Genomic DNA, 144,179 nt, shown 5'->3' with positions numbered 1-144,179 from the left:
TTCAGGCAGGAACAGATGTTGTGCAGATGGCTGCTTGTTTGTAACAAGTTGCCCACTAGATTTCGGTGGAACTGTGGTATGCTTGTGAAACATTTTGTTCAGTGCAGTAACGTTGTTCTCCAGGTGGCGCAAATGCTGTAGTATGATGTCCTTGAGGGTGTTTTCGTGTCTGGTAGCTGGTCGCCATAGGTAGCATCTGCGCTTTAGCGTGCACAGTGCGGGACGCGCAAGACGGTGGTGAAGTGTGCACGGCCATCGGCACTTGCGTGTGGAAGATCCGAACAAGCATAGATGTTTGGCGCGTGGCGGGAGATCGGCGTCCGCCACGCGACAACTTCTTTTGTTGTCTGGCAGCCACTGTTTTTAGGGAAGTGTCGCCTCACGAGGCAGTGATCGAGCCGAGTCACGTCGTCTCGATGTAATTCGGACGGAGGCGTGATGCAACGGCCTGATACCACTGCTGGGAGGAGACGCTGACTTCTTAGCAATGGTCAGATGAAGTCGTGATACCACGGCCAGCTGGGATGGCATGGTAATGAGGGGTGTCGTGCTCGGTGATAGTCGATTGAATTCGTGAGAATTCGGATTCCTGTCATCACGAATTGAGTGGAGGTTGACGCAAGACAGCTGTCGTTTCTGTCAGTGTCGGTTACACATTGTCGATTGTACAAAATAGTAGGGCGAAAAATAACGTCAGAGCACTGTTCAGCTGGTTGAAAGGCACAATCGTGAAAGTGCTTATTGTTCAAACGCGGAAACAGTAGTGTCGATAAGAGCACGCTGTCTGACTAGACGGATAGTGTGTTTCTCTCCTGCACTGTAATGACACTTCATATCTGAATTTACGTCCCTTGGAAACTGTTGGATGCGACTTTGCGGAGCACCAAACATGTGGATTATGTATTCCATGAGCAAACGAGCCATTTCTTGCACGCTGATGGAGGGTGGAACACAATGGGTGCACTGGGCAATCGGCGCACTACGCAGTTGTCGATATTTCAGGTTGGAACACAGTATGATGCATTGCACACGAATGTTATATGTCATAGCGTGGTGTGTAAAACAAGGATGCAGGAGAATTACAGTCAATTTACACGAAATACGTGTCGCGGAGTGTGATAATACCAGAACTGTCGCTGCGTAGTAACTGGCTTAGTAGTAAAGCTAGAGAACATGACGTGATGCGGTAGTTGGGTGTCACTAATGTAGAACTCCAGTTCGTAGTGATAACTAATGATAGACGACACAGTGGTACGGAGTACGTAACACACTTTATTTTATGGAGACTCGCTACATACAAGAATACACGGCATAACAGACTCAAGTCACAGAGTGAACTGCACTGCACCGTCGACGTCTGAGATAAGACTGTGAGTCGTTTTCTGTGGCCAGCGATGCTAACTTTCCCACAAGTCCATAACAATAATGTTACGATTCAGTGATTACACGCAAATGCAGAGCGTTTTGTTGGCACAGATGCGATTTGATGATTAATGACTAATGTGTCTCATTTGTATTATTTAAAATCATTATTGACATTTATCAGAATTTTATTCGTAGAGCGACACCAGTGATATCTGTGACTGGTGCCACTCAGGCAGATGAGTTAGCAAGGGTTGTGGGATCTACATTACAATCAAAATACAATTTCAATGAGAGGCTGTGTCTGTTTATTTATTAATAACTTGTCAAATCGTGGTTCATTTTAGAGACATAAATAACCAAATCATTTTCTAATTTAAGCCTATTTCTCTTCTTAGTTTTTATGTTCACCTACAGATCTGCTAAGCACTGTAGAATTCACAAGTTGGTTCTCTCTGCTATGCCAGAACAAATACCACTCTACCTTTCCTCTATAAGGCAGAGTCCTCTGGGATATATTGAGAAGCACTCAATGTACACACAGAGCAGCAGTCACCACATGGACAGGGAGGGCCCCTTGTAAACACATACACTTGAACCACAGTACATTCTGTAGTAGCTGTCACAGCTACATGTTGAAGACTGCAGAAACTTCTGTAGGCCACTGTTCACCACCGCCAGACTTTGGCTGCATCGGCAATTGCACACTCATCTTCCACATGCTCAGAGGTCAGAGACACTGCTGCTGTGACCACCCACCAGTTAACCGGCCAGTTTACTTAGGGGATAGGGTGGGGAGGGGGAATAATTGTCCAGCACAAACACTCTCAATATTGAATCATCTCAAATTTCTGCATAAAAATTGAAGAATACTCGCAACACATGTGATCACAAAGGCTGCCTAACATACTGAGTATTAGTTCGCTATTCACCCGCCTGGAGGGCTACATGGTTAACTAAACTGCATCCTTGTAACCCGCCTCACCAGTTCAGGAGGCTCAGCAGTGGCTCGCACCTTAAGCTCGAAATGACGTTCATTCTGGCCACTGTCTACCTCCACCGTGCTCCTGGACACAAGTGGTGGTGTCCTAGAAATCTAGCCACATATTTATCACTTTAATTAAAATTAAATATTACGATTGCAGAACCCTTATAGTGACATTCTACTATGAGCAAACTATCAGAAATACCTTATGAGCAAACATAGTCCCACCCACATAATTTTCTTCACACATGTCAGAACACTGACCGCAGTAGCTTTACACCCTAACACATATACATTTCAGGCAAGCAATGCGATTACCGTTTGTATGTTTATAGTGTCCAAAAAAATTATGGTATTTGCGCACACACACACACACACACACACACACACACACACACACACACACACACCAGCTAGGTGTCTTGATTCTCCTCAGTTCTAGGAAATTAAGTAACATTTAGGTCTTCTAGCCAATCAGATTCAAGAACTGACTGAAGGTATTTTCAATCAGCGCTTCTGGCTTCTGCTGTACCCTGCCAAGACTCTCTCAAACAAGTGTTGTAAAGCACAGGCGTCCATCAGTATGTGATAACACTATTTGACAAGGGTTCTATTTCTGATATTAAAGTGTGTGCTCCTAAACCACTTTACCATGGGAAATTCAAATATGTAAACAAAATATTGTTGTCAAGGAGACTTTTTATGTAATACATATATATATATCCACAATTCATGCCAAACACAGGGATGCTATAGAGAAATTCGGGTATGTTGCCGCATCCAGTAGTGATGGAATGTGACAATTTCTTGTTCAACAGCAGGTGGAAGAATCAGAGGTCAATGGGTCATCCCCTGCCACACCTATGTCATTAAGACCACCTGCAATAGCTCATTAACCCGAACGGCGACAGCTGGTCGCTGCCACGGCAGTCAACTTTCACGCTTCCCAGAGGCAGGTGCATCGAGTTTACAACAGTGGTGTTGGCTGTAATTTGTGTCAATCTTAACGAGTGCGTGTTTTGGCTGACAGGTAACAGCCTCTGTCATATTTCTGGGCACAGTTGAACTTATAAGTTTCTGTGTTTAAACCGATTTAGCCTGGTGTTGAAGGTAAATTGACTGCTTGTTTTTACATATCAGCGTTTGTCTAGTGTTAATGTAGTGCAAGTGTATTACTGAAGAGGTATTTTTAAATTTTTAGAGATGCCACGTCGTCGTGGATATCGATATAAGCCAGACAACTTCTGCTGTATCTGTGGGAAGTTCACCTTTGTCAGAAATGGGAAGAAAATTTCAACAGTCATAAAGGAAGCATATAAACATTACTTTGGAGTAGAGATAGGAGACCAAGATAAAGAATGGGCACCACATTTCTGTTGTGCTACATGTTGCTGTGAACTAATTCAGTAGTGGAAAGGTAAACAGGATGTGGCGTTGTTCGCTGTGCCCATGGTGTGGAGAGAGCCCAAGGACCATGTTACTTATTGTTACTTCTGTCTAACAAAAATTCAGGGTTTTACAAACAACCAACCAAAGATGCACACTGTTTAGCCAGACCTGCCTTCTGCGTGAATGCCAGTGTAGCATTCTGACAGCCTTTCAGTACCTTTAAGAGCTCCAGGTCAAGTTCGGAGTGACAGTGAAGTACGTAGTACTGAAGAAATCACAGATGATGGTCCTTTATATCACTGCACAAGTGAGTCATCGCCACACTTGTTATTACAAACAGATTTAAATGATTTAGTATGTGATCTAGGGCTAAGTAAACAAAAGGCGCAGCTGCTTGGTTCAAGATTATAATTTACTCCACCAAAGTACTAAAATCAGAGTGTTCAGGCAAAGAGAACATGCCTTTATTTCCTATTTTGCAACTGACGGAGCACTGACATTTTGCAATGACGTTGCTGGCCTAATGAAAGTGCTGAACTTCACCTATATTTCACAGGAGTGGACACTTTTCGTAGATGTATCGAAAACGAGTCTCAAGGGTGTTTTGCTCCACAACGGAACCCCAAAATACCTTCTGCTCCTGTAGCTTATGCCAGCTTGACCAAAGAGAATTACGAATTCGTACAAAAGATGCTAAATTCATTACAATGCAATGAATGCATATGGAAAATATGTGCAGACTTCAAAGTAATTGCTATGGTAGTGGGAATGCAACAGGGTGACGCGAAGTGTGCATGTCTTATTTGGGAGTGGGATAGTCGAGACAGAAATTCTCATTACGTTAAAAATAAATGGCCTAGGCAGAGATAGAAAGTGCGCGAAAACAATGTACAATGTGAAAGTCTGGTAACTCCTGAAGATATACTACTTCCACCGCTTCACATCATCAGACTTGGCCTAATGAAACAATTCGTAAAGGCCTTGGATCCAACAGACAGTGGGTTTGCATATCTAGCTACCAGATTCCCCGCTGCAAAAATAAAGGAAGGTGTAGGCCTATTTGTGGGCCCATAAATCAAGGAGCTGCAGAAAGATGCTAATCTTGAAGCAAGTTTAACTGACAAAGAAAAGACAGCATGGGACTGAAACTTCCTGGCAGATTAAAACTGTGTGCCCGACCGAGACTCGAACTCGGGACCTTTGCCTTTCGCGGGCAAGTGCTCCACCATCTGAGCTACCGAAGCACGACTCACGTCCGGTACTCACAGCTTTACTTCTGCCAGTATCTCGTCTCCTACCTTCCAAACTTAACAGAAGCTCTCCTGCGAACCTTGCAGAACAGCACTCCTGAAAGAAAGGATATAGCGGAGACATGGCTTAGCCACAGCCTGGGGATTGTTTCCAGAATGAGATTTTCACTCTGCAGCGGAGAGCTTCTGTTAAGTTTGGAAGGTAGGAGACGAGATACTGGCAGAAGTAAAGCTGTGAGTACCGGACGTGAGTCGTGCTTCGGTAGCTCAGATGGTGGAGCACTTGCCCGCGAAAGGCAAAGGTCCCGAGTTCGAGTCTCGGTCGGGCACACAGTTTTAATCTGCCAGGAAGTTTCATATCAGCGCACACTCCGCTGCAGAGTGAAAATCTCATTCTGGAAGCATGGGACTGTTTCAAGATGGTGTCAGAAAACTTCCTCGGAGGAAGAAGAGCTACTAACTACAAAGCAATGGTGAATGACATGATCAAAACATATCAAGATCTGGGGTGCAATATGTCTTTGAACGTACGTATGCTGGACTCTTATCTGGACTACTTCACATAGAGTTGTAATGACATATCAGATGAAAATGGCAAAAGATTCCATAAAGACATCTCTGCCCTAGAAAGGCATTATGAAGGGAACTGGGTACCTCCTACGTTAGCAGAGTATTGCTGGAATATCATTCGAGAGAAGAAAGATTCACAATGCAAGAGAAAAAAAAAGTGATGTTCATTACAATACAGTGGCTCAATTTTGTCAATTTTCTGTAATTTTTCATGTCAAGTAAATGCTACAAAGCGTATACACAAAGATTACTGTGTTATATGTTAAATCTCACCCTCCATTAATGTGATGAATTTATAACATCATAAAAACGTGAATTTGTTTATCGAATTTCACCTCACGTTTGCTGCATATATCAGATACAGAAAAGAGAAATAAAACTCGACTACTCATAGACTATCCCTGACAGAAAAAAAACTAAAAATATTTTTGAATTCAGCGCTCGAAGTACAACTAGAATGACAATGTATTTTTTCAGAAATAGAAAAAAAGTTTTTTTTGTAGAACAGTGTAATCAACAATACACACGAAAGGATTGCAAAGACATCACAGATATGCGTTGGTGTACAGTAATGAACACTGCAGTCGATAGTGCGACGAAGAACATGTGAGGAACTGCTTAGGGGAGCCAATGAGAGGACGTTGTGTGTATCTCTGATGTTACATCCATATTGCCTGCCCTGTTTATTCATTGTGGCGGATAAAGTTGTACTCTTGCATAGGTATATTGTACAGGTGTTTATGAAATGAATCTATCACCCATTACGGTCGGATACACTCGTCAATGCGTTAAAATCACAATTCTCGTGTCAAATCTATTCTCTCCTTACAGTTAGGCAAACGTAATTATTTACAGGAATAGTAGTCTGATCACTTCCCACACACATCCGGTGATATGTCGGAACACTAACAACAGTAACTTTATGTTCCAACAGCATAACTTACCTGGCAAGTAGAGTGATTATCATTTATAGATGAATAACGAAATAATGAGAAACCAGTTGTATAAAAGAAATTTAATTTCTTTGCCAGATTTGGGCAGTTAGCGCCCTTCTTCAGAAGATTATACCTATCACATTATTTGAGTGTGTCAACAATAAGATGCATACAGCAAAATGCCACCGTCCTGTGGCTCATAGCGTCTGTATAAAATTAGTATAAAGAAGCGTAACAACAACTGCAGATATGCCAGAACAGGTACCGTTGGGCCTTCAAGACCCGATCGATAGTGTTCGTTTTTTATAACCTCACGAAGAAGGGCACTAAGCCTGAAACTGGTGAATTTCTTTCATGCAACTAGTTGCTTATTATTTCGTTATATACGACTACAATTGCTGAGGATGGATAAAATACAAAATACAGGGTGTACATAAAGTCCAGAAACACTTTCAGTTATATATTACATAAGAACCAAACATTGTACAGATATCACACATATGTCTTTTTGAAGAGAAACTCTGAAATTTTTTTATCATGTATACCGCCACAACGTAGTTTGGTAATTTACTGATAGTCAGCGCTAGTGGCAAACATGGCGAGTCCAGGTGTGGAGCGAGCTTTCTGTGTTTGAATTCGACAGAAACAAGTGTGCTACAGCTGTTCAACGGGTGTTTAGAACCAAGTATGGTAAGAAGCCACCAACAAGGAAGGCCATTTCCACTGGCACAACAAATTCGTTATGGTTGGTTGCTTGTGCCCGACAAAGCGAAGCGGATGTCCCAGTGTGAGTGAAGTGAATGTGGAGTGTGCACGAGTGACATTCATAAGGCGTCCAAAGAAATCGGTGCGCCGTGCATCCCGTGAACTCGAAATGGCTCCAATGACTGTATGGAAAGTCCTGTGACTCAAATTGGAGCTAGAGCAGGAGCTGCCGCATCGATGGATCGGCTGTGCTACAGAAGGGGACCGCTGTTTCATGAAATGGCCTCCTTGATCACCAGATCTCACTCCATATAACTTACTTCTGTCGGGACACATTAAAGATCTGGTGTGTGTACCGCCTCTACCATGTGATGTAGCAGAGCTCCGGGAGAGAATACAGGAAGCGACTGCCACAATCGACAATGTCATGCTGGGGCGGGTTCAAAAATGGTTCAAATGGCTCTGAGCACTATGGGGCTTAACTACTGTGGTCATCAGTCCCCTAGAACTTAGAACTACTTAAACCTAACTAACCTAAGGACATCACACACATCCATGCCCGAGGCAGGATTCGAACCTGCGACCGTAGCAGTCGCGCGGTTCCGGACTGCGCGCCTAGAACCGCTAGACCACCGCGGCCGGCCTGGGGCGGGTGTGGCAAGAATTCGATTACCGTATTGACCTCTGCCGGATCATTCATGGTTCGCATATCGAATGTTTGTAAAAGAGATTTTCAGAGTTTCTCTTCAAAATGCAATATGTATGACATCTGCACAATGTTTAGTTCTTGTCCAATGAATAATTGAAAGTGTCTCTGGACTTTATGTAAACCTTGTATTTATAGGTGTATAGCGTCTGAAAAATTATGGTATGTCAACCCTCACACCAGCTGGGTGCCATTACGTGCAGCCTACCATCGCTTCCCAATAGCAAAACCCTCCCACCACACATTTGTTATCACCACGTATTTATTGAGGAATAAAGATCATAATTACAATTAAAAAGCCCTCGCGTCTTTTATGTATGTTACGTTCGTTCCTCACAAGAGCTGGCATATTCCAGAGCAGAAAGAGTAACGTAGAAGGATCCAGCTAACTTATAGAAAATATCATCTCATCTCCCCTAGACGTCTCACCCCCATGACATGCCTTCCACGAAATGATTTAACATATAGGTCTTCCAATCAATAAGAATCAAGAACAGACTGTGGCAGCTGATATGTTCCAATCCACACTCTGGCCTTGGCGTATCACTGAAACGACCCATGGTTCAATGGACAGTGTGTATGTTGAAATCCAGTACTCACCTGCACCACACTTTCTGAAAGCCTCATTGTACTTCGTTACTCACAGTCGCCAGAACAGAGAGAGGTAAGGAATGGAATGATTTTCACATACGCAAACGAACGTGTAACTATCCTCGTATATGTACGAAATGAGGGTTGCCTTGCCTTTAACTACCTAGTTTCAACTATTTTTCAACGTCTTCCAACTGCCCACTACCCACATCCGAAAAACAAGCACATAGATCATCATAAATAGGGAAATCCTGGGGATTTTTATCGGGTTAACGAATAAGACAAGCAAATCTTGTAAAAATCCTTATTAAGCTCTACGTATACATTTACACACAGAAAACAACAATTCCTATATTTTCGGTTGGTGTGGTTTTAATAACGTATAATTTTAATAACGTATAATGATTCACCCAAATGGGCAATGAATCCGCCTTCTTCAGTGTGGATAAACAAGCATGTCCGACCTCTTGCAGGAATCTCTGAGTAGCTACCATGGAGGAAATGGACAGGGACTGCGCATAGGTGGCGCTCAGTGGAAGCATGGGGCAAACATGAACCATGCCAAGATAGTCTACACAGCTGCGACTACACTGTGCCCTGGGTGGCTCAGTGGTTAACGTACCTGACCAGTAAGCAGGAGAACCTGGGTTTGAGTCCCAGTCTGGCGCACGTTTTCACTTGTCGCTACTTATTCCGTGTAATGTCCCGATGCAGCTGACATCCGTAATCCCTTGTCTTGCCTTCCCTTTCCTTTCTCCCCCCTTCACCTTCAGTTTACATTTAATAACATTAATCTTATTCTTTACCTTATTATTCAAATCTACATTGCACTCATCTAGTTCTTTCTCCAGCCAGTAATTTGACAGATACAAATAAAGGTACGAGGGTCACTCCAAAAGAAATGCACATTATTTTTGTAAAACTACAGTTTTCATTCTGCATGTGTGAAAGTTGTACAGTGTGTAAATACATCCTTCTCCCTTGTTTTCAAACGTAGTTCAACCTGTTCCCGTGAGTGGCGCCATCACAGCATCTCTTCAACATGGCTGCTACACTTGACTTTCGTCAGAAGCAACATGCTGTCATAGAATTCCTGTGCTGTGAAAACGAGACACTGGGAAATATTCACAAGAGGTTGAAAAACGTGTATGGAGATGCTGCTGTCGATCGCAGTACAGTTAGTTGGTGGGATAGGGGAAGGAAGTGTTTGCAGAATCCTGGAAGTGTTGCCGTTAAAAATGGTTTGTGCCAGGTGGGTTCCCAGGATGTTGACAGTGCCTCACAAAGAAACATGAAAAACGGTATGCAGCGAACTTTTGGAACAGTACGAGAGTGGTGGAGATGAATTTCTTGGAAGAATTGTGACAGATGATGAAACATGGCTCCATCATTTTTCACCAGAGACGAAGAGGCAATCAATGGAGTGGCATCATGCAAATTCACCCAAAGAAAGAAAATTCAAAACCACACCTTCTGCTGGAAAAGTTATGGGAATGGTGTTTTTCGATTCCGAAGGACTCTTGCTTGTGGACATCACGCCAAGTGGAACCACCATAAATTCTGATGCATATGTGACGACACTTAAGAAACTTCAAGCTCGACTGAGTCGTCTTCGACCACATCGGCAAAAGCAGGATGTTTTGCTGTTGCACGACAATGCACGGCCACATGTCAGTCAAAAAACCATGGAAGCGATCACAAAACTCGTATGGACAGCACTGAAACACCCGCCTTACAGTCCTGACCTGGCTCCGTGTGACTATCATCTCTTTGGGAAACTGAAAGACTCCCTTCGTGGAACAAGGTTTGAAGATGATGACTCCTTTGTGCACGCTGCCAAACAGTGGTTCCAACAGGTTGGTCCAGAATTTTAGCGTGCGGGTATACAGGCGCTGGTTCCAAGATGACGTAAGGCAGTTGAGAGGGATGGAAATTGTGTGGAGAAATGAAAATATTGTTCCTAAAGGATGTATCTACACACTGTAAAACTTTCAAACATGTAGAATAAAAGATGGATTTAAAAAAAAATAGTGTACATTTCTTTTGAAGTGACCCTCGTATGTTCTCGAATTCGAAAACATATCTAACTTTTTGCCTGTAAGCTATATATGTTTATGGCTTTAACAATTAGCTCTGTTTCTTCTAGCAGTTCTAGACGAGAGCATTCAGTGATTTTAATTTTGCTTCTTATTTCCTGCTTAATATTATTTTTTATAACACTCCATATCTTCCTGGGTGCACACTACTAGCTCTTCTGCTGCACATTCTTGTGGAATTTCCTTATATTCACAACTTTTACAAACGAGTCGCCATTAAATGTTGTTATGCCGCCGGTTTTAAGCTCTGAAAACGGTTGTTCTGTTGCAAAATGCGCAACATCCAGTCCAGCACACTTGGATACGATGTAACCATCCATTTTAAGCAGATCCAGGTGGAAATGGAGCTTTGTAAACAGGTTTTTCGTGTGTGCTTTTGTGTAATAGACCTGCTCCAATCCATTATTTTTAGCCAGGACTCCAACATATGGCCACTTACGGGTGCTATTAATATTAAATGCAGACATTTTATGTTCTCCAGTGGTAGCCAGATTTCGCCACACACCGTTTTCAAAACATTATGTAAGCTTTGCCTGCGCATTTGCAATAGCTTCCTCCCTTTCCAGTTGCAGTTTATATTTTTCTTTCGTGGCAATTGTCTTCGCTATATACCCCAGTTTTCGTTTCTTGGCTTCGATCTCTTCTATTTCTAGTTTTCTTTTCCGCACACACACACACACACACACACACACACACACACACACACACACACACACACACACACGCCATGCTAACTGCACTTAAAGGCGTAATTTCTTTAAAGGGGAATGGCTTAAGTCCTGTGGGACGTTTACTCTTTTTCTTAAAACTTGTGGAATAACTCTGTAGATACCAGTCCAAATTCTGTGATATCTATATCTGACGGTACTGTGGAGAACAATGTCCTGGATTGAGAGAAATATGTTTCTCCTGCTTTACTATAGTGTTTCAGTATAATACTTACATTGTCTTTGTTGGAGTCAGTGTTAAGATTCTTCACGTAGTTTATGGGTAGATAATTAAAACTGTGTGCAAACAGTACATAACTAATAAGCTTTTCTTGGTCTTGAGAGTCTGGCAGGGCCACTTGCATACCAGTTAACTTTTGGCTATTCTTGTTACCACAGTAGACAAACTGCAGAATATTGTTAACCATCTCACAGCAGCTGTTCTGTAAATTATTAGTTAGCTGACACCACGTGGATGTAATTAACACAGGCTACATGGAGCATATTGTAAATATTGTTTGTTATAGTTTAAAATACTTGAACAGTTTTGCACAGGGCCAAACACACAATCCATTCTGTAGTTGTATATTGCAACCTCCAGTTTGGTAATACCATGCTGTTTACCAAGAAGGACCTAAAAGTTTCTCGTAGTTGCATGTCTGGGCAGTTTACAAAATCCAACTTCGTTCACACCTCGGCTTGTGATAAGACATATAAATTTGCTGTATATCTTTACTCTATAGTTGGAGGTCAACCTATGAAACAGTCTATTTCAACTGTATTATCGTTGTCCACAATCACATTCCTGCTTCTCTGGCGGTCTCCTTCCGTGCAGAAGTTGTGCTTTGATACTAGGCAGTCGCATATCTTGATTTTATTAAAAATCCCTAGAAATCTTGCGTTATGTCCAAATCCAAAAGGTAACAGTCCTCTACACGTAGCTGTTGCAATATACCAGGCAGCTCTTCCATTAGAACGTCCATTTAACGTCAGGTTTATATGGTATAACAACAGGATTTCTATATTTCTTCGAAATGGTTTCCATTGCTTCCTTGCCGATTTTATCCAATATTCCCCCTGCGCCTTTTTACTGTATGTTAATGTTCATTTCGATTGTAACCGAAGAATTATGTTTTATTCCTCTTCGCAGAATGTAGATCTAATGATGATCCCTTTAGAAGATCTAAACCAGTCATCTACAAACAAAAATTACCAAGTTATATGCGACCATGACTGTGTTAACTGAAGAATTCGAAATATTAATAGCTCACTGTTTTCCTGGACCAATGTTCAAAAAAATTTCACTTTCTATAAACATTATGATGTGAATGCACAATTTGTCAGCTTTATGGTCTTCCTCCTATTAAACTACGCTGTGATGGCTGTAAATAGAACAAATAAAAAAATAATTTCTAAAAGTATTTTTTTCTTTCTTTCTTAAAAAAATTTGTGTGTTTAAGGATAACAACATAGCATGTTGGTTAGATTACGGGAATGGGAAACTATTTCCGCCAGCAATGTATCACCTTATTCATTAAGCTGTAGTGACTGCAAGTCTTGATCAACTGTTGTTTCACACTTGAATGAGCTTGCACAAGTGTGTCTTTTTCATATGTGACATACTCATTACCTATGCAGGTGGCTTATCAAGACTGCAGCTGCCACTGTAGGCATGGCCCTGCCTCTTTCTCTCTACATCTGCTAGAGACAATGACTGCAGTAGTGTTAAAGGCAGTGGCGAGGAGGCTGGGGAGGTGGCAGCAGTGGGGATGGTGGCAGCTGGAAACTCGTGCTTGTAAGTACTGACACCTGGTAAGTAGGACCAGCTTATGACCATGCTTATTATTTGGATAAAAATCAGTAGCATTGCTCTCCAGTGAGCTATGGTTATAAAATATTTGAATTATAGTATAGGGATGTGGTGGAAAAGAAGAAAATTTTGTAGGCAGTATTATTTTCTGTTTATATATACACATATAAATTGTCACAATTATGTACACTTGTGTTCTGCAATATTTTCCAAATAACTGTTTTCTATAGGCCTTAATTTCAACCTGTATAGTATCCAGTCTTGTAAGAGCAACTACCTGCTCCTCAATTTGGTCCTGCAGAACAGAACATATAAATAAAGAAATCTGTCATCCATGAATTCAGCTTATATGACTTTATGCTTGTAGGATCTACACTTGTAGACTTTGGCATTGGATGAATACAGCCATTTGTACACTGTTCTGATAGCTTCTTATTTACATTATTCTCATGCAAATAGTACTCAAACTCACAGTATGCACCTCTAGCATAAGAATACCAGCTGCTCATTCTGTCTGTGGCAATATTTAACACACAGTATAGATCGCCCAAATTAACAGCACTAGAGTGTTCTGTATTAATGAGTGTGTTTTCTGAGGTTAATTCCTGTATTGCCTCCCCATACATATAGGCTACTGATACCATTTTCCTAACTATATGGATGTCAGTAGGTTAATGGGATAGGTCATACTCATTTTTCTCACTGTACTCCATCATACTGCATAGGTAGTTTTATTTGTACCAAAAATACTCCACTCTAGCAATAACACACTGAATGTCCTCTACTTAAATTACTACATCAAAGTCATGGGGGTGGGTGGTGGTGGTGGGGGGGGGGGGGGGGGGGGAGGTGCAGGGGAGTTAGCCTATATTCATATGTTTAGATTCACTAGTACTCATATTACTCATATTATACATATTGGAGAAAAGCAGTATTCTATTGGCACTTAACTGAGGCTTGGTGACCTCAGGTAGTTCCAGCAGCAGCTGTTGCTACTGTGGCTTTGGTGATGGCAGCACAGAATAATCAAACGGCTGTGGGCTGCGTCTGCTGTTATGGTGCAAGCAAAATAAGTTGAACAGCTTCATTCCTGGTGAAGCATTTCAGATAGTACTGCACTGCTGGGGTCTGTTGCACTGCTGGAAAAAGTAAATAAAAAACATGAGTATAAACAAGCATATTAATAAGTGAATAACAGCAATAATATTAATAATAAGTAATAGACCAATACTTACTTTCAAAAGTCACAGACGTCTTCTGGTGACCTCTGTTGTTGCCGCTACTGCTGCTCCTGCTGGCACTTCATGGTGATTCTTCCACTATGGTGTATAGACCACGAATGACGCCGTTCATGAAATTGGATATTTTTCATGAAATTGGATATTTTATAATAAAAAAAAGTGGATTGGTCCAGAGAGAAAGAGGGATGAGTGGGAATGGAAGGAGGGATGGGAGTAACATTGAATTTTATTTTTTACTTTTTTGAGTCATCAGTCTTCTGACTGGTTTGATGTGGCCAACCATGAATTTCCCTCCTGTGCCAGTCTTTTCACTTCAGAGTATTACTTGCAATCTACATCCTCAATTATTTGCTGGCTGTATTCCAGTCTCTGCCTTCCTCTGCATCTCTGTCTAGTACCATGGAAGTTATTCCCTAATGTTGTAACAGATGTCTTATCTTCCTGTCCCTTCTTCTTGCCTGTGTTTCCCATATGTTCCTTTTCTCACAAATTCTGCCGAGAAGCTCCTAAATCCTTATCTAGTCAGTCCAATTAATTTTCAACTTTCGTCTGTAACACCACGTCTCAAATGCTTCTATTCTCTTCTGTTCCGGTTTTCGCATGTTTCAGAAATTTCTTCCTTAAATTAAGGCCTATATTTGATACTAGCAGACTTCTCTTGGTCAATAATGCTCTTTTCTCCTGTGCTAGTCTGCTTTTTATATCCTCATTGCTCCATCTATCATGGGTTATTTTACTGCCTAGGTAGCAGAATTCCTTAACGTCATCTGCTGCGTTATTACCAACTTTGATGTTAAGTTTCTCGGTGTTCTCATACCTGCTACTTCTTATTACTTTCATCTTTCTTTGGTTTACTCTCAACCTTGAACATTCTTTGCACAGTGTGTCCTGTCTTATCAGTGACTTGAGATTAGAGATCAGTTATAACTGGTGTTGGTTGAACCAGCACTGCCCTGCTACTCCTATCTGACATCTCTTAAGTGAAATATGGTACCTTTTTTATTTTTGTATCACCTATGTCTAATAATTTCAGATCTCAAATAAAGATTTGTTTAGATATTAAAGCATTTCTGTATTAAGTTCTCCCAATTGAATTTGTTATCAAGTTGTAACCCTGGCAATTTAACACTGTCAGCCTCTTGTATCTGTTTTTTTCCTCATAGTTTAGACACATAGTGGGAAGGAACTTCTTACAAGTTCTGAACTGCATATAGTGTGTGTTGTGTGTGCATCTACATCTACATCTACATGATTATTCTGCAATTCACATTTAAGTGCTTGGCAGAGGGTTCATCGAACCACAATCACACTTTCTCTCTACCATTCCACTCCCGAACAGCGCGCGGGAAAAACGAACACCTAAACCTTTCTGCTAGAGCTCTGATTTCTCTTATTTTATTTTGATGATCATTCCTACCTATGTAGGTTGGGCTCAACAAAATATTTTCGCATTTGGAAGAGAAAGTTGGTGACTGAAATTTCGTAAATAGATCTCGCCGCGAAGAAAAACGTCTTTGCTTTAATGACTTCCATCCCAATTCGCGTATCATATCTGCCATGAGGGGTGGGGGGTTGGAGGAGATGGGTGGCAGCACCTGCCTCTCTACGAAAATACCTTCACGAAGTGAACTTGAGTCCTGCTATACATCATAGATAGACATGTCAATTCAGAATCAGTCTGAAGAAAGGGAGAAGATGTAATGTACTGCCATACAAGAGATATGCAGCATTGATTGCTGATCAATTCAGCAATTCATTCCTTGATATATTATTTACTTTACTTTCCTTCTGCAAAAAGTTTTTCTGTATATGAGACTGCTGTGTGCCAAAATATTTAAATCTCACCATAAAACTATGTACCAATGAAATATTACTTTTCATGACTGTCATGTGGCTTTCAACAAAGAGTTGCTCGAATCTATATTCCTGCATGCCAAAGACAGTGCACAGTGTAAGGTACATGGCCCTACTTGTAGGGTGCGTATTTAGCAGCTTCCACGGCCAACAAAGATTTGATTTTTAAGACTTCATATAATTATTGACTAAATTTAAAATGTTGTCATAATCGACACGGTAAGAGATATAATCTTGCATTAACGGTTTAACACGATAAGAAATAGTAAACGTAGGAACTGTGTAGCCCTATACTCTATTTCTTGAGATAGCGTAAGGAGGAATGCAACAAGCAGCCAATAACTACATTATGAAACATGCCAATATGCGTAAGTCAGTAATTTACACAATTGTGTGGAAAACATATCGAAAGGCAAATAAAGATTCAATTTATATAGGTTCTGTTTCTATTTCAAAGTGCGCAGTTTACCTTCAACATATTTATCTAGAGCACTTAGCGACTTTATTCGTAATTTCAAACTTTTTTATAATAAAAGTATTAACAGTTCATGCAGTAAAAGTTCAGCAGTAGTTATTACGTTTAAATTTATTATTTCTTTATTACTATCTCTATCCGCAACACATTTTGCTGACAGTATACACGCTTACTACTGAATGCATCTGCAAAATTATGTCATTTTACGACTCATAATTCGAGAGCTATGACTTCATAAGCACTGAGGCCAGTGAAAAATTACTGTAGCTGTTTTATACTTCGGAGTTAGAACATTTAAAGAATGAGGGTAGGGGGGTTACTGGTTTTTTACTAAATGAACTTACTTTATTAACTATATTCTTATGCTGTTACTGGACAACAATATCGTACAATTGTCACTTTGTAATCTTTGGTTATTTGTTACCAATGGTTGGCTGTTTCTTTTCGTAACCTAATGATGCTTTTAGGAAAATGGCGTATATTTTCGTATATTATTCCACAAAGACGTCTTGTATGGTGCAACTATGAGGGTTCTAATAAAGAATCTAGCTTGATTTGCTCATTAATTCGTCCTAACACAGCTATGCTGCTTAGTGTGTTGTAATATTCTGTTCCTATATGGTAATGTGTATGAAAATGTATTAACAGCAGGGATAGATATCAAATTGTCAAAGTTTCGGGAATTAAATAAGATGTAGGAGCAAAAAATAAATTCGGGCTCGTCCGGGATTTGAACCCGGGACCTCTCGCACCCTAAGCGAGAATCATACCCCTAGACCAACGAGCCACGTTCAGAATTTAGCAAATATTGAAGTTTTGACGAGTACTAGCCTTGTCAGTACATAAAGTTACATTAGCATAGGAACTTGATTGTCATACACAGTCTGATGATTGTGACATAGGCGACTCTTCGGTTTAAAGCTACTTCTCATTGTAAGTATACAGAATAATTGCAGGTATTCTGTAATTGTAAGTACCACAGAGTGATTTAAAACAATCATGTTGAAAATAAAGTGAAATTGTGAATAAGTATTTACTTAAAGTACTTCTTTAGTACGACAGAATAAAATGTAACATCAGGCACTGTTATTTGTAACAGTCAGTCATAAATTCTTCTACGCTGTAATAATATTTACTTGCTAGATATTTTCGTAAGTGATGTCCAAATTCTTCTGGTTAATAATTTTTAAATTTTTCACACACGTCATTTCCCAGACTCATACACTTACAGTAAGGTGCCTTCTCCAGCAGTTTTAGCCTATGACATATACCCATTTGAACCCAATAACTGATATTTGTTTCTTGTTTCGTAATCATGCTTAACAGATCATCCTGAAAAAGTTGTGGGTTTTGTTTAGAAAACTTAATTGTCTCATATATATATATATATATATATATATATATATATATATATATATATATATATATATATGAACAGAGGTTGGCACGATTGCCTTTTTTCTGCACCTCCCATGATTTTTTTCTGTAGCCGTAAGACTCTATGTACTTTTTTGTTTTCTCTGATCGCCAAAAAATTATACCATATCTAATCACAGATACAAATATGCATGATATACAACTTTTCTGACTGATATTACTGTTATACTACTTATAACATTCATTGCAAGTAGTAGACTATTTAGACGATGCCACATGGCATCTACATGCATTTTACTGCAAACTACAAACATTTTACTGGTGAACTTTACCCACAGGCACGATTTACCTGAATGGTTATGTGTGAATAAGGAAATTCACAGAATTAATGCGAAACTTAAAAGTAGTTGTAGGCTATTCAGTAATGTGAAATTCATTGACTCAAGCACACTTGATAGAGAATGTTTTACGAAACATGGGCTTCACCTTAACAGAAATGGGAAGGCCAGGTTAGGAAACTTAATAAGGGAAGCAATTAAATGCAATTCCAAAGTGACAGCCACTGAACTGGGATGGCATAAATCTCCAGTAGCAGAAACACCAGCACAAACAGCAGCAGCACGCAAATGGACCATCCAAAAAACAGTAACAACAGAGGAACCTACTACTGAACCAACATCAGAAGCAAGAGTTACCGCATCAAAAACCAACCAACCAGAATCATTAGCAGTCACAGCAACGTCAGGAGCAGTAGTTCCAACATCAGTAACCAAGCAACCAGAATCACTGGCATTCACTGCAACAGCACACAGCAGCAGCAGTGGTAATAGGAGCAGTCATCACACCAGAAGAAGGCAGCCACTCTTGAGAAGCCAGGATTTTTGCTGGGGCAAAACAGTGAACAACAGGACATAACAGGTAAACAGGTACATGTTTGCAAGCAGAGGAATCTACAACAAGGTATGAAATCTTGTAACGGTGTAAGAGAAAATTCATCAACAGAGTGTAAAGAAAATGGTTCAAATGGCTCTGAGCACTATGGGACTTAACAGCTGTGGTCATCAGTCCCCTAGAACTTAGAACTACTTAAACCTAACTAACCTAAGTACATCACACACATCCATGCCCGAGGCAGGATTCGAACCTGCGACCGTAGCAGTCGCGCGGTTCTGGACTGCGCGCCTAGAACCGCGAGACCACCGCAGCCGGCAACAGAGTGTGAAGTCACAGGTCAGTCAGGTTGTTCAGATCAACTAAGAATTATGAGTCTGAACATCCAGTGTCTTAAAAACAAGTACCTTGCTTGAACTTGAGGTAGCAGCAAATAGTGACCATATTGATTGTTTATGTGTTATGGAACATTGGTGCAGGGACAGTGAACTAAACAGCATAAACTTAAGCCAATATAAACTTGCCAGTCAGTACTGTAGGCAAAATGCCAAAGGTGGTGGTGTATGCATTTATCTAATTCCCAAGCTTAAATTTAAGTTAAGATACGAGGCTAAACCATTAATCATAGAAAAGGATTTTTAAGCAGTAGCCATTCAGTTATATAGTTTAAAGAAGAAAATAATTGTTGCAGCAATTTACAGATCACCATCTGGAGATACTGAAGTCTTTCTTAAGAATTTGGAAGAAATGCTCAACATTTTCTCAAATGAGAACTCTACCATAATTCTTTGTGGTGACTTTAATATTAATCTATTGGTCCAGAGTTCAGTAAAAAAACAAGTTTTTAGACATACTAAAAAGCTTCAACATGTTCCCCCACATATCAGCTCCTACTAGAACAACAGATTCCAGTGAAAGCCTAATAGATAACATCATCTCAAATGTGGTCACACATGAAGTTGCAGTTACAAATGTGAATATAGGATTATCAGATTGTGGCGTAGAGCGCCATAAATATCGATATTTGTTCTGTGTGTAAGTGTGCTATCTTTGAGGGGAGGGCTTTGGGCAGGATGTTGGACGCTAATGGCAGTTAGCATCTGGACTTGTATCTGTGTAGAAGCTAAGTGTGAATAAATCTGTATCTAAGAGAATTCTAGTTGTTTACCTACAACTATTCTATATTCCCTCACTGGTGACCCCATTTTTTGTGTAATACACGTCCGAGTTACCGCCCGAAGGTTATTTACCGCGTCGGGTTTCTCCGCGATCACGAGGGCCTTTGTTCAGCTCCAGACAATGGCCTTTCAGCATTCACCACCGCCCGGATTCCAGCAACATCTATCCAGCAGTCCTGCCGTCGTAGTGGACATGCTGAAGAATCTTCGGAATCCTTCAGCCAGAACATGCAGTGGAATTCATCGAGTGCCGCCAGTTTCTTCCAACCACCAACGGTCGTGGACTCTGGCTTTGTTAGCCTAGACCTTCCCACTTGTTCTCCACAGAGTGTTGGTCGGAACATTCCTACTCCTGTGTCGAACGCACAATTCAATACAGTTCGTGGCGTCGAGCGAGGTTTTGCTACTTTGGAAAATCCAGTAGTAAATTCAAACTCGAATCAGTTCCCGCCACGTGTGTATCCTTCCGCGCCGGCTAGTTAACAGGTGTTCAATGCTCGCCAAACAGCAAAAATCACACCGAGTGTGCATCCTAGTGGACGTGTGTGGGATCCTTGTGTTGCTTCTAATCAAGTCAACAATTCTGTGCTGGACAGTAATTACTCAGACATCTACAACCAGCCCCACCACTCATGGTCGAGTGAATACTATGTGCATAACGGACATTCACCGGCGTACTTAAGCACTTATGGCTTCTCTCCGAGCTACCACCTCAATGAGAATGCACATTTTGACTACGATCCTCACACCATTCGAGCGTCCATCGCTTCTCAGCCGCCGCCCCCCCCCCCCCCCCCCCCCGGCGTCAAGTGAATGGGACGCCAGTAATTCGGACTCGCTATCTTCTGCTTGCTCTACTTCTGTCCAAAGTAATAGGCGCACCTCCGCGGTGACTCCAGCGCCGAATCTGCCGAAATTACCAGACTTCAAACCCACTCACCCGGAGTTCTGGTTTAACCTGGTTGAGCAAGCATTCAATGTCTGTGCTTTGGACGATAACGCACGCTTCGCCTGCCTCATGAACCATCTTCACGACCGCGTCGATTTAATTTACGATCTGGTCAAAGCACCCCCCCTAGCAGGGAAGTATGCTGTGGCGGAACACACGATACTGGAGCGCGTCTCTAAAATCAGGAGAGAAAATGTGCGACAGCTCATCTACGAAGAGCGTCTCGGCGACAGGTCTCCGTCCCAGCTGTGGCGGTGCATCCGTCTTCTCGTCGATGAGCAAGTTATGCCTGATGACACGCTTGCAGGAATCTGGACTGAAAAGCTCCCTTTGCTTGTCCAGACTGCAATCTCTGCGTATGAAGATAGGCCAGTAAATGAACGTTTGTGCGCCACCGACAGAGCATACTCCGCCAGGCAACATGAGCTCCGTGCACTGCATTCTGGACGTGACTGCACTAAGACGCTTTCTGACGCCACGCCCTTGTCTGGTGCTGCTAATAACAAGTTTGTTAAACTAGCCGCCCTGCCTGCACCTTCAACTCCCCGCAACAACAGTGCATTGGCCTCTGTGGAAGACTTTGGGGCACATACTCCGTCACCTAGCAACTACCCACAGGAGCACAGGCCCGCCCAACCTTACTGTTTCTTCCATGCGAGATTCGGGAAGCAAGCTCGCAAATGCCAGTCACCGTGTTCTTACCCAAACTCCAACCGCAAGTAGGCTACGGTGCCACCTCCTGCGATGTAAACAACGGGCACCATCCCACGTTGCACTCTGTTTCGGACAATAACAGTAAGTGTGGTCGAGTCTATGTTCACGATTTACAATCAGGTGTGTTTTCTGGTAGACACTGGCGCAGACGTCTCTTTGCTGCCGGTTTGCCTAGCAACCAATAAAGTGCAACCACACAAAACAGTACTTCGTACAGTCAACTTGTCTACCCTACAGTGTTCGGGTTCCACTTTGTATACAGTGAAACTTTCGCCCGAGTGCAAGCTGGAGTGGACGTTTCTAATGTCAACAATTGAAGAACCTATTCTCGGAATTGATTTCCTCAAGCACTATCAGTTGTCACTAGATTTTGTGCAAAATACTGTGTTTTACTCCCCCCTTAACAAACATATTCATTTCGCTTCACCGAGTGACAGTTCGGCTAACACGAAACATGTGTGCTGTGCTAAGAAGTGTGTAAACCTATCCTTGGAGCTGCAATCGTGGACAAACAAGTGGCTAGTGAAGTGCGCCCAGTCTTCGGAGTTGCGGATGGAACGTACGGAAATGCTGCTGCATCTCCGCAACATGCACTACGAGTTGGCCTCCACACAACGACGTCTCGCGGCACTACAAGCAGACGACTCGTCGGCTACAGACAAGGTCAGTCCATACCAATCTGGTGTTCCCGTGCCCGCGCACGTTAACGACAATGTTGTGAACTCTGTAAACTGTGTCAGCACCCCCTTTTGTAATGATAGTGTATGCCCGAGTGCTCATGCTCCTTGCTTTCCGAATGGACAATTAACTTGCCAAGCTCGTGGCAATGAACTACGGCCATCTGCTGCTCGGCCACGTCCACTCGTGCCGACAGCGCTCGTAGCGGCACGGCCCGCTACCAAGAACCAGTGTACCAACCTCGCCCATGTTAACACGTGTGCGGCCTTTACACAGCCTATGATCGGGTGGCACACCTGTACTTCCTTGCCCTCAGCGCCACAGCTTGGCCCGTCCGCCACTGCCTGCTCCGCTTCATGGACATCTGACTGTCGTGCCGCGCCACATATTGCAGTAGTCACTAATGGCACAGTTCATCGGTTACGTCTAACCGATGGGCCGCCCATATCGCAACGCCCACGCCGCCTCAAGCCGGAATTTATGAGAAGTGCAAAAGAACAATTGGATGATCTGTTACAAAAGGGAATGATTGAACCTTCTTCCGGTTGCTGGGCTAGTCCTATCCTGTTTGACCAAAAGAAAGACGGTGCTTGGTGTATGGTCGGAGACTATAGGCATTTAAATGCCCACACCATCATTGATAAATATCCGGTCCCACTCATTGCAGACTTTAATCATGCACTCACAGGTGCAAAGTACTTCCCTGTTTTGGACTGTAAGCACGCATTTCACCAGATTCCTATGGCTCCGGAGGATATTGAAAAGACTGCCATAACCACTCCCCTCGGGCTGTTCTAATACAAATTTATGCAGTTTGGGTTGAAAAACGCCCCCCAAACGTGGCAGCGTTTCATCAATCATTCTTTATCCCATCTAGACTTTTGTTTCGTATACATGGACGACATACTGGTTTTTGCTTCTACTTTGGAACAGAGTGAGGAGCGTGTTCAAGTCGTGACAGATATTTTAGCAGCCACTGGTATTGAACTGAACAATAAAAAGACTCAATTGCACCACTCATCCATCACATTCCTAAGTTATGTTGTGTCATCGGACGGTCTGACACCACCACAGGACAAGATCAAGCCTGTTCTCGAGATGCTACGCCCTCAGACCTATAGGGAATTACACAGGTTCATCGGAACAGTTAATTATTACCAGAAACATTTGCCAGCGCTTCTGCAGTGCAGGCTCCTCTCACAGATGCTCTCACTGGCCCACAAACTTCTGGCACCCGCCAGGTACCATGGACACCAGACATGGACAAGGCATTTAACGAACTCAAACAGCTGTTGGCCTCCGCTGTCACTATTGCTCACCCACGTGCGGACGCCACAATGTTTATCACTACTGACGCTAGTGACAATGCTGTCGGCGCAGTACTGAGTCAGACATACAACGATGTTACGACCCCCCTGCAGTTTTTCTCAAAAAAGCTAAACAACACGCAGAAGAAATACTCAGCATTCGACAGAGAATTACTTGCAGTTTACGAGGCCATAAGGCACTTCAGAACTGATGTTGAGGGACGAGATTTCTATGTACTCACTGATCACAAGCCGTTGGTTCCTGCCATAAAAAGTCCTGCGGCTGATCCGCCCTCACGACGCTTTCGTCACATTGATTACATCTTGCAATTTACAAATGACATTCGCTACATCCGAGGAGCGGACAATGTGGTCGCTGATTTTCTCTCGCCTGTTAGTGCTGTCACAACCTTAATTGACTTAACGGACCTACCTCGGTTGCAATCGGCAGACCCCAATACCATGCAGTTAATTTCAGACCACAGCTCCTCTCTCCAACCGGTACGCTCTACTTTTCCTGGCATATCTGACTTAGTGTGGTGTGATGAATCGACTGGTATGTTGCTGCCATTCATTCCTAAGCCCCTTCAACGTCAGGTCTTTGACAAACTACACACATTAGCACACCCCGGTGTCAAAGCTTCCACCCGTCTGGTAGCTGAACGGTTTGTCTGGAGAGACGTGGGCCGTGACTGTCAGTCTTGGGCAAGGGCATGCATGATGATGTGTCAACAGAACAAAGTTTCCAGGCACACTTCTCCACCGCTTGGCTGTTTTGCCCAACCGCCAGGCCGGTTTCACCATGTTCATGTCGACCTCGTAGGCCCTTTGCCCCCCTCCGAGGGTTTCCGTTACTTGTTTACAGCTATTGACAGGATGACTCGGTGGGCTGAAGCTGTGCCTATTCCGAACATTACATCTGAGACAGTAAGTTGGGCATTCTTAGATTCATGGATCTCTAGATTTGGCTCACCTGTTTACCTCACCGCTGACCAGGGGCAGCAATTCGAGTCTTCAGTTTTCTCTGACTTATGTAAAATGTGTGGTATTGTCAAAATTCATATTTCTGCATACCACCCCCAAAGCAATGGGCTTGTCGAGCGATGGCATCGCACCTTAAAGTCTGCCCTGCGTTGCCATGACTCACTATGGACAGAGGCACTGCCCTTCGTGCTTCTTGGCCTTCGTGTGACTTTCAAGGAAGACCTCAAGGGTTCCGTAGCTGAGTTTGTGTATGGCCAACCTCTGGTTTTGCCTGGAGAATTAGTCACTCCGACCCCACTTCCACGGCCCTCTGAACTCCCTTCATTTCTCGAGCGGGTGTACTTGCACTGCAGAAAAATTCAGCCGCCACCTCTGGCTGCTCATACACCTCCGCGCGTGTACGTACCGCACATGCTAGACTCTTGTGAGTACGTGTTTCTCAGAGACAACTCAGTCAAAGCCCCGCTTCAGTCGCCGAACACAGGTCCTTACAAGGTCGTCAAACGCTCTGAGAATAACATGGATCTCCTCATAAAAGAGTCTGTAACCACGGTCTCACTCAACCGAGTGAAACCAGCTTTCATTGAGCCTCAGGTGAACTCCCTGATTCTGCCCCTATTTCTCCCACTCCTGCTTCGAGCGGCCATCCATCTTCCCACACCATGCACTCGTGTATCGATTCTCCACAGCGTGCTTCTCTGCCGAGCAGTGCTCCTTCTCCGCGTTCATCTAATTCGAGTGGCCAATCTTTTCGGGGCTTCACTCCTCACAGCCCTCGCAGTCGAACTGCCAACCACTCGGATTCTACCATTGTGTTACCATCTTCGTGTGACAGCTCTTTGTCACGCCGTTCAATCCACACTGGCTCCTCGTTCCTTTCGGTCACGCTCCCTTGTCTGTCAGCTGATCGCCCGAGGTTGTCTCCTGCACAGTCCAGTGCACCTGCCACCCCCGCCCCTCAGCAAATGCTTCCCCTTGCCATGGCTTTCCCACACCTCCCTGCCTCCCTACCATTGCTTGTACAGGTGCCATCCAAGAATTCACAACACATGTGCACCCTGATGACATACATAAATTATCTGTTGTCATAGATGGCTATACGGTGTGTGTGGTACTCGTGTGTGACAATATTGAGGGAGGAAGTGCAGAATCTCGTGTGGTGCGCCGCTTTAAATTGAGCAGAAGTGCTGCGTGTGGCAATTTGCGTGCCTTTGTTAGGCCTTCTGGCAAGGTGATTCTCCGCCTGCCGGCTGACGATGTGCTACACCTCCACTCCAGGACAGGATGTCGTCTTCAGCCGCCGGTGTCGCTTGCTGGCTTCACCGTTGACGTACCGGGTTTCACCCCCTGGCCTCCTACCAGTCGACTGCTTCCGCCTGATGCAGAAGAACTGTACGTTACCTTCCTAACTTCTCACCCCCACCCCCCATTCACAGGGACGTACTCCATACTGTGCAGGGGGGGGGGGGGGGGGCGGGGCGGGGCCGCTATGTGGCGTAGAGCGCCATAAATATCGATATTTGTTCTGTGCGTAAGTGTGCTATCTTTGAGGAGAGGGCTTTGGGCAGGATGTTGGAAGCTAACGGCAGTTAGCCTCCGGACTTGTATCTGTGTAGAAGCTAAGTGTGAATAAATCTGTATCTGAGAGAATTCTAGTTGTTTACCTACCACTATTCTATATTCCCTCAAGATCATAATGCACTAACCTTTAATCTCACTGCAACTCCCAAGGAGGAGGAAAATAAAACGGAGTACAAACGATTTTTCTCTACTGAAAATTGTAATCAGTTCAAAAATAATTTAAAAAATGCAGTTTGGTCAGCGGTCTTGGCACAAACAAACACAAATGATGCTTACAATACATTTGCTTCCACTTTTATGACGTACTTTGAAATGTGTTTCCCAAAAAAGCTTTTGAGTTATAGATCATCTGGATCCAAAGGGACCTGGATTACACCCGGAATTAAAAAGTCAAGTGAAACCATGAAATTACTAAGTTTAAAGTTAAAAATATGTCATGATCAGCTGTTTGTTGAGTATGTGAGGACATTCAAAAAGTCTTACCAAAAGCAATAGCAAAAGCAAAATTATTAAGTAATGATAGATTAATAAGGCAGGCTAGTAACAAGTCCAGAATGATGTGGAAAATGGTAAAAAAAGAAACTGGGGGTCAAACTAAAGAACAGGAAATCAATCTTAAGAATAATGAAAATATCGCCATATAAAAAGATGCCATGGCAAACAATGTAAACAATTATTTTGTGAATATTCCCCTTACTTTAAGTAGTGAATCTAAGCAACAACCAACAGTGACGACTCCAGTGGTAAATACCAGCATGATGCAATCCCAACAGATGAGGATGAAGTTCTAAACGTCATTAAATGCTTGAAATCCAAAATGTTCTCTAGGTTGGATGATGTACCTGTATCAATAATTAAGAAAATTGCTCCATGTGTTGTCAAACCTATAGTGCATATAGCAAACTTGTCCCTTAGTGAAGGGATATTTCCAGATAAACTTGAAATCACTAAAGTGATACCTCTATACAAAAATGGTGACAGACTTAAATAGAAAATTACCGACCTATATCTCTCCTCACAACCTTCTCCAAGATGCTTGAGGAGTTAATGAAAATCAGGGCTACAAAATATCTAGAAAAATATGATCTAATAAATAACAGTCAACATGGTTTTCGAGCAGGGCACAGTACAGAAACAGCCATATTGGACTACACAACAGAAATAGTAAGAAATTTGGAGTCAAATTAATCTAGATTTATCCAAAGCCTTCAATACTGTGAACCATGCAATATTACTAGAGAAACTTGAAGCAATAGGCATCAGGGGTACTGTTAGAAAATGGTTTGAATCTTAAATTCATGTAGCTCTGATGACTTCAATGAATATTTTGTCAGCATAGTGGAAAATACAGTGAGTGAAATTCCACACTCCGACCTAGATCCGACTGGAAACATAAGAAATGCAGACAGTTGCAGTATTCAAAACTGGAAGGAAGTACACCCTGAAGACGTGATAAAAATTGTGAACTCCTACAAACACTCAGAAAGTGTAGACATCTATGGCATGTACTGCACACTGCAAAAGAAAATTATTGCAGAATTAGCTCAGCCATTAGCCATAGCAATAAATAAATGTCTATCTTCTGGTGTCTTCCCAGATTTCCTTAAACTGGTGTGCACAGTACCAATATACACTCCTGGAAATGGAAAAAAGAACACATTGACACCGGTGTGTCAGACTCACCATACTTGCTCCGGACACTGCGAGAGGGCTGAACAAGCAATGATCACACGCACGGCACAGCGGACACACCAGGAGCCGCGGTGTTGGCCGTCGAATGGCGCTAGCTGCGCAGCATTTATACACCGCCGCCGTCAGTGTCAGCCAGTTTGCCGTGGCATACGGAGCTCCATCGCAGTCTTTAACACTGGTAGCATGCCGCGACAGCGTGGACGTGAACCGTATGTGCAGTTGACGGACTTTGAGCGAGGGCGTATAGTGAGCATGCGGGAGGCCGGGTGGACGTACCGCCGAATTGCTCAACACGTGGGGTGTGAGGTCTCCACAGTACATCGATGTTGTCGCCAGTGGTCGGCGGAAGGTGCATGTGCCCGTCGACCTGGGACCGGACCGCAGCGACGCACGGATGCACGCCAAGACCGTAGGATCCTACGCAGTGCCGTAGGGGACCGCACCGCCACTTCCCAGCAAATTAGGGACACTGTTGCTCCTGGGGTATCGGCGAGGACCATTCGCAACAGTCTCCATGAAGCTGGGCTACGGTCCCGCACACCGTTAGGCCGTCTTCCGCTCACGCCCCAACATCGTGCAGCCCGCCTCCAGTGGTGTCGCGACAGGCGTGAATGGAGGGACGAATGGAGACGTGTCGTCTTCACCGATGAGAGTCGCTTCTGCCTTGGTGCCAATGATGGTCGTATGCGTGTTTGGCGCCATGCAGGTGAGCGCCACAATCAGGACTGCATACGACCGAGGCACACAGGGCCAACACCCGGCATCATGGTGTGGGGAGCGATCTCCTACACTGGCCGTACACCACTGGTGATCGTCGAGGGGACACTGAATAGTGCACGGTACATCCAAACCGTCATCGAACCCATCGTTCTACCATTCCTAGACCGGCAAGGGAACTTGCTGTTCCAACAGGACAATGCACGTCCGCATGTATCCCGTGCCACCCAACGTGCTCTAGAAGGTGTAAGTCAACTACCCTGGCCAGCAAGATCTCCGGATCTGTCCCCCATTGAGCATGTTTGGGACTGGATGAAGCGTCGTCTCACGCGGTCTGCACGTCCAGCACGAACGCTGGTCCAACTGAGGCGCCAGGTGGAAATGGCATGGCAAGCCGTTCCACAGGACTACATCCAGCATCTCTACGATCGTCTCCATGGGAGAATAGCAGCCTGCATTGCTGCGAAAGGTGGATATACACTGTACTAGTGCCGACATTGTGCATGCTCTGTTGCCTGTGTCTATGTGCCTGTGGTTCTGTCAGTGTGATCATGTGATGTATCTGACCCCAGGAATGTGTCAATAAAGTTTCCCCTTCCTGGGACAATGAATTCACGGTGTTCTTATTTCAATTTCCAGGAGTGTATAAGAAGGGGGATCCATGTGAGGTGTCCAGCTTCAGACCAATCTCAGTAGTACCAGTACTAGCCAAAGTTACTGAGTCTGTGATGCACTGCCAGGTACAGAATTACTTTGAGGAAAACAACTTATTCCAAAACACATAGCACGGATTCCGCAAAGGGAGATCAACAGTGACAGCCACACTGGACTTATTAAAAACGATTTGACAGAGTTCTGAAGAGAGAGAGTGTGTGGCACTGACACTCTGTGACCTCAGCAAAGCCTTTGACTGCATCTCACACACAACACTAATAGCCAAGTTAAGATGCTATGGTGTTAGAGGTGTTGTTCTATCAGCACTCCAATCTTATTTGGAAAACCAAAAGCAGATAGTATCAGTGCACGTAGCTACTTCTCTTGAACAAAAACTGGAACATGGAGTGCCCCAACGAATCTGTCTTAGGACCTCTCCTATTCCTAAAGTATGTCAATGAAATGAGCTGTAATAGTCAAATGTTGCAGTTTGCAGATGACACTACACTTATTGCCAAAGGACATACAGCCACAGAAGCTCTTGGTGCATCAAATGTGATGTTTGAAGAAATAAAAGAATGGTTCATCATAAATAAAATGACGATGAATGAAGAAAAAACCGAACATTTTATATGCAGTCTAATCAACATTGAAGAGCAAGAAAACATGGAGACTGTCAGACTACTGGGCTTCAAGATTGACAGCAAACTCTCCATGAATGATCACACTGCATATGTATGCAGCAAACTTTCTCGTGTGATATACCTCCTGAGGAAGCTGACCAGTTTCTCTCAATAGTCTACCATGCACTCTTTCACAGTCACATTAGCCATGGACTGTTGTTGTGGGGACACTCCTCAGGCTGCAAAGATGTGTTGCTATTACAAAAAAAGCCATCAGGTTCATATCCTCTAGCAAAAGACTGGACCACTGTAAGCTTATTTTCATCAAGCCAGTTTGTGTTTTTCTGCCTCATTTATATAAAAGAAAATCAAAGGAATTTTAGCATAAGACGAGAAATACATAATCATGACACTCGCTGTAAGAGGAACATTGAAGTGCCAAGGTGTCGCCTATCAAGTACACAAGACAGCTTTCCAACAGTCGCCCTAAAAATGTACAATCAACTGCCTCCAGAAGTGAAATCCCTGCCACTTGAATTATTTCGGAAAAAAATTGCTCAGGACTTGAAACAACATCCACTAGATTCCTTGGAAGAGTTTTTCAACAGTGGTTCTAGTGAATGGACAAAATAATAAAACATTGTTATGTTTTACATATAATTTTGCCTAAATTTAATCTTCTTTTTACGTTCTCAGTTAACTGCACATTTAATTTAGTGTTTTACCTGAAGTGCGTATTTCGCCAAAACGAAACTTTACGTGTGTGATCTACATGGTTTTGTAAACATTTTGCTTTATGGTATTTTTATTTGCTGCTATGAAGTTTTACTTTCCTGTTTAGTTATATTTCATTTTCTCTATGTTCTGTGTGTTTTTGTGCACTGCATAAATATTTTCTTTTATTTGTAATATGAATTTTGCATATGGTGTTGTATAAATGTTAGTTGATAAACATTGTATTTGTGACGCAGCCTGTCCAGCCATGGCTGGCAAACGACGAAGATATAGTAATAATAAAGTAATATCTGCAAAACAGGTCACAAGTTGTTGAGCTGAAGTCATCCAACAATCTTCACAATTTTAAACTCATATCTGAACCAAAACAAATTGAAATAGGTGTTCCACAGGGCAGCATTCTGGGCCCATTGTTAGTCATGTCAACTAAGAGAATATGCAAAAAAAAGAAATGCCTAAAGTAGAGTTTAAAATATGCTACCTCAATATTCAGGGCATGGCAGATAAAAACTTAATTGTCAACGAATTTTCAAATGAAAACGTGATAGATATTCTATGTTTAAGTGAACATTGGTGTAAAGAGGATGAGCTTGGGTACAAAGTATTGGATGATTACACACTACTTAGTTGCTATTGCAGAAAACAGCAGTTACGTGGTGGCGTAGCAATATATGCAAAAACACCTCTTGCACCAAACTGTGGCAGGATAGATCTCAATACCCTTTGTGGTGGAATGCATTTTGAAATGTCAGGTCTAGTAATTGAGAGCCTTAAGCTAATGGTAGTAGTAGTGTACAGGCCACCTAGTGGTGACCCCCATATCTTTCTGGAGAAACTTGAGGAACTCTTAATGTACATATGTATACCAAAATGGAAAAAAAACAATGTTGTCATTGGAGGGGATATCAATTCAAGTTTTGATGTCCTACAGGACAGAAAAACTGTGACAGAGCTCAAAAATGTGCTTCGACAATTTAACATGTACTATGTTAACTGCAAACCTACCAGAGGCTCATTCTGTCTAGACAATATATTTACAAATATTAAGAAAACTTGTATGTCCACTGATGTAATTAGTTTCCCTTTCTCAGACCAGTATATCTTAGTCTTAATAATGTAACTTCAGACTGCACCAAACCAGAATCTAAAACTGTGATTACTAGACCAGTGAGCAGAGAGAGGATGGATAGGTTTAGACATGCCCTCACTTATTTCAGTTGGGACACATGTTTTATTAGGCTTCAACACTGTTCAGCTGATATTGTATTCACAAAGTTTTTCTCCGTCTTTTTAAATGTATTTGAAAATAACATCCCTCTGAAAAAATATACAGTGAATATTAGTAGTAATTACAAGAAAAGGAAAACGAAGGAATGGTATACTCCACAGTTAGGGCAACTGAAACATACTGTCATGCTGTATTCTAGTCTGTACAAAACCAGTAAATCAGAACTGTATAAAGACCTGTATGCTAAAGCTAAATGCAAGTATAGGAAGGCAATAAATAAAGCAAAGAAACTGCATAACATAGTAAACATTGAAAAATCTAGCAATAAATGCAAGAAGGCCCGGAGTGTAATAAACTCCATTGCACACACTAAAGACAAAGAGGGAATTACCATTACCCCAGAAGAATTTAATAAATATTGCATTCAGTCCATTGAAGAAATTAGTAGTTCCATAATCAAACCACCTGAAAATGCACTTAGTATTATGGACAGCTGCTTTGAAAAGCTTCCCCCAAGCACCTTCACTTTCACAGAAGTGAGCCCAAATAAAATCCTAAAAATAGTGAAAAATTTCAAACCTTCAGTTAGTGTTGATTACTATACGTCATGTAATTTGTTGAAAGATGTTATTGATTGTGTGATTTATCCTTTAACCTTTTGTGTTAACAAATGCCTAGTTGAAAGTAAGTTCCCCGACATACTAAAAATTTCTAGAGTTGTGCCCATATACAAAAAAGGGGAAAAGAACTGTCCCACTAGTTACAGACCTATATCCATAACCCCAGTTTTTTCAAAAATTTTAGAAATGATTATGTATGAGCAAGTTAGTGCCTACTTGGGTAAACTAAATATAATGAGTGATAAACAGTTTGGATTTAGGAAAGGTAAATCCACAACTGATGCAATGGACTCCCTCGAAAATTAGTCCTAGATGTGTTCGAGGCTAGGGACTATGCCCAGGCTACATTTTGTGACCTGAGCAGAGCCTTTGACTGTGTAGAGCATGACACTGTGCTGAATAAGCTAGTTTACTATGGTTTTGATGACAACAGTATAAATATGTTCAGGTCTTTTCTAGAGAACCATCAACAAGTTGTGTGCATTGGTAGGGAGAAATCAAATTTGGTTCATGTTAGGTACGGAGTGCCTCAAGGGTCGGTGCTTGGACCTTTACTGTTTATACTAATGATTAATGACCTGCCCTTATTCATAAATTCTGATACAATATTGTATGCTGATGACACAACTTTTCTACATAAATGCTCTGATCTAGGTACACTGAAAACACTGACTGAAAATACCCTTGCTCAGTCCTCATTATGGTTCAAAGCTAATGGCTTCTTGCTAAATGAAAACAAAACCCAGACACTTTACTTTAGTCTCAAAGAGATTCCTGACTACCATGAATTAGAAACTGTTAAATTTTTAGGTGTTACTTTTGACAATAAATTGACGTGGGAACCACACATTAAAAATATATTGGCTAGGCTCTCAAGAGTTATTTATCTAATTAGAAATTTAAAAAGACATGTTCCCAATGACTATGTGAGATCAACATATTTTGCCTTCTTCCAAAGCATCATCTCTTATGGAATTTTACTGTGGGGTTTACAGAAGAAAGTAATAAGAATAATAACGGATTCTGATAAAACAGAACATTGTAAACCTCTATTTATTAAATTGCAGTGTCTTACAGTAGTAAACTTATTCATCTACAATGTTTTAATGTACATTAGAAACAATGTTTCTAATTTTGTGTTGAGAAGTGATATTCATAGCCATAATACTAGAAACAAAACATCTGTAGATGTACCATATCACAGATTATCAAAATCGCATAACTCTTACCTAGTTCTTGGACTAAGGATGTTTAATAGACTAAGTGCTGACTGTAAAGAACTGCCTGTAAATATCTTTAAAGCTAAATTATACAAGCTACTAGTGAACAATCTGTTTTACACCATTGATGAATTCTTTGAAGATGAAAATACTGTATTCTAACGTGTACCTATTTTATGTAAACCAATTTACATCAATATAGTAGTTTATGTAGAAATATATGCTCTTGACTTTGTCTATTGCTGTAATCAGCTGAACAACAATAAAATTATTATTATTATTATTATTTCTAATTTATATCAATGATATACAGGCTCCAGACAGCTCAGCCAAAATTCCACTATTTGCAGATGACACGAGTATCATAATTACTGATATAAAAGAATCATAGTGTACTAGAGCAGAAAAAATGCTCTCATACACACAGTCATGGTTTTATTCAAATAAGCTGACATTAAATACAAAGAAAACAAACTTTATACAGTATGGAAGCAAGTGTCAAGGTGGAAATATGTGCCTTATGCTGGATTACAAATAAATAAAAAAGTGTGCACCACAAAGTTTCTGGGAATGTGAATTGACCAAGATTTAAACTGGAATGAACACAGTGTATATCTTACTCAGAAACTTAGCTCAGCATGTTTTGCCTTAAGAATAATATCCAAGGTATGTAGCAAGGAATGTATTAGAGCGGTGTACTTTAGTTATTTCCAATCAGTTGCAAGCTATGGCATAAGTTTTTGGGGAAAAACCAGGTCAAGACTAAACGACATTTTTATTATGCAAAAAAGGGCTATTCGTATCATGACACACAGCCCACCACAAACTCACTGTAGCCCTTATTCAGACAACTAAAGATACAGACAATACCATTGATATTTATTTTTAAATGCCTGGAAATGATCAGTAAAAATAACTACGATCTCCAAACCAACTCAAGCTACCATGATCACAATACAAGGCATTGTAAAGACTTCCACATTCCCTATGTAGCAAAAAGTAGAAGTTGGAAATATGTTAGTCACTTAGGAATAAGACTTTTAAATGCACTTCCATCTCAAATTAAAGAATTGAAAGGCAAAAATAATTTCAAGCATGAAGTAAAAAAATACTTGATGGACAAATGCTACTACAGTGTAAATGAATACCTGTCTCAGACTGTGGATTAAAACATGTACTTATTTAAAAAAAAATTTAAACTAATTTAATTATGTTTTCAACTTCGTAATTATGGTACTTATGAAAAATCTGTTAAATATCCGTAATAAGTTTTGTGTATAAGGCGTAGTTCATGATCTATAATTGTTTATCATGAGCACATACTTTTGTTTTTATGTAATAAGTTCTTGTACACTACTTATGTACTATGTGTATGTAATTTGTTTTGCTGTTTGTATATCTTTGTCCATTTATTATGTGTATGTGTTATTATGTGTTACCTGTAATCAAATGACAAATCCTATATCACATGTGTGATCTATTGGATGCTAAATAAATAAATAAATAAATAAATAAAATTAAGATATCTGCAGGTACTCGTAGAAATCTGGGTTGGCATTCTAAGTTAATGCAGCATTAATGCCATATCTAAGATGCTACAGAAAAGTCTACAGAAAAAGTTATTCATGCAGCAAAAAAACTGAACAATGTTTTATCAGAAAAGGCAGCAGTAAAACCAAATCAGTTTGGAAGGTCATAAACCATAATATTGGTAAATCCAAAATGACAAACAGTAATCTTATAATAAAAAAGGGAGGAAAAGTTTTTGAAGACCCTCTATGTGTTGCCAATATGTTCAATGACAAGTTCCCACAAATGAAAAACCCAATGTTTTTGTACCCTGTTATGTGTTCAGAAGTAAGAAATGCACTTGATAAGCTGAAAAATGAAATATCCTGTACATGTGATGGTATTCCTGATAAGGTCATAAAACATAGAGCAAACAAAATAATAACTGAACTAGTTGATTTTATTAATACATCATTTAAAATGGTGAATTCCCTTTTGCACTTAAAAAAATCAATAATAAAGGCACTTTATAAAAAAGACTGTCAATATACCATACAAAATTATAGACCATTGTCACAACTATCAGGTTTTGCTAAAGTAATTGAGAGGATTATGTATGAGAGACTGTTGAGTTTCCTAAACAAATGCAAAATTTTAACCAATGCACAGAATGGGTTCAGGAAAAACAGGTCTACAGAAACAGGTGTATATCACTTCTTGGAACAGGTTTTAACTGTAATGTATAATGAGGACTTAAACTGTGGAATATTTATGGATCTACCCAAGGCATTTTACCTCATCAGCCATGATATTTTGCTAGAGAAACTGTATTGCTATGGACTATGTGGAAAAGCACACAGTTTGTTTCAATTGTATATGTGCAATAGATATCAATGTGTTGAAAAAATACATAATGGCACAATATATTACTCAACATATCTGAAACCAACTGTGTTTTACAGCAGGGTCCTAGGCCCCTTGCTCTTCCTAATTTTTATTAATGATTTTTCTGAGCATCTAACAACAGCAGAATCCGTACTTTTTGCAGACGATATGAGCCTTTTTATTGAGTTAGTGAAGCTGACCTACAAGAAAAATTAACTTCAATAGTGTATGAGGCAGCTGAATGGTTCAAGGACAATTACTTAATTATAAATGACAAAAACCACTTGGATGAATTTTAGACACATAAAAAACAAAGTAAAAAATAACATAAGAGTAAAGATTGGGAAATGTCTGATAGAACAAACTGACAAACTACTTTTACAAAATGTTTAGGTGTATGACTGGACAATAACTTGAGATGGGGAAAACATGTTGATCTATCGAATACAAAACTTAGTAAATACTGTTATATATTAAGAAAACGTAAAGAAAACTGCAATTTTGAAACAGTACTATGTGCCTACTACTCCTACATACATAGTAATCTAAGATATGGTATTATATTTTGGGGGGAATACAGGTTTCACAAAAAGTTGTTTCAAGCTCCAAAAGAGAGCTAATCGTATTCTGAAGGGTGTTGCCTACAGAGATCCATGTAGAGGAGGATTCTTTAAGGAGTTGAAAATTTTGACCCTCCCTAGTTTATTAATCTATGAATCAGTATGTTTCATGAACTCAGAACAGGACTTCTCTTTTCTGAACAATGAAGTACACGACTATCAAACAAGAAACAGGCATGATTTCCATAGAAACATATATTGAAAAGCCCTGTACCAAAATAGTGTGATATATCTACCCAAAAGAAATAAAAAGCATACAAAAATTACATATATTTAAAAAAGAATTAAAGAAGCTACTATTAGGTCAAAGTTTCTATAATGTTGATGAATTTCTTTACTATCTAAACCGATAGTGCTAATCTTTTGGTTTTTCTACATAAACCTTCCTTTTTCCAACTTTCATGTAAAAAGAAGACAACATATGTAAAGAGTATGTAAGAAAATGTTATTTCCTTTAATGGATTTTTTTTATAAATGTTGTAAATTTTTTCCATCTTGCATGTAAAAAGAAGACAAAATATGTAAAGTGTAATTAAGAAAATGTCAAAATTTAATTAAGAAAATTTCCCTTAATTGTAAAAAAATATAAATCTCTCTCTCTCTCTCTCTCTCTCTCTCTCTCTCTCTCTCTCTCTGTCCCTCCTCTCTCTCTCTCTCTCTCTCTCTCTCTCTCTCTCTCTCTCTCTCTCTCTCTCTCTCTCCCCCTCTCCTTTTAAGGGAGAGGGTAAGGAGTCATTCCAGTCCCAGGAACGGAAAGACTTACCTTAGGGGAAAAAATTACAGGTTTACACTCGCGCGCGCGCACACACACACACACACACACACACACACACACACACACACACACACACACACACACACACACACACACACAGATATATCCATCCGCACATATACAGACACAGAGAGACATTTTTTTCGATGCCTCCTTGGATTTAAGGTATGCCTGCCGCCCTTCCTCTCTACTATCACCGGGAGTCCGCTTCCATCAACTGCTACGTTCACTTTCCTTCCACTTTCCCAAAACTTTCTTGACAACTTGGGGTGCAGCACCACTTTGGCTCCGGCCCCTGACCTGCCCGCTCCGTGACCTTTGCCAGTTTCCCAAAGATGGTACCCCTTCTCTTGTTTATCGTCGGGCATTTGCTGCTCTATTCTCACAAATGAAGGATACCACATTTATTTACACCGATGACTCAAAAACATCATTTGGTGTTTGGAGTGCCTATATTGTTGGTGACACTCCTAATCGATTTCGGCTCCCCGACCAGTGTTTGGGTTTTACTGCGGAGCTTAATGCTGTTCTCCAGGCTGTCCAATACATCCGTCACCATCAGCGGATGCAGTATGTTATATGCTCCGATTCGCTCAGCTCTCTCCTCAGTCTCCTAGCTCTCTGCCCTGTCCGCCCTCTGGCCCACCGGATTTAGGACTGCGTCCACTTGGGGGGCGTCTCCGTGGCGTTCCTTCTGGATGCCAGGACATGTTGGTATCTGTGGAAATGAGGCGGCCGATATAGCGGCCAGGGCTGCAGTCTCTCTTCTTCAGCCTGCTGTTCGCATGGTTCCCTTTGCTGATCTACAGAGTGTTTTATGTCGTCTTGTTGCTCTTTTATAGCACGCACATTGGTCGACACTTCCCAGTAATAAATTGCGGGACGTGAAATCTCTTGCCTGTGCTTGGTCCTCATCCTCCCGAACTCGGGAGGAGGTAATTTTAGCAAAACTCCGGGTAGGGCACTGTCTTTTTAGCCATCGACATCTTTTAAGTGGCGATCCTCCCCCGCTTAGTACCCACTGCTCTCAACTGTGGACGGTGAGACACCTTTTACTTGAGTGTCCCTATTTTACTCCGTTACGCGCCCGTCTGCAGCTGTCGCCTGATATATCTTCCATTTTAGCAGATGACACACGCTCAGCCAATCGCGTTCTCGAGTTTATTAGTGTCAATGAGATGACGTCAGTCATTTGAAGCTCTTTTTGGGGACAAACAACCCCCTTTTTATAGTGTTTTTTTAAGCTTTCCTTCTGTTTTCAGTTTCCCCACTTTCCCCATTGCTGGTGGTTTCCAGTTTGCTATTTTTAACCTTTTCCTAAGTCACAGACCGGGCGCTAATGGCCGTAGGAGTTTTTCGCCCGAAAACCATTAAAAAAACTGATCTCGTAGCTCAGGAAAAAGTAAGTAATGAACAGACGCAGGACAACCAGGAGATCCGGGAAAAACCCGGGAATTTTTTCATCCAGGAGAAAACTGGGGAAACCCAGGAATTTTTTAGAATTCCGGGAATTTTTCATTGTTTTAGTTTTCAGTTAAATTTTTATGATTTTGACTGGTAAGAACCGTTACTCTAACAAAGGATATTACTGTATCCCGCTATTGCAGAATAATACTTCAACAATAAAACATAAACGAGAGAAAAGAAAGGAAAATAACTTAAATTGTCAAGAAAATGCGTCATATACAACAACGACACACAGTCCTCATGCAAGCGTCTGCCAACACCAAAATGTGTCAAACGCTATGGAGCTTCGAAACAAATTGCCACTGATGAGCGTGAAGTCGGAACTGTTTACATTGGATTCGTGTTAGCAGTTACGAGCAGGCTCATGCGCAGTTGTGTCGCGTTTGAGTAGTAGATTCTCCCGCTTCTGGCTACAGGAATGTGGCTGTTGTGCAAGCAGTCGCAACAAGCGGCTAGATGCTACCGGGAAAAGGGGACGCCACATTCATATTCTTGAGGGGAAAAAAACTTGGTTCATAAAGTGCCTAGCATCCAGCGCATGTTGATCCATCGATCATTCATATGATTTTGAAATGCACCCCTGTTGGTTTTTTAACATTTTTGAACACATTTTAAGTTGATTTCTGAATGAATTATGGAAGAATAAGACGATTCCAAATTTATATAAGAATTTCGTAATGCTACTTTTCGATCTCATGCTTGAGAACTGGTGCGTATGAATGAAATGTGAAACTGTTTCCTAACATAAAGCTTTTTGCCTGTAGTAGGCCTAATAGCGATTTGATATTGGTACTTCGTGAATTATATTCTGTCGTGTTATAAAAATGACAATTTGTGCCGAAACAGTCTCGCTTGTTTGGTGTGTGATACAAAATTACTGCAATATTAGAAAGGCCTATTTTGTTTTATCTAGCAGACAGTGACAAAATAGACGTGATCAGATCGAGAAACCACACCAGTCTTGGGTGTTATTCGTATTAACAGCTTTTTCAGTATTAGATAACGAAATTCCGATTTTTCATGTAGCAAAATGTTTGCCGATCTTTGGTGAGGTGGTGGATTCTTTCCCAGAAAGGAAAGCACGCCATGTAAAGCTGTAGCAAGATCAGAGAAAAAAAAATTCTAGGAGCTCAGGATTGAAGAAATGTGTACTTTCTTGCTTGTCTCGTGTCTATATTGGTTTTATGTATCCTATATTTAATTTTATGTCACACAAAACTGCAAGTTATTAGCTAATAGGCAAATTTTCTTGTTCTCCCGATTACAAATAATAGCACCCGCTGTTAATGACGAGATATTAAAAAAAAGAGAAAAAGAAAAAAAAAGAAGAAAGGGTGGCAGGCTGTCAAACCGGCCGACTGGGAGCAGGAGAGGCACAACAGGACATTTCAATTTCCACTGTTCCCCAATGTCCTGAATATAGTTTGATGGCATCGATTACAAAATATACACGTTTCAATTCCACAGAGCGAATTATTGTGACGTGCGATAGAAGAATGCTGTATGAAGAGGTGTGGAACTGCACTTTGGCACACTTAAGACCAAATAACATGCCTTGCATTTTCTCGAAAACATATGTTTTATGTTTCAGACTTTTCAGAAATATATGCGCTACAAGATGCACATATTTTTGAAAATTCGATTTTTTTTAGCATTGACCCGGTTCGCAAATATCGTAGATCCGGGGCTGATGCGCAGAGCAGCCTGAGTTATAGTGGGTAGTCTCCACGTGACCTGTGTTTACGTTCGGTGATTTTGCTGTTTCCCCTTCGTTTACTCTCACGCCAAATTAAAACAAAACGGATATCTGTGGCCGGGAGTTATCAAGTGAATTAAAATACATTCATATTATTACGGAAGGCTAAAATACGTTATTTGTTTCAGGTTTTATCATGTTTTCACCTTTCTGGCAGTGAAGCATTAATCGCCTTGCAGAACAATGAAGTTATTTTTGTCTGTTTGCTAAAGAAATTTGGCTTTTACTAACCTTTTCTGCAGAGGCAATCAATGTATTTTAAACGAAATGTTTAATTCCACTGTACTGTTCGCTGCATTTCAAGTGCACGTTTTCATCTTCAAGCACATATGGCATTATGCCATAATAAAGAACCAAAAATCATATAATACAGTACTGGTGCTCCAAGAAAATTTACACACCGAAAATCACACTGAAAAGCTTAATATCAGGTCGAATTTGTACACATGAATGTGCACTTTAAGTTGCAGTTTAAATGTGGACATTTTAGTATGGTTCATGAAATTCTGATGTTCATGGAGTATCCTGTGATGTCTTGCTGCTTTTACGACATACTGTAAGATCTTTTAATGTTTTACTTGTATGTATATACGGGCTACCTACGTCATGGTAGCTGCGCAAGCACGGTGTCGCCTGTTACCTGGCGCTCTCTGGTAACTGCTGAAACGAACCTATTTCTAACAGGTCGCGGAAAAATGTTGCGAATGCTGGTTTGAAAAGCGTTACTTTCAAAGTAAATAACCTTTTACGTAAGTTGAACTGTGCGCGAGAATGTATCATGAATTTCTTAAATCACAGAGCGTTTGACTCACATTTAAAAATCAACTCTTTCATGGCGAGCCATTTAGATGAATTCCGAACCCTTAAGTCCAGACATTTATGTCATTATTATAAATTTTACTATCACATTTGTGTGATATATCTTAAAGTGTAACACGCACAAAAACATTATATGCAAAATATTAGCTTCTCTTGCAGCTTATTAACCTTAGAGACGAATATTATACATGAAAGCTATGCTTTTCTTGTAGCAACACTGTGTATATTAATTTAAACTATTGACTTGTGTGTTACCGCTACGTAACAATGATGTTGCTGTTGGCAGACTACATCACGAATCCTATGCTCTGAATATTCGCTGTCATCGGCTGATGAGATGACGTGACAGGAGCTATGACTGGCTTAAGAAAGCGCATCGCAATTTCGATTTCAATGATTCGGAAAGTAACATGCGGTTTTTGGTGGAATTCCAATGTATACTTTCGTAATACGAAAATACTCAGCGTACATGTCTAAAGTGCCGGGAAATTCTACGCCCATGTCTAAACCCATAACCATTCAAAGGATTGATAAGTTTTGCAGTTGCGACGGAAAATATACTGTCACTTAAGACGAAAAAAGTGTTTTCAACCGGGAGAAAGTGTATTTTTAACCGGGAAATCTGGGAATTTTTTTCCTTGTCCGCGTATACACCTCATATGCGCCGTAATTCAGTATCTCCACGTTCTTTGCCATGAAATTTCATCAGTTCCTTAAAGTTACCTTTAAAGCTGATATTAACCAAACGATCGAGCGTACACTGGGCAATGTTGGAAGATATTCCAGCGGCAAATCTTTCCACCACCAGAACACATCTGATAGGTTTTTTTCAAAACCAGCCCTTACAGTAATTTCCACCAATATAGAAGTTTTTATATTGTTTGTAAATTGCCGAATATGGACACGAGTAAATGAATAAAAAAGCTGGTATTCTGGGATCTTTTGAGAAAACAGAGCCATCATCTCGATGCCCTAGTGTACATGAAGGCAATAATAGATGAAGTAAAATTTAAGACTGAACTTAAAAATTACCTTTTAAGCAAAACTTTGTATGACGTTGATGAGTACTTTGATTGTGTGTAAATTTATTGCCAAAAATTTTAATTTGTATGTCTAAACTTGTACTTTTAAAAAATGCCTTGAAAGTGATATTCTATTATTATGTCTGTAGTACTTGTACTAGTGTGATAACTTTGTTGTGACAATTCCTACATCATGTAAATGATATACAGGAAGATAATAAAATGAAATAAAAAAATGAAAATGAAATGTTCTGTCTCACAAAAAATATAATGATTTGCTAAGAAAATAACTTTTTTTCGGTTTCGTTTTGATCTTTTTATTGTGCAGGCTTTCAAAAAATGCCATGGAAAATCTTTTCAGCACAGTCTGAGCAAATAATAAAGTTCCAAATTCCCTGCATCACTAAATAATTAAACTTTGCAGAAAACATACAGAAAAAACACTAGTAACTTCAGCTAAAATTCTTGTAACACATGTATAGCTTTGTCTTACTCCTAGTGTGTGACATCACCGGAGCTTCAGCAAATAACAGAGCATTTTCGATTGTGTGACCAAGTCTTGAAACTACACATTTTATGAGCATGACTGAAATTGTATTTGAATGTTGTAATCATTCAAAATAACAATGAAAACCATATTTTTAACAAAGGAAAATTACATAATTAAGGTGATGTATCATAGGGGGTACAAAGTTGGCCATGAATGTTCTCTCACGTGTTATGAAGAAGAAAGGCGCATTGGCAAATACTAGTGACTGATTACACTGTTTTATTGAACACGTGTGATGATCATTAATTAAAAACCATTTAAATCTAGCACTTATAACACTTACCGCTTATCTGAGTGAAAGGTAAATATATTGTGCAGAAAATTACATTACTGGCTATGCCCATGCGCACAAACATATTTACATCTGACTGTCTCTGAAAAGTAGCACCCGTAGTATTCATGGCCATGAAGAATTATACACATTTATGCATTGGTACTTCAGTTTCACAGTTAAATCTATCTCTAGCCATCAATGTAAACAAGTCTGCAACCAAGTTGGCATCCCCGGATCTTCGGTGCATTCTGTTCTGAGTGGAAACATTTGATCGTTTTGGCATTATTATTTTTAGCTACATTTTATTATCGTCTGTCAGCACTGCTACCGTCATTCCAATATTTGAATTTTATTGAGGACAATAAGTAGATTTTAGTTTAGCTTTCCATCCATTTTAATGTTTTAAGTTTGTTTATGGAACAAAGTGTCAAAACACTCAATGGCACAGTAACAGAAGAAATCGGATGACTGGATGAAAAGTGAACCCCAAATAAATGCAATGTAATATATCATATCTAAAAAGATACTTCATATTCTGAGACTACAATGAAGAAATTCAAAGGAATTTAATGGCCGGTGACAAATATTCCTTTGTAATATTAGTAATTTTCGCCTCATAAACATTAATATACGCTCAATAGTAAACGCCTGATGGCCTAAAGTTATCGGACAATTGTAAAGTAAAAGAAATGAACCATCGCATAGCAGCGACAGAGTCTATTATTCTTTATCTTTGCTGTTCTTGCGCGTTGCCTGTATCGATTAATGGCATAAAAAGAATTCTGTTGTTTCAAGACAAATGAGACTTTTGGCGCCTCACCTTTTACTGTTTGTATCCCATGAAAGGCGGACGAGGACTTTATAGTATAATAAAATAATGGAATAGATGATAATAAAATGTGTGGCTTTTTAAAATGTATTGAATTAATGAGATTAATTTTCGGCGTGAATGACAAGCACAATAAGCTGAGCTATGCCTGGAAATAAGTCCGTATTAGTTCATATTATTTTGCAGGGCGGAGTAGTTTCTTTCTCCGCTGTAGATTTGTGCTTACCATTCTTTATAATACTACGTTTGGTCGCCGCATTCACCTTTGAAGTCTTGACCGTGTTCCTATTAAGCTTATCGGATCTTCGTAATTTTCCAAAGTACACAGGTGGGCTTCAGTTATTGTAATTATTGTAATTATTGTACTATTTGAAATAACAACTCACACGACCTTTCTGTTAATAAAACAATACTGTATTTTTCTAAACGGTGCACATATGAAATCCACACTCCTCACTTATTCATAGCGACCCCAAAATGGCGGTCTACAATTACTCGCTAAAAAATTGACGTGCTTCTCACTCTTTCACTAGCTGAGCGCGAATCCCTCCTTCCTCCTACCGGTACCAGAAAAAATCCTCTGTTTATTAACAACTGAAAGTCAAAAAATACATGACGGTAGGCATAGGCTCTATGATGGGCTACCGCTTCATCTTCTCTCTTTGCCTTTAAGGAAGACGAAAACATAAAGGAAATGCAAAAGGTTTATCACAACTTGCTGCGTTCCGCAACTGTATTTTATATTTTATGTGAAAATATTGAGTGAATTTTTTTTTCAATCAGAAAACATGTAGTTTCTTGTAACTGATTACGAACAGACAGCATCAAGAGGACATTTTGACTGTTATGTATAAAGTATTTAACCACAATGGTCACGTATTGTAATTTAATATGAAAAGGTACGTAGCATTAAAAAAAGTGTGTTACAGATAAGTGTGCTTATTTTAGTAAATTAACCTTGATGATTTCCATCTCCTCATTCACTCAATTGATAATTATTTTGTGTCCATAAATCTTCTGGTCCCTTAGTGTTGTTCCGGATATGACTACATCGTGACTATAAAAATGCACAGAAATGATAATGTTTCTCTTATTCAGGTATTTAATCCTCAACGTACGTTATTATAATAGCGTAATCAATCCCTGATTCTGTTGCCAAGTGGCCCACCAAAATATCCACTTTTTCCACAATTTAAAGAAAAAAAAATAACAATTCTTTTTCTTTTTGCCCCCCAAGAGCAACACTACACCTTGCAAAAGATTTAAAAAAAACAGCTGTAGATTATCAGCATGTAGTTATATTTACATGTGTAATGGGAATGTAAAATGACATTCCACATCATTTCAATTAATTGTGTAAATGACCAAATGACCCACAGAACATGAAACTAACTATAGCCAATACGGCCACAGAGATCAGTTTCATGGATTGGCCAGTCAGCTATTAAAACCAGTCAGTTGTCCCATCAGTACTAGAAGAACCACTACTAGGTGGTGAGTTCAAGAAGTCATCTGTCAAACATACTCGAGGTTCAACATGGAGTGCCACAGGGATCTAAATTTGGACCACTTCTTTTCCTTGTACACATAAATGACTTACCAGGAAATACAGATGTAAAGACATATATGTATATGCAGATGATACAACTTTTCTATCTGTAAACCATGTACTCGATAACCTTGTAAAGTGACATGAAATTGGCAAAAGAAAATGCAACATCATGGTTTAATCCAAATAGTCTACTATTTAATGAGGAAAAGACTCAGAATATGTGGTTCAGTCTATTAAAGACTACAAAAATAGAAAAACAAAAGGCAAAGTTTTTAGCTATCATACTTGACAACAGTCTAACATGGAACTCTCATGTTTATCACATTAGTGGTTAGGTTGTCAGGAGTTATATATTTGTTGAAGAGACTGATGTGTTGTGTGTCACTTGAGTACATAAGGACAGCATACTTTGCCTTTTTCAGTCTGTTTTAAGGTATGGGTTAATACCCTGGAGAAACAGCAGAAAAATAAATGAAATTATGGTGATCCAGAAGAAGGCAATCAGAGTAATGGCTAAGGTAGATAATAGAACACATTGTAAACCATTGTTCAATAAACATAGAATTTTAACAATTATTAATTTATGTATTCTTGACAGCATTAACTACATACTTGCTGAACTACCTAATTTAAGTGTAACAAATCAAAGGCATGACTACTAACAAGAACCTGTACTACTCTGCTGTTGCCACAAAATAGATTAACTAAAACTAACAATAGTCATAAGTATACGGCAATTAAAATATATAACAAACTGTCTAAAAATGCGTCAATTAAGCCTAACAAATTATTTCAAGAAAATGTACATAACTTCTTGTTAACTAATCCATTCTATTCATTAGAAGAATTTTTAGAAATGCCCAATATCAACTTAAATATGTAAAAATTTGTTTTGTAAAATTAATAGGGTAAGTGAATTGACAAAGTATATTGCATGTAATAATGCTGAATGACCAATAAAGAATCTGAATCTGAACTAGAAGAATGCAACTTCGTGTTCTATTTTTGCCATGCTGACAGCTCCAACCAAACCCAAACTTGATATATCAGATTCTCCACTTGCAATTTTCTGACCTACAAAACAAAAATTTTTGCCATGTAGGAGTAATTTGTCATCCCTTCATATTACAGGTTAAAATGGATCATCAGGCAAAAGTAACAATAAAATAATAATGAATTAATTTATCATTTTTTGGTATATTTATTTAATCAAAACTCATATATACATATCAAAAGGAGATTTATATGAATATATGATATTTTAGGTTTGTAGAAAAAGTACATAGGCCATGCGACAATGGAAATCACTCATCTTCAACCAATCCTGCATCTGCTTCTGCCTCATCATCTTCATCAAATTCTGCATCCTCCTCTACTGTTGCCTCTTGGTACTGCTGATACTCGCTGATGAGGTCATTCATATTTGATTCAGCCTCTGAAAACTCCATCTCATCCATTCCTTCACCTGTGTACCAGTGGAGGAAAGCCTTCCGTTTGAACATAGTTGAAAACTGCTCTCCCACACGTTTGAAAAGTTCCTGAATGGCAGTAGAATTTCCAATAAATGTTGCAGACATTTTTAGTCCCCGAGGTGGTATATCACAAACTGCAGTTTTAACATTGTTAGGGATCCACTCGGCAAAATAGCTGCTATTCTTATTCTGAATGTTCAACATTTGCTCATCCACCTGAAACATAAATGATATGAATGAGTTACTATGCATTGCTTGTCCTAAGTACTATGAATTTGTTCTCAACAACTGGAAGAGTACTCAAAATATCATCACATCCCTCTGAACTTATTATCAACATCCCCAGAATCCAAAGAAACCAAAACACTTTGTTAACTGATTCACGAAGAGACTTAATCACAGAAAAGTTTGTCCTTTCCAAAGGCTTCACGTTCAGCTCCAAACAAATTTTTAAATGTGTTGGATGTGTCCACAATTTACCAAGACAGATGAAGATCTAGCATGGAACATTTCCTCTTCCAGTTCATACCTCCACCCACCAATGACTGCCTTCCACCCAACCACTCCCTGTTGCCTTTCAGGAATTCCTTACCACCAACCTGGCCTTACCTTCCCTCCCTACGTTCCTTCGTAATACCCCACATCTGTCAGCAGAGAAAACCATTACCATCCCCATTCTTGAAACAGTCGTTTATTAAAACATCCTTCCTGCAAATAAATGCTCATCAATGAATCACAGTGGGTACTGACAAAACCTCTGCCATCTGTCTGACTACAACCTATAAGCCTGGCCACAGTGATACCATCTCAGAAGCCAACACAACTTCCACTTTCTATGCAAATGTCTAGGCTCTTCCCAGAATCTACCCCACCTAATTCATCTCCCTCCTCACTTCAGCCACCACCATCATACATAACCTCTTTTTAACCACCATAGCTGCCCCATTGTACTTTGTTAATGTGTCCCTTAGAAAGAATTGCTGCTCTCATTAAACCAATACCTCCACAAAACCATTTCCTGCAGCTTAACTTCCTGTATCTTGGATGTGAGCCACTTTCATCATCACCTCTCTACCATCCACACCCCATATACACATGATTCGTTACTTTTCATAGTTGACGCCACGCAATGTGGCAGACCAAGAGACACTATATTGAAGTGACTGATACCACATATAGTAAATCACCTGATCCATTCTCTTTTGTTTAGATATATGCAATTCATGTTATTTGTTACTTCATTTATGTTAACTACTTGTTGAAATATCATCATTAATTGCAAATATATCGTGTTAGGTACACAAGAACTAGTTGATAGCTATGTAAACGCTACTGTATTTACTAAATCATGCCTAACTTGTGATGAAGCCATACTTGCCACTCAAAAGTAAATAATGCTGTAACGTAAATGTTAGCAAAGCTAAAAGTCCAGTAATTATTTCATCAATTAAGAAGTAAAATGTGAGTATTGTTAAAGTCATTAATATTTTAAGTTTCAGTTGTAAATATAATATGTTCTATTATTATGAGTAATCAGTTTTGTCTCCCACTGTACTCGACTTATGTACACCCACTCCCTGTTCTGTTATTATCCCCTTCCTTTCTAATCCAACACCTGTAGTTCCTTAGTTTGAAATGTAATAACAATACTGCCATGTCTGGATGTTAACTGTTGTATATAAGGTAACTATGTAACCATTTTTGACTGTTAAAATTTATTTTCTTAATTAATATTGTTGTGCTCATAGTTCAACAGTTTTATACGACAGGACAGGCACAATATTTCTCTAACTAAAAAGAAAAATTTAGTCTTCACCAATGAAAGGGAAAGTAACCAGAAAATCAACAACAAACCTTGAAATTTCGTGTATTTTTGGTACAAATTTCAAACTCATGGTTATCCATTGTCTGAAGAATACATCTAACAGAGAAGCTGTCAAAAAGTATGGTTTGGATTAATTTAATGTGTAACATTGGACAGAATTAGAGAACAAGCTGCAAACTGCTGTTGAACAAGTAAATCCTACAGAAGGACAAAAGCTGGGAAATGACCTGAGTTTGAAGTTAAGGTTCTATTCTTCATACATGCTAAAAGAAAGATGAAATAGCTATCTCCTGATAAATAATCCAGTTAAAGACCTTGAAAACTGTGAAAACCTTACACATTCCAGAAACAGGATTCCATGGGAGTATTGTTTTATGTTCCATGGATAATTTGACTAATCATAAAGATGTGCAACAAGTTGTTTTATATTCATATTATACAATCATATGTAAAGATGGCTGCATTTAAAAGTTCATAAACTGGTGTTGCAGATTAACACATAGAAGTAAACTCTCTATCCAATTAAATACTTCACTAACATAGAGATTGTCAAAAGGCTTTACCAAAAAACTGATCAACTTCCAGGGGCACAAAATCTAAATGTGGAAGCATTCTTATCACTTTTACCAGTCAGGAAACACTGAAAAGACATTACCGTTAATCCTCATACTCTGATCAGCTGTTGTCCCACTCTCCATCTGAGACTGAAGATAGATATACAAAGTTGCCCAGGGTTAGTGATTCACTGCCAGGAAACTGGCTGGATGATAAAAGAGTTAATGATGGGCTAGCTAGTTACTGTTTGGAATCACAGACCTAGTGAACTGCTCACTAAGAGAGTTATGCAAGTGTTAGATGCATTTAAAATTCACCACAAACTGAAGTAAAGAATACAGTTACTGTACTAAAGACAGACCTAGGCATTATAATTGTATATATGACTTCAAAACTGCAGGTATTTGAAGTCGTCGTAACCAAACCATTTAAACCTTCACCAAAAAATTTATTCCAACTGGCTTTTAGGAGATCATGCTGTCACTCCATCTGACACGATTAAAAAGCCAAGAGTCAGCTTTGTATGTGAGTGGATTCTCTCTCTGTGGTGCACATCACCAGGTTCAGTCATCAAAGGGTTCAAGAAGTGATGCATGTCCAACTTCTTGGTTGGTAATGAGGCTGACATACTTTGGGAAAAGAATGACAAAATTACTGGCAGTGATGAAATAAATACAAATAACATTAATAGTGACATCAATAAAGACTGTGATTAGAAGTGCGATTTATCTACATAATAACATTAAAAAATGTGATTCTGAGTATTCGTATTGTGAACAGTTAATAAATGGGTAATGTGGAAAATTTTCCTCCACTGAGTTTCTCATTTTACCTCCTTCAAATTTAGAGTGCAGATTATATTCGAATGCAGCTTACTTTGCTGGCTCCAAGGGGGAACATTTTCTGAAAGCTTAGCAGTAATTTCAATCCGTAATGGAGAATGCATCAAATGTAGATCAGCGAGAAAATTCTGGAGTGCTGTAGTTCATCAGTGAAAGTGGCATGGTAAAACAAACTTGAGTTTATTTAGATCTGTCTGAATTTGGAACAATTGAGGTACTGAACCATGTGGTGAGCCATTACCTTCACCCCTCACATGATTTATTACCCACTAGTTTCAGTAATGAGATAATTATACAAGACAAAATACATAGATAAAAGCTAAACAAAAATCTGAATTGATTCCTTCTCAGGGAATATTTCAATTAAGTTATGCCCATAATTGCATTAAGATCACTTTGTCTTCTGCCATAAATTAAGCATGTTTTATGAAAGATTAGCATTTCATTTTCTTGTTCTGGAATACTGGATAACACCTAAGGACATTTTTGCAAATGCTAGGAAGACTTAAGTAAATGTACATTTTCTATTGATCGAGACCATCAAACAAAAAACTATCAAAACTGTTAATACAGAATGATGAATAATCCAAGCCAAAATAACAAAAAATCCAGGATTGAATAACAATTATATACAAAGGCCTGAGCCTTAGTACCCAGGGACACTGGCCATGTGTGTGTGAGTTGTTGTGTGAATGTGTATGAGTTTTCTACTTCTGAAGTTTTGAAAGTAGAAATATTCCTAGTATTCTTCTTCATTGTACCTGTCTGCAACTCAACACCTTCTCTATGTGGTGAGCAGCAATCTGTCCTTAGCTATTGTTGTTTTCCAAGTTAGTAACATTTATCCAATGTCTTTAGTTGGTAATTCGTATAAGTACAGAATTAGCCTAAATGATTCATCGGGTTTCAAAGTACTGTTTGTCTACAAGTATACAATGTGCAAAGATGGGTGATACATGAAAACATATATACAGTTGCCAAGTTTCTGATGCATACTACAAATGTTCACTGTGTGTGTGTGCGCCCTTATTTGTCTGGTGCACTTCCAGACGGTTATCCAGCTCTACCGATACATTTACTAGATTGTTTTCATCAATGTGCAGGGAGACAGGTGGGTGCATGTGAGTGAGTGTGTGTGTTAACACTTGTTGGGAGACAGGCTATTATCCATCAGCAGCAGTGATGCATTCCTGCAGTTCTCACAGTGAGCATTGGTAGTGGGGGAGTACATAAATTTTGTCCTTAAAGTAAACACATATGAAGAAATCACATCGCATGTGGTATGGCAACATTCCTGCTGCTTTCTGTGGAATGCTCAATTCACGGCTTGCACAAACAGTCCGTTTTTGTGAACTGCACACAAAGCTCTTTCTCACACACTCCACTGTTTTCTCTAAGACACTTCGGTCCCCTGTGCTTTTACCTTTACGTGGACAGCCAGTATCACAAAACTGGCGAAACCAACGCGAAATGGTCTGGTGGCCAGGTGCAGCATATGAAAGCACGCTGAACACTCATAAGCAACAAACTCTTCACATATTCTAACACACACAAACTCTTCTCCTGCATTGCCGCCATCCTGTACAAGGCCATCACAGGCCTGGCATCTAGTGTATGCGTGAGCCATGAGCCAAGCTTTTTAAAACTGGTGAGCGTCTCTATCTTTATGTGTATCACCTGTCTTTGTGTGTTGTACACTGTCAATACACAGTGCTTTGAACCCAATGAATCATTTAAGCTAAATCTGTATATGATACTACAACTATACAGATTTTGTAATGGGGAGTATAAGTGTCAAAAGTGGGATCAGAGAAAATTCTGATGTGTTATCAGTGAAAGTGACAATCTACAAAAACTTAGCTTATTCATTTTAAATCCATCTATAGTTGTCTGCAAAGGGGGGTGGGGGGCAAGAGCGGCACTTGCAACCACCTACCCCAGTGGAATCTGGTGTGCAAAGTTTTTATTATGTTAACAGAATCTTTCGTTGGTACTTGGTAGAGCAACATTATAATAAATGAAAAGCACCAGTTTGCTTTTGATCCACAATATTACTTTTATTGTGTAACTGGTTTTTGGCTTACACGACCATCCTCAGACATTTACCGAGTATTGTTACCAAAGAAGTTACAATATTTGCAGACAACATTGGAAGATAAGTAATACGTTTAGATGGAAGCAGAAACGTATAGTAAGTAATATCTTTGACAGTGTGGTGGTACTGCAGTCAAGAAGAAAAAAATTGAAGTAAATAAATACACTACTGGCCATTAAAATTGCTACCAAGAAGAAATGCAGGTGATAAACTGGTATTCATTGGACAAATATATTATACTACAACTGACATGTAATTACATTTTCTCGCAATTTGGGTGCATTGATCCTGAGAAACCAGTACCCAGAACAATCACCTCTGGCCGTAAAACGGCCTTGATACGCCTGGGCATTGAGTCAAACTGAGCTTGGATGGCGTGTACAGGTACAGATGCCCATGCATCTTCAACAAGACACCACAGTTCATCAAGAGTAGTGACTGGCGCATTGTGATGAGTCAGTTGTTTGGCCACCATTGACCAGACGTTTTCAATTGGTGAGAGATCTGGAGAATGTGCTGGCCAGGGCAGCAGTCAAACATTTTCTGTATCCATAAAGGCCCGTGCAGGACCTGCAACATGCAGGTGTGCATTACCCTGCTGAAATGTAGGGTTTCACAGGGATCGAATGAAGGGTAGAGCCACGGGTCACAACACATCTGAAATATAACATCCACTGTTCATAGTGCTGTCAATGATAACAAGAGGTGACCGATACGTGTAACCAATGGCACCCCGTATCATCACGCCAGGTGATAAGCCAGTATGGCGATGATGAATACACGCTTCCAATGTGCGTTCACTGCGATGTCACCAAACACGGATGCGACCATCATGATGCCGTAAACAGAACCTGGATTCATCCGAAAAAATGACATTTTGCCATTCGTGCACCCAGGTTCGTCGTTGAGTACACCATCGCAGGCACTCCTGTCTGTGATGCAGCGTCAAAGGTAACTGCAGCCACGGTCTCCGAGCTTATAGTCCATGCTGCTGCAAACGTCGTTGAACTGTTCGTGCAGATAGTTGTTGTCTTGCAAACGTCCCCATCTGTTGACTCAGGGATCAGGACACGGCTGCACGATCCGTTACAGCCATGCGGATAAGATGTCTGTCATCTCGGCTGCTAGTGATACGAGGCCATTGGGATCCAGCACGGCGTTCCATATTACCCTCCTGAACCCACCGATTCCATATTCTGCTAACAGTCATTGGATCTCGACCAATGCGAGCAGCAATGTCACAATATGATAAACCGCAGTCGCGATAGGCTACAATCCGACATTTATCAAAGTCGGAAATGTGACGGTACGCATTTCTCCTCCTTACACGAGGCATCACAACAACTTTTCACCAGGCAACGCCAGTCAACTGCTGTTTGTGTATGAGAAATCGGTTGGAAACTTTCCTCATGTTAGCACATTGTAGGTGTCGCCATCAGTGCCAACCTTGTGTGAATGCTCTGAAAAGCTAATCATTTTGCATATCACAGCATCTTTTTCCTGTTGGTTAAATTTCGTGTCTGTAGCATGTCATCTTTGTGGTGTAGCAATTTTAATGGCCAGTAGTATAAAAATGGAGTAGACGGGAAAAACTTTAACACAAAATAGGAACAATATGCCTACATAACAGTTTCTATTAATAAACAAAACTAATAAAATAAAATCAGTAATTGACAAGGCTACAGCAGGATATGTAAAAAGCTGAGGAGGTATAAAACGCTGAGTGTGATATACAAACCAATTAAAAGAAGAAACAATTACCAGTGTAACTACAGAATACATAAGGAACTTAAGCAATATCAGTAAGATAAGCAGAAATAAATAAATGCAGGCATTTTAGGGAACAGACAGTAAATGCAATCTTTGAGAGTGTGGTGGTACTGAACTTTAACATTAACATTATATTCTAAACTGTGGCTATGTAACAGTTTGCATTAAATAAAAGAACCAAGTAAAATATAAACAATATTTGATGAGACAACTACAAGAAGTGTTAAACATGGACAGTAATACGAGTACCAGTTAAAAGAAAGCCTTAATAATTGAAACTACAGTCTATATGGAATACATAGACAACTTCAATAAAACAAAATAACTTAATGAATACAGGAAAATCGAAATATGTAGGAACAGACAGTGTGAGAAGTAACAAACAACAGAGATGATTACATGAAGTTTAAGAGAGGGGGGTGTTTTTATTCATTATACCACTCTAATATACACTCCTGGAAATGGAAAAAAGAACACATTGACACCGGTGTGTCAGACCCACCATACTTGCTCCGGACACTGCGAGAGGGCTGTACAAGCAATGATCACACGCACGGCACAGCGGACACACCAGGAACCGCGGTGTTGGCCGTCGAATGGCGCTAGCTGCGCAGCACTTGTGCACCGCCGCCGTCAGTGTCAGCCAGTTTGCCGTGGCATACGGAGCTCCATCGCAGTCTTTAACACTGGTACCACGCCGCGACAGCGTGGACGTGAACCGTATGTGCAGTTGACGGACTTTGAGCGAGGGCGTATAGTGGGCATGCGGGAGGCCGGGTGGACGTACCGCCGAATTGCTCAACACGTGGGGCGTGAGGCCTCCACAGTACATCGATGTTGTCGCCAGTGGTCGGCGGAAGGTGCACGTGCCCGTCGACCTGGGACCGGACCGCAGCGATGCACGGATGCACGCCAAGACCGTAGGATCCTACGCAGTGCCGTAGGGGACCGCACCGCCACTTCCCAGCAAATTAGGGACACTGTTGCTCCTGGGGTATCGGCGAGGACCATTCGCAACCGTCTCCATGAAGCCGGGCTACGGTCCCGCACACCGTTAGGCCGTCTACCGCTCACGCCCCAACATCGTGCAGCCCGCCTCCAGTGGTGTCGCGACAGGCGTGAATGGAGGGATGAATGGAGACGTGTCGTCTTCAGCGATGAGAGTCGCTTCTGCCTTGGTGTCAATGATGGTCGTATGCGTGTTTGGCGCCGTGCAGGTGAGCGCCACAATCAGGACTGCATACGACCGAGGCACACAGGGCCAACACCCGGCATCATGGTGTTGGGAGCGATCTCCTACACTGGCCGTACACCACTGGTGATCGTCGAGGGGACACTGAATAGTGCACGGTACATCCAAACCGTCATCGAACCCATCGTTCTACCATTCCTAGACCGGCAAGGGAACTTGCTGTTCCAACAGGACAATGCACGTCCGCATGTATCCCGTGCCACCCAACGTGCTCTAGAAGGTGTAAGTCAACTACCCTGGCCAGCAAGATCTCCGGATCTGTCCCCCATTGAGCATGTTTGGGACTGGATGAAGCGTCGTCTCACGCGGTCTGCACGTCCAGCACGAACGCTGGTCCAACTGAGGCGCCAGGTGGAAATGGCATGGCAAGCCGTTCCACAGGACTACATCCAGCATCTCTACGATCGTCTCCATGGGAGAATAGCAGCCTGCATTGCTGCGAAAGGTGGATATACACTGTACTAGTGCCGACATTGTGCATGCTCTGTTGCCTGTGTCTATGTGCCTGTGGTTCTGTCAGTGTGATCATGTGATGTATCTGACCCTAGGAATGTGTCAATAAAGTTTCCCCTTCCTGGGACAATGAATTCACGGTGTTCTTATTTCAATTTCCAGGAGTGTACTTCTGAAAGTGATTTCCTGTGAATCCACCACACCTCTCATTCAGCCAACTGAAGGCATTTTGTGGCCTGTGGTATTATATGACATCTTGCAATGACCAACTGCTTTATATAAAATATGGCAATTTTAGAATTTTACCTCCTCCCTCCCCCAGATTTTTGCAGATGCTTATTAATCCACCTGAAGTTGGAATGACTCAGATACTGAAAAATGTTCAAAGGAAAACTGTCCAATTTGAAAAGTTTCTTTGACCTCTAGAAAAGCTTTATAGTAATGCTTAATAAATTACAGTAGAAGATACCTTGAGGATGGCATCATACATCAGGAGAAGGAATATTTTTAACATTCTGATGACCCGTCTTCACAGAAGATCAGACAAATTAGGGGACACATGGCTACTGTTACTGCTGCTCTTTGGATTGGGGCACATAACACTGTCATTGGTGTCCAAAAGTTAATAAATAGAACTAAATTAGAAATTAATAACTAATATTATTATACCAAAGAATAGTTATTCCAAAACAAGGAAATGTTGAAAACTATAAAGTTTATAAGAAAGTAAGCAGTATTATAGAAAATTTGAAAAAGATACATAAACAAAAGCCACAATAAATTCCAAAAACTTTAAATATGAGCAACAGGTTGGTTGAAAGTAGGTTGATGACAAAGCTCAGAGTTTGTGCCAAACAATTTGTGTAAAAGTTTAGCAGTCAAGCAAATATTAACTACACAAATGACATACTGCAGATCACCACATAAAATGAAGAGAAATTTCCTCGAGAACTCTCTCCAAAATATGATGCATTGGAAAGAGGTACACCACAACTAGGTAGCAGATTTTACCAGTCATAGTTTGTTAGTTCTCACTTCCAGCAAGTCCTTCTCCCAGAGACAGAATTCTGTGCCCCGACAGCAAGGTTATAGCATGGGGGAGGGCATTTAGATGTTGCAACAGTAGGAAGTGTGCAGACAACTTTGGCTGCTACTCCTGCAGTTTTCTTGTCCCAAATCCCCACATGCTTTAGTACCCATCAGAGTATCTTCTCCTTCACTAGGAAATGTTAAGTGAAGGAACATGTCCTGGATGGACTGGATTGGCTGTTATGCCTGTTACATGCAGTGTGGAGCTTGGTGTGCACTCAGGCAATCAGAGCACGTGAAGAATTTCATGGTCTTGACACACCTCACCTATTCCAGTGGTGTCAAGATAGCATGTACCTCCATATCATGAAAACTGAATTTGTTTGGCAAGTGGATCTTGAGGACACTATCAAGATGAACCACAAAGCAGCCACTTATTGGAAGACAGGCTATTATCCATCAATGTCTGTCACAGCAGCAGAGACACATTCCTGCAGTTCTCACAGTGAGCATTGGCAGCATAAATTTTGTCCTTAAAGTAACACATGTGAAGAAATCATGTCACATGTGGTATGGTAACATTCCACACTGTTTTCTGTGGAATGCTCAATTCACGGCTTGCACAAACATTATAAGTAGCATATATTTGTGATGCTCATATCCAGAGCCTGTTCAACTTCTAGGATGGTTCTTGGTTCCATTCCTGGTTCACTCTATGCATTGTATCATTAGAACTTTTTTTCAGATAGCTGCCAAATGGCTTTGTCATTTTTTATGACTGGAGAATGCTATTTCCATGTGTCAGTACTTGTTCATACAAAATATGAATGACAATTATAACAAAAATCTATGCACCAGTCACAGTTTGAGGAGTTGCCCCAGGGTGAACAGTGGGGGCTCACCTGCCTCAGAATGGAGGCTGACTGTAGGGCTGGTCCTCTATGCAACTTTGGCCTGTCTTACACTTGCATCATGGCTAGTGGTTCACTTGAAAGGGGAGGCAGTCTAAGCTCAATTGCAACTACAGAAACACCACAAAAATTACTGTCAGATGAAATGGAACCTGTGAGTGATATTTCTTTATCTGTAGTACACAGCCAAAACCATTTCATAAAGTCACTACACAATGCACTGACATTCCTTACACAACACTAAATTATCATTTTTATTTACGAGTAAACAGATACTGATAGTAAAATATCATTATGTTTGTATTCAATTATAAAAGCATACAATGAAAAGTTGTTTCAGACTGTAAATTGAAAGACTAAAAAATGTGTTAAAAGTATTTTTACAGTTTTGAAAAGTTGTATATAATAATTATTTACTTTTTCTCATAAATATTTGTTATGTAAATTATCAAATGTTAATTACACACGAATTTGTCTTTGCTTGTATTGGTCAATGTTAAACTGCATCTTTGGACAGCGGTATACATCACTGATCGTGGTCCATTTTTGTCCATTTTAAACAGTCCTAATGACTTTTTGTAAAATGTTGGTTGTTGGTTGCCAACGTGCATAGTTTTATAGAAAAAGTTTTGTATTTACCCATTTATGTGTGATGAAGTGTTCTTTTAACCATAGTAATAGGTAATAGAAATCAGGAAGACAAAAGGCTGTAGTGACCTCAAAAGTTGACACATTGTTTGTGAACAAATATGATTCACTGTGTGATATCTTTACTTTTTCAGTTTATTGTTTTGTTGTGTTAAGTGTGGAACTCTGTGTTATGTGTTGTAAAGTCTAATTACAAAGTGAGAAAAATGTGCGATGAGCAGACTACTCTTGAATCATTCAGAGTATAGTCACACCATACCAAGCACACAAAATCCTGTATTGGTGAACCCGTAAGTGAGCACAACACTAATTTGGAACATGCAGCAGTGTCGCATGAATGACTCCAACAACGACTGCTGCAGGAAACAACTACAAGCAGATGCAACCACCATCAAATGGTGAGCAAACTGAGGAAAATTCAAGTCTCAGTTGTTCCACGATGTCTGACGTCAATGTGGCTGCAGTCGTATCAGAACTAGTGAGCTATGGTCTGCAAATTCCACAGACCCTTAAAAGTGGCTCTACTGTGCAGTGGGAGCCATTGGAATGAATCATTGCCACTAGTGCCACTAGGGTTAAGAACACTGGTTAAAGATGAACTGCACTGCCCCGCACCACAACTGCTGTATGAGGAACAACTGTCACTTCACGCCGAGCCCATCTCTACTAAGCCATGGAATCTTCAAACTACAGAGCGCACAACAGAGTTCAATCAGCAACTACAAAGAAGTATTACACAATTACATTCCATGGTACTGAAGAATAATGCAGATAAAACAGTCTTTAGACAACATTGCAAGCCTGACTGAGTGATGACAGTGTAAGCGCAGAGTAGGGAATCAGTGATCATAAGGCCATTGCAGCATCCCTGAATATGGAAGTAAATAGGAATACAAAAGGGAGGAAGGTTTATCTGTTTAGCAAGAGTAATAAAAGACAGATTTCAGACTACCTAACAGATCAAAACGAAAATTTCTGTTCCGACACTGACAATGTTGAGTGTTTATAGAAAAAGTGCAAGGCAATCATAAAATGCATTTTAGACAGGTACGAGCCGAATCAAACTGTGAGGGATGGGAAAAACCCAACGTGGTTCAACAACAAAGTTAGGAAACTACTGCGAAAGCAAAGAGAGCTTCACTGCAAGTTTAAACGCAGTCAAAACCTCTCAGACAAACAGAAGCTAAATGATGTCAAAGTTAGCGTAAGGAGGGCTATGCGTGAAGCGTTCAGTGAATTTGAAAGTAAAATTCTATGTACCAACTTGACAGAAAATCCTAGGAAGTTCTGGTCTTATGTTAAATCAGTTAAGTGGCTCGAAACAGCATATCCAGACACTCCGGGATGATGATGGCACTGAAACAGAGGATAACACGCGTGAAGCTGAAATACTAAACACATTTTTCCAAAGCTGTTTCACAGAGGAAGACCGCACTCCAGTTCCTTCTCTAAATCCTCGCATGAACGAAAAAACGGCTGACATCGAAATAAGTGTCCATGGTATAGAAAATCAACTGAAATCACTCAACAGAGGAAAGCCCACTGGACGTGATGGGATACCAATTTGATTCTACACAGAGTACGTGAAAGAACTTTCCCCCTTCTAACAGCCGTGTACCGCAAGTCTCTAGAGGAACGGAAGGTTCCAAATGATTGGAAAAGAGCACAGGTAGTCCCAGTCTTCAAGAAGGATCGTCGAGCAGATGTGCAAAACTATAGACCTATATCTCTGACGTCGATCTGTTGTAGAATTTTAGAACATGTTTTTTGCTCGTGTGTCATGTTGTTTCTGGAAACCCAGAATCTACTCTGTAGGAATCAACATGGATTCCGGAAACAGCGATCATGTGAGACCCAACTCACTTTATTTGATCATGAGACCCAGAAAATATTAGATACTGGCTCCCAGGTAGATGCTATTTTCCTTGACTTCCGGAAGGCGTTCGATACAGTTCCGCACTGTCGCCTGATAAACAAAGTAAGAGCCTACGGAATATCAGACCAGCTGTGTGGCTGGATTGAAGAGCTTTTAGCAAACAGAACACAGCATGTTGTTCTCAATGGAGAGACGTCTACAGACATTAAAAGTAACCTCTGGCGTGCCACAGGGGAGTGTTATGGGACCACTGCTTTTCACAATATATATAAATGACCTAGTAGATAGTGTCGGAAGTTCCATGCGGCTTTTCACGGATGATGCTGTAGTATACATAGAAGTTGCAACATTAGAAAATTGTAGTGAAATGCAGGAAGATCTGCAGCGGATAGGCACTTGGTGCAGGGAGTGGCAACTGACCCTTAACATAGACAAATGTAATGTATTGCGAGTACATAGAAAAGAGGATCCTTTATTGTGTGATTATATGATAGCAGAACAAACACTGGTAGCAGTTACTTTTGCAAAATATCTGGGAGTATGCGTGCGGAATTATTTGAAGTGGAATGATCATATAAAATTATTTGTTGGTAAGGCGGGTACCAGGTTGAGATTCATTGGGAGAGTCCTTAGAAAACGTAGTCCATCAACAAAGGAGGTGGCTTACAAAACACTCGTATTGCTCATCAGTGTGGGATCCGTACCAGATTGGGTTGACGGAGGAGATAGAGAAGATCCAAAGAAGAGCAGCGCGTTTCATCACAGGGTTATTTGGTAAGCGTGATAGCGTTACGGAAATGTTTAGCAAACTCAAGTGGCAGACTCTGCAAGAGAGGCGCTCTGCATCGCGGTGTAGCTTCCTGTCCAGGTTTCGAGAGGGTGCGTTTCTGGATGAGGTATTTAATATATTGCTTCCTCCTACTTACACCTCCCGAGGAAATCATGAATGTAAAATTAGAGAGATTTGAGCGCGCACGGAGGCTTTCTGGCAGTCGTTCTTCCCGCAAACCATACGCGACTGGAACAGGAAAGGGAGGTAATGACAGTGGCACGTAAAGTGCCCTCCGCCACACACCGTTTGGTGGCTTGCAGAGTATAAATGTAGATGTAGATGTATAGACTCCCTCAAGGACACTGTACACCAAACTCTCCAATGTTCTCCCGAGAGTTACACGCACCTTCAAAACAGAATAGAACAGCAAAGAGACAGCATCAATTGAAGGCCTCAAACTGGCACACATAGAGGAGTCAAATACGGTTCAGCTACCCACAGTCACAGTGTCAATGTCCACCAGCATGGAGAGTACACATCATTCTCCCTCTTACACACTATCAGACTGCGAACAAGAGGAAGATGGTTTGGCCACTCCACTGAACTGGTGGAGGCTGCAGACAAAATCACAACCGTCACCAGTGGTGGTCACACAAGCTGAACAAATGGTAAAACACCGGTTCCCTTGCAACCCTAGTGCTTCTGGGTTAAAAAAGAAAGCAGAGGGGGGGAGGGGGGGTTCTGGTGTTGACATCTCAACAATCAAAACATTGGTTGTGGACAGTGAAATCTGATTCAGTGAGTGATATCTTTAGTTTTCAGTTCTTTGTCTTATTGTGCTAAACACAGAATTCTGGGTCACATGTTGTAAAGTGTAAATTCAAAGTGCAATAAATGTGTGATTTTCAAAGTACTCTTGAATTGTTGAGTGAAGAGTAACACCATACCAAGCAAACAAAATCGTATAAGGCTTCGTTAGAAAGTTAATGCATAAACAAGCAGAAACAAGAATTATCTTCACAGACAGTGTGCCAATAAAAAAGAACTTCCAGAAAACTATAATGAAAAGACAAGATAAGAAACTAATACTTTATCAAGTATTTTTATATTGCCACATAATAATTTGCCACTCCTTTCTGTCTTATCTTAGGCAGACCACACCAATGCTCGTCACTGAGGTTTGCTGAATAATTTTAATCACTGATTTCATCATATCACAAATGTCAAAAGAGGCTAGACTGACCACAGAGAATGCAAGGGCTTCATCTTGTGTCGAACAGGTAACCTATTGCCAGCATGTTCAGAAACATGACAGAACAGGTACTTATCTATATGAAGAGTAGCCTTTTTTAGGTTAAAAAAGATTGCAGCACAAGCAGCATGAAGTACTAGTGCCATTTTTGAAGGGATCATATAAACAAGAAAGTGATAGTGCATTTGAAGGTGTTATGGAACCTCAAAATGCAAAAAAATGGATATTTTGTTTTTCATATTATTAATATGAAACCTGAATAGAGGGTCCAACACATTTCCTTAAGGCATACCTGAAGTTAGCTCTACACCTGATTAAGGTGATGGTCATTAGAACAGACCAACTTATAATCTTAGACTGCATGCTTAGCTCAAGTTGTGTCACCTCTAATTTTAATTGCTTGTACATTAATTTATCTTTTGTACTCGTAAGAGAATAACTCCGTGGAAATGTGGAAATTACTTTGTAATTCCACTGTCATGTACTAATACTAGTTATTATTTTGTGCTTGAATAATGTAGTGGTCAACAGTAAAAAGATTCTTATTTCAGAAGAAAATTTCCTCGTGGAAGAACCCCTTTATAAAGCAAAATGAGTACTGACAGGTGTGCAGATCCTAAAATCAAACTGACATGATGTTTCAGCATTTCACCTGACTGCCATCTTCAAATATTAAGCTGGAACACTGAGACTATGCCCACAACATGTGTATGCCAGCTGCTGTCAGTGCTGCTCTTCTATAAAGAACACATGCAGTGCCATTGTTGCTGAATGTTAGAATAAGTGACATCGCAACAAGACAGTTGTCACAAAAATCTGCTGCCCACTGCATCATACGCTTTGTGAAGGAATTCAAGGCCATAATGGGTTCAACACCTTGCTTGATGGGAACCCATTGTCTCATTTTATGAGATTATCTGATAATCGGTCTCTCTCACCTTCCTAAGGACACTGTTTCAAAACCGAGATGTATCAGCAACTATCTGTGAGCCACTGCCCTTCATTTAGATGTTTCTCATCTGTGGCAGATTTATCCAGTTATTGAAGTCTTGTGTGTTGACTATGCTCTATACAGAATCTAGGCTTTCATGACCAGATGACATTGCTACTGGTAAAATTTTCAGGGTATAAGGCCATGGTCCATAAAACTCTTATGTTCCTAATGTTTTGTACAGGACTGTGTTGAACATCTTCAGAGCATTGTTCTTTTGTTGAGTCAGCATGACTCAATGGAGGAGCAACACCTCTGAAGATGTAGAGCACAGTACTGGATGAAATGTTAGGAACAGAAGAGTTTTGTGGACCAAGACCTTGTATCCCAAAAGGTTTACTAGCAGCTATGTTCTACACATCCATACTGAACCACATGCTGTCTGTTTCATGAAATTTTGCCATAGGAACAAGGAATTTATACACACTGGCTTCCTTAGTTATAAATAATCCTTGAACAAGGTCAGGGAAACCTCTAAGCTTAGCTGGCATATGGAAAAATGCCCTGATGTTTAACTTTTAAAAATCCTCTCAACTTTGATGGACATGCCTCCAGTATAATGGAGCCAAATACAGCCAAGTTCTGGTGATAATCCAACCCCCAAGACACATTAAATCTGCTTATTAGAGAGACCATTTTACTTGACCACAGATTTCAGGTGTTCAATTTCTTTTGCCAAGTCGTCAAGATTTGGAGATAGCATATGCTCTTTGTGTCACAAACCTACACACACTGACCAGAATCTACATCCTATGAGTTTTAATCCACTACATCGGTGCAGTGAGCTTGCATGTCCATTTTGCTACTGGACAGCACTGACAGCTTCTGGTGCAAGTGCCATGGACATTCTGTGGCATGGATAGGGGCAACGGTTCTGGCATTTCAGTAGTTGAGTTTAGCATCTGAAGATGTGACCAGATGGAATGCTGAAATACATCAACTTGATTTTACGATCTGGCTACAAACCTGACAGGCATACCATTGGGGTTTCTTTTATGATAAACATGTGTTTCTGGTAATACAATAAGCTATAACTAAATTAACTGACGCTACCTTGAAATTTAAGAAAGAAAATAATTTTCTGGTTAATAGGCAACTATTGTGTGCTGTGTAAATTAAGTAACAAAAAGCTGTATACAATGAGCAATACACAGATTCTTAAATGGGAAAGTCTGTAGTCTCAAAGGTAGTCATACAGGAAACATCACTGCAATTTGTCAAATTACTGTTCATGGTCATTATAGTTTTGGGATAACTTATCAGATCTCAATTTACAGAGAATACAGAGATCAAACTTGTTCTTAGTCTTACACTAGGCGAGGTGTCATTTGGCATTTTCCAGTGTTATGTGTGGCTTATGAGCAGCAGCTCAACCATTTAATCCAAGCTTTCTCACCTCCCACCTATCTGTCATAGCACTTGCAGCATTACAGCCCTCTTCAACCGTCGGTAGTCTGTCAGTCAACAGACGAGGTCGGCCTGTATGCTTTTGTGCTGTATGTGTCCCTTCACATTTCCACTTCACTATTACATCGGAAACAGTGGACCTAGGGATGTTTAGGAGTGCAAAAATCTCATGTACAGACGTGTGACACAAGTAACACCCAATCACCTGACCACGTTTGAAGTTCGTGACTACCGCGGGGCACTCCATTCTGCTCTCTCATGATGTCTAATGACTACTGAGGTGGGTGATATCGAGTACCTGGTAGTAAGTGGCAGCACAATGCAACTAATATGGAAAATGTATGTTCTTGGCGGTGTCTGAATACTTTTGATCACATAGTCTATATGTAGTCAGGAGAATTTGTAAAATTTTAACCATCGCAATTGTTGTGATAACTGCTTATTAGCTGTTCACTACTTGCAAGTGTTCCTGAGCCTATTATGGAAAACTGACAAAAAATGAAATCAGTATTCACCAAATATTACTTTTTATACAAGTGTGTCCTTTCACAAGCAGACCCTAAAATGACTTTGTTTACGCAAGGAACTTCCTTCACTTATATAACAAACTACTATCTCACATAAAATGTAAGGTTATCTTACCTCTTTCATGGACATGCGCCCTCTGAAGATGGCTGCCACTGTAAGATATCGTCCATGTCGAGGATCACAAGCAGTCATCATATTCTTTGCATCAAACATCTGCTGCGTGAGTTCTGGTACAGTAAGAGATCGGTATTGTTGAGACCCACGTGATGTCAATGGAGCAAAGCCAGGAATGAAGAAATGTAAGCGAGGAAATGGCACCATGTTAACAGCTAGTTTGCGAAGGTCAGCATTTAATTGTCCTGGAAACCTAGAGCCAAATGGTAATTAGTTAACAGACAAATATCTAGAAGTAATTTTGCTTATACTAACTGTAAAATATATGTACAAAAATTCTGTAAGGTTTGAAACACTAGAATAAAATTGTAATTAGTCAGCAGACAAACATCCAAAACCAGTATAGCCTACACTAGCTGTATAATAGGTTTGAAACACTAGGATAAAATTAAGTTGGTCTGAAATCTTTTATTGCCTAATATTGGAAAGAAAAAGTTATTTGATATTGTCAAATTCGTAACAGGTGATCTGTTATGTTACAATGTGTGGATAAAAAATACCAGGTCAAGATCTTCATATCAATAAAAATTCTGTGTGTATGAGCCACCAGGTATTACACATAGCCATAAGCTGTTGAGCTGAATCGCTCAAGTTTGGTGGCTGATACACACTGAATTAAGTAATAATTTTTATTGATCTGATGATGGCACACCAATGAGCTGAAATTAGTACTCGATAAAGGAATGTCAGTGGCCTTCACAATTTTTATCCACACAGTCAGGCTAAGGGAGATTGCAGGGAAGTGCCAAAATGTGTACATGACAGCAAGAGCAGTTCAGCTCAACAGATTACGACAATGTGTAATGCCCAGTAGCTCATGCACATTGAAGTACGTAATAATTTTCACTGATGTGAAGAAGGCTCATCAATGAGCTGAAACTAACAATCAATAAAGGAATTTTAGCAATCTCTACCTATGATTTTTATCCACACATTATAAAGAAAATTTATTGTGAATGTAACAAAGCAAGGAAGTACAGGTGTCAAATGAATTTTACGAAGCAGGATTTTGTGAATTCAAGGTGTACTATCATAAAACTTTTGGGGTGTGAAAATAAATTTCAATTAATTTTTTCGTTAACTCAAGAATCTTTAAGAACTGGTCTCTCTTGGGCAAAATGCATTATCACTCAGGTGTAATTGCAACATAACCTTCTTTATATCTCATCTCTCAACTCAATTTAAATGAACTGCAGATGTTAAATAGATTCAAAGAATACATAGGGTACCATTGATAAATAACAATAGTAACAATAATAATAATAAAAATAATTGGGAACTTCATCATCCAGGGTCCTAGAGGTTCTGAGGCTGCCTGTCACAAGCCAGGATAAAGAGAAGTGATGGAGGAATAACATCTCTTTAAAAAGAAAAAAAAGAAAGAAACCTTGGTTCAGCTGGCCCAGCTGATAGCCCCCTGCCATTGTTACAGTGAATACTTCAAAGGCAACGAATACAGAGAAGATGGACTTCTGGATGACAGAGGAGACAGACTTCTGGACGACGGAGCTGTCGAAAGAGGCAGCCTCTTACCCAAGGTTAAAATGGATTGAGGGCATGAAGGTTCCACGTGTTAGTGATGGTTTTGTTCCACGTGTTATTAGTGGTGGTTGAATCAGTGACACTCCAGGCTAACAACATGGTCTTATATCGGGAATTCAGGGATGACTCTGGGTTCCATGCTATCAACAATTTGCAGCTTCATATCATAAAATGTAAAGTTTTCACAATGGATGTTCTACCTCAGGTGGTTAAGTCTGATGAGGAAACCATCATTACATCCTGTAATAAATTGGGACCTAGGCTTCTGGGAAGTCCCAACATTTGTGGTGGGGGTGAACTATATTGAAAAACCTTCTAAGTTTAAGTTCGAGAAGAGATTTCTAGTTTGAAACATCAAATTCTTTTCTGAAAATTGAGAAACAGAAGGTATTAGAATTATTTTCACAAAATAATCATGCAGAGATTTTAGCAATGCAGGAAACAAGATTCTTAGATGAGAATGTAGTTGATACACAACATTACAGGATTTATAAAGGGAAACTAGTAGTAAAATAATGAAAAACATGCCAGTGTTTGGAACAGCCTTTCATACAAAAAAATGTAGGTAGTATAACAGAATTTATGGTGAAATGGTTGGTTGGTTTGGAGGGATTAAAGGGACCAGACTGCTACGGTCATCGGTCCCTTGTTCCAAATACAAAGAACACCCACAGAGAATAAAAAAGAGGAACAGAAGAGATCACAGACGATACAGAACAAGAGAAACTGAGACAAGGACAAGACAAAACGAACTAAAACCACACAGAGTGTGACGGTGGTTGGCCGACCATAGATACAAATAAGGAAAAGCGTGAAATCAGAAAGAATGTCCCTGTTGACAATAAAATTTAATGATAACAGCTATACCCTTGTAAATTGCCTTGCACCTGCACCTATAAATGATGATAATGGATGAAATCCGCAGAAAGTAAATCGATTTTGGGACCTTTTGGAATCTAAATTCTCCAACATACCTAAAAACAAAGTTAAAATATTTCTCGGTGACTTCAATGTGAAAGTTGGAAACATAAAGAAAATAAGAATATTGTAGACAAATATCCAGTACATCTTAAAAACAAACAGAAATGCTGAAAGACTGATCAATACATATAAAATGTTCCAGCTGAAACTGATGTCCACACATTTTCAAAAACTACCAAGTAAATCCAAAACTTAGGAGAATTTCAACTGGATCACATAGCTATATCAAAAAGGAATATCATGGAAATTATAATGTTTATGTTGTGTTGTACTGTACGAGGTGCGGCTAGAAAAAAACCGGACTGATGCTGGAAAAAACATTTATTTACAATTATTTACAATTTCATGTTATCTCCTTCAATGTACTCTCCTCCTTGGTCTCTACACCGCTCCATACGAATTTTCCACTGTTCATAGCAATGCTGCAGATCATTTTCGGTAAGTCCATACATTACTTCCGTCGCTTTTTCTTTTACTGCTTCAACAGTCTCAAATCTAGTTCCTTTCAAAGCTGACTTGACTTTAGGGAAAAGAAAAAAGTCACAGGGGGCCAAATCAGGTGAGTAGGGTGGATGATCTAAGATGGGAATGTTGTGTTTTGCCAAAAACGTCTTCACTGACAACGCACTGTGTGCCGGGGCATTGTCTTGGTGAAGCATCCATGACTTTTTTTCTCCACAAATCGTTCCGTTTTCTCCGTACTCGCTCACGTAGGGTAGCCAGGACGCTAATGTAGTAATGCTGATTCACTGTTTGTCCCTCTGGTACCCAATCAATGTGCACAATCCCTTTGATGTCAAAAAAAAACAATCATCATTGCCTTGAATTTCGATTTTGACATACGTGCTTTTTTTTGTCGTGGAGAACCAGGAGTTTTCCACTGCATCGATTGGCGTTTAGTTTCGGGATCGTAAGTAAAAAACCACGATTCATCGCAAGTAATAACATTTTGTAAGAAGGTGGGATCACTTTCAATGTTTTCCAGGATGTCAGAACAAATCATTCTTCGGCGTTCCTTCTGTTCAATTGTGAGACACTTTGGAACCATTTTTGAACACACTTTGTTCATGTTGAAACTTTCATGAAGAATCTGCCTAACACTTTCCTTGTCAACTCCTGTTAACTCAGACGCTGCTCTGATTGTTAAACGGCGATCTTGTCGAACAAGTTTACCGATTTTTTCAATGTTTGCATCAGTTTTTGCTGACAATGGTCTGCCAGTGCGAGTGTCATCACTAGTGTCTTCGCGGCCATCTTTAAATCGTTTAAACCACTCAAACACTTGTGTTCGCGATAAACAATCATCGCCGTACACTTGTTGTAACATTACAAATGTTTCACTTGCAGATTTTCCTAGTTTGAAACAAAATTTGATGTTAACACGCTGTTCTTTCTGTACACTCAACATTTTCCGACGCACAGACAAAACGTCAACTCCTTAAAACAGACGCCACGGGCAGACTGAGTGCAGGAGGCAGATGAAACTCGAGCAGTAGGCGGAGCGAGAGTCACGTGACAGGCCATGCGACTTTCAGCCTTATTGCATTCGTTTTATTGTTTCACCAGTACTAGTCCGGTTTTTTTCTAGCCACACCTCGTATCTTTACTGATCCGCTCAATCATTCAATATACAGATTGTACTACATGATATGGGACAAGTCAAACAGATGATGTTACACACACACACACACACACACACACACACACACACGCACACACACACACACACACACATGGAGGAAAGGAACGTGTTTTGACGGGTGATAGCATTAGTGGTTCTGAACAAAAAACTTGATATGGACATATGCCCTGTCCTGGATGGTTTCTCAGATAGAACACTTTTAATGTACATTTCTGTTTATTTTCTATTTTATTCATTGTCATTGTTTACAATGTGCCACAGTAGTATACAGGAAGTTGAGATGAACATTTTGATACAGGACTCTTGCAATCTATCAAGCCAGAAAACTACCTCAAACTGGCCTACAAAAAGTACCTAAGCTACAGCACACATGCTTCCCATGAGATTTTCAATATTCTCATGATCTCTTCACACAAACTGTTAGTCCTAGACAAAAAATAAATAGGACCTTTTTTTGTAGCAAATTTAATTTAGGGTAATTGTGTACTGAGACACGTTTTTGTAATAGGGTTCAGTTTTCAAGTTATTCTAGAAAAACTTAAGTGATATTAAACCTGATCTATTTCGGAAACCATTCACAATAGTGCATATGTCAATACGAAGTTTTTTGTTCAGAGTCACTACTACTATCACACCTCAAAGCATGTACCTTTCCTCCTGACTCACATTGTCTCTCATAGTGAACATCACACTGAAGATATATTATGTACGTATTCAGAAATGGGATTTTTTATTCAAATTACTATCTCTCTAAAATTAAAATGTGATTTTTTTCCATCAAAAACAAAAGCAGAAACAAGAAAGTAATCAGTTACAATTCCACTACAGCTAATATTAGAATAGAAAAGATTGAAAAATTTAGAGAAGATATTAACAAAAAAAATGTGATTGGCATGAATGTCAGGTACAAATTGCTAAGGCAGCAGAGAAAACTTTGGGACTGGCCAAGAACAAAAAGAAGACCTGGAGGAATGAAGATTGTCAAGAAGCACTAGAATACAGAGCTACAAAAGAGAGAAAATGGAGATGTTACAAAAAAGAATGGCATTTAGAAGAATTCAGACAGCAAAAAAAAGAAATATCAAAAATAATCTGGAAAATCAAAAGCACCTTTGAGAAATCTTAACTTATGGAAACACAAGAAAACTGTACCAAAAATAATACTAGAAATTTTTACCAAATATTTGAACATGAATTTAAGGGTATCAGGCACAAAGGATTTGTTTCAAAGGGAAAATTACTAAATAGGATTACATAACAAGGAAACTTGTGCAATACTGGCAAAATTTTGATAGGCTCTTAAACCATCCAGTTTCGACAGTAAAATTGATTTCTTTTTTAGCAATGTCATAAAACCTGGAGGAAGATTTCCCATGAACAGAAGAAGAAATTCATGAAGCCATCACATCCCTCAAAAATAATAAGAAGGCTACATTACAGCAGGACTATTGAGCCAAAGATTATAAATTATCTACATCTGCTATCTGAGAACATTTGGAAAACTGAAAACATACTAGAACAGCGGAAAATAGGTTTAAGCCACCTGTTGCATCAAACTGGAGACAAGAAAATGACAACAATTACAGAACTGTGACACTTCTGCCAATATTGAGCAAGGTGGTGCAGTGGTTAGCACACTGTGGGAGGACGACGGTTCAAACCCGTGCCCCACCATCCTGATCGAGGTTTTCTAAGATTTCCCTTAATTCTTCAGAGAAATGCCGGGATGGTTCTTTCGAAGGGCATGGCCAATTTCCTTCCCCATCCTTTCCTAATCCAATGGGACTGATGGCCTCGCTGTTTTGTCCCCTCCCTCAAAGCAACCAACCAAGCAATCTGCCTGTGACAGAGAAAATATTATCAAAAATTCTCCTGAAAAGAGTAGTAAAAATTTTAGACAAACAACTGGGAGAATATCAGGGTGGTTTTTGAAAGGGAAGATCCTGCAAAGAACAGATTTTTAACTTAAAATCAATAATTTGGTTAAGAATGTAACCAGCAAACCTTTAATGGTAACATTTATTGATTTCAGGAGATCATTTGATTTGGTAGACAGAGACACAATATGTGAAATCAGAAGAGACTTTGGTGTTAAAGCAACATTAGTAAACTCAAGTTGTGAAACTCTAACAAATACCATATCTAAAGCTAAAATTTATGGGAAAAGTATCTCACCCATTTGAAATAAAAATCGGTGTTAGACAAGGGGATGGTTCATCACCTACTCTGCTTAACTGTGTTCTAGAAAAAATAGTAGTTGTAAAATTGGAGCTAAAAATCACAAAACTGGACCAAACATTCTAACAAGGGAACCTCGCCATCGCACCCCCCTCAGATTTAGTTATAAGTTGGCACAGTGGATAGGCCTTGAAAAACTGAACACAGATCAAACGAGAAAACAGGAAGAAGTTGCGTGGAACTATGAAAAAAATAAGCAAAATATACAAAGTGAGTAGTCCGTGTGCAAGATAGGTAAAGTTTAATTTTTTATTTTCAGACAATTATCAAAGTTCAGGCACTCACACATAATCAACTTCTCTCTCCAAAATTCCAGGACATGTTCAGATTTGCTTGGACTTATGCAGGATCTGACGGTCTACACACGGAAAAATTTGAAAACGTTAAAAACATATGTTTTGACAGAGCACAGGGAAAACTGTGCGACTGTGAAACTGTTGCATTCATTTGTTGCAGTTTATGTGACAGACTCTTATGTTTTCATCACTTTTTTGGGAGTGATTATCACATCCACAAGAAAACCTAAATCGGGCAAGGTAGAAGAATCTTTTTACCCATTCGCCAAGTGTACAAGTTAGGTGGGTCGACAACATATTCCTGTCATGTGATGCACATGCCATCACCAGTGTCGTATAGAATATATCAGACGTGTTTTCCTGTGGAGGAATCGGTTGACCTATGACCTTGCGATCAAATGTTTTCAGTTCCCATTGGAGAGGCACGTCCTTTCTTCTACTAATTGCACGGTTTTGCTGTGCGGTCGCAAAACATAGACACTAAACTTATTACAGTGAACAGAGACGTCAATGAACAGACAGACAGATCATAACTTTGCGAAAATAAAAAAAGTAAACTTTTCGCTCGAGGGAAGACTTGAGCCAAGGACCTCTCGTTCCGCAGCTGCTCACGGCTCACGCTAACCACGGGACCATGGCGCTACTTAGCTCACATTATCCTTGATGTTGCCTATCTTGCGCATGGACTACTCAGTTTGTATATTTTGCTTATTTTTTTCATAGTTCCACACAACTTCTTCCTGTTTCCTCGATTGATCTGTGTTCAGTTTTTCAAGGCCTATCCACTGTGCCAACTTATAACTTAATCTGAGGGGGGTGTGATGGGGAGGTTCCCTTGTAAGTAGGAAAACATGTGGAATTAAGAAAAACTGTCTTATTTTTGCAGATGATTTTGCAAAAAATATGACAGATGCAGTTACTCAAATAAATCTTCTGGAAGAAATAGCAAAACTTTGTCTCTGAATTTCAGCTGATAAAACAAAATTCAAGACAAATAAGAAAATGCACCAAAATTCACAGAAACACAAGTAGATACAACAGAATGAGTAAGTAAATTTAAATATCTCGGGGAAATTATACAATAGAATGGACCAGAAAAAATTCTAGTAGTTGTAAGAGTTAACAAAGTGGAGAGAGCATATGGTCTGACAAAGAATATTTATAATAATAAATGCATATCTAGAAAGACAAAAGGGAAACACTATACCACAGTGGTCCAGCAAGATTGTTTATGGATGTGAAAGTAACAGTGAACTATAAGCTGGACAGAATAGAGCTACTTGAAAAACATATATTAGAAAAATAGTGGGTGCAGTACAAACTACAGATGGCTGGAAAATGAGAAGAATGAGGAGATCTACGAAAACATAGAGTAAATATCAGAAGTAATGGCTAAATTAAAATTTATATTTTTTAGAAACCTGTACCAAATGAACATAATTACAAAACAAATATTTCTGTCTTTCTGGAAGAATAAACTGACAGTAGCATGGATTACAGAAGTAAGGGAAGAACTAGAAAGAAACAACATCAAAGAGCCATAAATAGCAGACAGAAACCTTTCTAAGAATAAAATACTAAATTTAGAAGGCTTTCTATGCAAAAGAAATATGAAATCAAAAACAACATGGACAGAAAAAAGGAAAATACAACATGGAGAAAAAATAAAGGAATACTGGAAAAATAGGAAACAACAACAAGGAAAAAAGTAATTAAAGTTGTAACGTGATCCTAGTAGTTGATCAATTTGGGGGGGGGGGGGATTTGGCATGCAAAATCAGCTAAAATAAGAATTCATAAAAGAAACTGACTTGTATTCTGTCTAGCTACAAAAATTTCAGATTTTTTTATGTGGAGCAGCTGACAGTTGTAGAAGATTCTGAATTTATCTTTTGTGTGTGTCTTTTAGAGATAGTGGCCACCGCTTTACATCCTTTTCAGTTAAAGTATAAATAAAATGTATTACCTTAATTCAGTCAAAAAGGAGATATTCAGGTATCTCAAAGTGTAACTTAAACAAGTCTGAGATCACCAAAAAACTATGAAAAAGTTCTACTTTATTAGTCCATTAGTTAAAAGATAGGGTAAATTGCAGAAATGTGACACACACAACAAGGGAAAGTAAAGGTTGGTTGGTTGGGTTAAAGATTAAAGGGACCAAACTACAAAGGTCATCGGTCCCTTGTTTCATAAAAACACAGAGCAGAGTGAAACTATCCACCAGGCAGGTGAAGCAATAAAAGAAAAAGTCCGGGGGAAGAAAAGCCCCATAGTCCATTGTAAGACAACACGGAAAACAGAGCACAGCAACAAAAACAACATAGAGAACAAAGGCAGTAGGAATTAAAACTGTACAGCAGAGGACTGTGGCTGGCTGATCACGAAAATAATAGGATGAGCCAGCCACTCTGCAACATGTTAAAACCTCCAGTCTAAAAGTTTAGGGCGGAGTCGAAGCACAACACAAAACTAATTACAAGGGAGAGCTCAAAAGAAAGATCCTTACAGAATTCCAAGAGGTTGACGACTTAAACCAGGTTTATGTAGCACTCATCATTCCCTTCAACACTTTCCAATTCTTCTATGCCATTACTTTTCCATTGGTTTTCCGTAACCATCTGATAAAGGAACCACTAGTTCTGCAAGACGAAATTTGTATCTCTTCCCATTCTACAGTATTATCCTTTAGTAATGTTTCCCTTTTAGAAACTAGAAAACTGCTAATTTATTTCAGAGGTTAAACGTTAGAACACTGTAGAAGAACAACAACTTTGGAAAACTTGTATGAGATTGCACCAACAGAACTGCCATTGAAGTGTCAATGAATTCAAAGGTCAGTAGCAGTAATACTGTCATGGTAAAAACTATCTGTATCTAATCAAACAATGGAAAATCCAGGATGGAATGTAACAATACCAGAGAAGGAAAGTTGCTACTCACCATATAGCGGAGATGCTGAGTTGCGATAGGCACAATAAAAAGATTCACACACTCATAGCTTTCGGCCATTAGGCCTTTGTCAGCAGTAGACACACATACACATACACATACACAGACACACACACACACACACACACACACACACACACACACACACACACACATTCCCGCAAACGCAACTTGCTTACAAGTCTGCATTCTCAGAGAGCTGAAACTACACTGTGAGCAGCAGCACCAGTGCATGATGGGAATGGCGACAGGGTGGGGGTAAGGAGGCGGCTGGGGTGGGGAGGGGGAGGGATAGTATGGTGGGAGTTGCAGACAGTGAAGTGTTGCAGTTTAGACGGAGGGCAGGGGAGAAGGTGCGGACGGGGAAGGGGGAAGGAGTGGAAAGGAGAGAAATAAAAATAAATTAAAAGACTGGGTGTGGTGAAATGACGGCTGTGTAGTGCTGGAATGGGAACAGGGAGGGGGCTGGATGGGTGACGACAGTGACTAACGAAGGTTGAGGCCAGGAGGGTTACGGGAATGTAGGATGTATTGCAGGGAAAGTTCTCACCTGCGCAATTCAGGAAAGCTGGTGTTGGTGGGAAGGATCCATATGGCATAGGCTGTGAAGCAGTCATTAAGATGAGGGAAATTATGTTTTTAGAGGCAAGTAAGTTGTAGGGACTATCACACATTGATGACACTGATGGGATCTAAATGTGTAACCCTCATGTGAAATTAAGGAAACTTGGATTTGAGCAAGTCAAGTAAATTACCTGCTCAAATACAAATTTCCTTGACTTTGTATGAAAGTGATACATGAGAAGACAAACTACGAGTCACTGAATGGATTTTTTCACTCCCGCAACCACCCCATTATTACAAGGATGCCGACAGTAAATTACAGTGCTGGCGGCCATTAAGCTATCCATCATGGTGACAGGCAGCCAAGGTGAACACATATGGAGGAACATGACAGACTTGCCAAATGTAAATGAGAGCTGTCTCACAGGAATCATAGTGACCAGTTTCTCGTAGCGTTCTTGCCCCTGCCAGACAAATCCACAGTTCCAACTGTGGCTGAGAGAGAGCACACTGATGTTGGTTCCATTATTATTTCAGAGCCAATGCTCGCACATTCTCTATGTCTTGCTCACACCTGAAAGCTAGTTGTGACCTCCACTACACGTCACAGATTTTGGCAGGATTCAAGAATGGTTACAATTTAAGCAGGCTCTGTTTTCCCATAACATTTGAAGATTTTTATGTTCTTGATGAAAGTATGGATCATTATTTCGTCGTCGACTTGGGCACAGAGGGTGGCCATCATTCTGAAGGTGATAGCCCTTCCACATATCTCTGATTCTCTTCTACAGCTCCAAGCCACAAACAATATGCCGACCAAACAACAGTTGACTTGGGTCTACTCGCCCTCTTTACTTGGACATTAACTGTTGCAAAGTCAATGAACTACTGTTAAGTGTGAACTTTTTATGATATTGCCACCTGTACACTGATTAGACGAATGGTAAACTTCACCAAGGCAATAGCAGAGATGCAGTGCCATGTGCAGGCAGACCACCTAAACCTCTGCACCCAGACTCAACAGACTTACATTACATCAACCAGATATCTGTTGAACATTTACCACTCTCTGACTATTCAACAGGTCACAATGGAAAATTTGTATTCAAACATGGAGGTGGATTGGTCAAATTTAGCAGATGAAACCCAAATTTTGCACACAACTTTTGAGGGACCTTCAAAAACCCCAACCTCAAAGCAGTTTTACTTGATGCCTCAGGCAGTGGGAGCAGGGAGGAATTAAAGCAGATATACAGAGACATGGTTTGACACATTCAGGAGTGTATCAACCACCTGGAATCACAGTGACCGTCTCAGAGAAAGGGATCTTTGTGGTCTCATTTAGTCTCATAGACTTCAAGAGGCACCTTTCAAGAAATCGCACATTAGTGACATGACGACAGTGCAACACCATTTCCCATTGGTGTTAACAGTGCTTGTCTTTGGCATGCTATCTCTCTTAAAACATGGCCTTAAAGACAGTAATGTCCACAAAATTAATACTGTTCCAGGACCTCCTGTCTTTTGTAAAGCTCAGTGTCCAACACCAGGCAAGTTATACTTTGCTTAGGCAGGAATTGAGGAACTGTTAAGACTCTGGTATTGTGCTAACATCATCAGACAATGCTATCCACCTGTTGCCGCGTGGCTCATTAAGATATATGGGGCTGCAGGGCTCTGAACTCTTGTATGATATCAAACCGATACCTCATTCCCAATATTCAAAATGTTACCCACACATTAGCTGGTGCTTCAATTTTCAGTGTGCTTGACTGTCAGAAGGCATAGTTACAGATCCCAATAGCATCAGAAGATATGTCAAAAACTGCCATTATTACACCGTTCAGACAATATGCATTTCTGTTCTTGGCATTTGGGTTGAAGAATGCTGTCCAGACTTGGCAGCAATTCATCAACAGAGCCCTCAGTAAGTTCCTATTCTGCTGTATTTGTATGACATCCATATTTTCCCCTCTTTGACTGAACCGCACGAAGAGCACCTACAACTGATCTTCAAAGGACTTGAGACATTAAGATTAGTCATCAACAGGGATAAGTGAAAGTTACACAGACACCAAGTTATCTTTCTCAGCCAGTCGGTGAAGCAGGATGGTGCTCATCCCACTCAACAATATTTCATGAACAAACAGAGATTCTTAGGGATGATAACTTTTACTTTCACTGTACTCCACTGGAAGCCAAGATTCAACCCCACTGACTCATGCCTTAGCTGGTGAGAATGCTCAAAGCAAACAACCACTGCAGTCGACCAATGATACCCAAAATGCTTTTGATTCAATCATGCATTGCCTCCACCAAGTTGTTACATTGGCACACCTACTACCTTCAGCACATTTGTCTGGAAAGGTGGACACCAGCGAAACTACCGTCAGTGCAATCTTACAACAAATGTTAGGCAACCAACAACAGCTCCTTTGATTCCCTTGGCATTTCTGTTATCGAAACTACATCGAGCAATTCACAATGGCGCTGAAAATGTAGTTTCTGACTGTCTCTCACATCAGCACGCTGAGTACCACCATACACTTTGATGCAATGGCTTTAGGTATATAAGGATAATCAACAGGTAACAGAATGGCAGCATCACCAACATGATGTTGGACCAAGTACAGACTCCTGGTGCAGACATGCACCTGTGTTGCAGTATCTCATGATATAAGATATGTCCTCTAGCCCTCCACCAAGTTTGTGTGTTCCACCAAGAAATCCAACAGCAGGAAATGGACATGAACATGCATCAGTTGCCAGTGCAGCACGGTCGGCTGCCACTCTTTCTTGGAGCATGACAATTTGCAATACATAAAGAAAGGTTACAGCACATACACCTAGACCTCGTGGGACCTCTACCAGAATTGAATAGCTATCATTGTATAACATCAGCCTTAGACAGAGTAACCACTGGTTAGAGGCAGTTCCACTGATGAGTATGACAGCCAGCACCACTGTGCTGACATTCCTACAGATGTGGATCACATGTTTTGGCTGCTCACATCAATTTCCATGGAGTAAGGATGCCAATTTGAGGCACACCTGTTTACTAAGCTATGCAGATTATGTGGTGTTCAACGATTTAGAACGATGACATACAACCCACAAAGTAATGCCCTTGTTGAATTTTGGCACCACACTCGTAAGGCAGTACATATTTGCCATTCTGACCCGTAGATGGAAGCACTCTCTCAAGTTCTGCTTGATATATGAACAGCATACAAAGAGAATTTACAGTCATCCTTGGCAGAAGTTTTGTATGATAAATGTCTCGCTCTTCCTACAGATTTCATGGCTCCAGTTCCACCTCTGGCCAACATACCGAGTTGCCAGCACCAGTTGGATGGGTAAAACAACATATTGCCTATGTCCATATACCTCCATTTCAGACTCACGGTATGGCATGCCCAAAGGGCATTGAAGGATTTTGAGCACATTATAATTTGAAACGACACTATCCAGGCAGCTCTGCAACCGCCTTATTCTGCACCACAAGGGTCCTATGAGAAGCCCTCCACTATTTCCATCCAATGTTTGAAACCGGTGTGGGAGCTACATGAGCCAGAGATAGGTGAGGAACTTCCAATCCTTCAATAATACCCCCGCCAATGTCAGGCACACCGTAAGATGTGCCTCAGCACTGCTGTTCTCTTGATAGGTGATTCATCACCACACTCCCCTACTGTATGATCTCTACTTCTACATCTTAGCCTGTAAACCACTGTGAGGTCCATGACAGAGGGTACATCCCATTGTAGCAGCTATTAGGGTTTCTTCCTGTTCCATTCATGTATGGAGCAAGGGAAGAATGATTGTTTCAGTGCCTCTGTGCATGCAGTAATTATTCTAATCTTACCTTCATGAGCCCTATGTGAGCGATACATAGGGGGTTGTAGCATATTCTTAGAGTAATCATTTAAAGCCGATTCTTGAAATTTTGTTAATAGACTTTCTCAGGATAGTTTATGTCTATCTTCAAGGGTCTTCCAGTTCAGTTCCTTCAGTATCCCTGTGACACTCTCCCATGGATTAAACAAACCAGTGACTATCCATCATGCTGCCTGTCTTTATGTGTTTGTTATCCTCTGTTGGTACTATCCAGTATGAGTCCCATACTTTTGAGCAAACGTCTAGAACCAGTTGCACGAGTGATTTTTAAGCAATCTCCTACCAATAAACTGAAGTCTGCCACCTGCTTTACCCACAGCTGAACCCAAGTGAACATTCCATTTCATGTCTCCACAGTGTGTTACATCCACATATCTACAGGGTGGTCCATCTGAGGTTTCGGATGAGATTATCTCGAAAATTGTACATTGGGTAAAAATAGTGGGTAAGACAAGTCCGTAAGCTCAAAGGGGGACATCAAATGATACTACACGTGACCTCCAGACCTGCCCTCTTGGGAGGGGTGAGGGGCAACTTTTAAATCTTAAATGGAAACACCCATTTTTTATTGCAGATTCAGATTCTCCATAAAAAAAGTAATCAAGTTTTGTCTGAAACATTTCTTAAACCATTGGCAGATGACACTGAAATCAAGAAAAAGTAAAATTGGGGAAGAACTCTGATTTATTTAGAATTATCTGAGAAAGATGCATCAGATCGATAAACAATGTGCACCAGATCTTTCGTTATGCCAAATTAAGCTATTTTTGTATAGAATGTACTGTATCCTACTTTTACCATTACCCAGGAACAACGACATGGATGTAGTAGAATGATGTTCCTGTGGGATGCTTCATTAGTGAGTCCCCTTGCCTCTCACATGCTGGGGAGCTTCATTAGTGAGTCCCCTTGCCCCTCACATGTTGGGGTGCTTCATTAGTGTGAGTCCCCTTGCCCCTCACATGTTGTGGTGCTTCATTAGTGTGAGTCCCCTTGTCTCTCACAATTTGGGGTGCTTAATTAATGAAATTAGCCATGAAGAAATTGTTCAAAATTATCCCCATTTGCTTCAATGCATAAAGTCAATTGTCTGTGAAAGTTGTCCACAGTTTTGAGCAGCACATCCCATGGTATGGCTGCACACGCTCTTTGAATGTGTTGCTCCATATTGTTTCAGATTGTGGGCTGTCTGTCATAAACAATATTTTTTAAATAACTGCACAAGAAAAATCAGGAGATGTTAGGGGTCTGGTGATCGTGGAGGCCACTGAATTGGTCCGCCGCGTCCTATCCACCAACCAGGGTACCGTAAATTTAAAATGTTCCGCACGTTTTTAGCATAATGGGGAGCCGCTCCATCCTGCTGGAACCACCTTCATTGCCTAGTTTCTAAATAAATCTCTTCCATTACCTCCAGCAAAGAGAAGTTGTAAATAATTGGTCAAAAAAATATGGTCATATCAAGCAACTGTTTAAAATTCCACACCAGACCATTAACGACCATTTGTGTTGATTGGCAGTGGCTCTGTGCCAGTGTGAATTGACAGCGACCAATAATGAAGATCATGACGATTTAACTCCCCATTGTTTTTGAATGTGGCTTCATCGGTGAACATAATGTATCTAAAAAAATCATTGTCACCTCTTATCATTTCCAAGGCCCAATGGCAGAAATGCACACGTATTTGCATATCTTTCGGAGTTAATGCCTGTGTCAGTGCGATATGATATGCATGACATTTATATGCCTTCGAAATCCTCAAAACAGTTAATTTCGGTATTCCAGTTTCTCTCTGAATCACACAACTACTCATTTTGGGATCCAGTTGAACACAGACAAGAACAGTAAGGGTACGAGCATCATTTTCATTGTATTCGTAATGACAAGGTGGATGGTGCATGTATCCATTTTGAGCTGGTTGAGTGCAATTTCAAATAATGTTTTTGCTTGGATGTCGTCTGTTTGGGAAACAATCTGCATACAATTGCACAGCTGCAGCGTAATTGTTATGGCATTCACCTAAAATTAACATCATATCAACAGTCTCTGTAGGAGGATAGTGAGCCACCTTTCGCTAAAGAATAATTTACTTTTGTCAGTTGATGTTTATGGTTCACAATCTGAAAGTAAAGTGATATCTGATCGCATTGCACCGACCTTTATACTGAGCCATAGTTCACAGTTTGGCCACAGTAGCGCCACAGTCAGGTCAGTAATGCAATTGTGAAGAGTTCCCTAATGAGATTTTAATACCATTCCAGCCTCCCTCTATCAAAAACTGTGGCAGGTAGGATACATTTTGTAAAAAAAAATAGCTTAATTTGGTGTAATGAAAGAATTGGTGCACATTTTGTATCAATTTGATGTGTTCTTCTCGGATCATTCTAAATAAATTGGAGTGCTTTCTCGATTTCAGCGCCATCTGTCAATGGTATAAAAAATGTTTCAGACAAAACTTGATTACTTTTTATGGAGAATCCGAAACTGCAATAAAAAAAAGGGGGGTTTCCATTTACGATTTAAAAGCTGCTCCCGACCACACCCAAGGGAGCAGGGGCTGAGGGGTCACGTGTAGTATCATTTGATGTCCCCTGTTGAGCTTACAAACTTGTCTTACCCACTATTTTTACCCGATGTATAGTTTTCGAGATAATCTCATCCAACACTTCAGAAGGACACCCTGTATATGAGAAGGCCAATTCCAACAGTGACTCTTTTGATATTATACTCATAGGATACTACATTTTTTCGTTTTGTCGAGTGGAAAATATTACATTTCTGAACACTTAAACCAAGTTGCCAATCTCTGCACCACTTTTCAATCTTATCAAGATCTGACTCAATACTTATGTAGCTTCTTTCAGATAGTGCTTCATTATCCCTGTCAGATTCTATGCTGAATTTGCTGCTGAGTTAGCCCCTCTTCTAATTATAATCTATTGTAGATGGCTTGAACAAAAACTGTGCCCAGTTCTTGGCAAAAATCAAGACAGTCAAGTAGACGTTGTATTTCTGATTTCCGAAAATCATTTGACTCAGTACCACACATATGCTTATTGTCAAAAGTACGATTCTATGGTGTATCAAGTGAAATTTGTGACTAGACTAAGAAACATTTGGTTGGTTGGATGTGGCATGTTATCTTGAATGGACAGTCATTGTCAGACGTAGAAGTAACTTTGGGTGTGCCCCATGGAAGTGTGTTGGGACCCTTGCTGTTCATGTTGTCATGTAGACAATATTAATAGTAAAATTAGGCTTTTTGCGGATGATGCAGTTATCTGTAATGAAAGAAGTACTATCTGAAAGACACTGCATAAATATTCAACCAGATATTGATAAGATTTAAAAGTTGTGCAGAGATTGGCAACTTGGTTTAAGTGTTCAGAAATGTAATATTTTCTACTCACAAAACAGAAAAATTTAGTACCCTGTAACTACAATATCGAAGAGTCACTGTTGGAATTGTCCTTCTCATATAGACACGTGGATGTAACACTTTGTGGGGATGTGAAATGGAATGATCACATAGGTTCCATTGTGGATAAAGCACGTGGCAGACTTTGGTTATTGGTAGAATACTAGGGAAGAGCAATCAATCTATGAAGGAGATTGCTTAAAAATCACTCGTGCAACTGGTTCTATACGTTTGCTCAAGTGCGTGGTACTCATGACGGATAGTACCAACAGAGGATATTAAACGTATAGAGAAGGGCAACACGAGTGGTCACAGGTTTAATTCATGAGAGAGTGTCACAGAGATACTGAAGGAACTGAACTGGGAGACCCTTGAAGATAGAGGTAAACATCCTGAGAAGCCTATTAACAAAATTTCAAGAACTGGCTTTGAATGATTACTCTAAGAATGTGCTACAACCCCCTATGTATTGCTCACATAGGGCTTGTGAAGATAAGATTAGAATAACTGCTGCACGCACAGAGGCACTGAAACAATCATTTTAACAATGTCAGCTGTGTCTCAACATCATTGACACTAATACTTACTTCATTCATCTTTTCAGTGGGATGAGGATTAAATTGGGGCAATTCTCCTGTGTTTTCCTTTGTAACAGAACATTTGAAAACAGAGTTAAGCATTTCAGCTTTTGCTTTGCTACCCTCAATTTCAGTACCTGTTTTATTCAACAAGGACTAAACATTAACTTTGGTGCCACTAACAGTCTTTACATATGACCAGAATTTCTTTGGTGTCTCTGAAAGATCACTTGACAATATTCTGCTATGGTAGCCATTGAAGGCCTCATGCATTTCTCTCTTGACAGTCAAATGCATTTCATTCGGCATATCTCTACCTATAGCCCTACATTTCGTTTTACACGTATTATGCAGTAATCTGTTTCTCTAGATTACAACCACTGCTCTCAAAGTGGCCGGGTTCTGCAGGCCACACGCTACATGAATGGGTCCCTCAGGAATTGATTCGATTGACAGGCAATGTAGAAACATTCCAGCTGTTCTTGTTTGGTGTCCAGCTACATCTGCAGGGTTGGCATGGTATACTGGCCAGTTGATCAGTACCACCACATCCACATTATTTTACAGGCTAGTGGCGCTCTGCACTTGGCAGGGAGGGGGGGGGGGGGAGGGGGCTCTAGAGCTACTGTCTTAAGTCTCTACTTTGCTACTTTGTAGTTGGCATATGCAAATGTGTTTATTTTGGTGTCAAGTACTGAGGTTAATATAGTGGTATAATTTCATTCAGTAATCCGTGAGTGTCATTTGTATATCCATTTGCGAAAATGGTTTATTCCACATACCTGTTGGGAGTTTCAAATGGTTTCGCTTCATTTTCTAGGAACAAAATGCCTCACTATTGAAAATGTCAATGAAACTCTTACGGACATCTGGTCAAAGAGTAAACCAAGAACTATACAAGCTTGTGAGTGAAATTTATGCAGCTGTGGAAATTTTATCAGATTGTGAAAATTATTTAATTATTATACTTCCAAAGAAAGGAAGAATGGATAGATATATGGATATGAAAATTATTTTACAAACAGTCTTGCAATGCCTGCATCAAAAAAATTCAGAAGAGTATTTTATCAAAGAATTGGAGGCAAAAATTGAAAGTAGATTAGAGGATAATTAGTTAACTTTAGAATAGGCAGCGCACCTGAGAATCAGTTTTACCAATGTGATAAATAATAGAGGGCAGATTTAATATAAATGTTTTCCATGTTTAGACTGTGTGCTGTCAACTACAGAGACAAAAGAACATTGCACATTATTTATTCGAAGCAGAGTGTAGTGTTCTAAGGTTGATATGTGGAGTGCTCAATATGAAACTTGAGCAATTTTGCTTTCTTGTAAGCAGAACGGATAAAGTAAGATGCAACAAAGGCAAAGACTGCAGAAGACAAAAGAAGCAGCAGAAGACAAAAAGAAACAACTTCTAACACCAAGAAATGTAAACCTTGAGACCAGGAAAAGATGAATGGGAAGCTACGTTTGGAAAATAACACTATTTGGGTGTTCAATGTAGACAATGAGGAAGACAGAAATTGAACAATTGGAAGCCCTAGTAATGTGATGTTACAGGATACCGTTCATAATATATAGACTGATTGAGTAGGATTGTTAACTGAGTAATGAATGAAGAATCCTGTGATATGACAACTAGACAGAATGAATCGAAAAGAGAGAATGGTGGGAGCATACATTAAGAGATGGATTGTTGCTGAAAAATGAATTTGAGGGGATTGTGAAAGTGAAATAATCACAGGGAAGGTCTGTATATGAATAAATGAGACAGATAACTGATGGTACTGAATGCAGTAGTTCTGATAATATGATTTTACACTGGTAGGTGACACAAATAGTGAAATACATGAAAGTCAAACTGACATTAAAAAAAAAAAAAATACAGGAGGAAAAATGGAAGACAGCATCACATCTGTTGAAACATCAATGGGTATAGAACAAATATTAAATTTACTTTTTTGCTTGCAAAAATATTCAAGCTTCAGAGAGGGGTCAGTCTTCTTCTTGTTATAATCTGAGTAGCCAATTAGCTGCCTTTATTCTTATATAAGCATTACTTTTATTTTCATATTTGTAAAAGATGCATTCTAAAGTCCAGTAATTCAACTGGTACCTAAATCACAATGTATTACAAAAATTAGTGAAGGCATACATGAAGAAAATCTGAGATGCATCATGTAGCATCTAACACACCAAGCTGAACCCAATTTCACTCTGTTGCTGTGTCAAAGCGAAATGCAAATGTAAAACAATGTGGAGTCATGCACATTGATAAATTTGTATCTTTGGTTACAGCATTAATGACTAGGATCACTCATACCATACAACCATTTCATTGTTATATTATCTAAATGCAATAATGGCAGCACATGGCAACATGGGCAGTATATGTGTAGAGTATGGTAAGATGAAAGATGAAGAAACCAAACTTCCGCAAAAAAGGTGATCTTGGCTTTTCCTAAAACAATTATTTTTTTATAATGTAAGTCAACTTGATTAGGTAGTAAAGAAATCACAAACTTCACATCAATGGTATGTTCAGAAGAATGTATTATTGTGCTACGTATCAAGAATTGTAGCCTCTTTTTATATATATGCAATGAATCGTAATGAATAAAGCAGTGTTATTATTATTGTGAGCAGGTTAATTAGGTAATAGAGTCGTTCATGCTTTTTTTGTGGTACAATAAACTCAGTTATTAATATCAATTGTGTAATTTCAAAACATTCATTACCTTTGTTTAATATTGGAGCAACAGGGTGATTTAGTGCAATAAGATGATATATGTTTCACTGCCAGACACAGATGGAAGAAATGCTGGTGATGCACTATTACCCTCTATTAACAACCGTCCTTATAATTACCCACAACCAAGGTTGGTGTAAGCTAATTTCAGGTCAGTATAAAAAACTAAAATGGTGGTGTCACAGTATGTCTTGACGTTAGAAAAAGTGGCATAAAAATATTAAAAAATCTAAACCCCCAGGTGTTCACAGAAAGATGATTACCCCAGCAAAAGCCTTCTTACAAAATTTCAGGAGACCAGTTTCAGTGAAAAATGAGGAAAATGTACTGCAGCTACCATACATACATCATCCAGAGAGATCATCAAGTTAAAATTGGATTTATAATATTTTCCTGAGAATTACACTGAAGAGCTAAATAAACTGGTACACCTGCCTTATACCATGTAGGGCACCCACAAACATGCAGAAGTGTGCAACATGATGTTGCATGGACTCGACTAATGTGTGAAGCAATGCTAGAGGGAAATGACTCCATGAATCCTGCAGGGCTGTCCATAAATCTGTAAGGGTATGAGGGGTGGAGACCTCTTCTCAACAGCATGTTGCAAGGTATCCCATATATGCTCAATAATGTTCATGTCTGGTAAGTTTAGTGTCCAACCAAAGTGTTTAAACTAAGAAGAGTGTTCCTGGAGCCACTCTGTAGCAATACTGGACATGTGGGGTGTCGCATTGTACTGCTGAAATTGCCCAAGTCCATCGGAATGCACAATGAGCATGAGTGGATGCAGGTGATCAGACAGGATGCTTACGTATGTGTCACCTGTCAGAGTCATATCTAGACGCATCAGGGGTCTCATATCATTCCAGCTCCACACGCCCCACACCATTACAGAACCTGCACCTGCTTGAACAGTCCCCCCTGCTGACATGCAGGGTCCATGGATTCATGAGGTTGTCTCCAAACACGTACATGTCTGTCTGCTGAACACAATTTGAAGCAAGACTCGTCCGATCAGGCAACATGTTTTCAATCAGCAGCAAGCCAATGTCAGTGTTGACGGGCCCAGGTGATATATACTGTGTCGTGCAGTCATCAAGGGTACATGAAGGGGCCTGGCTCTGAAAGCCCATATCGATGACATTTCATTGAATTGTTCACATGCTGACACTTGCTGATAGCTCAGCACTGAAATCTGCAGCAATTTGTGAAGAGTTGCACTTCTGTCACATTGAATGATTCTCTTCCGTCATCATTGGCCCCATTCTTGCAGGATCTTTTTCCAGCTGCAGCCATGTCAGAGATTTGATGTTTTACTGGATTCCTGGTATTCATGGTACACTTGTGAAATGGTCATACAGGAAAATCCCCAATTCATTGCTACCTCGGAGACGCTGTGTCCCATTACTTGTGCGCTGACTATAACACCATGTTCAAATTCACTTAAATCTTGATAACCTGTCGTTGTAGCAGCAGTAAACAATCTTCCAACTGTGCCAGACACTTTCCATCTTACTTAGGTGTTGCTGACCACAGTGCCATTTTCTGTCTGTTAACATATCTCTGTATTTGAACATGCATGCCTATACCAGTTTCTTTGGTGCTTCAGTATATATAAGCAGTCATGCTTCCCTTGTTTAGCTGTGAATGGAACAAAAAAAAAAACATGTACAGAAAAGTATTTCACTTACTGACTGATTTCAGAATATACAGCACTGAGCTGAAGAGTGAAGCCAGGTGTTAGGTAAAAGCTGAATGATGTTATCATGTACAATATAACATGTACAGGGCTACATTTCTCAATACTAATGCCATCATTCTATAGCAATAATCAATGTTTGGAGTTCATTCACTTGTCTTGGCTATTATTCCACATAGGCCACCCCAAGATTTCTTCATAGAAAGGTAGGTGGTCATCCCAAAGATAACATTGAAAGGTAGGTGTTCATCCTTTAGATAACATTGGAGTTTTTCTATGTCATTGATTGTATTAGACTTAACTGGTTCCTTTCCTGATAGACAAGCTAGTTTCTCTATCACTGTCAATTTATCACCTTGGAGGCCCATACAGGGTAACTGATCATTGTAGAAGCGGTAATACAACATTTTTTGTGTCATCAGACTGTGAAAAAGTGTTAATAGAAAATGTCACCTACACTTGTCTCGAAGTACTTCGAGTTTCTTCAGAAGTTCTAGTCTTTGCGTGGTGCATTGCCACCATGACTTGATGTCTGGCATTTCAGTAGCAGCAACCTCTCTAACAAGAAATTTATCTTTTTCAAAATTATAAGAACCACCACGGTGACATCATATAAAGTAAGCAATCTGTTGTGTTTCCTTAATTTCCTTTTTACAATGTCCTGTCACAAGGTAAAAAGCTGTATTCTCTCACTAGATATTAATGTAGAAATTTATTGACTTTCCCAGAATTGGTTAGGTAAAACAGAAATCTGCTGAGAATATGACTGAGAAGAAACGAAGTTCAGTGTATTCGCATGGTATACTCTTGGCAACACTCACTGTATTACAAATAATTGGTAAGCACTATTGGCACCCTAAAATGCAATATATGTTTAACAGCATGCATAACAAAGTTAATGTACAGCAGTCAAAACAACTGCAGCATATTGTTTCCTAGTGAACACTAATGTTAATGCTACCTAGGAGTGTGAGTAGAAAATGCTAAATAATATGCGACAGCATCAGTGCTGCTTTCTAAGCTTTATTTATAAAGGGACATGAGTAACAACTCAAGCCTCTTTACTTTTAAAACGGGATGAGTCATCAACTGATGCCTGTATAAAAATAATATTGTTCTCCATAATCCTAAAGGATGCACACTAACTGACACACAGATACCTCTTTAATGTCAGTTTGTGCAGTTACAAATGTAGTATCCGAAGCAATACTAAGCTCAAAATCACCAAATCATGGACTAAAGCTCTTTTAAAAATATTCAATTCATTTATACACACAATGGAAAATCCAGGCTCAAATAACAATATCATGAACTGACTAGAGTGCTACTCACCATATAGAAGAGAAGTAAGTCATGGACAGGCACAACAAAGAGACTGCTATACATTTAAGCTTTGTGCCAGAAGGTCTTCTTCTAAAGTAGGAAACAGACATTCAAACAAGCGCAATTTACACACACATGACCAGTGTCTCTGACTACAGAGGTCAGGACTCGGTGGCCAGGGACAGTGGTGTGCTTTTGTGAATATGTTTGTGTTTTCTACTTTAGAACAGGGCCTTTTGGCCAAAAGCTTAAATGTATAGCAGTCTTTCTGTTGTGCCTGCCTGCAACTCAATGTCTCCTGTATATGGTAAGCAGCAATCTGTCCCTTTCATAATATTATCTAATCATTTGTTCTTCACATGTAGTGATATTTTCAGTATTATGAAAAGGAAAGTTGCTACTCACCATGTAGCAGAGATGCTGAGTCGCAGATAGGCACAACTAATATTGTTACATTCCATCCTGGATTTTCCATTGTAGTGATATTTTCTTTATCTGTAATTGGCTCATAAGTGTTCTGGCATTATCAAACCATCAGAGTGTAGCTGTGGATCTTCCCCAAAGAATACAGGTCTTTTCATGAGTATCTGTGAACTTGTGGAATTCTCACATCTGAGAACTACTGGAGAGTCAGCATTTCGTTGGCTGTGATTCTTCCAGCATTACATTGCATATCGGTTGCTGATAGTATACTCAAAACTTTTTTCACAGCATGAGTGTACCCACAAACCAAGTCAGTGGGCATTCATGTTATTTTTCTTTTAGGGGTAGAGGAAATGAAGCACAATTTTTTATAAAATAAAACTTGAAACTATTTAAGAACTCTTTCATAATCACAAAATGAACAACTGCTACCACTTTATAATAGAAATGTACTACCTAAAACATATTTAACTGAGAGAGTACTATAGTTTCTCTGCACCAAAATGACAACAGTCTGTCCAACATCCACAATCCTCAAGTTTATCCTGATACGTTAAGTGAGACACGCTAGATGCTATCCAGTTTTCTTTTCGCTTTGTCTGCAAATAAAATCTTAAACATGGCTTGCAACTTCAGCAATCGTGTGACAGTGAAGTTCGGGAGGATGAAAAAATCAGCCAACCAGTTGCAAATAAACCTTTATTGGAGTTCTTGACATTGGACCTTATTACATTAGATGCTGATTAAGTCCATTGAATAAAGACAAACAGCTCTTGTCATATTCGACAACCATCTTAAGAACACAAATAACTATAAACCGTGAATAAGACTGCAACACTATTGTATTATATGTGTGCAGATGGAAGTATAGGGGCCACTAAGTCATGGGTTGTGATTATGTGTCCTCAAGATGAATGACAAATATGGCATGACCCATTTGGGTTTATTCAGAATACTTAATCAGCAACTGATGAACAAGGTCCATTATATCTTCTGAAGCAGACAATATTAAAATTGTTGAAACCTAGATCAAGCATTCCAATAAACTTTTATTTACAGCTTATTGGCTGAGTTTTTCAACCTCTCCAAATGAGCTTATTTTATTTTGTGACATTTGAAGAATCTTACAAAAGTAATTGCAGGTGAAGAACAGTGTCAATGGGAAATACTAAACTGCATGTGAATTGACAGGGATGGGACCAGCTGGTCAGTCACAGCAGGTGTATTAAATTATGCTTATCTGCAGTGTGGTGCTCAGTCCTGTCCTACAAGGGTTTCTGTAGATGTCTCAGGTTCATCCTTAGGGTCTGAGCAGATGGTGTTCGGGGAAGGAGCATCAGATGCTCCTCTGAATGCCCGGAGCTTTGGCAATTTGTGCCATTTATGCATTACTTAGGATGATGGGCAAGCCAACATCCTGTGTATCAGTATATGATTGTTTCCAATCCAGTGGCAGATCCAAATCTGCAAGTTCATTCTTTTTGTGCTTGGGTCCTGTGAAGAGGTGAGGTAACCTGCCAGTGCTGGTTGTAACTGAATCCCTTAAGTTGGCCACAACAGTATTTATTATGGTTGTATTTCAGGTATAATCGAAAAAAATTAGTTCACAAAAAAGCAGTACTGTTAGACCTTGTGATGTACATCCTCAGAGGCTGTTCCAGTATATAGGTTAACATTTTATAAATACATACCTCAAGCATGTAGTAACACCAGACATTGCAGCAGATACTAAATGGTTTAAATCTCCATATGTTGGCGTTGTCAGTTTTAATGTACGGAAACAGATGTCGTAGAGGGCTTCATTATCTATACAGTATGTCTCGTCTGAATTCTCGACCAGCTGGTGAACTGAGAGAGTAGCATTGTAAGGTTCCACAACCGTGTCAGACACCTGCAGAGCAATAACAATGAACCTCATTAGTTGTAACAATGAATGACACTTGGACTCCTGTAAGGTACAAGTAGTAGTAGTAGTATAGTAGTAGCTTATTCATCCATAGATCTCTTTTTACAAGGATATAGGACATGTCAAAGTGTTTACAAGATTACACCAATTTAAAATAAGCTAATTTGTATATACATACATTTACAGTCTTCTAGCTGGACACACTCACACTCATTAGATTTACTCCTGGTATACAATACTTTTTTTTTACAAATAACTTATTAAATAATGTAATGCCACACTGTTCACTCATATCTCACTATCAGTCTCTGCACACACTATACACACATCATTTTGTAACACTTCACTGAAGTGTTCAAATGTTTTAGAATGTAAAATAAATAACAAAAATTTACTGTCTTGGAACTATTATTGCAATATAATTATGCTGAGCAGGTCAGCAAAGCGGTTTACTATTATTCATGAAGAGAGGTTAAATTTTCGGTCCACCATTTTAAAATAATTTTTTAGCATATAAGTGGCTGCGCTAGAATGACGACATGCTTCACACAAAAACAGTCACAGATGTTTCCTCTTCCATTGTTGTCCAAGTCTCAAATACTGTCCGTTTTGACTAGACAATAAACTCAACTTTTACATAGACACTCAGGAAGTCAACATAATGCATGGTGGATGGTACTTTAACACTATTAGTCCACTTCCAAATGAATACATGATTAACACACGATCAGCATACTCCCTATCTCTCTGGCGTGCTTCTCGCTGAGATTTGATTTGATTTGATTTGATTTTGTGTTCCATAGGTCCAACTGTGTTGGGTTCACAAGGACGTGGAATGACTCAGTTTTATACAAATATGTGATAATCTTATAGCACATATAGACATTTGAGTACATAATTATATAAAAATTTATACAGTAAATTCTTTGAGCAGCAATACAGAAAAAAGACAATACATATTTTCTTAGAATCATTAAAGCACTATGGGAAAAGAGATAGAGTACACACAGATACAGAGCTCAAGTTAAATAACATTCTTAGTGGCATTATGTCAACATGTATTATATAATATTAAAATTTTACAGTTTATTAATTCATCTAGACTGTACAAAGCTTTTTCTAGCAGAAATATTTTTAGTGCTTTCTTAAACTTACGCTTGCTATGAATCTCTGTCTTTATATCAGGAGGAACAGCAATGAAGAGTTCTGTTCCAGTGTAGTGGACACCATTTTGCGCCAAGCTCAAATTTCTATGCTCGCTGTATATGTCATTCTTCCTCCTTGTGTTATGCTCATGATAATTACTGTTTGGTTGAAATATCTCTATATTTTTACACACAAAACACATGAGAGGAAAAATATATTGGCATGTAGTTGTGTATATTTTAAGTCTTCGAAAGCTATTTCTACACGAGTCTCTTGGGTGCAATCCACATATAACTCTTAAAGCTCGCTTCTGAGCAATGAACATTAAGCTCACTTCTGAGCAATGAACACTTTTCTTGCTAATGGCTCATTACCCCAAAAAATAATGCCGTAGTCAACGAGTGAGTGAAAATAGCCATAGTATGCCACTTTTGCAGTGTTAGGTTCAACATGTGTAGTGATAACCCATAAAGCATACATAGCAGAGCTAAGCCTCTTGCAGACATCTATAATATGAGGGTCACGCCAAAAGAAATGCACACTACTTTTTTTTTAATCCATCTTTTATTCTACATGTTTGAAAGTCTTACAGTGTGTAGATACATCCTTTAGGAACAATATTTTCATTTCTCCACATAATTTCCATCCCTCTCAACTGCTTTACGCCATCTTGGAACCAGCGCCTGTATACTCGCACGGTAAAATTCTGGACCAACCTTTGGAGCCACTGTTTGGCAGAGTGCACAAGGGGGTCATCATCTTCAAACCTTGTTCCACGAAGAGAGTCTTTCAGTTTCCCAAAGAGATGATAGTCACATGGAGCTAGGTCAGGACTGTAAGGCAGGTGTTTCAGTGTTGTCCATCCAAGTTTTGTGATCGGTTCCATGGTTTTTTGACTGACATGTGGCCGTGCCCGAACATTGTCATGCAATAGCAAAACATCCTGCTTTTGCCGATGTGGTTGAGCATGACTCAGTCGAGCTTGAAGTTTCTTTAGTGTCGTCACATATGCATCAGAATTGATGGTGGTTCCAGTTGGCATGATGTCCACAAGCAAGAGTTCTTCGGAATCGAAAAACACCGTAGCCACAACTTTTCCTACAGAAGGTGTGGTTTTGAATTTTTTTTTTTCTTGGGTGAATTTGCATGATGCCACTCCACTGATTGCCTCTTCATCTCTTGCCTCTTCGTCTCTGGTGAAAAATGATGGAGCCATGTTTCATCACCTGTCACAATTCTTCCAAGAAATTCATCTCCACCATTCTCGTACTGTTCCAAAAGTTCGCTGCATACCGTTTTTCTTGTTTCTTTGTGAGCCTCTGTCAACATCCTTTTTTAACGCCAACACTTCCAGTATTCTGCAAACACTTCCTTCCCCTATCCCAACGTAGCGTGATAATCTGTTCAATGTGATGCGTCTGTCAGCAGTCACCAATTCATTAACTCTCTGCACTTTGTCTGGAGTGTGTGCAGTACGAGGCCTGCCGCTGCAAGGACAATCCTCTCAATACTGCCGTGTCCGCTTTCTTTACGCAACCTGCTTGCCCACCGACTAACTGTACTGCGATCGACAGCAGCATCTCCATACACCTTTTTCAACCTCTTGTGGATGTTTCCCACTGTCTCGTTTTCACAGCACAGGAATTCTATGACAGCACGTTGCTTCTGACGAACGTCAAGTGTAGCAGCCATCTTGAAGACATGCTGTGACAGCACCACTCATGGGAACAAGTTGAACTAAGTTTGAAAACAAGCAGGAAGGATGTATCTACACACTGTAAAACTTTCACACATGCAGAACAAAAACTGTATTTTTACAAAAATAGTGTGCATTTCTTTTGGAGTGTCCCTCGAATGTTAAGACCAGTTTATGTTCTTGTCAATGTGCACTGCAAGAAACTTTGCTGTTTCCATTCTTTCTATTGGCTGATTACCACATGTCACACTTATCTCTCTCTCTCTTTTTCTTTTTTTGTTCAGAACTAAATAAAGCTGGTCATACTGGAATTTAATGAGAGACCATTCACCTTGAACCAATTAACCACATCTGAGAGTACATGATTAATGGATTCCTCAAGATTATTATCTGTTCTACTGCTCTTAAAAGTTGTGGTATCATCAGCAAATAAAGTAAATTTATATGACAGGCTTGTACATGATGGTAGATCATTTATAAAAATCACGAATAATAGTGGCCCAAGAAATGAGCTCTGAGGCACTCCACATGTAATGGAACTCGATTCAGAATGTGAGGAAAACATCACATACTCCATCTGAGCTATTCAAGACTACTTTTTGTTTTCTGTCTTGGTGATACAACTGAAGCCAATTGCCTGCAACAGCACTTATTCCTACTAATTTTGCTTTTTGCAAGAGAATGTGGTGATCAACACAGTCAAACACTTTAGACAAATCACAGAAGACACCAAGTGCTAGCATTTTTCAGTAAGGTTTTCTAGGACTTCATTTGCAAGTGCATAGATTGCACCTTCTGTTGAACGGCCCTTTTGAAAGCCAAACTGGCTCTTGCTGAGAACTTTATTCTTCATGAGATGATCAGTAATTCTTACATGTATTAGCTTTTCTAGAATGTTAGAGAAAGCTGTCACCAAAGAGATAGGTCGCTAGTTAGTTCAGTTTATCACCCTTTTTGTACAGGGGCTTCACAATGGCATACTTAAGTCTACTGGGAACAACACCTTTCTGAAGGGAAGCATTGAAAATATGACAGAGAATGTCCATTATCCACACACAAGAATATTTCAATAAATTACTAGAAATATTATCAACCCCTGCAGAGTTCTTACTTTTTAGAGACATGACGATTTTTTGAATTTCATCTACAGTGACAGGATTAAGGTACACTTCTGAAATTGTGTTTGAAGATACAGCTCGACAAAGCTGACCATGTTCGAAGTCCGTCAGGTCTGTGGAGCGCCCCATTCTGCTCTCTCACCATGTCAATGACTACTGAGATCCCTGATATGGAGTATCTGTGCAGTAGGTGGCAGCACAATGCACCTAATATGAAAAACATATGTTTTTGGAGGTGTCCGGATACTTTTGATCACATAGTGTACATTTGTTAAATTTATGACTTAATTTTTGATTTTTAAATATATACTGTCACTTTTCAGAAGTGTTTTGGCGCAGGACTGAATACTCCAAGGATCAAGCAACTCCAGTTATCGCTTCCAGCGTATCTACAGTGATGGCTGGAGAGAGATAGGCTTAATTATGAAATTGAAGTACGAATGTGTGAATGTCGGTAGTACATCTTCTTGCTTGTTAAATGGTATACCTGCTAATTTTCAGTTATAAAATGTAAACAGTTTTGTGTGCTTGGGTATGATTTCAAATGGCTCCAAGCACTATGGGACTTAACATCTAAGGTCATGAGTCCCCTAGACTTAGAACTACTTAAACCTAAGGACATCACACACATCCATGCCCAAGGCAGGATTCGAACCTGCGACAGCAGCAGCAGCGCGGTTCTGGACTGAAGCGCCTAGAACCGCTCGGCCACAGCGGCCAGTGGGTATGATTTGTACATACTTAGCTGGTAACGTAATTTCTCACTCGCTGCATTAGCTTCCACAAGAATACATAGCTGAATAAGTGTTTAAGGGTTAAATTCAAATGATTTTTAATTAACAGACACCATCGTCTCTGTTACGGCGTATCGACAAGCGACGGCACGAAGACGAGAACGCAAGAGCAGAGAAGGCTGTGAGACGACGTAAGCCAATAGCCTGCTACCTAGGACGGCACCACAACAGGAGTGGCCCCTATCCGAAGAAAATATAAGCGCCGCTCCTGCCAGCCTCGGCCGCACAGTACTAGAAGTACTATACTGACACTAGCAGAGAGGCCTGATGAGGAGTGATACTTTTTTGTAATAAAAACTTATGTGATTTGCTTGAATTGTTGTATAGCCATCTAAGAAGGCAGCAAGTATCCTTATGGCATCCAATAGGAGGCGAGTGGGCAGGACCCCACAGTACCCTTTCAACAAAACGAAATGTAAATAGTTTCTAAAATTCGGCAATGTTCCCTTCTTTTTTCATGCAGGTGACTTTATGCTCAACTTTGACCTTGAACGACACATCAGCTTTATTAGTTACATCATAGCGAGTAGAAAAGACATTGCTCACATATCCATCGAAAGGCCTCCTCAATGTTCTTATGCAGGTGGAAAATATAGTCGCGGTAAAACTCCGTGAGGACAGCATTAAACAAATTCGGAAGGAGTTGAAGTCTTCAAAAACTCCCAAGACTGCCCGGAAACTATCCAAACTAGCTAACAACTGATGTCTACTGAGGTAATTTAATTCAATCCATCTAATTTTCACATGATTACATGCACGTTATGAATGAATAAGTTCGTTTGCAGCGTTTGGCGTAATAACATGTATTTCCGTGGGTCACACTGACGTGTCGCGGCGGAACCTGTGAACTAGCGGAGACGACAAACTTTTTCTTCTACTCACTATGGTTACATATTGATTGAATGTGGAGCAAATTAATATGCAGCATTATATTAATCAGTTTTAACAAACGAAAACGATAATTAGTCTAATCAGTACATAATAATTAAATGAATATGTAAGATGCTTATTTCAACTTTGGCGTTCGCCCTAAGATATCTTCACCCATGCCTAGGTTAGATAAACCCTCTTGGGATATGTGTACCCCGTTTCCTTACCACTGCTTTAGCTCACTTAATTAAAGCACTACAGACTGATTTCACTCACTCAGAAGAATAAAGGGATGGATAGCTAGAAACACTAAAGAGTGAAAGCCATGACTTCGAATGAGGCAGAACAGTAGATCGAGGGGAAATAGGTCTGTCTTATCCACGACCTAAGGTCCAAGCTGAGAGGGGCGTTAGAGGCTCCATAATTGGAAGGTGTCTATACTGAACGTGTAGCAGTAACGACCGCTGACAGGGGCGTCCAGTTGCAAGATTTGTATACAGTGCGTATCAATTAGTAGCGAAAACTGACGGGGTTTCGATTTGTTAAAGGTACATGGTTGCTGCACTTGAGAAACCATTGGGCAGCGGGTGGTCAGCCTCGCAACCATCACTCCTAAATTCGATTTTCATAAACCGAGTTTTAGGTATCGCTAGTGGTTGGTCATGCACCTTGATTCTGAAGTGCGGCCTGAATTCATCTTCCACAGTCTGTTATTCCCTCCCATGTAAACGCTATACCGTTTTTGAAACGTCCTTGCTTTAAGAAAATGTCGGGTAATCTCGACGGAATGACTTTGAGCAACCAAGGAGAAGAAATACAGTAAAACTTGCTCAAATCGGCACGTGTATAATTCGGAGATCTGCTTAAATCGTACAAGAGCCGGCCGCGGTGGTCTAGCGGTTCTGGCGCTGCAGTCCGGAACCGCGGGACTGCTACGGTCGCAGGTTCGAATCCTGCCTCGGGCATGGGTGTGTGTGATGTCCTTAGGTTAGTTAGGTTTAAGTCGTTCTAAGTTCTAGGGGACTTATGACCTAAGATGTTGAGTCCCATAGTGCTCAGAGCCATTTGAACGTACAAGTATTTCAGTCCCGATGCATTCAGTGCACTTTTGTATGCTGACTTTTTGCATAAAGCAGGACGCGGAAACGGAAATCAAATCTTAGAACATACTTAATAATTCATTGTATAATGCGGAAAAGAGCCTATGCAGTACTACTGTATTACAACTCATTAGTTATTCACGACTCTACAAGGACGTTACTTTTAATACATCTGTTAAGCCGCGCAAAACCAGGAAAAGAGGTCCAGCGCAGCGCTGCGTTGCTGGTGTGGACCTAAAACCTAAAACCGCGCCGCTCTGTGCAACAACGAATAAGTTACGCTCAGTGTCAGTACAGTGCATCAGTTCGGTTCGTTCGTCAGCGCCCTATTTGTTGGCTTTCTCGTTTTCCTCATTATTGACGCATCTCGTTTTCCTCATTATTGGAACATTGTTGCGTCTCTACCAACAATCTTCTGCAACGTGCGCAGTGAAAAAGGTGGTATTGTTCCGTTAAACAATGGTTTTACCTGGCAATGTCATTATTTTCTGCCAGTTTCAGTTGACTAGCACTTTAACCTTTAACTGGGGAGGTGAGCATTCATAACGTAACTAGGGACGTGGGGTGTTCACAGCACCCTACATAAATACGATACTGAGGTTTCGATTTTTTTCTTAAATGGTTTATTATACAATAAACATTGTATTTAGTCTTTTATTAATTAATTTAAGTACAGTTTTAATCACTAAGGTACACGAATAATTATCCGTAACTGATAAATCAATAACCTGTGTGAAATGGTTTCAAAAGTTCGTATACATACTGTTTTTCAAATTAATCAAACAAGAAAAGCTTCAACCATTTTAAAATTATAGAGAGGTATTAACAGACAAAGCAACAGACATATTTATATAACTTAAAACAATCATTCATGTCAAAAGCCCACAGAAAAATCACATTTCAACACTGAACATTTACTGCAGATGTTTTTCATATGATTTAAAAACAAAAATTGGTTACAGTTGCAACAGAAGAACTTGATTTTTGTCAGCATTTCTTGGACAAACTGTGCATCTTCCTAATGTGCGTTTATTACTTTGAACTGCTGGAATAAACTCTTCTGTATTTGAGATCTTAGCTGCCTTCAGCCGGATGGATCTTGGTACAACCCAGTTTGAAGCTCTTTTTAAAACCTGAGGATGCACAAGCTCCTGCCCCACCTGTGTTAATTTTTGCCTTCTTTTCGCAGCAAAACTGGGGATGTTGCTCTTCATTATAACTTGAGCATTAATGCAAGCAATATCTACCATCCGAAAGAACACCGCTAATGGCCATCGTTTTGTGGTTCTTGCTATGGTGTATTTGCACACAATTTGTGACACAGTGTGAACTCGACCTTCTGTAAGGTTGTAGAAGGTAATGATCTCAGGTTTCTTTCTGTCACGTCAATACTCTTGGAATTTCGATGCATTGTTGACAGCAGTATAACATTTTTATCTTTTTTAGGAACATATGAAAGGCAAGTGATGTCCCCTCTGTAAGCAAAAATTGTATTTGCAATTTCTCTCCCTTTTATGACAGTCAATTCAGTAGGAGGCTGAGGCTTCTTTTTGCTCATTGTGCCAACAAGTGTTAGCCGCTTTTTCAGTAATTCTTCAGCGAGCAAGATAGTAGTGTACCAGTTATCTGTTGTTATATTTCGTCCAGCTCCTTGAAGCCCCTCAGTAAGCCTCAAAACGACGTCTTTACCTGAATTAGTAACTTGGGAAGGCCCTTCAGACTGTTTTCCCCCATACACTTCCATCTGAGATGGATACCAAGTTCTTGCATCACATAATGTCTGCATTTTTATTCCGTATTTAGCTGGTACGAAATTACACCAAAAGGGACATTTACCTCTAAAGGGAACCTGTTGTTCATCAAGTGTGGCATAAGGCTGTATGCATTTCTGCTGTTTTCGTTGAACAAGGTGAATACTTCCCGTACTGCAGCCATTTTATCCAGTTCCTTACGTTGCCCTCTATCATGAATATTATCAAATCCCAAACACCTCATAAGGAACAAAAATCTGTCCAGTGACATATAGTGTGAAATATTTCTACTCCTAGTCCCTGTGAAGAAAACAGATCTTGTAAATTCATTTTAGCTGCTCTATAAGAATCAGCAATTATAAATAGCCCAATGAAAGATCGAATTTCTATTACATCTGTTTTCCGGCATCTATTTTTGTTCTTGAAGAAGGCCTCAATGCGATCAATATAAAGGTTGGTGCACTCTTCTATCGAGAAAATTATTTGCTCATTTGTGAACACATAAAGCATTCTACAACAGTCTTTCAGTTTTAGCAATTAGTTTGGTACCAGGAAGCTGAGTTACTATATTTTGCTTCCTTGTTCTAATACTATTAGGATTAGATGTAGTCATCCATTTAGTTACTTTATCCTTACCAAGCACAAACCTCTCAGGTGTTGTTGGAAAGGAGGAAGCCAGATCTTCACTAGCATCATCAGATTGATCACTTGTAGTTGCATGATCGCTTTCTCCGCACTGTTCTTCTTCATTATCATCCGAATCTTCAAACTCTGGAATCTCACAGTCTTCATCTTCATTAAAAACTTCCTCCTTCTAAGACGTCTCTGCTTCTCATATCACATCATGATGTACACTACTCAACAATGGAAGTCGCACTACTAGGTAGGTGGCGTGTTATGAGCACCCTAGCGCTGGCCGCTGTGGCCGAGCGGTTCTAGGCGCTTCAGTCCGGAACCGCGCGACCGCTACGGTCGCAGGTTCGAATCCTGCCTCGGGCATGGCTGTGTGTGATGTCCTTAGGTTAGTTAGGTTTAAGCAGTTGTAAGTCTAGGGGACTGATGACCTCAGATATTAAGTCCCATAGTGCTCAGAGCCATTTGAACCATCCTGGCGTTTTAAAACTTGTTGTGTACAGTACTGCGTACTTTTAAAAACACGAACAATGGTTTCGCAACAATGTGCATACCTTGGAACAAAGGTAAAAAGGCGCTCAACAGTGTGACCAACATGTTTCACTAAATACCAGTAAACTTTTACACCTGGGAAGCTGTGAACACCCCACATCCCCAGTTAAAGGTTGAGATGCTGTAACATGATGTGCAACGAACGGTATCTGTCGTCAACACTAACGAAACGATTAATGTAATCGAGGCGAGTGAGAAAGATAAACTCTCCGTTTGCGAAATTATGTTGCGTTCCAAATGCGGTAAAACACAAATTTATGAAACTATAAGAAACAAGAATAAGATTATATTGGCGTTTCCGACCTCAGCGCTGTATTTGAATACGCATGCCTATACCAGTTTCTTTGGCGCTTCGAAATTAGGATTCTCTGAAAGATATTTTGCTAATGTCTGACGGTGGAAATTGTATTTCACGCTCCTCAACAATTTGCTTAGGAAGCACTGGTCCAGAGTGCGATGACCTGAGTTATATCTTGTACTCCTATTTCGATTTACAGGTAGTAAACATAAAAATTCCCCCTGTGTTCATGGCACGTTTTACATTTAATAACCATTACCGTTGCAGTTACATAATCCCAGTTCTCCTGATAAGTATACTTAAAATGCCGAGCCTGTCTGTCGCAAAGTGTTCTAAAACATTCCTGTCACTTGGGGGCAGTCGAATTAGTTGTTCGATTTTCGAGACAGTTATGGGAGAATGCCTTCAGCAATGTTGCATGAGACTGTGTTATGTTGTTGGGAAATGTGCAAATACCCCTGGAAAAAAACTATGTAAACCCAAGTAACATTCAATTATTAGCACATGACCATGGTATTTCACTGCTAACAAACTTATGTAGCGTAGTCGCAATATTTAACTACCATTGCAACAATCTGGTTGCTCATATGAACACTTAATTACTAACCTGCGTCCTATTTCAACAAGGTAGCCTGAGTCTGTTTCTAACTCACCAACTTAATAGTTCTATTGAAAAATAATGGAACTTTTTACCCAAGGTTCGACCAGACTCCAGAACACCTTCATTTTTCACTGTAATTTTAATACATTCATAAAACAAGATACTGTACAGCACAAGCCTTCTCTAAATTATAACCACTGCAATAAGTGCCTCGTAATTCTGCACAAGCCGTCTCTAAATTATCATCACACGCAAGCTACATTAGTGCTACTACTGACACTTACGAAATGCGGAAATTTATTACTGTACATAAATATGCACATAATGACTTTGACTTTTGAATTATAGAAGTCTTATTCTGCTTCGTATTCTTGATTTTGTCCTGTATTCCCGTGGTTGTTGCCATGTTAATCCTTTCTCCCTCGTGATAGTCTTACAAGTTCTAATGTGTTTCCTCGGAAGCACCGACTTGTAACAGCAACAGAAACTTAAGAAGATGCTTAGGTTCTGTTCTTTCCAGAGCCCACCTTTAACTTAATGTTTTATTGTAAATAAAATTGTGGAGCACGTCCAATAAAAGTACTGCTGACTAGTTGGTTTTAATTGTCCCAGTCATCAGTGAAATTACACTGGTGTGCAAAATTTAAGAACGAAAGTAACTTTCGCTAAGTAACGTTGTTTAATGAAATCTGGACCAAGAAAATACGCTATGAGGCGTATGTAAAGGGCCCTTTCCTCCTAAGACAATAATTATACTTGAGTCGCCGCTATGCTGAACGTGCCCTTATATGGCGAGAAGTGCGAACACTTAATGCACCCAGTAGCACTGTTAAACACGATCGTTTTGGTAGTTACAAGATCCCCTCCCTTCTAAACTGATACTGTTATTACTCAGCTTAGCCGCGAGCAGATTCTTCATTGGCGCACTGGATGTCTGTCAGTTGAAGCTAATTATCTGAAATTGCTGTCGATCAACTTTGGGGTATCTAGTTACTCGAAATTAACATTCAGAATGCCGTATTATCACTTTTATTCCTATTAGATCAATAATGAAACACTCGTGTCACAAACTACTCGTAACGGAGAGCATGGCTACCGTCGAACAATACAGGGAGAGCTCTTAACGCCGACTGCCGACTTCGGCGCGCAGTCCGTATCTCTTACTAGTTCCGTCACAGTTCGTGGATTTCCGATCAAGTTCGTACTTACTAAGATATGCATTTGTTAATGAACGGGTGTGAATTTTAACGAGGCAAAATTATGATAAATAGTTTTAAACATCCAGAGGCTCCTCCTTGTATTCATGTTGTCATAAATGACTTTAATTATTAAATATAAATAAACAAAATCGGTGACTTTGGCGCCAAGATGGCGGTACTACCCGTCATGTATATTTCCGAGGCTGACGCTTGTTCCTACGGTCCAGCGCCGAGCCCCACCCCACTAAACGCGACATACGGTCGCTTCGTCACCTAGCCAGCCAGCGTGGGAAATGCTCTCCGATTCATGGCCAGCTACGGACTACCGCACTTCGTAACTATCGTGAATAAATCAATAAGAGACAATAATTTATTAAAACTGGTAAAATTGTCTTCCTCACGTAAGAGGCACATTACATAGTCCAGATGTTATGGCATGGGAGAGGCATAGTGTTGTATGGGCATACTGACCAAATCTTTGAACACGGTGCAGTCATCAGTCAATATTGTTATCACATTGCACTCCTTCCCCATTCCAGGGGTGCATACGGCCCTGACTTGACTTTTATTGATGACAATGTGTGACCGCATCGAAGAGCGCAGGTGGAGGAACTGTTGGAACTAGAGGATATTCGGTGAATGGACTGGTCTGACCGTTCCCCCGATTTTAATTCCATCGAGCATCCATGGGATGCGGTAGAGACATATTGCTGCACGTCCACAGTCACTAACGACCATTCTGCAGTTGACCGCGCTGATGGAGGAATAGCACGCCATACCACAAGAACTCCTTACCAACCTTGTGCCAGCATGGGTGCACGTTGCAGACCACGCACACGCACTGCTGTCCGTGGTGATCGCACACTCGTTAAGAACCATGTACCGCCTTTTGTAATGACTGGGGGACCATCATTAATTACGGTGACTTAGTGCTGTTATTGTCTTTGAATACGAGGGGCGTTTAAAAAGTCCGTGCAAAGTCCGAGAGATGGCACCATCGGCACGTATCGAGGTCATGTTTAGTTAGCAGCATCTTTGGAAAGAACGCACACCAAGTTTCAGCCATATTGGTCTTTTTTTGTGTTCGGCGTTCGTGTGAATCAAGGAAGTCGAGTGATTGTCAAAAAATGGACGAAAAAGGATTTCGTGTGGTGATTAAACATTACTTTATGAAAGGCCAAACGCCTCAGGAGACTAAATAGAAGTGATGAAAATTACGGTGACTCTGCACCTTCGATTAGAACAGTTTTTAGTGATTTCAAAATTTTCGGAGTGGCCATATGGGCACAAGTGAAGCTGAACCTTGTGGACGCCCTGTGGAGGTTACGACTCCAGAAATGACTGATAAAATTCATGATATGGTGATGGATGACAGAAGAGTTAAAGTGCGTGACATTGCTAGTGCTGTGGGCACCTGGAATGAACGGGTACATAATATTTTGCATAAACATTTGGACATGAGAAAGCTGTCCGCAAGGTGGGTTCCGCGATTGCTCACGCTTGACCAAAAACGGAATGGTGCGAAGTGTTGCAAGGATTATTTGCTGCTGTTCAGGAAGAATCCGCAGGGTTCAAGAAGAATCGTCACTGTGGATGAAACATGGACACATTACTATACTCCTGAGACCAAACAACAAGGTTAGACACTGGACTCGCGTTCGGGAGGACGACGGTTCAATCCCGCGTCCGGCCATCCTGATTTAGGTTTTCCGTGATTTCCCTAAATCACTCCAGGCAAATGCTGGGATGGTTCCTCTGAATGGGCACGGCCGACTTCCTTCCCCATCCTTCCCTAATCCGATGAGACCGATGACCACGCTGTCTGGTCTCCTTCCCCAAAACAACCAACCAACCAAACAACAATCCAAACAATGGGTTACCAAGGGAGAATCTGCACTGAAAAAGGCAAAGACCATTCCTTCAGCCAGAAAGGTTATAGCGACTGTCTTTTGGGATTCGCAAGGGATAATCCTCATCGACTATCTGGAAAAGAATAAAACTATTACAGGTGCATATTATTCATCCTTATTGGACCGTTTGAAAACCGAGCTGCAAGAAAAACGCCGGTTATTGGACCGCAAAAACATCCTTTTCCACCACGACAATGCACCAGCACACACCTCAGCAGTTTTGGTCGCAAAATTAATGGAACTAGGATTCCAACTCGTTTCACATCCCCCCTATTGCCCAGACTTTGTTCCCCAATTTGAAGAAATGGCTGGCGGGACAAAGAATTTAATCAAACGAGGAGGTGATTGCAGCAGCTAATAGCTATTTAGCAGACTTGGACAATTCCTATTATTCGGAAGGGATCAACAAATTAGAACAGCGTTGGACGAAGTGTATAAGTCTAAAAGGAGACTATGTCGAAAAATAAAAACGGTTTACCCCAAACACGTAATTAGTTGTTATTTTTGCACGGACTTTTCAAACGCCACTCATAAAAGTGTCATCTGTAGCCGCGCTTAGTGGCTGCGCGGTTTGAGGTGCCACGTCACGGATTGCGCGGCCCCTCCCGCCGGAGGTTCGAATCCTCCCTCGGGCCTGGGTGTGTGTGTGTGGTTCTTTGCGTAAGTTAGTTTAAATAGTGTGTAAGTTTAGGGATTTGGTCCCTTAGGAATTCACACACATTTGAACATTATTTTTTTTGCATCTCTATTTGTCTCCTCGCGTATTTCTGTCAATTACCTTCCATCAATTACCTTCTGTAACATACTGTAGCAGTTTTTTCTATGTGTGGCCCGAGTTTCATCGAAGTAAGTTACATACATGTTTTGCACACCAGTGCAGATTCAAGCTATAGTTGAGGAGAAGCACAGGCGTTAAAAAATTTAAAAAAAATGGAAGTTATCATTACGATGTAGTCTGAAATAAAGTTTTGTGCATCATAGTTGTGAATACTTTGTACTTGACGGTTATAACTGACATCTCTGCTAATGTACAAACACTAGCCTCTTCACAATAGAATGACAAGACCTCATTGGCTTGATTGTGAGCAAGTCAAGCAATGTCGTGCTATTCCTGCAGCTCCTGAGGCTGACGGTTGTGATCCATAGCTTGATGATTAATCCTAGATTAGATTGAACGCATCATTCCTTCTTTATAGGTTTGTTGCGAGGTTGATGAACACTAGCGTCTTCATGTTACAGGTGTCACTAAGGTAATGGTGAAGCTGCAATCAACACGAAGGTTGGTTTTAACACCACAGTGATTCACTAGGCTTGCTTCTATTAGACGTGGTATTCTCGTTGCCTTCCTCTAGTCTTTGAGCTGACTTACCCATTTAGTTGTATGAGGACGTACAATTTAACGCGGATTCCGAACTACGGTTAAGTTGGCATTTTCCACATCAACAAACGCTGCCAGAAGTGAAAAGTTGCAGATTAAAGTCCTTGGACTGACTAGGGTATTACCGAAGACCTCTGGATCAGTAGTCTGGAACTTTAAAAGAGCCACCGACTGACATGTGCTTTTAAGTAGTGAAAAATCCTACCGCCTAAACAGAAACCTTCGGTGAGGGTGGGGTGTAGGATTGGTTGGGGATGTTTCCGACAGTTTGGGCCGCCGTGAATGTAGAATTTAACTTAGGAGCTTACCTTAGGCGATGGCACGACGCTGAAGGTGTTCATAATGCGGTCGGGGTACTCCTCCCTGATCTTGGCAATGAGCAGCGTCCCCATGCCGGAGCCGGTGCCGCCGCCCAGAGAGTGGGTCAGCTGGAAGCCCTGGAGGCAGTCGCAGTTCTCCGCCTCCTTCCTGACCACGTCCAGCACGGACTCGAGCAACTCGGCGCCTTCTGTGTAGTGACCCTTCGCCCAGTTGTTGCCCGCGCCGCTCTGTCCGAACACAAAGTTGTCCGGACGGAAGAGCTGACCGAAGGGGCCAGATCGTACTGAGTCCATCGTTCCAGGTTCCAAGTCCACAAGAATGGCACGTGGCACGTACTTTCCTCCTGCGGAAAAAAGGCAAAAATAATGTATACTGAAAAAGTAGATTCTCTTGGTAAGAATACTATACTTATAGATAAATACTATACATATACTACTTTTGGTAAAAGTAGTATATCCAGGGTGTATACACGGACAAGGAAAACAAATTTCCGGATTTTTCCCGGATTTCCCGGTTAAAAACACACTTTCTCCCAGGTGAAAATACACTTTTTCTCTGCTAAGTGACAGTATACTTTTCCTCAAAACTGTAAAACTTATCAATCCTTTGAATGATAATGGTTTTATACACTGGCATAGAATTTCTCAGCCGTTTAGAACACGAAACTCAGAAAAAAGGCCATGTATACTGCATATTTTCGTATTACGAAAGTATAAATTCGAATTCCACCAAACACCACATGTTACTTTCCGAAACATTGAAATCGAGATTGCGATGTGCTTTTGTAAGCCAGTCATAGCTCGTATCACGTGATTTCGACAGCCGATACAGCGGATATTCAGAGCTTAAGACACGTGATGTAGTCAGCTAATAGCATTAGCGCTGATAAGTGGCGCATACACACAAATAGGAAAAGTTACTGGTGTAAATTAATATACGTGGTGTTGCTACAAGAAAAGCAAAGCTTTCACATATAATAATGGTCTCGACGATTAATAAGCTGCAAGAGAAGCTAAACTTTCACGTATGATGTTGATTTTTTTTTTTTTTTCGCGTGTTACACTTTAAGTTACATCACACAAATGTGCCAGTAAAATTTTTAATACCGACATAAATGTCTGATCTTCTGGGCTCGAATTTTTTTCTAAATTGTCGTCCTCAAATAGTTGATTTTACAATGAGAGTCAAACGCTCCGCGATTTAAGAAATTCATCGCACATTCTCGCACTTAGTTCATCTTGCGTAAAAGGAAATTTACTTTGAAAGTAACGCTTTTCAATCAATCAATCGCAATATTTTCCCGCGATCTGTTAGAAAGAGGTTCGTTTCAGCGGTTGCCAGAGAGCGCCAGATAACAGTCGTCACTGCGCTTGCGCAGCTACGATGACGCAGGAAGCCCGTATGTGCGTACGTGTAAAACATTAAAAGATCTTACATTATGTCATAAAAGAAACAAGACATCAGAGGAATTTCTTGAACCGTACTAAAATGCATAATTCGGCTTAAAGTGCACATTCGTAAGTCCAGATTCGGTTGTAAATTTTCTTGGAGTATCAGTACTGTAGTATCTCATTTTTGGTTCTTTATTATGGCATAATGCCATACGTGCTAGAAGATGAAAGCATGCTCTTTTGAAATGCAGTGAACAGTTGAAACTAGCCAATAGTGTGGAATTAAACACTTCGTTTCAAGCCCGCATCTCGTGGTCGTGCGGTAGCGTTCTCGCTTCCCACGCCCGGGTTCCCGGGTTCGATTCCCGGCGGGGTCAGGGATTTTCTATGCCTCGTGATGGCTGGGTGTTGTGTAATGTCCTTAGGTTAGTTAGGTTTAAGTAGTTCTAAGTTCTAGGGGACTGATGACCATAGATGTTAAGTCCCATAGTGCTCAGAGCCATTTGAACCATTTTTTGAACTTCGTTTCAAATAAATTGACTGCCTTAGCGGAAAGGTTAATAAAGCCATATTTCTTTAGCAAACCGACAAAAATAACTTCACTGTTCAGCAAGGCGATTAATGCTTGATTGAAATTGCCGCCAGGGGCAGATACCCAGGTTTGCTGCCAGTGAATACGGCAGTTTGTGCGCGCCAGTAAAATTTTTCCGGGTACATCTTGGTGCCTGCCAAGCGGCCAAAAGCGGGATAAGGTACATGCGCGACTCAACTGCGCATACGCATGGGCCCGCTCGCAACTGCTCACACGAATCTAAAGTAAAAAGTTGTGACGACATGCTCATCGGAGGCAATTTGTTATGAAGCATTGCATAGTCTTCCTAAAGCCTTTGACACATTTTGCTACTGGCAGACACTTGTATGAGCACTCTGTTTTGTTGCGTACATGGTGCAGTTCCTTCGAACTTAGGTTTTATTTTAGTTTTTTCTCACATTCATGTTTTATTGCTGCAGTATTATTCTGCAGTAGCGGGATGCAGTCATATCCTTTGTTAGAGTATTATTTCTTACCAGTAAAAATTACAAAAATTTAACTGAAAACTAAAACAAAAAAATATCCTGGAATTCTAAAATATTCCCGTGTTTTTCCCGTTTTTCTCCCGGATGAAAAAATTCCCGGATTTTTCCCGAATCTCCCGGTTGTCCCGGGTCGTATACACCCTGATATCTCTAACGAGCTAAAATTATATTTCGTTCAGAACTAAATAATCATTAGCCAACTACGTAAAGAGAAAGTTTACTAAATATTCACAAAGGTTGACATTACATTTTAAGTCGAAATATCCTCTTGGCTTAATAATGCTTTGGCAAGCGATAAACTAAAACGTCCTGCCGCCGACGAGGTCATTAGAGAAGGAGTAAAGGATGAGGAAGGAACTCAGTCGTGTCCTTTCAAAAGGAATTGGGGTCTAGAAGGATTTCCGATACGAGTTGTTGGCTTTGGTGAGTGCCGTAAATCCATGGTGTCTCGCCACCGTTTGGTGTATATCTTCACAGTTTGTTGAGTGTTACAAAGCCAGCGAACGTGAAAGACAAAAAGGTAAAAAAAAAACTGGTTGTGGTGACACTGATAAGTAGCTTAGCCCGACCTCTAGGTAGCAGTTTGGTTGTGATAATTAAAAAACCTGGTTGTGGTGAAAAACAGACGACTCATATCGAACTTTCCTCTATGTCCGGGAATTAACCTACTTTTGTCTTGATTACTTTAGGTGAACTAGAGGTGGTCTAAGTTTGTTCAAATCAAATGGTTCAAATGGCTCTGAGCACTATGGGACTTAACTTCTGTGGTCATCAGTCCCCTAGAACTTAGAACTACTTAAACCTAACTAACCTAAGGACATTACACACATCCATGCCCGAGGCAGGATTCGAACCTGCGACCGTAGCGGTCGCGCGGTTCCAGACTGTAGCTCCTAGAACCGCTCGGCCACCCCGGCCGGCTCCTAAATTTGTTCTGCGATGCGAGTTTAGCGGGCTTGCAGCTGCATTATAAAGCAAACTTACAGAACAGCGCGACTGTTAAATCGTCTATTATATAAATTAAGGGCAATAAATTAATCATTAATGATAGTGTCGTGCATGTTGAAACAAAATACAGAAAAATGTTTTCCATATAAAAGCTGTTCGGGTTTTGAGATTCGCATGTGTTTATGCTTCATAATATTTCTCTGGCTTCAGAGGCCAAAACTGTCAAATGCAATAGCTTCGGAGACATTATAAGTTCTAAACAAGACGCTGACTGCTATTTTAATAAAGCACTATAACCAAAGACATATTCAACGAAGGGCTGAAGACGGAAGCTGCCCCCTCCCCCTAAAAAGAGAAAAAGTTCACAAATCAAACTCGCTTCCTGCCCTGCCGAACAACCAGACCTATGAATTCCGTACAACTTGAAAACCAAGGCATATAATGGATGCTGAATTGCCATACCCTGAGCCATCTCTCGTGAAATTATATACTTACTACATCACAAATGAAAAATAATATTGTCCATACACACTATTCATGCCCCAAAAGATTCTGGAGCTAACAAACAATGGAATAAGCACACTTTCAATAATAAAATTTCTAAAGTTCAAGTTTTTGGTGAAATATCAAAATGCTTCGAAATTAGGCCTAAAGCAGGCCTGAGCCAGGGAATGGACTATCTCGATTTTCATTCAATTGCGTTTTGGAGAAAGTAAAACGAGTGGGGAAAAAGAACAGAAGAAAAGGGAATAAATAAAGTGAAACTTGGAAGAAATTGTTTGGGAACCTTCAAACTGACTGCTTAATTTTCGCTCATGGTTTAGCAATCTTAGAAGAGAACCTACCATAAGCAACGAAAGTGATAAACATACTCCAAGTAGCAGAAAAAAGTAGCAGGAACAGCTAGATCACAAATTTCGTTTGACAAAATTGTATACATGACCAACGGATTAAAGCTGCACCAAAGTATGTGGGATCATAATATATAGACGAATAATCTATACAAAGCAGCTACCATAAATAGAGACATAAAAGACTGAACTTTCATTTCACTTAACAAAGAACATGTACAACAGATATTGCTCGTCTACTAAAACAAAACTGAGGAACTACAATGTGATGATTAAAAACGGGTGTCTTTAAGTCTCCGAATGCCTTACCATGATCAAAGCCTACATATGGAGAAGAAATAGAAAAGAATAATTCGAAAATGTTTGGGTCCAAAGTACGAAAATGGGATTTGACAACTGAGAAGCAGCACCGGAATGTATGAAAAACTGGGAATAGATACTCTGAAAAGGTGGAGGATTACATTTCACGGTCACTGAAAAAGAATGGATAACGAGCGACTGACAAAAAAAATCCAAATTCTTTCACAAAATCCGAATTTCATGGTTTATAGAAATTAAGAAAGATATACAGGAGTTGGGAATAACAGACAGACTAAGAAATAGAAAACAAACATGAATTCAGGGAGAAGAAACAAAAAATCAAGGGTTTCCAGAAGAAGAAACAAACGAATAGAAGAAAGACTGGGCAGAAGAAAGAACAACAGAGAGCAAGAGTGACAAAAACATTGGCATGCCAAAAAGAGGAAAAGAATATGGTGTCATAACTCAGTTGTTTCACATCGTCCTGAGTTAGACAAATTCGAATAATAATAACAATGATGATGATGATAATCGTCCATGAATATACACTACTTAAGTGCTGTTTAGATGCAAATCTAGATTTGGCGGGGGGGGGGGGGGGGGGATAATTGATACACCCACTCGTTCCTCAAGAATGTGGTTTTGGAAGGATTCACCAGTTTCTTGTGGTGAGAAAATCGCTGTCCACGCATATTTTCTTTGTCATAAGAAACAAAAAGTAGTCGTTAGGCCATATATCAGGTAATGTGATACTGACTTGATATTCTTTGATACGCTGTATGGCGGATGGCATTGTCATGGGCTGAACGATGTGAGATTTTAATTTGCCGGATATAGACTGGGAGACTCAAACGTTCATAACGGGTGGCAGGGACAAAGAATCCAGTGAAATTTTTTTAAGTGCTTTATCTGAAAACTGCCTTGAGCAGTTAAACAGAGAACCGACTCGTGGCGATAACATAATAGACCTTCTGGTGACAAACAGACACGAACTATTTGAAACAGTTAACGCAGAACAGGGAATCAGCGATCATAAAGCGGTTACGGCATCGATGATTTCAGCCGTAAATAGAAATATTAAAAAAGGTAGGAAGATTTTTCTGTTTAGCAAAAGTGACAAAAAGCAGATCACAGAGTACCTGACGGCTCAACACAAAAGTTTTGTCTCAAGTACAGATAGTGTTGAGGATCAGTGGACAAAGTTCAAAACCATCGTACAATATGCGTTAGATGAGTATGTGCCAAGCAAGATCGTAAGAGATGGAAAAAAAGCCACCGTGGTACAACAACCGAGTTAGAAAATTGCTGCGGAAGCAAAGGGAACTTCACAGCAAACATAAACATAGCTAAAGCTTTGCAGACAGTGTAGTGTGAGGAGGGCTATGCGAGAGGCGTTCAATGAATTCGAAAGTAAAATTCTATGTACTGACTTGGCAGAAAATCCTAAGAAATTTTGGTCTTATGCCAAAGCGGTAGGTGGAGCAAAACAAAATGTCCAGACACTCTGTGACCAAAAGGGTACTGAAACAGAGGATGACAGACTAAAGGCCGAAATACTAAATGTCTTTTTCCAAAGCTGTTTCACAGAGGAAGACTGCACTGTAGTTCCTTCTCTAGATTGTCGTACAGATGACAAAATGGTAGATATCGAAATAGACGACAGAGGGATAGAGATACAATTAAAATCGCTCAAAAGAGGAAAGGCCGCTGGACCTGATGGGATACCAGTTCGATTTTACACAGAGTACGAGAAGGAACTTGCCCCCCTTCTTGCAGCGGTGTACCGTAGGTCTCTAGAAGAGGGTAGCGTTCCAAAGGATTGGAAAAGGGCACAGGTCATCCCCGTTTTCAAGAAGGGTCGTCGAACAGATGTGCGGAACTATAGACCTATATCTCTAACGTCGATCAGTTGTAGAATTTTGGAACCCGTGTTATGTTCGAATATAATGACTTTTTTGGAGACTAGAAATCTACTCTGTAGGCATTAGCATGGGTTTCGAAAAAGACGGTCGTGTGAAACCCAACTCGCGCTATTCGTCCACGAGACTCAGAGGGCCATAGACACGGGTTCACAGGTAGATGCCGTGTTTCTTGACTTCCGCAAGGCGTTCGATACAGTTCCCCACATTCGTTTAATGAACAAAGTAAGAGCATATGGACTACCAGACCAATTGAGTGATTGGATTGAAGAGTACCTAGAAAACAGAACGTAGCATGTCATTCTCAATGGAGAGAAGTCATCCGAAGTAAGAGTGATTTCAGGTGTGCCGCAGAGTGTCATAGGACCATTGCTATTCACAATATACATAAATGACCTTGTGGATGACATCGGAAGTTCACTGAGGCTTTTTGCAGATGATGCTGTGGTGTATCGAGAGGTTGTAACAATGGAAAATTGTGCTGAAATGCGGGAGGATCTGCAGCGAATTGACGCATGGTGCAGGGATTGGCAATTCAATCTCAATGTAGACAAGTGTTATGTGCTGCGAATACATAGAAAGATAGATCCCTTATCATTTAGCTACAAAATAGCAGGTCAGCAACTGGAAGCAGTTAATTCCATAAATTATCTGGGAGTACGTATTAGGAGTGATTTAAAGTGGAATGATCATATAAAGTTGATCGTCGGTAAAGCAGATGCCAGACTGAGATTAATTGGAAGAATCCTAAGGAAATGCAATCCGAAAACAAAGGAAGTAGGTTACAGTACGCTTGTTCACCCACTGCTTGAATACTGCTCAGCAGTGTGGGATCCGTAGCAGATAGTGTTGATAGAAGAGATAGAGAAGATCCAACGGAGAGCAGCGCACTTCGTTACAGGATCATTTAGTAATCGCGAAAGCGTGCTTTTGTTGAAGTTTCGAGAACATACCTTCACCGAAGAGTCAAGCAGTATATTGCTCCCTCCTACGTATATCTCGCGAAGAGACCATGAGGATAAAATCAGAGATTAGAGCCCGCACAGAAGCATACCGACAATCCGTCTTTCCACGAACAATACGAGACTGGAATAGAAGGGAGAACCGATAGAGGTACTCAAGGTACCCTCCGCCACACACCGTCAGGTGGCTTGCGGAGTGTGGATGTAGATGTAGAAGTTTTCCGATGCTGTTTCTAATTTCGTAGATGAATGGGGAAAAACATTTTGTACACCATTGAGTACTAACTGTTCTACATTATAATACAATGGTCGCGACACGTCTAGCGCAACCAAAGAAATAAGCGGTCATTTCCAAACACCAAAACAGTTGATTGCTGCTTAGTGTCCTGCTTGTAAGAATATATGCAAGTTTTCTCTCCTGAAACGGTATTTTTTTCCAAACATCGAAATGTTCATGCAGAATCGAATGTACTGGAATCTTCGATATCCGTATGAATGTCCCAACGACCTTGTTTAGCAGATATTAACGAAATTCATTGCTGAAGTAAACATGACGAAATTCTGCAAACCAATTATAAACTATTTCTTAAGATGGCTAATAATCAAAGGTTTAACGAAGCGATTCGGAAGCATTGTCATCCAGCGGTAACTTTTTAGAGAAATTCCAGTAACTGTGTATTTGAACACTTACGCTACACAGGCTCCTCGGCCAATATTTTGGGCTGCCATTGTTTTAATAATATTGAATGACAAATTTTACAACTTCAGTAGCATAGCATCACAAAAGCACCATCTACTGCTGTGCTTGAGCACGACTCGAACGGGTCCAGAAGCGTACGTCACAGCTTGAGAAATCTCGAGTCGTAATCGATCTTTCGGTGGCCTCACGACTTAGTGACATCTGTTGGTATATCTCCACGATGGGACTTGTCACTGTATTTTATTCTTGTGATCGCAATTTCAGGTAGTATAATGTGGTGTATTTCGTTTATTAGCCATTTAATTCTTGATTAAATTTCTTTGTTGGTTCATATTAAATGTTACCATCACTTCTTCAAGCTGATTAAAAGCTAAACATATGAGCCTACTTGGCAAAACATGACAGTCTCTAATAATCGAATGAAATATTGCACTGAGTCCGCATCCAAGCAATATTTTTTTTAAGGACAGCGTTTTTGCCACTGATTGTTGGCGTAACTTAAAAACCAGCCTAAACGTTTGTATATCGTCCGTAATACCGCCTAAGAATTCTTTTCGCAGGTTTGATGATCAAACGCAACAGGATTTAATGCTAATTCCTCCTGTGTTTCACTAAGAGCAATAGCCTGGTGTGGCGAGTTCGTAGTTTATCGCCTGTGATTTTGCGCTCGTGCCGCGCGAGTCAAATATTGTTCGAGCAGGCTCGATACGGTATCGACTGCTGCGGCATATCGGGAAATCTCGAGCCCGTTCGAATGCGAGTATCATTGTTCAGCCCTAGTGCATCTGTTGGTCTTTTGTAAAAACTTGGAGACTATTAGACTCCCCACCAGCACAATCTTCGCCGGAAGACTGTATGCCGTTCCGAAATGTTGCGGATACACTGTGAACTGACGCAAAAAGAAACTCAAGATTTCTGCTAAGAAAAAACAAAAAATCTCTCGCCCATTCGTTGACCATACATGCTGTTTCCTTTCAGTTAAATACTGAGGAGGTTTGCACATGAAGGTCTCCGGATCTTGTACCTTGAAGAGTTTGAAATACATTTTGGGGAAACTTTATGCGGAAAAGTTCCTTTTATAGCAAAATTCCACCTGAAGTGCGCCAATTTAACTTTAGGAAATGGCATTAGCGTTGGAGAGAATACGTATTTCAACTGCCCAGTGGTAGGCACAAAAAACAGGTCACTTTTGCAGCCAGCTTGCTTCAGTTGCTGCAAAACCTATTTCATATGCTAGAAACTGCGATGGGTAATAAACAGCACTGTCACTGTTGTGCTCCATAAATAGGATCAATTGTTCTTAGCTAAGATGCTTGAGAATTTTACAAAAAAATGGTTCAAATGGCTCTGAGCACTAGGGGACGTAACATCTATGGTCATCAGTCCCCTGGAACTTAGAACTACTTAAACCTAACTAACCTAAGGACAGCACACAACACCCAGTCATCACGAGGCAGAGAAAATCCCTGACCCCGCCGGGAATCGAACCCGGGCGCGGGAAGCGAGAACGCTACCGCACGACCACGAGCTGCGGACAAGAATTTAAAAAAAATGTCGCGTTCGCTGATATCCGTGTAAATCAACCACACATCGTAGCCTCTTACAGCAAGACGAATGCAAATAAAGTTCATTTATAAGGTGAAAACGACAATGAGTTTACTTTGAAAGCAGAATTTTTCAAATATCTTCTCAAGGTAATATCTATACAGTGCAGACGATCGATTAAGAAATGAGACACTAAAAGGAGTATGTGAGTGTCACTATTTGAACAGCAAACTGACTGACGATGGCCGAAGTAGAGAAGATGTGAAACGCAGACTGGCAGTAGCAGGGAAAGCATTTCTGAAAGAAAAAAATTCTTAGCATCGGATATAAACTGAAAGGTCAGTAAGTCTCTTTCGAAGGTAAACAGCGTCAAATGGACGCAGACTGCAGTAGCTATGCAAAGATCAGAGGGCCTTAGTAGGATAGATTAGCATGGAGAGCTGCATCAAAGTAGTCTTCGGACTGAAGACCACATCACAACTGAAACATATTTTAAGTTAGAATGCATTGCAAACTAATTTTACATTGTGAGAGATACAGAGCTTATTCAGCTTTCCCCCGTCGGTCTACATTGGCAGAAAATATATAAGATTTGTAAATCATTGTTTGGGCGCTCGACGCCCTAATTCTAAGGCAACACTAGCGGGAACACTTAAAGTTGTTAGGCTGACTGCTGTTAATTTTAGTGATCTGACATAGCTGGGTGTAACACTGTACGAACATTTGCGTAATGATTGTCTTATATTACTTCCTCCGCACTCTACTCTCTATTATACGCAGGTTGGAACTTAAATAGTGGCAACACTGCTGTGGAAACACTATGCAACGGAATCTACTATTGTCGCTTACAGCACACGTTGTTGACATACCTACCTTACCTCCGAGCAAATGGACTTGCCCGTGCCATGTCACCGGCGTGCGCACAATCGAGGGAAACAGTCACTTGTGAACGAGCGGTTTAAGGAAACGGTACCACTAAGTTTTCGAAACAGGTACAACGGAGTTGGATCAAGATTGAATGTGCCAGAGGTCGTACAGCACGTCAGTGTCAGACCGTCAATGCACAGTATTAATGTTCGTTTTTGGAGCATCACCTGCGACCAGCTTTGCGAAGAAGTGGCGACACTTTCTGCGCAACCCACCCATCATTTTGCACGACAATGCGCGGGCGCATACAGCGCAAGCTGTGGCTGCTGTGTTCGGTCGATGGGACTGGGAATTACTGTACCATCCACCATGCTCCCCGGACTAAGTCCTTGTGACTTTGATTTGCCCGTGGCATCCGCTTCAGAACTGTTCCAGAGATTCGACAGGCAGTAGACCGCTCCATTCGCACCATCAACAGAACAGGCTCTTTTAATGGTATACTACGCCTTCTACCTCGCTGGACGGGTTCTACACAACGCTGGTGACTACTTTGAAGGACACTAACAAGTGCAAACATGTAACTCTTTCGTATAGGTTGTGAATAAATAGTTGCCACTATTTAAGTTCCAACCCTCGTAAATCAAGAAACAGTTAACATGTAACACAGATGCCTCGCTATTTAAGACGGTGGCATTTGAAGTTCCGTATCCCAGGTATGGATTCATGTTAAGACCATGGCCATTTTCTCGAATGATTTATCCAGCTATTTCGGGCACTTTCTTCTTTCTGAGAAGGGGGACATAAAATTTAAATCAGTATATCTTTCGAAGGATGTCCCTTGCTTTAAAAATACATAACTGAATGGTTTGCCTGAGCTGCATTGCTAAAGTGCTGCGCAGCTTTTGAAATTCCATTACTCGTTAGCTTGTTGAATTTTAAAGGCCTTTTGAGAGTTTTGCAACATTCGGAAGCTTTTTAGTGCCTATATTGCGACAAATATCGCCTCCATCCTCTCTGAATTATCACCAACCGAACTGCTTTCGTTTTCGTAGATTCGTAGTCCGATGAAATGAAATGAAATGTCGTGTGGTTAGGGCCTCCCGTCGGGTAGACCGTTCGCCTGGTGCAGGACTTTCGATTTGACGCCACTTCGGCGACCTGCGCGTCGATAGGGTTGAAATGATGATTAGGACAACACAACACCCAGTCCCTAAGCGGAGAAAATCTCCGACCCAGCCGGGAATCGAACCCGGGCCCTTAGGATTGACAGTCTGTCACATAGTCCGATTAGGGCTACTCAGTGAATTTAAACAGTATCTGAGCTTTTATTATTTGCAATAAATGGAAAACAGGGAACTGTGATAAGTAATACATTTAAATTAACAGTAAAAGCTCGGAGACATTAATATCGGTTTTTACAACTTGCAAAAGCAACCCAATCTGGAACAACCAGTTACACGACTATCATACGATGACTCTGACGTTGGCAAATAGTAGCAGGCGACACTGGAACTATTTCAATGTTGTCATGAGACTTACGACTATCAAAAAGTTGGGTCTAGTGCAGCAGGGGATACAACCCGTCGGCTTTGAACAATGACGTCATTCCTTAGTCATAGATCTTAATGTCTTCACTTCGAGGCATAGATAATAAAGCAGTTCTGTGTTCTAATAAGCTTTTGCTGTTATGTTTCAATTTCGTTTTTTTTACTGATTGCTTAATAAAGTAGGATCAGTTTAGTCTATCTCATGAGATTTTTTTTTTTTAAAGCCAAAAAACACTTATCAGCTACTGAAGGCAGCTACAACACTAGAAGAATCGCTTCTCGGCTTTTGACAAGATATTGCTTAATAAAGTAGGATCAGTTTATTCTATCTCGTGAGATTTTTTTTTTTAAAAGCCAAAAAAACACTATTGCTTAATAAAGTAGGATCACTTTATTCTATCTCGTGAAATTTTTTTTTAAAAAGCCAAAAAAAAAAACACTATTGCTTAATAAAGTAGGATCAGTTTATTCTATCTCGTGAGATTTTTTTTTTAAAGCCAAAAAACACTTATTAGGTACTGAAGGGAGCTGCTTAATAAAGTAGAATCAGTTTATTCTATCTCCTGAGATTTTTTTTTTTAAGTCAAAAAACACTTATTACGTACTGAAGGGAGCTAGAACATTAAGAACAATCGCTTCTCGGCTTTTGACAAGATATTGCTTAATAAAGTAGGATCAGTTTATTCTATCTCGTGAGATTTTTTTTTTTAAAAAAGTCAAAAAACACTTATGCTTTTGACAAGATCAATGTTTATCTCTCTCGCATTCCTTTGTTTCTCAACATTCTCCTCAGCTCTTTCATCTCTGTAATACATGCTCTCTGGCGACTTGTGACGTCATTGTTCAAAGCCGACGGGTTGTATCCCCTGCTGCACTAGTCCCAAAAAGTTATGTTTGCTTGTGACGCCACTCTTGCTAACTGATCAGACAACCACAATCGTACGGATCAGCAACGCCGCAGTGAAACTTCCTGCCTTGTAAACACAGCCAACAACTGACTAGCAGTATGAGGTATATGGTGACGAGCAAAGATAACGCCACTGGCAAATTTCTGAACAGTAGAAGCATTTTTCCGGTGTATACTAAATAACTTAAAAAGGGACGTAGTAAAACAATTTTTGATTAATGCACAGTCAGCTTTACTTTAGCCACCATCGGTAAAATTTAATAATTTGGTAAGGCAGGACTGTACCTCCGACGTAAATGAGTCTATGAAATACGGACCACACATGCTATTCTAGAAAGAACGTGCCTCGACTCTGCGCAACATGCAGTGTGGCTGTATGTTTTCTAGATATAACTAAAAAGCAAAATATAAACGAACTTATCAATATCTACCGATTAATTTTGGAAATTTACCTGCTGCTTCATTGTAGTAGACATTTATGCGTTCCAGCTGTAAATCGGAGTCGCCGTTGTAAGTGCCGGTGGAATCTATCCCATGTTCGTCAGATATTACCTCCCAAAACTGAAACAAATCAACAAAATTACTTCTTTAATTAACGACACACTGGAGATGTATCTCAAAGTGAGTCAGTGAAAGCCGAGTTTATTACCTTTGCACCAATCTGATTTCCGCATTGTCCGGCCTGGATATGTACAATTTCACGCATTTTTTTGGTGGTTTAGAGTTCGAAAAAAATAATAAATTTAAATGGGGGAGATGGGGTTGGGAGTAATGCACTAGAAAAATTTTGATCTGATGTGGGCCAAGTCTGACGATGATTTAACACATTAAACAATAGAAGCGCCGCAAGAGCTATTGGCGCTTGAATACAAAAGAAAATGTATTACAGGAATCTCAGCCATTCTGCCGAAACAGAGCACAGAGAGAGGTTTGATTATTCATTTTGAGGAATTTTGTACAGGTTTTTAAAATGCTAAACATATTTAACATTCAAATTAAGGGGATAACGACGGAACTATTTTATGACGTCATTAATTGCGGATAAATTCTGGTCCCAATTGTTAGAATAACGTCAAAGAATAGATATAACGCAGAATTTTCTTAGAACCGTCGATAACATTAGTTAAATTTGCATAATTGCCTCTTAAAAATATTTACATCAGTGTTGACTCATTTCTTCAACATTTTTATTAAACGTTAATAGGTTATTTCTGCGTGCATATTATATTTCATACATTTTATACATGCCTGAAGTGCCGCATATAGGTGAACCGCGAGCATTACCAGGAAGCTACGTGGATAAAATTGTTTTGGGGGGTTATCTGTTCAGTAATGGTTCTAATGCCGACTTGTTCTAATATGATGGTACATTTGATGATATGTTCATGCGAGAATAACATCTGCGTTGATACACTGCTCGCGATCATTGCTATAATTTTGCTCCTCCGGAAAGAAACGTGGAATCAACAGTTGTTAGAATTTACGCCCTTCTTGCTTGTTACTCGAATGTTAAGAACGATAGGCACAAGTAATATCTGAATATGGAAAGTTTGTTTGCAAGTCACACTATTTAGCGCGTAACGGTAAGCATTAAAACCGCGGATTTTACTGATAGTCCTTTTCAAACTGACAAATAAGAAACAAAATAGCTCAAAGATTCCTCGTCATAACAATTTTTTTTCTATTAGCTTCATTCCCGAGATTTTTTATTTCAGTGATATCACGTTGTTCGGATGAGAAAACAATTTCTTACGGTGCATGTAGTCAGTACGAAGAAGTGCTTTAGGGGAGAAGAGCTAGAGTTTTCACATACTTCGACGGCCTGGTCGTTAAGAGACGAAGTTCTTATTCGCTCAATAAGAAAAATAATTTCTATGGCATTTGTCGAAAGTGATTTAGAGAAAATAGGGAAGAAATTGTTTCAGAATGATTGGACGAAGGTGGAGATCTTGGCCATAACAGTAGATGCAGTTCTCAATAAGAAGAAAGGACATTCTCTTAGGCAGGTTATTTTAGATATAACACCCTGCCAGCCACTGTCATTTAGGAAAGTGCAATGTTTTTCTACATGGCTTAGCGAACACAATTGTTTATTGCTTTAGGCGTTTCTCAGATAATCTAGTAACATATGTATTGTTTGTGAGGAGGGGTGGGTGGTGGTTATGTCCAAAGAATAAAAAGAAGATCCTGGCAAAGTTGTGTAGGAAGAAATAAATATAAGATTCAAATGGTTCAAATGGCTCTGAGCACTATGGGACTTAACATCTGTGGTCATCAGTCCCCTAGAACTTAGAACTACTTAAACCTAACTAACCTAAGGACATCACACACATCCATGCCCGAGGCAGGATTCGAACCTGCGACCGTAGCAGTCGCGCGGTTCAGCACTGAGCGCCTTAACCGCGAGACCAGCGCGGCCGGCTAAATGTAAGAACTTAAAAACGTAAATAACAGAACTACAGTTGCTGTAGTATCGAGAGATTCGTGGTAATCACAGCGGTAGGATAATATTGGGATGAGGAATAGAATTACGTGACAGAAAAGAAAGACCGCCATTAGTAGCATGCATTCATAAGATTCTTACCTGGTCGCCAGGGACAATGGTTTCTCCCGCAGTGAGAGAAGGGGTGGCAACTTTTTGTGTATCTCTATGAACAATGCTACAATAACGTTGAACGTTCTAGATCTGGACTTACGTTATGTACGTTTCACTTCTTTTCTCTTTCTTATAACTTTGATCAAGGCAGTGTTCAAAAGTCTTTTCCAGCATGGTTTATAGTTTGAAATTTGCAGTTCTCGGAAATCAGACCAGCTCTACAAGTTTATGACACATGCATCTTTGCGATTACTAAAGCAGGAGCAGTTCGATGGTTATATGCAGGGTGTCCTACACATTTAGGGACAATCATCAACTGAATTTTTGAAGTAAGTTATTAATAATAAGAAAATATAATTGTGGCGGTACGATGTCTTGAATGTGCAATGCTGCTTTTATTTCAAAACAAGAACAACTCGTTGGCCCTTCGACGTTGGTGGTGCCACTGTGAAAAAACAATACAAAATCGTCTGTGTCTGCGGTGGAAGCCCTGTTTACACTTCACAACGCGCTATTGTAGACGGAGCATTAGCCGTTCCAGAAGCTTACAGACATGCATTTAGTGCGTGATACAGCAGGTTTTAATACGCGGAAAGCTGAAAGAATCTACAGAGAGAAAGGTTTATAAGCAGGGCTCCAATTAGAAGAAATTTATCGACTTAGGCGGAAACTTACGAGAAACTGCGTTGCTCAAATTACTGAGAGCTGCCCAGGGTTCTTTCGAGTTGTTCTCACGGTATAATTTGAGGAAACGAGATTGGACTGTGTGGGAGATTCGTCAATAAGCACTCGTAGGCGTGCCTATAAAGTGGAGCAGCAAATACACTCCATCATTAACAACAGGTACAAGCAACGGGACGTATTGATTTTGAGCCCAGAGTTCAATTCTGTCAATGGACTTCGTTGCACTGCTTGCACTGAGATTGGTTGTTGTAAATTTGAACATTTACTGTGATCCTAAGTTGCTGCTATAAGGTGTAAGTTGTATATCAAAATGAAAAGCTAAATATACAGTATATTAGTTTACAATCCTCTATTATCTGTAAAGTTTTGAAGCGAAAATCTGGGGGCACCATATAGAACAGTCTCTCCCCGTTCAGCTGCCGCGCTTCCCTCATAATACGTAACGGTACACAAGTCGTAGTTTGCCTTGGTGTCCTAATGTGAAACACGTAAAACGTTGCAAACAAGCCTCACTTATCACAACAGTGTACATGAGCTCGTTTTAGGAACGCAATACAGCAGTGAGAACAATGAAGTTTAATGGAATTGCGATACAATTGCATGAAAGAGTCTACTTTCGAGCTGCCATTATGTTTTTGTGATTGGTCGCAGTGTGTGCGCGAAAAACTTGGCGTTTCATACTTGTTCGTATGTAATGATGCAGTTACAAATTATAACTTTCGAAAAACATGAAGATTAAGCAAGCGAAATGTTTGGTCGAGAATGATGACAGCCTTACACTATCTGATGAACAGTGTCTGCACACACGTCGGTGGACATTAATATGGAGTGTGCCCACCTTTCGTGTTTATGACGGTTTGAACTCTACTGGAGACACCTACTTGGACAGCTGTAGAGGGGTTTAAATGTCCCTGATGTATTTGTTACTCATGTGACTTCCAGTCACTAGTCGATATTCCAAGTCAGAGTTCCCCTGATCGCCCTATTCTCCAGTTACTGGTTCTGTACTAACACAGTAATCCTCGCCTGCTTTTATACTGGCGAGTCCGTCTCTCGCAACATCTTGTCGTCAATTCCGCATTATATACGGTGTCCGGATAATTTTGATCAGATAGTGTATGCTGGTAGTCGGCTACACAAGGTAAAACCCAGAATATAGAAAATCGCAGTGTTGAGAATCATAGACAACTGAAAACGTACAAGGAACATAGATGTAACGGAAACATATGAACCATAATTTATCGTGTAAAGCTGACAGACCGATGTACAACGTAAAAATAATTATTGTTGCTTCGCACATCTGATTTTTTCCTTTCACGTAGTTCTGATAGTTCTGCCTGACTACCTTGGCTCCTCTGCGCCATATAGTTAAAATGCGTTGTTGTTGCTCTGTACACATACCTCTCTTGGTAACACTGTACCATGATTTAGAGAGCAATAAACAATGTTTGGAAGGTAGTTCATAGTCTCCAGTTAGCTGCAGAAAACGCCCATGCCGACGGACGAAGTTCCCACGGCGCACGGCAGATGGCACTACATGCCTGGATGTTGATTCCCGGCCACGTGACTGTCAGTCAGTACTTTCGTGGAAAGCAGCAGGATAAGATAAAAATGAGATGCAGCGAATCAATGAAGATCATGAAAGGATAAGCTGGTATTAATTCTTTTGTTGTTTCATTATTTTGCTTCAGAGGCAGACAGCGATTTCTTGTACTGTGAAAAACCAATTGACGGATTCGGAAAAGTAATGGTTTTGGGGATTCCTGCCACAAGCGGTGACAGTTTGCGGGTTACTTTTGTAACGTAACTGAGATGTTTTGTCTATAACATGATCGTGTCAGCTGGCTAACATTTAGTATGACATGAAAGATAAGATTTAAAAACTGAAACAAACAGTACTAATGAAGATTTCATTTTTGCAACACAACCTACGACCAGCTTAGAGACAGAAGTGATGACACTTTCTTCAGGACCTGAACATCATTTTGCAGGACAATGCTCAAGCACTTACAGTGCAAACTGTTACTGATTTGTTTGCCTGATGGGGCTGCTAAGTGCTATACCACCTACTGCACTCCCCTGACTTAAGCCCTCGTCAGTTCATCTCGATTTCTAAACTGAAGGAAACACTTCAGCCGCGGGGGCTTAGCCGAGCGGTCTAAAAGACGCTGCAGTCTGGACTGTGCGGCCGGTCCCGGCGGAGGTTCGAGTCCTCTCTCGGGCTTGGGTGTGTGTGTTTGTCCTCAGGATAATTTAGGTAAAGTAGTGTGTAAGCTTAGGGACTGATGACCTCAGCAGTTAAGTCCCATAAGATTCCTACGACTTCCACATCGCTGGCAACGGGTTATACACGATGCTGGTGACTGCTTTGAAGGTCAGTAAAACTTTGAAACACGTATCTATTTTGTACGAGCTGTAAATAAATAGTTGCCACTATTAAAGTTCCAACCGTCGTATATTATTAACAATATCAAATAATGTTGGTATTGCGTACAGTCTGACGTATGGACATCTGCAGAGCAGTAATGTGATACATGTAAATACGTGTTATAAACTGATTTCTTTAGGATGCACCGAACGAGGTGGCGCAACGGTTAACACACTGGACTCGCATTCCGGAGGACGACGGTTCAATTCTGCGTCCGGATATCCTGATTTAGATTTTCCGTGATTTCCCTAAATCGGTTCAGGCAAATGCCGTGATGGTTCCTTTGAGAGAGCACGGCCGACTTTCTTCCCCATCCTTCTCTAATCCGATGAGACCGATGAGCTCGCTGTTTGGTCTCCTCCACCAAATCAACCCAACTCCAACCCTCTTTAGCATGCGTGGCTACAATAGCATAACAATTATCATATCCATGTCAATGTATCGTACATTCATAGGTATTGTGACAAGTTTATTACTACCTTGTAAATGAAACTATGTTCAAGATTTTTTTGAATTATTCCATAGTCATGAGGACTACTTAATTTCGGATCTATGGAACGTATATGTATTATTATCTTTTTTTAAAAATATGTGTTGTGTTTTATTGTATCATAACATGTCCTGTGTCCTAGAGGATCTTCTCACTACGGACCTATGGAATGGTAGGTACATATGATCTGATCTAATATGGAGAATCGTATCCATTAGAGATTATTACCTTCATTCATTATTGTGTTTTCTGTTAACAACTGTCACTTAATATGGTAGAACCACATTTCAAATAGTTCGGCAGAAAGCATGATGTTCTTTAGTTCACAGTGAAGTACAGAGGAAAAGCGATGCGTGAAACAAAGTTCAAAATTTCTTGCTGTGCATGTTGATAGGAATTTGAACTGGGATGAATCATACTTTACATTTAAACTATTAAGTTCAGTAACTTTTGTCTTCGTTTGATTACCGATTTTGACTTTGACAGTGTCAGAAAAAAGTAGCTCAGTTTTGTCATTGTGTTCAATAATATTATATCGCATTATTTTCTCAGACACTTTTACATGTACACACAAAATGTTCAATGGCTAACCTGTACCATAAAGAGAATAGCCGGCCGTGGTGGCCAAGCGGTTAAAGGCGCTACAGTCTGGAACCGCGCGGCCGCTACGGTCGCAGGTTCGAATCCTGCCTCGGGCTTGGATGTGTGTGATGTCCTTAGGTTAGTTAGGTTTAAGTAGTTCTAAGTTCTAGGGGACTGATGACCTTAGCAGTTAAGTCCCATAGTGCTCAGAGCCATTTGAACCATTTTGAAAGAGAATATGTGGTGTACATCGTCAACTATCTGTAGAGAATAATTGTTCAACAACAGCCCGACAATAAATTTACCCCGTTACGAAGACTTCCAAGTCCGTATCTAGACTGACAAGGGAAACTCCCCATCGCACCCCCCTCAGATTTAGTTATAAGCTGGCACAGTGGATAGGCCTTGAAAAACTGGACACAGATCAATCGGGAAAACAGGAAGAAGTTGTTTTAACTATGAAAAAAATAAGCAAAATATACAAACTGAGTAGTCCATGCCATCAAGGCTAATGTGAGCTCAGGAGTACCGTGGTCTCGTGGTTAGCGTGAGCAGCTGCGGAACGAGAGGTACTTGGTTCAAGTGTTCTCTCGAGTTAAAGTTTACTTTTTTTTTTATTTTCGCAAAGTTATGATCTGTCCGTTCGTTCATTGACGCCTCTGTTCACTGTAATAAGTTTAGTGCCTGGTTTTTGCGACCGCACCGCAAAACCGTGCGATTAGTAGACGAAAGGACGTGTCTCTCCAATGGGAACCGAAAACATTTGATCGCAAGGTCATAGGTCAACCGATTCCTCCACAGGAGAACACGTCTGATGTATTCTATTCGACACTGGTGACGGCATGTGCGTCACATGACAGGAATATGTTGTCGACCCACCTAACTTGTACACTTGGCAAATGGGTAAAAAGATTCTTCTACCTTGCCCGATTTAGGTTTTCTTGTGGACGTGATAATCAATCCCAAAAAAAGTGATCGCATCGGACGGACAGATAATGATTGTCTGAAAATAAAAAATTAAATTTTTCACTCGAGGGAAAACTTGAACCAAGGACCTCTCGTTCGGCGGCTGTTCACGCTAACCACGTGACCACCGCGCTCATGAGCTCAGGCTGGCCTTGGTATTGCCTGTCCAGTGCATGGACTACTCAGTTTCTATATTTTGCTTTTTTTCATAGTTCCACACAACTTCTTCCTGTTTTCTCGATTGATCTGTATTTAGTTTTTCAAGGCCTGTCCACTGTGTCAACTTATAACTAAATCTGAGGGGGGTGCGATGGGAAGGTTCCTTTGTGAGATGATTTGAATATAAATACAACCAGCTTATGTTGCCATAGCCGTAGCGAATATTAGTGGTTCAAATGGCTCTGAGCACTATGCGACTTAACTTCTGAGGTCATCAGTCGCCTAGAACTTAGAACTAATTAAACCAAACTAACCTATGGACATCACACACATCCATGCCCGAGGCAGGATTCGAACATGTGACCGTAGCGATCGCTCGGCCCCAGAATGTAGCGCCTAGAACCGCACGGCCACTCCGGCCGGCGCAAATATTAGTCTTGAAAATCTATTATTTTGTTTATCAGGTGATACGTAATACACAAAATATCAGTTTTATCAGGTGATAAGTAATACACTAGACTGGCAATGGCAAGGAATGCGTTTCTGAAGAAGATAAATTTGTTAACATCGAGTATAGATTTAAGTGTCAGGAAGTCGTTTTTCAAAGTATTTGTATGCAGTGTAGCCATGTATGGAAGGTGAAACGTGGACGATAAATAGTTTAGACAAGAAGAGAATAGAAGCTTTCGAAATGTGGTGCTACAGAAGAATGCTGAAGATTAGATGGGCAGATCACATAACTAATGAGGAGGTATTGAATAGAATTGGAGAGAAGAGAAATCTGTGGCACAACTTGACTAGAAGAAGGGATCGGTTGGTAGGGCATATTCTGAGGCATCAAGTGATCACCAATTTAGTATTGGAGGGTAGTGTGGAGGGTAAAAATCGTACAGGGAGACCAAGAGATGAATGCACTAAACAGATTCAGAAGTATGTAGGTTGCAGTAGGTACTGGGAGATGAAGAAGCTTGCACAGTATAGAGTAGCATGGAGAGGTGCATCAAACCAGTCTCAGGACTGAAGACCACAACAACAACAAGTAATACACAATGCTGTTGTTGTGGTCTTCAGTCCGGAGACTGGTTTGACGCAGATCCCCACGCTCTTCAATCCTCTGTGAGCCCTTTTATCTTCCAACAATTACTGCACCCGACAACCATTTGAACCAATGTATTCATGCTTTGGTCTCCCCTTGCAAATTTATACCTCACGCATCCCCCCTCCCCCGTTACCAAACAGACAATTTATTCACACCTCAGAATGAGTGCTGTCAGGCGACTTCTTCGTTTGTTCAAGTCGTGCCATCAGTTTATTTTTTCTCTCGGATCAATTCATAATCTTCTCATTAGTTACGCGCTCAATCCATCTAATCTTCAGCATTGTTCTGTAGCACCACATTTCAAAAGCTTCTATTCTTGTCTGAACTGCTTATTGTCGAAGTTTCACTTACCCACAAGGCTAAACTCCAGACAAATACCTTCAGAAAAAGACTTCCTCACAATTAAATTTATATCCGATGTTAACAATTCCCTCGCTTTGCCATAGCCAGCCTCCATTTTATATCCTTCGGTCATGATCAGATATTTTGGTACCCAAGCAGCAAAACACCTCTATTACTTCTAGCATCTCATTTCCTAATCTGATTTACCGAGCGAGATGGCGCAGTGGTTGGCAGACTGGACTCGCATTCGCGAGGACGACGGTTCAAACCCGCGTGTGCCCATCCTGATTTATGTTTTCCGTGATTTCCCTAAATTGCTTCAGTCAAATGCCGTGATGGTTCCTTTGAATGGGCACGGCCGAATTTCTTCCCTATCCTCCCTAATCCGATGGGACCGATGACCTAGCTGTTTGGTCCCCTCTCCCAAATCAGCCAACCACCCAAGCTAATCTACTTTCTTCGGCTTCAGTTGATCTAATTCGACCACATTCCATTACCCTTGTTTAATTTTTTGATTGATATTAATCCTATAACCTCTTTTAAATGCACTATCCATTCCATTCAACTGCCGCGCGGGATTAGCCGAGCGGTCTGAAAGACGCTGCAGTCATGGACTGTGCGGCTGGTCCCAGCGAAGGTTCGAGTCCTCCCTCGGGCATGGGTGTGTGTGTTTGTCCTTAGGATAATTTACGTTAAGTAGTGTGTAAGCTTAGGGACTGATGACCCTAGCAGTTAAGTCCCATAAGATTTCACACACATTTTTGAACATTCAATTCAACTGCTTTACAATGCCATCGGCAACTTCAAAGTTTTTATTTCTTCTCCCTGAACTTTAATTCCTGCTCCAAATTTTTCTTTTGTTTCCTTTTCTGCTTGCTCAATGTGCAGATCGAATGACATCGGGAATGGACTATAATTCTGTCTCACTACCGTATAAACTCCTGATGCTGGAGCGGCAACCCGATACTGATCAAAACAAGTAAGGCTTAATCTTTCTCGAATACTAATTTACTTCATTCGCTTGATTTATGACTGCTTGTATCGGTGGAAGAAAGTGAAAAAGTTTAGTGTCTAACTTCATGCTGATATAAAAGTCATAAGGGACGGAGTAAAAGCTAGGATTTGAAGAAACGTCTGGCAGAGAGTAAAAGCCAAGGCTTCTTTGCCGGAATTATTTCTGATCTCGCTGTGAGTACTATAGGGAAGTCGTACGAAAGTCAGATTTTATAAACGGTTGACGGGGACGTGAATAAGAGACCAATGCCTAAAATACTGTGACAACTGACTCAATTCTTATAGCACAAAAAGAATGGAACGTGACAGTATACCAATAATATTGAGTCAAGAAAAAACTACGGGAGGTCAATGGGTGTATTTGATGACAGACGTGTTTATTGTTGAGCGCCCTGAAGGTACATTCAAATATTAACGCATGTTTAACTAACACTGAAATATTGGCAACAATCTTTGAGAAAGAGTGCAACTCTGTCAAGGAAGCAGCTGTGATGTGACATCAGGTCAGCAGAAGTACTGATCAAAGCTGTACCAATTTCTGCCACAAGCACCTCAACTTGTTTATTTAATTCGCTTGTTGCGAACCTAAACAGGAAAGGTTGTCACTGAGGTAGCGTTCTCACTGGTTACAGAATTTGGCGTTTAGAAATAAATATTTATGCATCTCGCTTATGACGAAGTGCAATATGAAACGAATTTTTGTGTAACATACTTCGCTTCGTTAGTGTGGGATGCAAGAGGAATTAAAAAATTAAATCGACCGTGGTTTTTATTCAAAGCACATCATTCAAACAAGTAATGAATTATGAAATGACTGTTACGAACAATAAAACACCGTTACCATTTTACAGAATCGCTCCCAATGAACACCGTTAGATTTGAGCTAGTGCAATACAGCAGTTCTTGCAGTCGAAGGGTGAAGTATTTTGGTTAAAGTGAAACTGCCGCATTACTAGCTACTTTGTATAGGGAGGCGTGGAGCCAGAGATAGCTTCTGTGACGGGAATGTCATATTTTGTTACAGTCCCCCCCCCCCCCCCCCCCCCCCAACCCCATCTAACTTTAAACGTGCCACAGACGCTTACAATAATAATATTAGCTTCGTGCTTAAGTTCGTAGCGTTTTTCCGTAAATTTAATAAACACGACAGATACAAATAGCAGAGACTACTGGTCAATAATACAAAAAATGGCTCTGAGCACTAAGCGCCTTAACTTCTGAGGTCATCAGTCGCCTAGAACTTAGAACAAATTAAACCTAACTAACCTAAGGACATCACACACATCCATGCCCGAGGCAGGATTCGAACCTACGACCGTAGCGGTCACGCGGTTCCAGACTGAAGCGCCTTTAACCGCACGGCCACACCAGGGTCAATAATACATTCTCCTTCACTATGTACAAGTCTGACGAGGCTGGGGTAACTTTTCGATTCCGCGACTGTTAAAATCAAGTGGTTTTGAGGTGAAGGACTCGCCGAGCCATGTTCGGAGCGCATTTTCATCCAGAAAAAAAGTTCCTTGTAGGTTTTTCAGTAACGATCGGGAAAGGTGAAAATCTGAGGGCGCAAGTCTGTCTGGCTTTTCGGGCGGGCACTGCCGTGGAGTAGCAGCCCTTCACGGAGCTTCCTGGCCGTTGCTTTTGGACTGCGTCTGAAAGACGACACAATTGTTGACAGTAAACGTCAACAAGGTGTTTACGCCTCGGAGAAGCAATTTGTAGTACGCCATACCGTCCCTGTTCCATCAGATTCATAACATTATCATTTGCGGATGCGTGCAGGTCTTTGTATGGCCAGTTGCTGCTTTGTTTGGGCTTAACTATTCCTTTCTTTTCTTTATTTTACTACAAGGAGACGATTCCTTGTCACTAGTAACGATACAGGATAAGAATGATCGGTGTTGTCACGAGCCTACTGATAAAGACCAAGCAGCTATTCACATACGGTCACCCGCAGATTTTTGTGCGGTACCCATAGATCCGATCTTTGAACCTTCCCCATAGCACGCAGATGGCGCACGACGGTCGAATGAGCACAGTTCATCACATTAGCCAGTTCTCGAGTACAATGACGTGGATCATTAAAGATTAACGCGTTTAAACAATCATCGTCAAACGACCAGGTCTTCCTGAATGTGGAGGGTCATTAATGTCAAAACGAACCTCCTTAAAGCGAGAAAACAATTTTCTTGCCGTGCTCTGTCCAACGGCATTATACCTATACATGGCGCAGATGTTTCTGGCCGTTTCCGCTGCTATCACACCTCTATTGAACTCAAACAGAAGAATATGTCGTTCTCCACTTGGACTTAAAAGAGGGGGGTGCCCAGGACCAGCGGCACCAACGCATTACGTCGTTAAAAAAGTAGCTGTTTAATCAAGATAAACGTTGTAAAAATGTAGCTATTTAATCAAGATAAACGTTCTAAAAAACGCAGCTGTTTAATCAAGGTAAGTGTGTTAGTAATTACGACGAATCGTCTACTGGCTACCCAGCATTTCCTGTGTACTCTGAGACTCATTTTTGCCTTAGATCATCAGCTTGAATGTACGCGCAGTAACTGATCGTAGCCAATCTGACCGCTCGAATTCGTAGCGTACTAAACTGCGCGTCATTTACGACGGCGGCCGAGTTTAGGTTCGTTCTGCGCATCTCACGTCACAAAAGACAAGTCAGCCAATGAACAGAGAACGACGTTGCCAGAGCTCGACTGCAGTGCAGAGCAAGGAGGAGTGTCTTCAGTTTTAGAAACGTACAGTCATAAATAAAGTAATTGAACAAAAGCAATGTCTTGATAGCAGAACTTCTTTTATAGAAAGTCTGGGAAAAGCATTCTTTATACCAATTACTTCATATTCTATTAATTAATGAAACCAAACAAGCAATAAGCCTCCTATTTCAGGCGATAGCATGGAAAGGTGTTTGTACCATTTTCACTAACCGCTTTTTCGCAATAAAGAACAGCGGTAATTGTTTATTTCCTATTGTACTTCGACGAAACGTGAGTAATTCATAGTCATACCAACAGTGTTTTCGGTATTTTGCGTCATATTTTAAAATCCTCCAGGAAGTCTATTGGATGACGAGCTGCGTTAGTGTAATGGCTAAAGTGTTTGGCTGCTAAGCGACCTTGTTCGGTGCTTAATATTTTCTTTATTTAAAAACAATATCGAAGTGTCTTACTTCATGAATTTTATTCGTTGGAATGTAATTTATTGAAATTTCTAGTGGCAACTAAAATCGACCATACGGAAAGTATACGCTATTGACTTTTACCTCTGCAAACTCTTCAAAATTTCGTGCAATGGTTTACTACATTTAATGCTGCACAATAACTGCGTTGAACATCGAAACAAAATTAAATCATTTATGGGGGGAAGGTATCAGTCAAGAAAATGTGTAAAAATCAAATTTTTTGACCAAATAGTTTTTGTAAAATCGAATGATAAGTGTGTCAAAGCAGTCGGAACACCATGTGTCTGCACAGGCGAGCAGTGCAGTGATGACATAACCGCGCACAGCACGGAATGCGGGGAGCACGTCTCCGAAGCAGCGAAAGGGTTAATGCGGCCGTGGTGGCTTTACTTTACTTCGTAAAATGCGCGCTCCCCCCTAAACGTAAAGTTTGCTTGGCGCGTGCAACTGGCAACGCAGCAATGTCCCGCTTCTGGGCGGGCATTCGCGAACCGCCAAGATAAAAGAATTGAACTATAATACAACGGACGTGCGAAAAAACTTGGCCGATCGTCGCACGTCTGCCAGATTCGGAACACTTCTCGCCAACTGTCTCCAGCAGTGGCTTTGTTTCCAAGTGTGAGAAACATTGGCGCTCGAGTCTTAGTTGGGCTGAGTTGTTTAGTCAGTATCGATTAAACAAGCAGTTCATTCGCGTTTACTTTTGACGTAAAAGTGTAAACTTGTCGACTTGTAAAGCTATTTTTTTCTTTACTTCTTCATGAGTTTATCGAAGAAGCGCAAATACAGTGATGATTAGCCGGCCAGGTTGGCCGAGCGCATCTAGGCGCTACAGTCTGGAACCGCGCGACCGCTACGGTCGCAGGTTCGAATCCTGCCTCGGGCATGGATGTGTGTGATGTCCTTAGGTTAGTTAGGTTTAAGTAGTTCTAAGTTCTAGGGGACTGATGACCTCAGATGTTAAGTCCCATAGTACTTAGAGCCATTTGAACCATTTGAAAAAAACACTTGTCAAACCCTGTTTGTTGAAAGCAGCTGATATTCTCTTGGACCAGAAAATAAACTAAAACTTTCACAAATAACGCTTTCTGACAACATTGTGATATGTCGGATTGATGATATGGCCGAAGGCATAACAAATCAGGTAGTACAGGCCGCGAAAGAATCACGGTTTTCCGCAGTAGAATTAGACGAGAGCACAGATGTTGCAAATTGTTGTCAACTATTATTTTTCGTTCGCTGCATATAAAACGAAACAATTAAAAACGAGATGCTATTTTCGACAGGCGTAACGACTACTTCAAAAGCAATTCATATAATGACAGCGATATCTGAATTCTTTTGCAAATATTAACTGTCGTGGCAAAATCTGATCAGCGTATGCACAGTCGGCGCCCCGTCAGTGCTTGGGTCTCGCCCAGGATTCGTGCAGATGGTCTGAGAAAAGAATCCCATTGTTATTTCAGTCCACTGTGTTATGCACCATCAAGCCATGGCAGCTAAGACACTTCCAAACGAACTCAACGACGTCAAAAAATTGTGTATCAAAATTGTGAATCATTTTAAAAAGACTGCATTAAATACTCGTCTTTTTACGGCCCTTTGTGAATATTTGGGAACAGAATAAATCAAAATTGCTATTTCATAAGAAAATACGCTGGCTCTCAAAAGCGAGATTATCTGAACTTACAGATCAAGTGATTCAGTTTTTGGAAATTCAAAACCAAACTGAATTGTGTATGGAACTCTGAAAGCCAAGTGTCAATTGTGTTGGCTTATCTGTCAAATATTTTCGATTCATTGAACTCACCGAACTTGAAATTGCAAGGTGAAGATTCGAACATAATTTATCATCGGGATACCATCACGGTGTATACTGATAAGTTGCAACTTCGGAAACGTAAAATTGTAGCCTGCAGTTATTTTTGTTTTCCCAAATAATTTGGAATCCTGGAAGAACCACATTTTATATCTTTATGGAGGTCTTTATGCAAACTCACTTTACTAGGAAAATATCAAAATGTCTCTGAGCACTATGCGACTTAACTTCTGAGGTCAACAGTCACCTAGAACTTAGAACTAATTAAACCGAACTAACCTAAGGACGTCACACTCATCCATGCCCGAGGCAGGATTCGAATCTGCGGCCGTAGCGGTCGCTCGGTTCCAGACTGTAGCGCCTAGAACCGTACGGCCACTCCGGCCGGGACAAAATATCAAATCAAGCAGATTGGCAACAGATACTTTTCAAGTTGACATAGGTGGGCTGTCGGAAACACTACAAGAATAAGTTTTGGAAATTAAAAGCGATTCTGCAGCCAAATATGACTTTTGAGAAAATGGATAAGTCATTATCTGAAAGTTTATCCCAGCATAACAAAGCAAGCGCTGCAACTATGCTTGCCGTTTCCAAGACCTTGTGTGTGGGAAAGCACGTTTTCAGCTGTTGTAGCAATGAAAACGAAATACAGAAGAAAACCCAATATTACTAGCAACTTACGTTGTGCACTTTGTTCTATTCAACCAAGAACTGAAAATCTGTGCATAAATGTCCAAACTCATCAGTCACATTTTTTTGTTTGTTATTTACTAACAAATGTGTATGTAAATCGTGTATGTCTATAATAAAATATTTATATTATTATGAAGTTTATGAACTTTTTTTTGCTCATCACCCTTAGCCGCGCGAATAATTGCGACAGGTCATACATAGTTGGGTCGTCCAATATAATCCCCTTTGGAAGCACTTTGTGTGAGCTGTCTTCTTCTTCATACTGCTCGCAGTCTCAACGATCTTTCAGCAGTCGCCATTTTCCTTCTATTAATTGCGATGTATTCCAATATACTTAATTATTTTCACAATATTTGCTACAAATAAGTGCCGCATTTGGAACTGGCCATCTCTGTAATGAGTAGAGCCCTAACTTCCATGCAGAAGCGTGTATGTGTATTGACCGTTTTAGGGAGTAAATGCATGTCGAAAAATGTTTTATTTAATAATTTGTATTTAGAAATTTGTACGGAATACAAATAATTTTCCTGTTCTCAATAGAAAAGTTACAATAACTTACACAGGCATAATAGGTACTCTCTTTGCTCATGTGAAGTCTGACCAAACTTAAGATTATGTAAAATTTATGGTAATTTCGCTGAACTAATTATTCTTTTAGAACTGAAAAATTTTGGCAGTTTTTAGAGGCCTTTCTTTCATAGAATTGTATGTAAAATACAACATAATAGGCCTAAATCATTTTCTTCTCATGCCTATGTTAAGATGTTAGTCGACGAAGCAAAAGTGTTTCCTTGTTAGCCGACAAAGAAAAGTGCCCGAGGGAAGTACAGTACGGAAATTTTTAGTTGTTCTTCCCGTGGCGTGTCAGAACAAGTCGGGGCATTTCGTATCGATAAACCTCTTTTCTCCCATTGGCGGCATTGTCAAAATCCTACTGTTGTTGTCTGGCGTTGACAATTTAAATAATAACGAAATGAGCGAGTAATTACTAGTGGCAATAATTGTATTTACATAAAATTGTCTGACACGACCTAAAATGCTCAATAAGTTATGAAGTGTTTTTGCTACAAATTGCTTAGTGCTACATCTTTGAAACAGTTTCGTTTTACATCATACACGAAAGAAACACATTTGAAGACGAGTGTCTATCAGTATAATGCGCAATCTCGAATCTGCATTTCTTCCGTGTCAGATTTATATCATTGCAGCTTTTTGGTACGATGCGCGCGGTCTCGCCGGTTGGCAGCTCCGAACCGGAGACACGTAAACATTCCCGCTCTCACTTCACCCCTCACCCCAGCAACAATGGTACTTTCTCGCTCTCCGCCACCTGCACCTTTAGATAAAATTCTAACTTCAAATGTTCGTACTGTAACAAATATTCTACCGCTGGTTGTTGTAAGCGCAGTTTTAGTTAGCAGCTTACCTCAAAGGCGTGCGTGATGCAGAGGGAATGTTGTTTAGCCGCTGTGTTTGTGAATGGGGGAATGTTGACTTGGCTCCACAACGATGCTGCGAACCCACAGGTACGTGTACTTCCTACGAAACTGAGTTGGCGCCTGTCGGGCAACGTTTTGGCTAAAAGCATGAGCCAAATTGAAATACATATAAAACTGAAACTGAATTTTGGTACTGCGAATTTTTATTGTTTTTTGCTTCGATGTGCAATTTTGGTCTTGTGGCATTTCATGAATACACACATGGTTAAGATATGCTAATGCAAGGAAGTTGGGGCACAAATGACGAGTCTTCACGAATCCATGTTACTTCCATGCGGTATTTATACAACAGTGACTTTATGTTGGCAGTGCCGGGAGAGAAGCCGGCCGCTGTGGCAGAGCGGTTCTAGGCGCTTCACTCCGGAACCGCGCTGCTGCTACGGTCGCAGGTTCGAATCCTGCCTCGGGCATGGATGTCTGTGATGTCCTTAGGTTAGTTAGGTTTAAGTAGTTCTAAGTCTAAGGAACTGATGACCTCAGATGTTAAGTCCCACAGTGCCTAGACCCATTTGAACCGAGAGAGAAATTAATAGACACGCATTTCGCCTTTCACAAGCCCCTCTCTTCGCCACGTCCTTATTACGTTTTTCTTAAATTCCCCCCCCCCCCCCTTTCCCGAGCTAATCGGTCGCATTTTCAGGTGCTTGCTGTTACATTATTATTATTATTATTATTGTGTAGGGCGGCGATGTTTCCATTTCTGGCCGCAGAGAGGCGCGACAAACAGAACTTCGGGAATCCACGGTGTAGACGATCCCTCTAAAAATCCATCTAAGACATTTTATTTCGACCATTTGCATTTCATTGAGAGGGATTTTAATAATTAAGCACCAGATGGTAATGTCATAGAATAGTTTCGATGTTACCATGTTCTCCAATAGCCTAAATTTAGACTTTTAGCTCACTACTCAGGAAAGGGGAAGAATTTCTTTGTCATTGCTAGCGATTTTGTTCGTGATTTTTCGCCAAGGTTGTGGATGTTCCTGTTTTGTAGTCGTAACGTGTCATATAATACAGGCCTCTTCTTGCTGAAGTAGAGCGCAATTGTCTTCTCAGCGTTCAATTTGACTTTGTTTTTTTGCATCAATCGCTAGTAAGAACTAATTGGCGTTGGAGACGAGGAATGTTTGCCTCTTGTCTCCATCGGGCCGTGGAAACCGCCGCCTCATTCGCGAATTGAGCAATTTGCTCATATGAAGCGATGGAAATGTCGTTGACATATGGCACGCCGCCTCTGCTCCACCCATATACTTACCTTTCCGCGTCACGTGTCCACAACACAATCAGATGGTTCAGTCCCGCGGTGCCCGGTGGTTATAATATTTGGCACATCAGTGTGTAACAGCAGCAATCTCTCACAACTTTGCCAACATCAAAATTAAGACAACATAAAATGGAACTGTACTCTCACTATTATCAGCACTTCACTAAACGCCACGATTGTGAATTCAGGTGCACAGACTAAGACTATGCAAGCCTGTAAATAGGAGGAAGGCTGTTTCTTTCCGCCTACTCTCATGAAAATCACTCTTTCTGTTTGTTACGTCCAGCCTCGTCGACAATCTTGTAGTGTCTAGAAAGCCTGCATACTCGGTTCGGTAGACAAACAACCAAACAAGTCGTGTTGGCTCAAATGGCTCTGAGCACTATGGGACTTAACATCTGTGGTCATCAGTCCCCTAGAACTTAGAACTACTTAAACCTAACTAACCTAACGACATCACAGACATCCATGCCCGAGGCAGGATTCGAACCTGCGACCGTAGCAGCCGGGTGGTTCCGGACTGAAGCGCCTAGAACCGCTCGGCCACCCTGGCCGGCAAACAAGTCGTATTAATGAGTTTCATTACAAAAGTAAAGATACAGTACTTGACTTTGGCAGTTACACAGATGTGTTGCAAGCAAAGGGCGGCATACAAAACAGTCAATCTTCCTCAGTATAGACAATCCGAAGTCTGTGCTATATAGAGAGTACAAGCGAGGTGACTAGCGTTGACGCTTTGTCAAAGTCGCTAATGTTGAAGCTGCTATTGAACTGGGCCGTCATCAGTCTGTAGCGGCGCTTATGTCGTCTTCACACAGGGGCCACTGCTGTCGCGTTGTCGTCCTGGAAGGGAGGTCGGTCAGCGTGCGATTGGCTGACTTCTTCCCACAGCCTTCTCTTCCCTGTCGTTTCCGATTGGCGTGCCGGCACTTGACTTTACACCGTAATACTGTTAATATTTGTCCTTGTGTGCGATCTTTCTCTCGTACCTTGCTCGACATCCGGTGGTTTGCTGTTCCAAATACGAGCACACAAACCGTGTCGGATTTGTTGCTGGAGGCAATTGAGACTAGTTGCCTTTTCGTGGATGGAATGTTTTATGCAGCTGTTCACATAGCAAGCCTATCCTCAGCAACTGGAAAGCATACTTTGTCAAACATAGTGTGTTATTTTCTAGGTTTCCTTGTTATTTTTGAGACATTCTGTTTTCATAGTGCTATTCTCCGAAAGTTAGCAGAGAAATTTAGAAATTGATACATGTAACAGTATATACACTTATACAAAAAATGGTATTTTTGGATGGGGAAGGACATTGTCAGCCCCATAACAGAGAAACCCCCTGGAAATGTACATGTACATATACATGGTGACCAAAATTAAACTGGCCCGAATTTTGTGTCAATGTAATCTGCTTAATCCATCGATACATCGACTGATAGATGAACAATTTTTTGGAAGTTCAACGCGATGGAGCAACCACACACACTTTGCCACGAGTTCATGAGGCGTTCGATGAGGACAACAGGCACAGACAATAATATCTACAGATGGCCAAAATCTCCAGGTTTCCAAGATCGCTCGATCTCTCTCCCTCTGATTTTTAGCTGAGGATAAGGTGAAGGATAAATGTACTCAAACAATCCCCACACGCAGGAAGAGCTACAGCAGAATGTTGAAAATGCCATTGCTGCCTTCCCTAAGGCAGCTGTACGACTCTGGACTCACATTCAGTAGGACAGCATTTTAAATACCCTTTTGGCCTAAATCTCTTAACACAAATGCCGGGATGGTTTCATTGAACAAGTCTCCAATACGGGCCTGCGCTGCGCGCTCAGCTGGCCGCTTGGCCGAGCGGTTCTAGGCGCTTCAGTCCGGAACCGCCCTGCTGCTACGGTCGCAGGTTCGAATCTGCTTCGGGTATGGATGTGTGTGATGTCTTTAGGTTAGTTAGGTTTACGTAGTTGTAAGTCTAGGGGACTGATGACCTCAGATGTTAAGTCTCATAGTGCTTAGAGCCATTTGAATCATTTTACGCGCCTCACTGCTAATTGAATCGGTAGTTTCAAGCATGGAATGAATCCAAACCTATTTTTTTGGGGGGAAACACAAAAAACTTTCTCCATTCTTATTAAATTTTGTATTGATCAAATAGTTATATTGCGATTCTTTATATTAACGTCTTATCTCACTACCTCGGAAAGATGAATTAGACTGTCCAGAAGCAAGCATCACGATATTAAAAACTGAAGATTTCTTTCCTTTTTCAAACTGATTAGGAATTAGGCATTAAAACTGTAAGTAGGCTGTTTAGGTTTTTTTATTGGTAACGCCACCTCTGTATGAAAAATCACTGGCTGTGCTGTGTGCAGTCTGTGGGTAGTTTGCATTGTTGTCTGCCATTGTAGTGTTGGGCAGCGGCAGCTGGATGTGAACAGCGCGTAGCGTTGGGCAGTTGGAGGTGAGCCGCCAGCAGTGGTGGATGTGGGGAGAGAGATGGCGGAGTTTTGAAATTTGTCATGAACTGCTATATTTATATATGATGATATCAAGGTAAATACATTGTTTGTTCTCTATTAATATCTTTCATTTGCTAACTATCCCTATCAGTAGTTAGTGCCTTCCATAGTTTGAATCTTTTATTTAGCTGGCAGTAGTGGCGCTCGCTGTATTGCAGTAGCTTGAGTAGCGAAGATTTTTGTGAGGTAAGTGATTTGTGAAAGGTATAGTTTACTGTTAGTCAGGGCCCATTCTTTTGTAGGGATTATTGAAAGTCAGATTGCGTTGCGCTAAAAATATTGTGTGTCTGTTTAAGCACAGTCATTTGTAATTGTTCAAAACGGGACGTTTCAAAACTTCTTGTTACGGCATTAGAAATAGTTATATTTCCACAAAACATTCATAATACGACATATATAGGAAATATCTATATTTCTCATACGTTTTGAAAGCATTATCTAAGCTAACTTTCACCGTTCTGTTGGTCACATTAACACCTCCTCATAAACTGGTCTGTACTCAAATGGAATGTTTGTAACGATCTTGTATACATCCAGGATCTTCTTGTCTTACACTGGAATTTTTCCAATGTCCGCCATTTCTGTTGAAATTTGGAGCGCTTCTGTGTTGTGCTTTTGCAGCGAGAAAGTGTTTCCGCCACACCATCAATGGACTCAGTTACGGCTAAATAACTTTTAGATAAGAAATTTTCTACATTGCTGTACTTGCAGATCTAAAATGACGATTATTCCTTGAACTTTGTAGCGGTTTTGTAGAACTTAGGCCACCAATTCTTTAAATCCAGGATACTTTCAGTGGAAATTTGATTAACGTTGATCAGCCCTGAGTCAAATCAGTGTATTGTTGCGGTGCTTAAATTCTATGTAGTCATCTAATTTTCGTTTATGCAGTTCCAAAATTGTGATCACATTGAAGAAAGGAGTGCACTCTCCATGAGAAGTACCAACATATCTTTGTAGATAGCCCAATAGCAACCAGTGCGAAGAGAAGTGGCACTAAGCTGCAGTTGCGGTTCTAACCTCCGCAGGCGCCTCTGGAGAGGTGAAGCACTTTAATCTAAAGATCCATATTGTTTATTTTCACCAACAGCATACCTACAACAAAATACCTGACATCATATTAGAAACGCCAACCTGACAAGCTTTTAAACCGTCTAGAATAGCTACTAAAACTCAGGCGTCCGACATTAAGCACAAAACAATACTCTGATATCATGAAAACCAAGGTTTTAATCAGCTGAAAAGTAGAAACGACCAGCAGCGTTGAGGGTGAACGAACTCGAAACTAGGATTTGTTTCATCAAAAATGGTTCAAATGGCTCTGAGCACTATGGGACTTAACTGCTGTGGTCATCAGTCCCCTAGAACTTAGAACTAATTAAACCTAACTAAACTAAGGACATCACACACATCCATGCCCGAGGCAGGATTCGAACCTGCGACCGTAGCAGCAGCGCGGCTCCGGACTGGAGCGCCTAGAACCGCACGACCACCGCGGCCGGCATTTGTTTCATCCTTCAAACTAACGAACATTAAGTGTTATTACACCAACATATGAGTGGTTTTTGTTCCCTTTCAATGGCTCACAATGTGCATCCATATGCAGACACACGTTTTGTGAAAATAAAAACAAAATCGACTTTTTGGTCTTGTTCCTTTCTTCAAATTACCGATTCAGTTTGCCCACACGTTGTGTCGACGTCAAAGGTGGCCTTTTCCAGCATCCTCTGTGAAGAGCAGTCTTACTATTCATAAATAGGGATTTATTTCATGTCAGATTTATACAAACATTTTACACATTATTGCTATTTTGGGCAACCGTGTAGAATGATTATGATCTCACGCTGTGCAGTAACAATCAGAAAGCGTCTTTTAAACATATTGTGATGCTAATGTTAATTTTTTTATGTTACGCACTGCAGATGTTATTACGGTAATTGAAATTCTGCCATCGGTTACTTACATCAATTGATCCGACCGGATCCTTTACCACGCCAGTATTGCGATTCGGGGAGACGCACAACATGAAGGACATAGAGTCAGCCTCTACCAGGAACATTTCCAAATCCAATAATTAGCCTGGAGACCCCGTATAGATACGGGACGAAGGCTGCAGAAAAGAAATAAAAACATCAATTACAGCGGATTTTAGTTTTCACGTAGATTGTGTGTGGATGTTACCCTTCGTCAGTAACGACGCGCTGTAAGTATTCGTTGTCTTCCAAGTACGCAGAAAACTGTTTAGTCTTTTTTTCTGTACTTTACTTTCAACTGAATATGTTCTTTTACCTTTGATACTTGACTTTTTGTGATGAAAGAAGCAGAGTATTACCTACTGTTATTGCAATTTCGTGTTTGTCTGAAAATAAACGCTGCAACTTCGTATCAGCGTCGAAAGAGCATTTGCTACGTGCTACATTTGAGATTGCATTGCCAGCATTAGAAAGATAATCTCACGGTTGGCAACACTGCAAAGCCATTAGACGTCTAAATCTAAACGGTTCA

At 40.4% G+C, this 144,179-nt stretch overlaps 1 protein-coding gene and 1 non-coding gene across 2 annotated transcripts; both read right to left on the bottom strand.

Annotated features, from left to right (window-relative positions):
- Nucleotides 1–17,391: 17,391 nt before the first annotated feature.
- Nucleotides 17,392–17,463, bottom strand: Trnap-agg. The gene has a single exon. It is a non-coding gene; the product is annotated as a tRNA-Pro (tRNA).
- Nucleotides 17,464–47,186: 29,723 nt separating this feature from the next.
- LOC124616253 (tubulin beta chain-like) lies at nt 47,187–121,033 on the bottom strand. Its single transcript, XM_047144557.1, has 6 exons — nt 120,977–121,033; nt 120,780–120,888; nt 107,301–107,656; nt 91,732–91,931; nt 65,675–65,927; nt 47,187–47,570 (listed from the first exon to the last, which is right to left on the bottom strand). The coding sequence occupies exons 1-6, from the start codon at nt 121,031–121,033 to the stop codon at nt 47,187–47,189; spliced, it is 1,359 nt and encodes a 452-aa protein (XP_047000513.1).
- Nucleotides 121,034–144,179: the final 23,146 nt, after the last annotated feature.

The sequence above is a fragment of the Schistocerca americana genome, chromosome 5 (genome assembly GCF_021461395.2).
Source record: "Schistocerca americana isolate TAMUIC-IGC-003095 chromosome 5, iqSchAmer2.1, whole genome shotgun sequence".
Lineage (NCBI taxonomy): Eukaryota > Metazoa > Arthropoda > Insecta > Orthoptera > Acrididae > Schistocerca > Schistocerca americana.
The sequence above is the reverse complement of the archived record's forward strand: the minus strand, read 5'-3'. Positions and strand labels throughout refer to the sequence as shown.

What these genes read in the sequence shown, in the direction of transcription:
- LOC124616253 (XM_047144557.1), bottom strand. Translation starts at nt 121,033, where the DNA reads ATGCGTGAAATTGTACATATCCAGGCCGGACAATGCGGAAATCAGATT. An exon ending in CTACTACAATGAAGCAGCAG is followed by an intron (nt 107,657 to 120,779) that starts GTAAATTTCCAA and finishes TTTTTTCCGCAG; the next exon opens with GAGGAAAGTACGTGCCACGT. An exon ending in GCGTCGTGCCATCGCCTAAG is followed by an intron (nt 91,932 to 107,300) that starts GTAAGCTCCTAA and finishes ATTGCTCTGCAG; the next exon opens with GTGTCTGACACGGTTGTGGA.